The following is a 144,179-nucleotide window of genomic DNA, read 5'->3' on the forward strand; positions in this document are numbered from 1 at the left end:
AGGCCTATGTATGTCTGTCTTTCTGTATTTATTTCACAAAAGAGAACTTGAATTATTTTGACTAGCCCCTGAATTTAAATGTAGTATACGGAGACTTACTGTTGGAGGCTCATATGTGGTTAAGATGTTAAATGTCAAAGCTGTTTTTACTTTACAGACCATCGGCACAATTTCAAAGTCAGCTCTGTTCACCAGAAGCCTGTGTAGCAATCTGGTGTGATAGGACTCATAGGAGTGTCATGTTTTTATGTGCAACTTCCAAATGTGACCTACAGGTGGCACCTCTGTGTAATGTCTGTACTCCAGTCCAGACCTACACAGACATAAGCCAATTACAAGTCACAAGTTAACTGTCAAAGAATGTACACCCTGTACAGCTGGCATACTGACAAAGCAGAAATATTGTTATAGGTGGCTCTGTGGGGTCTTTTACAATTAAATCTAGCGACCCAAAAACGGGAAAACGCACATGCATATCCACAGATTTGAGTTATGAGTCATATGGAGAGTAGTCTGTGTGTTATTACAGGTAGTTGAAGACTTTGAAGGTTGTGTAAGTGATCGTTTTGGGTAAAAAAAACATTTTAAGTTAAGCTTTGAATTATTGCTATATAGATAGTCGTTGTTCAATAACAGGCAGCCCCTAACTGCCCCCCAAAATCCCATCAGGACCAGGGCTAATAAGGACCTAACTACCTAACCTTATACAACGGAAGCCAATATCAGATATTTGGTTTTCCTTGATCATAGTCATCCAGCCTCACACCTAGAACTCACCTAATATAACCCATTATGCCAGGGTGGGATGGCTCAGGGTAGAGGACACCCGGCGCCATGTGGGTGCCAGAGGGGGCCTGGCACCCTCAGTTCAAGTTTTATGCACATAATGTTTTATTGAGAACGTAGGTTGTAGTTTACTATGAAAACCTGCAAAACCTGTCAGTCAGTCAGTCCGTCACGCCTCGTGGTACGCTCTACTGTATGGCCAATACAGAATTCATTCCATATGTTGATCTGACCTTATCAAACTCTGTACACTCAAGACACTGCCACCCTTAGATATCCATATATGGAGCTGACCTGTTCTGATATTCCATATGTTGATCTGACCTCATCGAACCCTGTATACTCAAGATACGCTCCATATATGGTCAGACCTTATCAAACCCTGTACACTCAAGACACTGCCAAGTGTCCAATAGTATTTTTCATTGTGCATTTTATGGTCAAAGTTGATCCCATGCCAAAGAGCCAGAACTTGCTCAGCAGTCTGCTGTCACCCAGGCGGATGCGTGTACGCACCCATCTGCCCCAGTAGCACGACCTCCACACTCACGGAGGAGACTGCCAACGAGCAGCGCCGCTGTCTGGTCAGGGAACGCCGGCAGCGATACCGCCGGAGTCTCACCTACATCTGCATATAGGGAGCCAACTTTACTTTTAGACACCAGTTAACTCTTGCTTCTCAACCTTGCCGTATAAAGAAGCTCTGTTGTTTCAGCGCAACCTCGCCAGGGACGGACTGGCACAGAAAATCGGCCCTGGCATTTGTGGTCTTCACCGGCCCAAAGACGGCTCAAAGACGCTACTATTACTTTTTATTTTTGTTTTGGCTCAGCCCCGGCCCCATGACTGCACAGCCCTTCTGACATTCGCCAGAATTGCCAGACTGTCCAATCCGGGCCTGCACCTCGTCTTACTGGTTATATATAAATGATGTGTGCCCCCTCAACATTTTCAAATGCCCCCTCAGTCATTTCATCCTGGAGCCCAGCCTGGAGTACAGCGACTTGCATATGGGCCTGGTTTTCAAGATATGCAAGACTACAGAGACTCATGTACCTGTCAAACTACTTTAATAACATTAAAGAGACAGGCACAACATAATCTCATTCAACCCAGATTCGGCACAAATAGGCTATGGTTCAAATATGGATGATTGATTGATTGATTGATTGATTGATTGATTACTTTATTAACAGTTTGCATGGACAGGCACAGGGAAGTACAATACAAGGTCAGGTAAAAGGATGAATCCAAATCTCATTAAATCAAAAAGATGTAATGATAGACAAATATACAATAAGCATGCAAAAACATCATATAAACAAGTAGAAAACAAAAAGAAAAAAAATATGTACAGTAATCAGCTCGGCAGGGGACGCTTTGACTTTTTACTGGGGCCTGTATAAAGTCTAAGCTTAACACCAGAAATGACACCCCAACTGTTTACTGTACAATACATGTTTTATTGATGATGTGTTGACTTGGTTATTATTGTATGTATTTGAATGTCTTGATGAATTGAATAGACAGGACCACAATGGAAACAAACCCTTAGGGATTTTTGTGTGTCCTTTTAGCGGCATTGTATAGCCTAATCCTTTTTGCTAAATTGTTAATAAAGTAGACTTGCTGCTTGCAGACTTGCACAGTAGTGTTTTATTTCTGAGTTTAGTGACTGAACTGATTGATATTCTGTAACGTTTGGTCAATCAAATGCAATATATGTTGTAATTTCAACATCATTTCAACATCAAAAAAGTTACACAAAGCTCTTCTAACAATTCATATTAAATGCATTGAAGTACGGAGTTCTATTAGGCCTATGACATGACCACAATGCATACAAGCCCTTATGGCTTTTTGTGTTATCCTTTTAACAAACACTGTAATAACGTACCATTGTATTATCTGTATAACTGTTAGTAGTATTCAATTAACCAATCAAACATTTTAAAGTAATGCGAAATGTCAGGTGAAAATGTTGGCATCAGTAGAGATTTCACTAGAGTGTGTGTGTATATATATATATATATATATATATATATGGGTGGGTGACGTGACATGCTGCCCTTTGCTGTCCTCAGTGTCAAACACGTAGAAATAAAAAATATATTTGTCAAAAACCTTCTGAATATTGTGCAGGAAATTATGCTTCATGTGAAGCATAATTCTTCTTAATCAAGATTGAAACATTTAATTCCTCATTTCTTCAGAATTTTCAACCATAGCAAAACTCATATGGTGAGAGAGAGAGAGAGAGAGAGAGAGAGAGAGAGAGAGAGATATATATACATATATATATATATATATATATATATATATATATATATATATATATATATATATATATATATATATATGTATATATATATAATATATATATATATATATATATAGTGTCGCAGTGTATATATATATATATACACTGCCATCTAGTGGGCACACAGTGGGAGTCTACTTTAGCCTACACAGTAGCCTACAGTCACAAACACACTGGCTAAAGAAATGGACAAATAAGTATAATAGATAGAAATAGATCTAACTATATCCTGCCTAGAATTTTGTTGGCATGATGGGCTAAACGTCGTGGACCGCTTCCACACGTAGCAACAACGGATCCCCCCAGTCCTCACAAAAGCATAGCCTACTTGGCTGCCTAGAGACGAAATAAGAGTATAAGACCGAGGTGATTGGTGATGTCAAGGTTTTGTTTGTTTTTTGCTGTTTGGTGAAGATCTTTCTTTTTTGTTTAATAAGTGGGTGTGGGCTCCAGGCTCAGCCCCAAATTGTAAATGTTTGAATGAATGATGACTAGACGGCATCATCATCATCACGCACAGCGGCCTGCAGAGCTCTTCCGGTGGTAGATAATCCTCAGATCTCTCTCCACGCATTCCAAATGCAATCAGGAAGGAATTGCGCCGCAACCTGGAGCAAATCGACTCACACAGAGCCAAGAGAAGAAACAACACAAATACAACCTGCGAGGCTGCGACCAACGAGTCCCTCTATCGTTCGGAAGATTGGACCACATGTATAGAGCTACACATGGATTTACGACTCTTTTTTAATAACATCTGACTAATGTCCTCTATAATGTGACTGTGCTGTCGCATACAATTTGGAAGCTAATCGTGGGTCTACCAAGCGAACACAAGGGATACTTACCGTATTTCTGCCTCCTTGCATTTGACTTCAGTATGGTCGCTTCTAATATAATTTTAACGTGTATTCTTGCGGCTGCCTGGAAAGTCACTGCTATACATCAAACTATCTCTTCGCCCGCGACGCCGTCAAACTCAACATCACCCATCATTGAAGATGGGTCGACAAAGAATATCACACAGGATGTCACTACCGAGTCCAGAATCTCGTCCATACTGACGCATCTTCCAGCTCTGAAAAACATCGTCATTTGTATCTGCGTGTTAACAGCTGTTCTCATCACCTGTTTGGTCATCAAAGTGATCAGGTAGGACGCGTGTCTCAGTCAGATAACAGGCCAACTAGGCCTACACTTTGCAGTATACTGCTACTGTCACAATTGTATCTCAGTAATACCTGATCTTTCAAATTTCAAGTCTGATATAAAGTTGTCTATAAAATCCGAATCATATAGGCCTATATGGGTAATGGTCTCTAGTCTAATGAAATAGAGGTTGGTACGTAGGGTCGTAGGCCTACAGACTCCTGAGGCCGTCTGTTTTTGTTTCATTTTTTAATATACTATAAAAACTGTAAAACACACAAGTAAAATATAGTATAGTAGAGTAGTAGTATAGTAGTAGTAAAATATATTTTACTACACCCTGGGTGGGCGGGTGGCACAACTTGCATACAGTTTAATTTCCCTGTGGCAAACAACGTTATGACAAGAAAAGGCCTGCTGTAGGCTACATTGCCTTTTTAGCTGGTTTTGTAGCCTATATATGTTAATGCCTTCTATTTGAGCGACTACATCAAACATGAGGTGGATGCTGGCAAATACTGCGGCATGGTCATGCTGGACCTCAAAGGCTTTTGACATGTGAACCACTGGTTAACAAGCTAAAAGCAATTTGTTTTGATAGCACATCAGTGAGCTGGATGCAATCCTACCTAATTGACGCAAACACGTACACACACAATGAGTAGACTCACTTGAAGGACACATGACATGTCGTCTCTCCCCCCCCCCCCCCCCCCCCCCCACACAGATCTGGAAGAAGAATTCGAAAAACACGAAAATATGACATCATAACTACACCAGCAGAGCGTGTAGAAATGGCCCCCCTCAATGAAGAAAACGATGATGAAGATGACTCGACCCTCTTTGACGTAAAATACAGGTTGGTTTTAAAATGTCCATCAGTAAGAAGTTTGGTTAATCTTCCTAAAGCAAATCATAACAGTTTTGTATACTGTTCCTAGGCCATATCTAACACACACACACACACACACACACACACACACACACACACACACACACACACACACACACACACACACACACATTTGTTTTTGTGTGTGTGTGTGTGTGTGTGTGTGTGTGTGTGTGTGTGTGTGTGTGTGTGTGTGTGTGTGTGTGTGTGTGTGTGTGTGTGTGTGTGTGTGTGTGTGTGTGTGTGTGTGTGTGTGTGTGTGTGTGTGTGTGTGTGTGTGTGTGTGTGTGTGTGTGTGTGTGTGTACTGTGTTATATATATATATATATATATATACCTTTGTTTTAATTAAATAATTGTAATGTTCCCAAATGTATGTTTGCAGACTAAAGCCAAAATGCTCCGTCATTCTTGTTCAAGAAACACTGTTTAACATTTGAGTCGAAATCAAATGTTGACATTGGGTTTCTCCCTTCCTTCTTTCAATTGTTGTTTAACACAGAACCACTTCCTCAAAGGGAGGTATGACCTCCTGTTTGCCTGACATTCTTTACTCCACAAAGGACTACAGTACATTCGTATTTCCTCCAACACCATGGGGATTGTAGCCTACTGAAAAGACCAAACTCACTGTTAAACCTTAGAAAGTAATTATGCATTTTAATTTGCTTTTCAGGTGAATGCCATGCAGCATGAAGTCAGTATGGTGGTCACACCTCTTTTACCCAGGAAATCCAAAGTGAATATGTTTTTCTAAGTATATTCCAATTTTGTGTTCCTAATACTTGCCTAACATACTACACAAGACCTCCGTCCTCCGTACAGCATGTTAATCATTATTTGCTGCTTTAGTGAAGTTTCTGTCAAGTATCTGAACTATTAGTAATGTTGGAAGTGGAACTTTGCCGCCCTCCAAAACCTTAAAATACTGTAGGAATCTTTGAGTTCACTCTCATCCTTTAACAAGTATTGTGCATCGTCTTAACAGTAATAATAATTTATATTGCATTGTTACACACTGAATGTAAAACGTGGGCTGTATCTTGGATTGAGGAATGTGTAATATGAATCAATACCTGCTATAACACTATGTGTTGCACAAAGTTCATCAACCCATTACATGCCATGTGATTGGAGTTGGTTCATATTCTTGGATGATAAATGCATAGCCTACAGGAAACTTGATGGCCAACATTATTGCTTCAATTGTGCATTGTAAAGTACATTCCGCAAAGAACTGTTCATTCAAATATTTAGTTTGCACAATGTTTTTTTTTTCTTTTCATTTTTACCTTTCTGTTGTACCAAATATTATCTACTAAACACTTTATTGTCCATATACTGTATGAGGTTTTATGTCCTGATTGAAGTGTATATATTTTTACTGTTCTATGAGAGATTTCTATTGTGCTGCTAGCTCAGTGGGGTTTGTTTGTTAACTGCACATATTTGATTTGAAATATGTATAATGTCAGGAATCAGTCCTTGCTGGAGCATGTTGGTATGCCAAACAGTATCAGGCAATCATACTACTTTTTTTACTTTTGAGTTGATGGAATGTGGAACTTATATTTTTATCTAAATGGCTCCATATGATAAAAGTTGTCTCAGTCTTTTCTTCTAAGTTGTGTTGCTCAAGTTCATCCAAGGTTGTTTAGAATGAGGAAGTACCTAAGCAAGTAGGGACGGGTTTTGGCAGAGAGATTGAACATGTATCTATTACTAGGGCACAGTATCTAACTAGACTCCCCTAACCTGTTAAGTTTTATACCAGACATAATTACCTTACCTAAGGTTTCTAAGGTATTTTGGAAGACAGTAATTTGCGTCAGAATTTGATCAGGTTTGTACTTGTATCACTGAAGTAATCTGTAAAAGTTATTTTAGATCAAATGGATAATGTTGAGGAAAAAACTAATGAAAGTACAATTTGGCGCTTTCGACTTAACATGACCATATTCTCATTAAAGTTGAATCTCTTGGTCACAATGACATTCATACAATTTTCTTCTGAACTGTTATGCAACCACTGATAGTGAATCACCTATTTTTAGATTCTGTTAACTTTCATCCTTGCATATTTTGGGCATATCATAGGCAAAAAGTACAAGCTCATGTCTGTTATCTTGTAGATTTGCTATTTTTGTGCAACACAGTTGTATGACTTAGTATAAAATATGGCTTAAGTGGTTAAGGAACTTCAAAAAGTGACACCACAGGTTGACATATAACATAATAGCACCATCAAACTAGGTGCTATTCATATACAGTGGAATTATATGGCAGTGCTTCATCAAAATATATCAAAATGACAAACGGCAGACATGAGTATTGAATCCTATGTCGATCCATCTGTCAAAAGCACAGCAAAAGGTATTTGTGAAATTTGTCCATGATCCTGAAAAATAAATTCACCTCTTTATCTTATAGGCTATATCGTAATTTCCATCAAAGTCATATACATTTTATATTGTATTTACAGTATGCTCAAATAATATACTATAATATACATGTAAGAAGAGGGTATTCTGATTAAGAAAATACTTTTGAATCGTCAAAAGGAAACGATAGACCTAAGGGAGTTCACAAGTTTCCCCATGGCATGCTACCTTTAGTGTGATACTTTTAAACAAAGCATAATTTGTGTTTGTGTTGTAACTTGTGGGTGACCTTGTGGTCTAATCAAGATTCTTGTTTGATAGGGGAGAAGGGCACCCTTACTGAATTAACACTCTCACTCACTCGGAATATGCTGTAGACACATGAAAACACTTACTGTACCATCTACTCTACTGTATGCCTGATAGTAATATATTTGTGTTGGACAATTTTAATCACATTCAATGTTTAGGTTGTAAATTTAGCTTGTTTATTATTTCAAGTGTTTAAAAATAATATAATTTTAAATGTATAGAGGATGATGTAGGCTACATGGGTAGTGTGTTGCGTTTTAAAGTCAGATTTTAACTGTTACACTGCAGCTTAATTATAGTATGCATCTGAGTTCTTTTGTAATGACATGTAGTAGTACTTGTCTTTTTTATTTTGTAATCCTGTGATTGCCATTTGTTTGTCCTCTAGAGATGGTTATATCTTATCCCACCTCCTGTGTTTGTCTTTGAATGTAAATCATTTACAGGCCTCTTAAAAACTTTTATTTGAATTTGAATCAAATGTTTTCCTCTCATAAAATGAATCAAAGTCATTGTGGTAGCTATTTGTAGAATGTAAGCCAATGTTCCACCAGTTTTTGAAGTATATTGGTGGAGATCTCCTTTTGTGTTCTCTGGAAGAGTGCTATTATTGTACACATACACTAATCAACCCATGGCTGGTTCTGCAGTTTCCATTTTCTTTGAGAAATACTGAAATAAACCTCCTTCATTGTGTGCGCGTCTCATAGCAACTGAATCATTTGACATATTTTCTTATTTGTTTATTCTGATGCAGTCATGTCTAATTTGCTGTATCTACATACTGTACACAAAAGAACACACCCATTCTGTTATAGTACCACAATGCCACTTTTATCTAAGTATTGAGTATTTGACAACTGTTCACATACAAGTTGTGAGCATCAAGGTGTCCTAGTCACTGTACATGACATTTAGAAGAAAATTGAATAATACTGTAAACATGTACACAGTTGGACAGCAGGAAGTGTATATTTCTGGAGAATCAAAACTGTGGCCCCATGGCAGATCCTCTCCTCACAGGCCGCTTCTATTTTTGCCAAACAGACATGCCTTTCATGACTTCAGATGCCCTGCTGACGTCTGTAGTACAACTTTCATGTCTATTCTTTAATTGGCAGCATAATTAAGATCAACATTTAAGTCAACAGGATTTACAGGAGCATCCTGTCAAAACACTTTTTATAGAGCAATCACATGTCTGAAAGCAGATGAGAGGCCCCTTAATTGTCAGACTGGCATTAACTTAAAGGGCCACTTCACCCCTTTTGCAACCAGATCTTATTTTAATGATGTTTGGGAGACAAGAAAAACTTTCCTGGGGTTCTTATGTGGGTGATGTGTTTTTAGATATTTCAGTATTTCAAAGTGTCCGTGGGCTCCATGATGTCATGGACACTGGGCTCACTTACTTCCTGGACTACATGTGTCAGTAAGACAGCCCTCCCCCTATCCACAAGGAGGAGCAATGTACCAAAGCATTATGGTAATTGTAGTCCAGGAAGGAAGTGAGCCCAGTGTCCATGACATCATGGAGCCCATGGACACTAAAATATCTAAAAACGCATATTACGTACATATATTATGTAAAAACCCCCAGGAAAGTGGTCATTAAAATAAGATCTGGTTGCAAAAGGGGTGAAGTGGCCCATGTTTCTGCTAACTTCTATTCAGTGGCATTTTGCAACTGAATAAAACATTTATTGAAAGCTACATTTTCAAAATTACTCCAAACTCACTAAGCACTAAGCAAACTCACTCAGTTCAGAGTTTCAGGTAGAAACAAGCTATAATTGCAATCCAAACTGCAAACTTATTCATATACATTGATAAACAAAAAAACTGGGTATTTACAATTTTAGTATTCTACTGCAATCAATTGTTGACAGCAACAGACACTGGGAGGCTTGTATTAGTGTTAACAGTACAAAAGGTCACCAAAGTTAGTCGAATAGCACTACAAACATACAATCTGAGATCACTAAATCCAGTGCAGAGTAGACAAATAGCCCTGATGTTCCTGGAGAAACATTTTCTAAGCGAGTTTGCTGTTGGCTGGGCCTGTGTAAACCGTCTTGTGTGAACAGCTGGTGCATTCCTTGCCCTTAATCTCTCTAGAGGTGAAATACAATTTAAGACGGTTCCATGACCATTCTGTTCTCTATAGTAAACCCTTAATATCAAATGTCTGCCCATGTTCTACAGGTGGAGAATTTCCATTTGGTTTAAAAGTCGTCATTGGTTGGTATATGTAGGCTGATCATTCACTAAGTACTAGTGATGCTGGTTCCTGACCATTCAGAAGGGTCTAACACTAAATTGAGCCGATTAAGAATTTCAAAATATTTTAAGTTTATGAGCAAAGAGTTGGTTAAAGATGTGCTCATACAAATTCACTTCAAATCTCAGTTTAACATTTTTTCATTCAGCCAGTGCTTTGTTTAGCATGAGGAAGAAAAAAAATATATATATATAAACCATGTTCCCTTGTAATTAAGTGCCTCCATCTTGTGGTCCAATCAGTGCCTTGCAAATCTCAAACACAAAGTTGTCAGTTATATTCTGGCAAAATGTTTAACAGTGGCTAGTACCATATAGTGGTATTTAAATCTATGGGGTAATTTGAACAATCTTTCAAAAATACAATCAGAAAATGCCATTATCTAGTCCTAGTTCATTTCATTATTCTTGTAAATATTATATCCATAACTGATAACATTGATAAAGTTTGTAAACACATTCTACCCTCCAAAATAAAGTAAATGGTAATTTCACAGACTCATCACAATCTTTGTCGAAGGGATATCAGTAGCAATAACTTAGTCCTATCAATGAAAAGTTGAAAAGTTGCAAAAAATTTAAAAACTGTAAATGTAAATTACAATAAGTCAGTGCATATTTCTAATAAAGAGAGCTCCATGTAACCAAAGTTCATCACCATGACCGAATAATACGTTAAAAGTGATAAAAGTTTCATAAAATTACATAGTACAAGAACATTCATTCAAACAAATACTCTGCAAACTGCTAAAAGAGTGTTCAGTCAAGCAAGAGGTATTTCCCGAAAAGTATAGGGGACATTTCCCTGAAAACATTCCTTTGTAGCTATGTCGGTGATGTTTTTTCTGCATCACAAGACCCAGTGTGGAGTCGGAGTGCCCCCTGTCTGTGCAATCTGCTTAAGGTCCTGAACTCCAGTGGCATGGTGTGTGGGCTAGAATGAGAGGTATACTCGTATGTTAGAGCATCATAATAGTGGTACTTGACTGGTTTGCCCTGGGGATCAAGAGGGAAGGGCCAGAAGCCATATAGATGGATCTCTTCACAGAAGCGTGTGGCCATAGTATACATCAGCAGTCCAGTAGTGGGACGCTTAATCTGGACATTGTTGGTCAACCAATACCTGTCGACAAAGGATGAAGTAATTACATAATAGCAACAAAACAACATTAACAATCAAATTACATGACAAGAAAAACGTGGGGTAGAATAACTCCTACTTAGTCAACCGTTAACTACTACTAACTACTACTTATATTATTATTAATCCCACAATTTTTGTAACCCATTTTGTTCACGCATTTTTGTGTAATGCAGGGGTCCTCAACAGGCGGACCGTGGTCCACCTCTCTGAGTGCCTCCCTAGTGTCCCCCATGAGTGCCTCCCCAGTGTAGTGCCTCCCCAGTGTCCCCTCAGTGCCTCCCCAGTGTTCCCCCAGTGTCCCCCCAGTGCCTCCCCAGTGTTTGCCCAGTGTCTCCCCTGTGCCTCCCCAGTGTTTGCCCAGTGCCTCCTCATGCAGTGCCTCCCCAGTGTCCCCCCAGTGCCTCCCCATGCAGTGCCTCCCCAGTGTCTCCAATAGCAATACAAGAGCAATAATACAAATTAATCTTAATTTATTAATACAATTAATGAATTAATTCATTAATCTAATTCATTAATTAATCAAACTTTTCGGCCCGCGTCGCGCTCATGGGACCGGACCTTAGTCTTTTTCAAAAAATATTAGTAGACCTTCAGCATTTCTAGTTGAGGACCCCTGGTGTAATGTAATCCTAGGTGCTACATTTCCTCTGCCAACCTGGGGAGAGCAACGGACTGACCACATGCTTAGCTCTCATATCCTATCACACATTGCCACAACACTCTTCTCAGTTTGCTCATGCAGAGCACACTGAGGCCAAGATCCATTAAAAAGCAATCAGCTTCAAACTGTGACAATATCCTCACCCATGCGGTATTAAGTCAGTGTGTGTGTGTGTGTGGGGGGGGGTAGTGGTTGCATTAAGCGGAAGTAGAATCCTGAAAAGTCACAATTTACTACTTGCATGAACAAAGCCCAGTTTCTGGATCCTCTAAATTGCCTGTAAGACCCTCTGTATGCGTAGGGAGGCTCAATAAGTGTTTTGAGTTTTTGAGTGAGTTTTTATTTACACAGGTCAGGGACTGTTTGCTAAGCAAATATCTTATTTGTCCACAATGCCACTCTTCAGAGTGCACATTCTGACCGACAAGGCGGCAACCTGATCAGTAACAGACAGTCACACATTCTTGTAAACTAGTCTAGACTACAGTTTGAGGTTATGTTACTTCCTGAGGGGCACTTCGGTGGTAATTATTAAGTAGGCGAAGAGTGTTAGTAAATTACTTCACCCACAACCTCACATTCCCATGGATGCATACCCATGACCATCTGGATACTACCCAACTACTCTAATCTCTAATCTTAAAACTACCACTGGCAGAAATCTGGCAGGCCATTCAGTATGACCTTACCAGTTAACAGTAAGGTCATGCCCAGAGGCTATTCTATTTAAAGGGTAGCCAGCAGACAAGCTGAGCAGAATTCTAAGCATAGATCATTAGTTTGGCATGCCAAGCATTTATCAGACAACACAATAGAAATGTTATACAAACCTGCATGCAAGAGCCATTATTTATTTGGAAAAAAACACCGCATTTAGCGGCTAATAAATAACATAAAGCTACCCTTTTGCAACACCTTGTTAGGCTGTACAATATTCAGTAAATTGGCTGTGTATATTTGTCTGGATTATTTTTGTAATGTCCTGAGAACAATATTGTATATATTTAAAACAAGGTTCAAAAGGTGTTCAATAAAGCAATAACTGATACGGAGAGACCTGTCCTGTTACTACTGTACGGCTACTCCACTGCAGGACCAATGCCTGAAACATGAACTGGTCCTAAACCACGTAAGTGAAACTGAATGACATGAATAGTTGAATACTTGAGTTAGCCTTGAACACACCTTCCATAATGTAAGATAATAATAAATTGAATTTTTTAACTGGGGGGTTATTTTAAGTAGATTTAGGGAATTAATCTAGTTGGGAGGACAAGGCAGCGGAGCATTCTTACACAGACTGCCTGTGGTGATCAGCTTTAATGCTCAGTTTAAAAATAGCCATCAGTCAGTGCTGCTAGATTAGAATTCGTCAACCTCTAGATTACTCACAGGTGCTGCGATGTTGAGCACCGTACTGTATGTGCCCCCCACACCCCCCAATATGTGTCAATGAGAATGTGTGAATAAACTTACCCTCTGACTGCATGGAGAAGGCGCAGTGAGGGAAAGGCAGTGCGTACATTCACGGTGTGCAGCAGAATAAGACGAATGGCCCACTCCACACGCTCCTCTCCTCCCTTTGCCATGAAGGCAGGAATCCATAGCACACTGCCACTGAGACTCTGCAACCGCTGCAAGAAGCGCTCTCTCCACTCGTCAGTGGCCAGATCCTGGAATGCCCGCTGTACCACGGAGGGGTTCATGGTCACCAGGCTGGTGCACCGCCCTACATCTCCAGAGTATTCCTCCACCGGTGCCAGGTTACACCTGAGGATAAGCAGCCACAGGTCACCCAGTTATCCTCAGGTTACACCTGAGGATAAGCAGCCACACGTCACCCAGTTCGCATTTAAGTACATTGTACTCCACATTACTCCTTATTCCCTGTAGAATTAAGTTCAAATGGGTTTACTTGTACATTTAGAATGTAGTTAGCCTTCCGATATGGCACAAAAACACCCATAGCACTTCTCAGAAGCAACACACAACTTCCACATACTGTACAGACTACCTAGCCAATATCACTATATCAAACATAGTATGCACATGGGTTGTATGATAACTGAAAACATGCCAAATAGTTTAACAGTAAACACTATCATTAAAAGATCCAGTATGCTAGGGTACAAAATACTTTCTAAAACGATGTGGGGTGAAGTAAAATCAGAAATTAGCCGAACACCCCTTGCCTTGCCTTGCAAAGGAATGCAAGGCCATGGTATGGGAATAGTTAGCTGAAACATTATATTTCCCATGAGAAGTCTAAAGGCCAGCACACATTCCTCAGCCCCATAAAATACCACACTACCTGCGTTCTACTGTATGCTATTGTGAACATTGAATTACTCTCCAGGAAGGCCCCAAAGGTTTGAGTATTGTAACATTGTGTAAAAGAATGTTGTGTTGAGATTAATTTTTTAATAGTTTTAATGTATATGGTTTTGTCTGCCTGGGCTTTCCCCACCCTCTTAGGGAGTTATCAAAAGAAAGTATGACAGTGGCATCATAGATATAAAAAAAGATATAGATGCCTCATTGGCCGCTGCAGTTCATTGGAGCGATGGATCTCCAGCGAAGCTCTGAACGTCCTAGCGCTAGCAGCGAAGGGCGGAAGTCAAGCGGAAGTGACTACTGGCCAATCACAGCGTGTCTTTTCCGGGACTTATAAATTCAATCCAAGGGAGCTTTATTGGCATGAGGAAAAACAAGTGCCACTGGGAAAGAGGGAGTCGCGCGGCACGGCTCACGCCTCTGATTGGCCTACTGAGCTTCCCCTTCTGTTCATGCTTCCACTATGCTTCGCAAGGAATCTCGGGAAAGCTTTGCCGCCTCTCCAGAACAGACGCCCCAGAGCCGTTAGACTCTGGGGCATCTACCTTTATATATTTATGAGTGTCATTGGCAATATGGTCATCACTAGAAGGGACTGAGGTGCATGACACACCATGTTTCAGTAAAGGGAACATGCTGGAATGGCCTACTACTTGCAATAAGGTAATGCATATCTTGTTTTGTAATCTCTCAAGACAGATTCAGAGATACGTAGTCGAATTCAAAGGATTTTTCTTTTCCCCCCCCAATGGGTTCCCAGATTACCGGTTTTTAGACCCATCACACAATACAAGGCATACAGAACTGTGATCATTTTTAACCTGCCATGTACAATGCATTTGTCCCCCTATTATTGTATTTGTATATTTGTTTTGCATATTGTCATTTGTAGATGTTCATTGTGCTGTGCTATGTTACAATATACTGTAGATCTTCTCTGGCCATGCTGGATGATGTGGATTGCTACTGAATGAAAGGATTCCAGTACATCCAAGGGAGAAGAAAATCAATAAAAACAATGACTGTCAGAATAATTGGAACAGTAGGATTTCAGATCTACTGCAACAGAAGCAGACATATCAGCTCGATGAGTACTCCATTTCTATTGTTTTCAACTTTTCATCTTAAAATATTTGATTTAGTTGACATGACCACACACAATTGTGTGCGTGACTGAGAAAGAATTCCCAGTAAATGTGAGTATGCATCCTTAGAGGCAGCACCACTCCAAGCAGCTCATTATATTTCCAGAGGATATCTGTAACTTTTCAAAATGTCAAGTGTAGTCAGCAGTACATATGCTTATTATGCTCCCAGCATGTCTTCTCCTTTCCAACTTTAAAATCATTGGAACACAAAACTTCAAAGATGACGAACAGCTCTGACAGCTGTTTTCTAATAAATATTCACCAGTATGAGCATTGACTCATAAGAAGCAATTACCGTAAAAAGGGGTTTAAGAGCGTGCCCTGATTAAACTGGTGGTGACTAAACTGTCTTCAGTGAAATTAAAAGTTAAACAAACTAGATAATGCATTACAGCAATGATCAAATTTGAAATCTTTCATACTTTTACTTCAGTGGAAGCCGTGAACACCCGCTTCGAATGTTATCAGCCTATAATCAAGAATATGTCCATGATCAGAAGCTTGGAATAGAGCCAATATGTGATAATCAGACATTCTAGGCAACGCGGAAGTGGAACTACTGACATGTTCGGGAGCGCTTGCTTTTTGTGACCATGAACGTGACCATGACCATGACGGAGGTGTGCCGTCTAGCCACGCGAGGCACCATCGAGCACCATCAGAGCCGACGCAGCGCGGTGTTCGAGTTGCGTACCGGATAGGCACAGAATAGTAAATATTAGTCCCCCCTACTTTCCATGTCCCCGACATGTCTGCACCGTCCTGCGCGTGCTCCAAGTGAACACAGCCGAGCGCCATCGCGGAAAACAACGTCAGTATGGCCAATATGGCAATATTGGCCATATTCCAACATCGTCCTGATAACGGTTGATGACGTGCATTTAATGCAGCGATAACATATGAATCCATTGCCGTGAAGCATCAAACGCCTCTGACAACTGCTGAGGAAGGCTAACCTGATGACAAAGTCATGGGAGTCAATCTCTCGTCCACAACTGCTGTTCAGCAGAATCCCAGAGTTGCCAACAATAGCACAGCGTCTGTGATGCTGGTTTTTCAAGGGTGATACAGATGGCAGAAGACGGTAGAGGTTTTCTGAGATGTTAGTGGTGCTTTGGCGGTCGAACACATAATGGATCACATCTCCTGGTTTCAAAGCACCCTTCAGAATAGAAATGTCCCTCTCCGGATCAAGGAATCTCAGAATGTTTTTCCTGTGCAAGGGAAAAAATCAACAGAACATTATAGGACCCATTCAGTGTTGTGTGAATTTATAGTGGGATAAATGCTGAGGTAATATTATACCTAATGAGCTTAGAGAGTGTTTTGTTGAAGGCCCAGGTATTTGATGACACGTTGGCAGTATTATTCAAGATTGCAGAAGGACAGTGGAATTTATGTTGTCTCTGGCTTGACAAAGGTGTGGGATCTGCCTTAGCTGCAGCATACCTAATGAGAGATCACAGTACCTTGAGATTCAAGTAATTGGCACATAATCCCGTTCTTCACTTTAGTTGACAATTTACTTAGTAGGGGTGTAACAATACATTTTAACAGCGATACGTATTGGTTAATTCATGGCAATACAATACAGTACAATGAGAGAGAGAGAGAGAGAGAGAGAGAGAGAGAGAGAGAGAGAGAGAGAACAATCTGTGTGAAACATGTGGATATATAGTGTTACATTTTATTATGTATAGAACGGCCGACATTTGTACTGTGTAGCAGTATAAATGTAGCAAAATTTTAATACAAAAGTACTTAAAGTAGTAACGTTTCATGAGTGACACCACACACTACTGCGTCCTAACTAAACCAAGGTGCTTGACCATTTTACTCAAACGAGTGGTGAAATCAGTACCGTAATTTCCGGACTATAAACCGCTACTTTTTCCCATGCTTTGGCTAATCTATGCATTTTTACAGCTAACGGCCACTAGGGGACCTTCTAAATCTATCTCTATGTCCTCTATGCGGCTTATAGTCCAGTGCCTTGTAGCCTACTGTATATGTTTTTTCCCTAAATGTAACTGGTGCGGCTTATATTCAGGTGCGCTTTATAGTCCGGAAATTACGGTACTTGTGCCCAGGACCCAAGCTAGTGAGAATAGATGATCTACAAGGTCCTTAAAAGTTTTTTTTCTTAAATAAATAAAATCATCTTTAGAATATATATATTTCCCTTTTTTTCATCATTTTGAAATAATTAAAAAAACGAATTGGTGTAGACAACCACATGCCTTCTCTGATTATACTGTACACATGTCACCACACCAGTCACTTCTTTACACCTGACTGTGAGGAGCTCCAAGTGATTTTTTCCATAGAGATTAACTAAAATATTTATATCAATTATTTTAGCCTAGAATCACGCCATCCAGGATCCTGGTGAATTCATGACCATAAAACCTTTGATTCTGTGGAAAAAATATAATTGAATATTTAATTATATGACACACACACACACACACACACACACACACACACACGTGGGTCCAGAAAACCACGCCCACTGCTATGCTCTATACATGTCATCTTTCCATTCTGATCCCTGTTGAACAGGCGAGTGGAACCAGTAGCAGGCGCTAGTGCAGCAACCATAATCCACCCAACATTCTTAATATGTTCATTTACAACTTAAACCACATTGAACACTGTTAATCCAAATAGTACAAAATAAATTTGTAATCAATTATTAATTTCCAAACTAGAATGCTTCATCAATGTTAGTGGACAATTTAAAAAGGACCTAAAAAGATACATAAAAGTGTCATACCTGTTGGGCTTCGGGGTGAGTCTGTGCAAGGCCATTTTTCTTGAATTTCCCATATTCCTAGACAAATGATAATTATAGCTTCCATCAAAAAGCACATACATGAGGACATCAAGGTGATAAGGTGGGGGGAATAACAACACTCGCCTCAAAACACTGTCGCCTCGGGTGTACAGCTGGCGCAATTGCGCCTGGTATTCCTAAACATAACCTCAGTAAACTATTCCTAAACGATTAAACCTAACCTTAATTCCTAAGTGAGTAAAACGGTGTCAAAACCGAAACAGAAACGTATCCTCAGTAAAACTATGCCTAACCCTAAACTTATTTCGAACCTTATTCTCGGTAAACAAATACAAGAACCACCCGGGGGAGGCAGTTTAGAGTCCAGGATTACTGCATTGTGAGGGTACCTACCCTAGGGTACAGGGGGGGGGAACATGCAAACTCCACACAGAAAGGCCCCTTTGCCACCCCCACCTAGGTTATGGGCACTGATGACACAGAGGGGAGAACCTGAGCGGGAAGTGAACCCCGGACCTTCTAGCTATGAGGCGTGACAGCGCTACCGACTGCGCCGCCGTGCCACTGGCGAGTGTGTTTTAAATTGAGCATTCCAGTTACCGGTGGGGGTATGAGACCTGGTAAAGTTCCATTGATCATGTCTAACTCAGGTATTAATGTTCATTCAGGATATCTGAAAAAATTTATGAAAAAAGCATGCATTTGTATGGTTATATATTTACTACATACAAATACATACTAGGACCATTTTGGAATGCAACGTGAATCTCTAGGGCTAGGCATACTCTGGAGGCTTTTTCCACAGAGGACGTGGCTATTTCTTTCACCATCATGTTGATTATGTCTGTCAGCCCACAGGAAAACTGGGACACCAAGTACTGTTTGTATTTTGAGCATATTCTTTCATCAGATATGACAAAAGAATCCATCTTGGCCACAAATCTTCAAGATAAAGTTTAAGTTGTCTGTCTGCCTGTGGTAGGCAGATTATGCCCAAATGTGGAAATGCCTGACATCAGTACAAATCTGCTGCATTGTTAGGCAATGGTTTCTGTTGTGTTTGATGTCACATGCCCATAAAGTTCCAGAAGTTCCAAGGGGTGGACATGGGATGTCAGCACGAATCGGCGTGGTTATGCGACGGTTTGCGTTTTGTCTGACATCACATGCACATACTGTACATGGAGATCTGCACAAATTAGGCATGGGCGAAGGACGGAGAGAGAGAGGGGAAAAGGGAGAGAGAGGATTCTAGGCGTGAGAGAGAGGCTGATACTGGGAGAGAAAGCCTATTTCACCCATGCGATAACCTGGGCAATGCTGGGTATTTCACCCATATAACTGAACCTGAACACATTTCCGTGTGTCACGTCACGCCTCCATATATGGTCACGCCTCATCATGACACATCACGTCACCATATAGGCTATGGCCATGTCCTGTTCTGACATTCCATATGTTGATTTGACCTCATCAAACCCTGTACACTGAAGACACACTCCATACATGGCCAGCACAGAATTCATTCCATATGTTGTTCTGACCCCCCCATGCCAAAGTACCAGCGCTCACCCAGCAGGCTGCCATCACCCAGGTGGGTGGGTGCGTGCTTGTCGCCCTCAGGGCGACTTCTTGGTTAAATAAATTATAAGATAACCAACAACATTCAAAATGGGGTGGACCTGCTGTTCCACCTGTTGGAAAATGCAGCCCTTCTTATCTCATGCCAGGTGAGCAGAGCTCTATGTGCATAAATAAACGTCACTCTAATATCCAAACAGGCAAACAATGTGTGCTGTAAAGGGGATTTGATGCTGGGGTCACCACTCACCAATCCAGAACCAACCTTACTGGGTGGATGCATTATTGAGGTCAAAAGCTGTGTCAATCAACATGTTTATGGTCATGGTGATTATCACATGGTGCATTAATGCATTTAGTAGGAAACAATTGTCTCGTTATATTATATTGACTGGCTGTGTTTTGTCAGTGATAAGACTTATCAGATGCTAAATTGATCACATTAAAGTATCACATTTGCAGAAATAGGATCCTTCCTTATACAGTTATACTGCTGCATTTCCTCTATCAATTTTAAAGTCTGTAAAAGCATAAGACTCTTCTTTGTCCCCAGTCTACTCTAAACTAAAGAAACAAATCAAATCAAACAAAAATGTACAACTGAAAAGTCACTTCTACCAAGCCATGCAGTGATCATTATTGCAAACTCAAGGGGTGGATTGTGGAGTGGACAATGAATCTTTAAGAGCACATGGCAATGGCATATACTAGGATAGGATTAATAGGATTTCAGAAGCAAAGCGCTCCCATTGTCTCATAGCCTTTTGTTGCATTCTCTCTTTAAAACACACACCACAACCACGTGTGCGCGCGTGTGTGTGTGTGTGTGTGTGTGTGTGTGTGTGTGTGTGTGTGTGTGTGTGTGTGTGTGTGTGTGTGTGTGTGTGTGTGTGTGCGCGCGCGCGAGCAAGCACACAGACAAAAGCACGGGTCTGGTGCACAACATGCATGCATGCAGGGCAGGCTACACTGCAGACTATTGAGACTAAAGTCATAGAGAAATAGAGACCCATGCAGGCTACAGCAGAACAGCTGTTCCCGCTGGACCCCAGTGTCAAGATGGGAGGAGACTATTCTAGATTCAGATCTCCAAACTTTGACTTGAATATAAACTAAATTATTTCAATGCATTTAATTGGGTATTATAATTTTATATGCTTACTTTAACCACTTGTTTTGTTATCATTGAAGAAAATATAATTGACTGAAAATGAACATGGATCATCATGTTACACAACACACACACATAGGCTACACACAGTACAATGAGTACAGTAGAGTATATTGACGTAACGGTACTTACGCAGCCTCTTCCACTTCAGTAATATCTGAAATGATGAGAAATACAACCAGCAGCGTTACTACGCCGAACAGCAAGGTGCGAAATTCGATCGGCATGGTCAAAACGGCTGCCGGGCTGGCTAACTGCAGCCAGGCTCCCCTCTCCTTGCAATGTTACATTGGCCCTGTTTCTCATCTATAAGTCGCTCTGAAATACAGCCCCGCGTTCACCATTGTTCTTATAGCACGAAGTGTGTCGCTCACAGCCAGATGCGGCGGGACCCGTTCGAAAGATCGCCTCTTTCCTATTTCTAAACGCGTGGAACCGCCGCTGTTTCAGTATTACATCTATAATTCCCCAGTCAAACTTTCAAAGCGTGTGCCTGGGGATTGCCATGGGAGCGAAATGAGGACCACAGTCTTAAAGGTACAGCCGATATCTCTCCTTGTCGACCTCGTTGTCCGTTGTTCCATGTCCCATAGTCTTCTTCTTGGCCAATAGCAAAAACGTCCCTCCCCACTATCAAACAAAGCCTTGCATTCAATTAAACAATGCTTTCTGTTCTGAAGGCTGTCGTTGTGTCCTGGAAAATGATTCTGACGAGCTATGGGTTAGCCAGGAAAAGAGCGAAATGGAACAGTTTTTACGACGATCACATTACACCTGTGTGCTTCCATAAAATGAATATAGACTCAACGTATCATTTTCATTTAATATTTCACCCTACAGCGGTGCTGTAGTAAAATCAATGAAATATCGTCAACCTAATATTACAGTGGACATTAGCAAATTTTCCTGAATGGGAAATTGCGTCTAAATTTGCACTAGACAACTTTTCGAAATGATTGAGCATGTAAAACAAAACACAACAGTTAACCCCCACCACCACCCAAAAAAACCCATGATATTTCACAAAGTGGTTGTTAAACAAATTGGCATTTTTATTTTATTTTAGTATTATTATTTAGATTAACCATCATCCAAACCTTACCAAATCAAACCTGGTTAGATGGAGGAGTGTTTCCAAACCACCATGCAATGGCTCTCTGATTTCATGCCTCTGCTTTTAATTGACATTTTATGCACTTAATAGCAGACAAGTTTATCCAGACTGGAAAAGGTACAAGGTCTATGAGGAGTGTTGAGAATGGCTATGGAGACGGAGTCTGCAGCTGAAGATGGGAATTAACTCTGCAATACTGACCGAAGGAGGGTGGTCATTACACAGCTTGGTAGCCAATACCATGTAGGTGGGGAGAAGAGTTTGATGTGGAGGCAAGGTTGTCGTAGGGAGGAGAGAGATGGGCAGCCTGCAGCCACTGATCACAGGATGGGGTGTGTGGGTTGCATCATAAGGTAGGGGGGTGCCATACCCTTGTGCTGCTTTCTAGGTCATCACCAGTGTTTTGAAATGGATGCAAGCAGCATCCAGTTCAGAGCACCAGAAGTGGAGAGATGTAAGGACATTCTGGGGACTGGAGCACTTTGGATGAGTTTTGAGTATGACCAGCTTGACCACCGAAAACCCAACTATGAATAGGCCTTTAGAGTCCCGATGCTGATGGCCTTTGCTGCATGTCACGTCCATCTCTCTCTCCCCATTTCCTGTCAACCTACAGTTCTATCATGCATAAAAATACCAGAATAAATCTGTTTTGTGTTTTGTGTTTTGTGTTTTTTTTTTTCATGTCCTCACTGTACTGCATTACTGCTTGTTTTTTAATGTCGTTGCCTTGCTTTTCTTTTATTCTCCATTGTTCTGTAAAGCACTTTGAGCTGCATTTCATGTCATGAAAGGTGCTATACAAATAAAGTTTTATTATTATTATTATTATTATTATTACTGTGTGGTAATTTAGAAGTCACATCACATTACAAGTAAGGTGGGTGAAAAACTTGGTCGTGCAGGCTCATATTGCAGTTCAAAGGTAGAGATTATATGGGAGCTCAGAAGACCTATTAAAGTATGATAAATAACTTGCACCTCCTGTACCAATCTAACACTGTCTGAGAATTCCTCGTACTTGCCACGCATGCACACGCACGCGCGCGCACACACACACACACACACACACACACACACACACACACACACACACACACACACACACACACACACACACACACACAGCTCTCTAGAGAACTGAGGGGAGACAGTAGCATTGCCACTAGCCAAGTTTTCAAACACCTTTATGTTTAAAGACAATTCCATAAGATAATTCCATTATATGACTTTGTAGGATCAACCAACCTTGAAAATTGAACATGTAGTTCAGTGAAGTTAGTGAGTAATGTTTCATAAATGCAGCCTGAGGAACCCTGTTCATATTAATAGAGGAAAGTTGCTAGCATATCATTTGGGGAAAGTGACAGTATGATGTGGAACATAGGCTGATGTAACCACTAAACCACCTCCAGGTAAGATGAAGAAGAAGACTATGACAGAGGCATATTCACTGTGTATACAGCATGCAATATATTTAAACATGATTTATGATACAGATCAGTATTCTTTGCTTCAGTGCATTACTGTACACCCATATTTAATTCCAGTAAAGTGCAACTAAAAAAACTTGAGATCACCATCATTGCTCTACAATTAATTTACGGTATATCTCTCACAAGACACAAGAGAGCGTCCAGTGAATTGACTTGTCAACTCCTTAATGTGATTCCTGTGTGAAATAGGAACTGACCGGACCTACAGTATAGCCTCTGCCGGAAATGGGTCTATTTGCATTGCAATCCATTTCACTCATTTTCAAGAAATATGGTTAAAAGCCATCAGTGTATTTGCAGGAATTTAGAAAGAAACTGCAGCTGTACAGAGCATAGATACTTCACATGAGGCTCATAATAATTCTATTCTATTCTATCATACCTTTAATTAGTAAGGCTAGCTATCAGTCGTGCATTTTATACACTTGACTCCACCTGGTTGGAATAAAAACGGATTATGCTAATTCAGCTCATATTTACATCATCTTGGATATATGCATCTGTATAATCCAGTTTACGGCCATATTAGAGGACAACAAGTGCCTATTTCCCATGGTCTAAATTTTACCAAGCTGCATTGGTGAGTCAAGTAGTCATCACTGTCTTTAGCATGGCCAACAGGCGACTATGTTTTTTCCTGACCATGTCCAGCTAATCTCGGTCCAATCAGTGTGAAACTTTCCATGCTCACTCCCAGTAGGACCAAGGAAGACAATCCACTCGGACATTTGTCAAATCGGCCTCATGGTGGGGCTATACCAGGCTACTTTACATTTTGAACCATACATAGAATCATTGTCTCCTAGATTCCTTGGATCACAGAACAGATCTGCTTTTTTTTGTGGCTTTCACCTTTATTTTATATATTTTTTAGAGGGACAGACAGTAGGCTGACAGGAAATGGGGAAAGAGATGGGGGGGGGGGGAGGTGACATGCAGTAAAGGCCATTGCCGATCGGGAGTCGAACCCACGGCACACTGCCAGACTGGATTACCAGCCAAGGTCCCTGGACCACTGAGCCACCCCAGGCCAGCCAACTAGATTGATTTGCCAATTTGAATTTCCTTCAATACACACACAAATTGATACACATTATCTCAGGAGTCAAGAGTCATGTGATAAACTTGTAGCAGTAGTGCTAGATGACCAAAATCCTATCTCCCCTGGCCAAAGGGGGAAAATGCAAACAAATGTCGCTGTTTGTAGCCATGGATCACAAGGCGGTCATGACAATATCAGGTCTATGTTTGTTGCAAAAACTGGATTTTGTCCCCATACCAAATTAGTTACAAATATGATTTGAGGCTTTTTGTTTAAAATCCTGCAAACTTTGACGGTTTGACTTTTAACGGTGCCGGAGATTAGCTGTACACATACGACGGGCGGACGGAGTGCAAAACATACTCTCTCCCCATGCCTTCGGCCTGGTGGAGACAATAATCAGTGTCATGTCTTCTCTTGCTTAGAAGGTATAGAGGTAAGGGGAGCCAATTTTTACCAAACCCTAACTGACAGTATTCCCACTCTGTAGAAAACATATGTATCTCCTCTGCACAAAGGTGGTCCTACAGATGACATAAATCAGGGACTACATATGAAAATTTGCTTCTGGCTAACTCTGGCCTAATTACATGGATTTGTAAAAGTATGTGTTGAACAAACAAACAAACAAACCCCCATCCCATGCCTTGGTAAGAATTTATCGCTGGGGAGAACAGATACAACTTCTGTATGGAGTTTTCAGGAGGCGTAGTTACAGATTCAAAGAGTGTGGAATAGCTGTCTGGCTTGAGAGACTATAATGGCAACGTCCAATCAACCCCAAATTGTATTCGTATCGTAGAAACACTTATTTATACCCCCACAGCTTCCTGGCAACCTGCCAGCTGCAAATGACTGACACAGCCCTAGGTAGGCCTAAGCCACCCAGCCTGGAAAAGACCTACACTCTGAAGAGTGCCATGTTCTACTTCAAAAACATATCTGTGTGAGAAAATAAGAAAGTATTTCATCAGGGATTACTTTTAGTATTTCACTGTTAACACTTTGATGTTATTAATACATTAATTGAATTACATTGTTTGATGAAAAAAATAACTCTAGTCTGTAGCATGTTCTATTTCTAGCCTGGCTTTTCTTGTGTTTGACTTTGAACAAGGACATTTGTCAAAAGAGCCATAATTACATTTGTAGTGCTTTCGTGTGACATGCATCCTGATACAGGTACATGTTAATGTATTCTTACTTGAGGTCAGTGATACTCCAGCTCAGCCAGTATAATGTATTGTAGCTTATTATTTATGTTGATAAAGAGTCTCTCTGTTTCCATTTATAGACTTGTACTTGCACTGTAGGAGATATTTTCACACCTTGCCTTTTAGGAGATATTTTCACACCTTGCCTTTTCTGAGTGCATGATTGTATAGTGTAATTTTAATTTACATGGGCCAAGTACGCCATTGTGAAAAATCATTTAGTATTAATTAGTTTAACAATTTTCCATTTACCAACAATGACTAATGTGTTAGCAGCCTCTGTTTTAGTTTAGATATATATTTATTTTACATAATATATGTGTGATATTGATTTAGCACAATTAATATACCTGTGTGTGTTTGTTTACACAAACCTGGGATATATAGGCCATATAGGCTTTTACATTAAACACAGGTTAGATGGGAACATTAATTGTCACAGTCCAAGGCACAACTTTGATTCATTTAAAATGTTGTGTACAGGCAAAGTATAACCATGGGTCTTTAGAGAAATGTGTGCATTCAATGCTTCCACAAATACCACCAGGTCAATGGTCGTGTGGAATAATTCAGGTTCAATCAAGATACAGAGATAGAGTCAGAGACACAGACAGATTATTTCTAAGATAGAAGTTTATTGCATGAGAAGTATTTAAAGAAGAAGTGAAACACAGGTTTGGTGGTCAAGTAGTTCTCTGCCATAGAGATCAAATCATCAGACCATGTTTATACACATAAAAAAAAAGAAGAACCTTATGTCTTAGTCGCAAGCTGTTCTCATAACAATAAATGTCCTACACTACCAGGCAGGTACTTGTACATAGCCTAGTACACATGATTAAAAGACAGTTAAGGCACTCACATAACAATAAATAAAGAAGTTGCACCTCAGTGTATATGTACTGTATGAGTATGTGTAAGGCAAATCAGAGTGGAGGTAAATGTGTACAAGATTTATATACTGTACATGCTCCCTTTGTATAAAAATCACACACGTGTGAACTGAGTGGTGCAATCCCCCCCCCCCCTCTCTCTATCTCTCTCTCTCATTAGAGTCACTACCTCTCTCACTCTCTCTCATTAGAGTCACTACCCCTCTCACTGTTTCTGGCGCCCCCTACTGCTATTTTTAAGTCACATACTCATGCTCACACGGACACACAAACAAGTACGAGACAGACACACACACAGACACACACACAGACACACAAACACGTACGAGGACATTGCAAGCTGGTTGTAGGAGTGGTTGCACCACTCAAAAAAATAGCCCATGCATTGTGTTTTCCTCAATACATGGCCTATTTACATTGTTTTGTGAAAGTAGAAGAAACAGTGAATTGTTTTGTGAAAGTAGAAGAAACTGAGTCAAACTAGAAACTAAAATTGGTGAAATAAAATACTGCATATCCATCAATTTTGCATTTATCAACACCTATGAAAGTAAAATTTTCCCCCTACATGCAGTTCTTTGGACTGTATGTTTTCTCAAATAATTCGTAAGTTGCTATTTAATATTATGAATGCAAATTCACACATAAGTGAGTAAATAAAACAAACCTGCTTCTGCTTGCAAACTTGGCCCTTACCATTGGGTGACGTTTTTCCACCAACATTTCATAAAGGGAGTATTTCATGCATTAAGGGGGCTACCTGGAGGGGCCTTGGTGGTGGCCAATAGTCCCTCGCTGGTAATGGTAAAGTCTAGACTCTAGAGTGACCTTTCAAAATTATGTTTCAAAGATAATTTAGGAGACTGGTTAAAATGTTATTTCTTACTTTTCATCACTGCTCTAATTTAACTGGTGACTAAAATTACTGCCTGCAAGAACCATTGCCCTAAGGAGACAATATGACAGCTTTAAAAATATGTACATGAATACCTGTAGATATGAGCTTGCTATTGAACGCAATAGGTCTTGTCTGCAGTATTGTGAACACATACAATATTGATGACTTATGGGATGAGCTACCCGCTGCTACCATATAGGGTCTCTCAAAACTGTATTTTGTCATCTCCAACAGCACATTTAGCCGTTTATCCCTGGATGTACAGGGAAACGAGTGTTTAGTCAACTAAACATCAAGGAGAGCTTCATAATCTATATGGAACAAACAACGGAACGGAAAATGCAAATGAGTGTTTTGTCTCCTGCTGTAGACAGACAGACCTTCGAATAAATTCATATTTTGATTTAACCACATGTTAATTTGGTTAAATCTGGCATCCTTTCCCCCACTGTCCAAATGTTAATGTTTTTCAGAAATGTTCAAAACGTTACAAAAATACTTAAAATAGGCAAGCTCACGCCACGATGTGTAGATTGTCTATTTTCAAACAGCCAAAGTATAAAATAGGGCCTATGTTTACTTGAAGTTATATCTAACATCTTCTTTTTGTATAGCTTGTAAAACAGTTTACCTTACTTTCCACTACATTATCTACATATGTAGTAATCAGATATGAGGCTCTTAGGCTGCTGTGCAAATCAAAGAATGATAAATCAATGGTGCTTACCCTATTATTTCCTCTGGCCAATCTGTCACAACGTATTGTATTATCAGTGGATGAGGAAAGGAGGGAAGTCCTGGAGGCAATTGGGGGAAATGAGCAATGAGAAGCAAATTAAAACTTTAGAGGCAGCATGATTTAAGCCTACTATGCAGGGAGTTTGAGAACAAACCCCCATGTAATTATGATATATTGTGTCTCTAAGACTGCAAAGAGCCACTTTCATTACAATATTCTAATAGCAGAGCGGGGTATACAAACGGTTCATAATTTCACATTATGTGATATTATGGTCTCTGAAAATTAACTTAAATAACAATTCCAAAAGGCAGTTTATTTTCTGAAAAATAATTTATTTCCAGAGTAAAATAAATGATATGTTGCCATACAAAAAGTGTAAGAAAAGGGACAATGTCAAAACTGTAACTGTAGAGAGACCGGTAACATAATTCATACTGTATATGCCAAGAAGCATTAAAGAGCTCATATCCAGTAATAAGTTCATAGGATATTGACATAGTTTATCTTTACTGCCATTGCAAACACATTGCCTCATGTACCTTTTTGTAGCTTCCATTCAAGGTTTTTCAGGCCTAGCTTGAAGCAACAAATGATTTCTTGTAATAATACAACATACTAATTCACTGCTATGAATTGTCCCAAATCATCTTTGACATTATCAGAAAACATTTTCATATAATTATATTATATACTGTATTTTTATATTGTCCTCTCAAATACAATCTAATTAACATTCTGAGGCTAACAAAACAAAATATATTACTCCAAACCTGTTTTACTTGAATGTCAACACACTCAACACAACTCAACATTCTTGCTTTTTCCACTAGGTGCAAAAGTCAAAAGAATATAAATAACAATCTTATTTGGACAATCCCTCATTAAGACATATTAGGTTGAATCAACTCTGCAGGTGAAAAGACAAAAAAACAAACATAGAAATGCAAGAAAACCGCTGTGATGAAAAATCAACCTGAAGTCTGACAACAAGTCTAACGATAAAGACTGTATAGTATTAGATATGAATTGCACAAGTTCTTTTGCACCTATAAAAGATAGACTTGTGTAGTCTAAGCAGTATCAAAAACAGTGTCTATGATCCAGCAAGAGAAAACAAAAATCAAACAGTGCACAATGACCTAAAACACCATCTCATTTACTATTATTAGATTTGATTTTCTGACAATAAAAGCATCTAATATAGGCCCATTAAAGCTAAAATCCGTAAGTTTTATGTCAGTTGTCTCCTTCTCCCGATGAAGAGAGGCAATTGCAATGATGTCCGAACAACTACAATAAAGATGACGGAGCATCTAGTGTCGCATTCCAGTGCGCCGTCTGCAACAACTTTATTGGTCAACCAGTAGGTGTACTAGCTGACACCAGGGTCGAAATGTCTCAATGGACAAGTAGGGAGACCACCTCCAAGTTCCAACCACTGCAGATGTGATAGTTATATTGTATTAACATTACCATACATGTTGATTAAAAGAGCGTTTTATGCTTTCAAATAAGTCCCGGATTGTAGCTTTAATAGCATTTCTCCTCTTTGTAACAGCTCCAAAACAATAGCTTTCTGTTTCACTGACATGTATTAAAGAATGACCTTTGGAGTTTGTAAACACTTGGCAACCTTTATGTATGGACAAATGAAAAACCACCTACTTTATTACAGTCTCGTCTCTGAAAGGACAAGACAGAATGCACAGTGCTCTACAGTAAGTGAAAGGAGCCTGCCATTCAACTGGAATCATGACAGCCCTAGAAAGAATATGGCAACTATAGTTGTAGCAATGTATCAACCCTCTAATAATCAACAAGGACTTGAATTAGGACTGAGCCAGACAGATTTATCTCATTTTTCTACCACCAAATCACCACAGGAATTCACTGGCACTGGACAACATCTGGCTGATAAGTTAACAATTAAAGTGGACCCTTTCTAAAGTTACCAAGGATGTGAAGCAGAGAGCAGCAACAGTCTCCCAAGACCTGAATGCGCCTTTAAATAGATTTACCTTTATCAAAACCATTTTTTATCCTTTCAAAATAAAGAATAATTTCAGAAGATATTCCTTCAAGAGAATTTGGATATTGTACTTTGTCCTTCTCTTGTCATAAACACTATAAAACAGACTCCATATTCTCACAAAGCTCATGGTCCTCTAAGTTATATATAAACTTTGTCCTGTCCACTACTTTGGGACCGTCCATGTCCGTGAGGGAGGGGTAGAATTCAGTTGGCGTCATGTGGCCCTCATGACTTTTGATGTACTTTCTATAGTTCCTGCGTAAGCAATACCAGGTGGTGGCGTAAAGGAGGAAGGCGACGCCCTTCAAAATAATGGCAAGGCTCACATACAGATGTCTGTAAGCAACGTTGTCGTACAGCAAGCAAGCACCCCTATCGCCACACTCCGAACTCCAGAAAAGGCATGTAGAGTCGATCCCGGCACCGAAGATCAGGGGAGGGGGAATGAACCCTGCAAAATGGAAAGTCTTATCAGCGTGATTGACTGAACACATCAACCATCACTGATCAGATAGGCTAACCATTTTCTCCGTTTTCTAAAACGATTGTGCGATATACTGTAATTTTGTCAGACTTGCTGTTTGTTAGCAAAAAGGTCCATGCGGCTCCAAGGGGCATATTATGATCTGTGCACTAATTGGCTGAGCCACCATGTATCCCACTATTCACACCATTCTTGACAAGAACACATAATGGAAGACCAGCTAGAAACACACATACAAATCTGTAGAAATCTAAAAACAATCTATAATGACATAATGTTTGATTAAATATAAAAAAATACATAAATAAAAAGTCTTACCAAGGAGTCTGAGCAAGAGAAACAACACCCCAAGAGCATAGGACTTTAACTCAGGGCTCACAGTCCTTTAAGAGAGGAGAGACATCTTAATGAGACTTCCATGTGAACACACACCTACAGTATTATACAGGCACATTTGCAAACAAAAATATATGTATGCAAAGGAATGCAAATATGCACACAAACTCATGCTTGGTGTAGTGAGAAGTGTGAGGGGCTGGTGTTACCTGATTAGTATGATGACAGAGGGAGTCTGGGCCATGGCGCCGATCATGCTGCAGGCACAGATCACACACAGAAAGATAAGGAATGCCTCCTGGCAGCCGGGGCTGGGGCATTTCCCCGGGGCCGCAGTGCCAGTGGCAGTCTCGCCATCGCTCAATATACACGAGCACCCTGTCAGGTTCTGAGAAGAGAGAGGACGTTGGCACAAAGCGACAATAAGTGACACAGTAAAACCCTCAGTGTTCATTTATTAATATATTTGTAAATCAGAGTGTACACATGTAACCAAATAGACTGTTACATTTCCATTTGGTTAAATGTGCAAAGGTCCATCTCAGAGTTAAAGTAACACTGTGAGTTAATTTGTTCCCCATTTAAGCATTTGGGCAAATATTTTGTTGAAAAGCAGCACTTATTAAGAGCACCGTGGCAACGAATGGTGCATTATTATATCTCTGAAAAGGTTACTGGTCTGACTGCAGGAGGGAGTCGGAGGTAACGGTAATGATTTACACTACAGAGCTGAGCTCACAGCTCCCTGCATGTGATTTGAATATAGAGAGGATTAATGCACAGTCAGCATCTGGTCTCAAGGAACCACAGCAATACTTGGCTACCCAGTACAAGATAACAGACAGCCAAACTGACTAACACAGTACCTCTAGTGCGTTTTAACTTTGAATTAAGCAGGTGTTATGGATGGGATATATTACACATTTACACACTTGATACACTTTATTACACAATTTCCACCCATATACCTTTCTTTTATTAAATCATTTAGTTTGAGTTTTTCTTATATATGTTGGTCTGGTGGAGCATGCCATATATTTCACTGGAAACAATATTGTATGACAGAGTGACAAATAAATCTTATTGAAGCCTAAATAAATCAGTATAAGGCCAGCACTGCATCATGGGGGGAGTCATTAACCATCCAGCTTCCTGAGGTCTAAAGTAACACTTGACCGTCACGGCACAACAAATGGATAACCGTATCCAGGAGACGCCATTTCCAACCTGCCTAGTGTGAGGTAAACTGCCGCCTGTGACTATTTCGGGACATTTGAAGGAGAGCGTGCCAGGATAATGACCTGAGAGATGTTTGATGTCCCCCTTGGGTACACCGTAGTGGTGCAGCCGGCGAAGCAGGCAGACAGGTAGGTGACACCGTTGGAACCGCACACAGGACTGATGGAGGATGTAAAGCAATTACAATGGCTGATGCACTGAGCTGCCGGTTTCTGGCCCACCTGCAGCGTCCTGGACAAAGGCAGAGTAAATTGAGATGTTTGTCATGCACATACCGCCAGCAGTGAATAAATAAGAATGAATATGCCTTTTAAAAGAGCTCATGAAGTGGGTTTAAACCTGTGATTTCACAACCAAACCAAGTCAAATTATAATGATCTCAACTAGCTTTGACATATATTTACATTGACAGCAAAAAAAAACCCAGAAAAAGCAAAGCCTTATACATTACAATTACAGTAACATTGCAACATCAAACTGAATAAAATCACTGAAGCTATGCATACATTTATCATGGAATCTTCTGCTACTGTAGGTCTCTTTTACCAAATGCTTGTCAATGCTTGTCAGTTTAAGTGTGATTCTGCAGCTGCAACCCTACAGCAGCCAGTCCAGCTTTGAACCATGAAAGTAGAATAATTGTGCTATCAACAAATAGTCTTCTGTTGCAGCAGAAGGCAGCAGTCATCTACACTTCAAGCTCATCGGGACCAACCGTAGTTATCTGTGCAGACAAGAACATGCTCGCCCTGAACATTAAGCCTAAATAGAAACAATACTCAATGATCATCAGTGTTCTTACTCATTCTTGCTATATTTAACGGTCACCCCGGCGACGGGACCTGTGTCGCAGCCCAGGAAGAGGAACGAGACGTAGCAGGCGGTGGAGATAAGGTTGACAAGCATTGCCATGCGGATGGCTCCCAGGGCGGACAGGTTCAGCTTCTTCACCAGAAGACCACCCATGAAGATCCCCAGACACGCACATGGAATGGCTGTCATACCTGCAGAGAGTGGGGCCAAGGCACTGTTTTAATTATCAGACAGGAACAGAGATGGGTAAAGGTGGCGGACATTGCATGACTCCGTGTGAGTGTGTTCTATACCACCGGTTCTCAGTGACCACAGAGGGTCCAAATGGATATTTTACGGGTTTCTAATTATGAGTCTTATTCGTTTTTATTGGGGTTGTTATGTAGGGGTTCCAGTATAGTTTAGTTCAGTGATTCTAAACCTTGTAATTTCAAGGACCCCAAGTTTCATATGCATTAGGCCACGGATCCCTATTTGATACCAGGTTTTATCTCTGGGATCCCAAAACCTCAGTATCAATCTAATGCTGGGAGTGTACAAACCTGTAAGGGTGGTCACCCGGCCCTACGTTGAGAAGCATGTTCTATACAAACCTAAGAGCTGATTTGCAGAGCTGGTGGTGAGGTTGAACTGTTGCTCCAGGTATTTCCCCAGAAATGCGGCGAAGCCAGCCACCACACCGATCTCCATGCAGGCAGCCAGGATGATGCAAGTGAAGACTGGGTTGGAGAGTAGGTGCTTGGTCACTTTGGGGATCACTGGAAGAAGGGTAAAAGTGGGGTGTTATTTGAGGAGCTAGAGACTGGCAAGCCTGATCTCTAAATAGATAAATCCTCAGTATAGAGCACCGAAGTCTGACGTCACTTTCAGTAGAGGGCGTCAGTCCCCAGGTTCATGTATTTGTTTAGTTGCATTGAAATCCCCATTGAGGCGATTTGAGATCGCCTCATATAACAACTGTGTTTGAAAAATATACATGTCACCCCGGCCGCTTCACTCATATGGATATGAAGAATCAACTGACTGAGAGAAAACGCTAATGTTACTGCTGCTGAATTAGTTAGATTTTCGCTAGAAGCAGACTGTATCATATATGAGTGACTGACTGTTGCAAACGATACAGAGACACCTCCCTAACAATAACGCCGAGACAGCTTGTTTATTTTTGGACCACAACGCTTATAGTAGACGATATTAAGATCACCCCATGTTATTCTCCATAGAGAAATTACTTCCGCGAACCAGGGGAATCGTCGGGATGAGCGAGTTACGTCAGGACTTCGGTGCTCTATGAACATAAATCTAGGAGTGTAACATAAACACGTACTGCCGGTAAGGGTGGATTTTGCTGTGTAGGTGATTAGGTAGATTACATTGAAAGCTATCCTTGCTGCTGTTTTGGTACAAGCACCTAATTACAAATCGTTCCAAAAATGATTACTGAAGGTCCAGGACTGGATGAACAAACGAGAGGATACAACTATTATATTATATTATTTCTTTCTTTCATCCATTCATGGAACAACAGCTGATTAAACTTCTACTGTTTATTTGAGGATTACTCAATTTTCACTAAATCAAGTTTAAAATATCAGTGAAGGAGTCCTGCCCTCTCACCTCTAAGCTGCTGAAAGCAGGTGGGGCTGTTGGTCGGCTCATGGCTGCGCACCACCCCGTTGCTGGGTTTGGGCGTCTCGCTGTCTGGACTTAGGATTGGAGGAAGCATAGCCTGCTCACTTTCTGGCCCGCCCTCCCGATCCCCTAACGGCAGGGACTGGGGGAAGCCAAACATGAGGATCGCCGAGAAGAAAAGTAAGGCACCGCACAGGAGAAAACCTAGCCACCAGGCCCCGATCCACCGGGGGTCATCGGGGGTGATGTCCAGCTTACCTGTGGGGAGGCACAAATGTCACAAAACATACAGAACACACACGCACGCACGCACACACACACACACACACACACACACACACACACACACACACACACACACACACACACACACACACACACAGAGTTTTGAGGTGGTGCTAAGGTGTTTCTCTTGTTGCACTATGTATGTTGGTTTAGTTTAGGGTGTTTTATTAGTGTGGTTGCTATAGGCAACACACAATTTTTTCACAGCAGAGAAGTAAAGCTTTTGGTCATGCTTCACACACTATATCACAACTCGTGTCAGTGCAACCACACTTTCAATTTCCCAGAATTGCACCTTTCTATTTTATTATTGTATTTATGCCGGAGGGTGATGTATTGGCCTCATCTAAAGGATATGTGACATTGTGTGCCTTATTGTTGCCGTTATTGAAATCTATTAATCTATAAATGTATTGTATCGTGTATGTATGCTGCTGGTCCGTGTGTCCAAGACAAATCTCTCCCAAGGGAGACAAAATAAAGTAACTTTGACCTTGATGAGTCAGTGATGACAAAGAATGTTAACGCAGTGACTCACTGGTATCAATGAAGATAGCGTCCACATAGAACTTGGTGCAGAGGGATCCCAAGATGAAGCCGCATGCCGGCCCGAACACCAGAGTAGAAAAGAGAATTCCTGTATAACAGAAACAAAAAGATGGATTCAGTACTTCAGTTAAAAACACCATAATAACTTAAAACTGTTCAGCTTAACATATGGCCATGAGAAATAGCATTAGCAATTTCAACACAACGTAACAAACTTTGTAACAGGCATTATAATGGGTAAGCAAATAGATGCCATGTTTCTACTGCAATGCCTTACTCAGCCACTGGGAGGCACCTTTTGTTCACAACTGTCTGTGTGTGATTTCTTAAGGAGCACTAAGGCAAATTGAGCAACTTTTATGAGGCATGACAGCAAGCACAGACAAGGAATCTCACAAACAAGTATGTTGGTGCCAGTTACGATCGCGTGGCTCACCTATCTTCTATCATACATCAGATCACAGTCACAGTAAGTATAGTAACACCATTAGAAGTCCATTATATAAATAGATTCACTAAGTGCAAGCTGACAACACAACCAGTTGCCTTGTCTGTACCTTCTCCATTGCAGCTGGAACAGAAATGTAGCACATTCCCAAATCCTAATTAGAGTGCTGCCAGACAGTGACAGTCTGGCAAAGACGTTGGACAGACACACAGATAATGAAGACACAAAGCTTTATTTGGGAAAAATTCTCTCCCTGGCTAAATATCCAATGATCTCTGGTATTACCGAGTTTAACATTGGACTATTCCTGTTCCCTGAATCGTGGAGCATAGTGTAAACTCATATAATTTCCAGTAAGGAAGTGTGCACCATATATTGCATTATGGGTATCTGACAGATATAAAACGGTATCCCCATATGTCTGTGTGGAACGCCAATGAATTGGATCATTTGCAATGACTGTTCAGCTACAGTCATGCAAGGAGGGAGTACCGGTAAATGTAACGCCAACTGAAGAGCCAACTCACCTCTGTGGTGTGAAGGAGCACTGTATTTCATAGAGCGACAGCAAAAGCATATGCATAAACCAGGATATGCCAGTGGAAAGAATCTGTCAAAATCTTCATATCGTGCGTCCCTAATTTCCTGTCCATGTGCAGGTAGCCTAGGGAATGGAAAATGTAATTTCGAACAAATCGCCAATCAAATTGTTTGAGTTTTGAGAAATATTATTTTGACAACACGAGAAGGTGTGACCTTGAGAAGGCGTGTCCTTCTGTGTTGCTGACTAACTGTGGCGATTCACAGATTCTGAAAGCAACGTCACTCTGGCCTGTTCGTTCCCCATCCCATGTGCTCTGCAGTTGGGGTAGAGGCTAATGGAGAGGGTGCCGTGTGGTGACGTGTCATTAGTCAGAAGGTTCATTGTTCCGAAATTACTATCCCTATCTCTAACCCTAACCTAAACCTAACCGCAAGCACGGGAGCAAACCTAAACCTAACCGCAAGCACGGGAGCAGTGCATGTTCGGACTAACGGGACTTCGGATCTATGGGTAGTTCCCCCGCAAGCACGGGAGCAAACCTAAACCTAACCGCAAGCACGGGAGCAGTGCATGTTCGGACTAACGGGACTTCGGATCTATGGGTAGTTCCCAATGGAGAGTACAGCACAGCAGCCATGCTGACGCCTGACAGCCACCCACTCTAGGCCCTTTGCCGGCTGCATGCTGGCCTGAACATCACTGCTTACAACGAGGTGCCTCTGGTAGGCTTGACAGATGTTTATTCAAATGCTCGGAGCAGCCAATTAAAGAGGGTGCATGGGAAGAGTGTGCATGGAAAAAGTGACTAACATTCAGCATTCACTAGAACAACGGCGGTTCAGCTGAAAGCTATTCTACGCTATCTGAGTTAGTGCTGAGAAGCATGCATGGTCCACTTCCCAGGCTGATCACACATATCATTTTGAAATCAAAGTTCACTGGAAGATATAGCCTCAATTGCACAATAGCTTAGTATACCTCAGGCCAGAAATTATGAAATGTTTCATTAAGTGAGAGCACATTATCTGATTAGTTGCTACTTGCCCCAACATGGCTTATCCTTACCCCATTCACATAAAATGCAGAGCCAGCAAAAGGTTTTCATGTTGGGAATATTATTGTTTACCTCTGCCTATAGAAAGTAAGTCCACAAGCATCATACACACACAGTTAAGTCATGAGTGTTCCTTTAACAAATATAACCAGATGAACCAAAAATGTTAACACTGACACTGTGGAATTTACTGTGCAGATGTTGACACAGCCACCACAGAAAACCTTACTAGTTTATTGGCAAATACAGAAGTAGTATTGCATTTGTATTTCAGCTTCTTTTCCTCTTGCCTTTGCTGGTTGAAAGGGTTTTGTAACACAAACAAATCACACCTATGTGAAGTGAGGGGCGCTCTTATCATCATACATCATGCATCATCTCATACTGGCCAATCAGAATGCCTGTTGCCTGAGATTGGTTAGCCAATTTGCTCGTCTACATATGGCGTAAATCTTTCCTTCATTGTCAATGGCGTTTACTGTTTTGATGTTTAATTTATGTTATATTTGGCGGAATGTTACCTAATTTCTCCTGTCATTGTCAATGGCAAATCTTGAGACGTGTGGGGACAAGAACTGTATATCTCAAAAAGAGGCACTTACAGGGCCACCACTGATTTACCCTTTGATGTCAAAGTCAGGGTTTAGACAGCTTTAAGCAGCCCAAAACAATTTAAAAAAACAACAACCAAAACTAAGCTCAAAATAGCCACACTCTAGCAGCTAAAGTGTGGCTATTTTGAGCTTAGTTTTGTTTGATGGGCTAGGTGCTAGAGAGTCTAGCGAGCCCATCCAAAGTTCCAGACTCACAAACAGCCCCACCTTTACATACACACAGTGAGGTGTGGTGCAAGGGCGCAACCGATAAACCCAGCTGTAGCTTCACAGATTTTTCAAATGGTTTCCATTTGACTAACTGAACTGGCCTGTGGTGCATCAAATTGGGGCTGTGTGGTCTCGGTTGCAATATGTTTCCTTAGAAACGATTCCTTAGCAACAACGGTGCAATTGGTTTCACCACAGGAAACCTTGAATAGGAAACTCAGTTAGTGAAATCAAACAGATGACAGTTAATGCTCAGTCTACACTGATAAGATATTTCCACCAAGCTCTCTCTCTGCCCTCGACTACTTGTAGAAACACTGTCTCCTTGGTGATAACACTGTACAGTGTGAGAGTGTGAGAGTGTGATTTTTATTTGTCAGTATCTGGGCAAGAAATGGATGGCCGTTTCATCTAATCTTCAGTGATGAAAATGTATGATAAATGAGTTCAATAATTTGCTGAAAAAACTCATATTTCTTCGAGAGAAATAACAGAGCTATTCAAAAGTAACGTGGTGTGCTCCTGTGCAAGGATTAGCATAATTAAATTCAAAGTATTTAATAGGATGCATTTTAGTAAAGCTAGATTGTCGAAGATTTACACTCTGGATCCATGACTTCAGATCACTATCTTTGGTGCTGCTGAGGAGGAAGTTAGAATGACTACTAAAAAAATGTTGTAATCGCCTTTGCCTCTTTAATTACAGTCGATAGATTATCTTCCTATGGAATAATTGCTCACCCCTTTCAAACACGTCCTGGCTGCAGGACTTTATATCATTTATGAAATAGGAAAAGATCAAATTGTATGTATGTATGACATCACAAAACCTGACACGGGTGACGAGATTACAAAAAGTCTGCTTTGTGCTGATTTTATAATTTGTATTAGGAAGAAGATCCTGGCTAAAATACTGGCTGGCTCAACAACACTAATGATCCAAATGTTCCCATCTTCTCTTTCCTCTGGGGTTACTCAATCTGCTGCCCTGAGAGAATAAATTACATAATTTCCTAGCAAGAAACAATGTTTCTCCACTGAAACAACACAAATAAGCTGCTAATTTCCCCCTCTCAATTTTGTCTCAGTAGTTAGGCCATCTTATAACAAAAAACATTGCATGGATGCACCTGGGACGTACAGTATCCTCAGTGATGTATCCTGAGGTCAACGGGGTTTCGGGTCTCGCAACATCATACCCCTCACTCAGGCGACCCAGCCGGGAGTGATCAAGTCCCGACTTACGTCCCAGTAGCTACCCTCAATCAGTCCCACTATGGAAAAACCAGGGGCACACAATCCGTTGGAACTACTCCAGAACTACTCTGCCAGGGCTTGGAGGTACACTTCTGGCACATGGAGGGACTAGGCTCTGTGGGTTGTCTCCTGCCCGGGCCCCTCCTACGTCTCACCAGGTCCACTCCTGCTCTCACCAGAGCGTGGACCTGTGCGTTGCACCAGAGTCCCAGCACCAGACAGTTCATTCAGGAGTGGTGGGCAATGGTTCCGCAGGGTCATGGTACTGCGGTTCCACTTGCTGCTTGCATGGCCCTCCTAAAGGCCTCACCGAGGGTTGTTGGGCTTCCTCCTCACGGAGGACACAGGCTGGGGCGCTAACCCATACTGCTCACCCGGTTGCCGTCTACATTCCGGCTGTCACCCGTCTCTCCGGTGGTCACCAGACTATACCTGGTTGTCACATAGTCTAACCATTCCTATGAGTCACTATAAATAGAAGAACTATAACAAAAAACATCGCATGGATGCACCTGGGACGTATCCTCAGTGATGTATCCTGAGGTCAACGGGGTTTCGGGTCTCGCAACATCATACCCCTCACTCAGGCGACCCAGCCGGGGGCTGTGACTGTTTCCTAAGACCCTTCCATATCTGCGAGTCGCACAGGTAAAACTAAATTACAGGGCAAGGTGATGAATGGCATGCAGTCATGAAGGAGAAGTGATTTGGTATGCTTCCTTTTCCTGTGGCCCCCACTGACAAGCATGGTTAGCTTTATTACAGCCTTCTATTTCCCATCCATCTCAGATACGCAACATGAGCCAAAGTTATTTTTTGCTCTCTTAATCTAATTTCAGCTGAATGACTGGGATGGAATATGGATTTGCTCTTTGCTCCTTGATATAAAGGATGACATTTGTATAAATATATAATATATATATAATTCATGTTTTTCTTGACAGTAATAAGCTAAAATATAACAGGAATCTACTGTTGAGCAAACTTGATCTCTGTGAAGGAGAAAATGTCAGCATTCACACATAGTGATTTGTAATGCACCCACATCCCAAAGCACCTCTAAAATCCCCTCTCCCTTCCAGCAGCCCCATTATAGACTAAGTACAAAACAAACCAATTTGTTGCTGTTGTATTTCACCCAACCCTTTTAGTATCCTGTGAATTATGCCCTCTGTGGAGCATGTCAGATATAATTCAATAACAGTGTTTTTGTCTCCGACTAATTTATTTAGTGTGCAGCGGAACAGGCCCTGCTAGCTGCTGTCCATAAGCCATGTGATTCCCAGATATTAATTAACCCACAGGTTCATCCTGTGACCTATACCACTGTTTCTCAAACAGTGGCCCACGGTCCACTGGTGGTCTATGGCATTTTTCTTGTAGTGGTCCAGGCGCATGCCACAAATAGGCTCTGGCCTGACAGCACGTTAGCATGAAGACCTTTGCTGCATGTCTCTCCCCTTCTCTCTCTCCCTCTTTCCTGTCTATCTTCACTTGTAACTGTAGGCAAAAATGAATAAATAAAATAAAATAAAAATAATTACTATTAGAGCTTGATATACTGTACAGTGAAATATGCTGACCTACAGTATGCAATGTATTCTTAGTGTGTATTCTCTTTAACTGAATTGAATATAAGTTGGATACAACATTTCCGAATACACGTACAACCCTTAAAATAAGTTACAGTCATATTCACCCTTGGGACAATGCAAAGATGAGAGTGATGAACTTTGTGCCGGCTCAGCATCTGTAGCAAAAGTGGGTCTTCTTCAAGATTTTGGAAAATGTACGGTTTAGCAGTTATAAAAGGAGGCTGTTCAACAGTGCACCTTTAATCTTAACACAAGGATAGCATTTTCACTATGGTAGTGTTCATTCTGGATCCGGGGACCACTTAAAGGCAGCTTCATTTTATGGTGACTCTGATAATGGCCCCAGCAAAGCACAATGTAAAGATTAAACCATAACACACTCCATAAAACGTGTGACTGCTGGGCCATTCTGTTCTTAAGATCTCTCCTGAGAAGCTTCTGGAGCCCAGTGAAACCCCATGTCAAAACGCCTGCCGGTCTCCACGCAGAATCAAGTGACCACACACAGCCTTAATGGACATTTTAAAAGCTCATGGTTACAACATTGCATTTCTTCAGATGAGCATTTGTCAATTCATTACAATCGTGAGCTGACGGCACGCAGTAGGCTAGTCTATGCGGTGAAATGCTTGAGGCAACTGCACGGGAGATGTAGCTTCAGGTCATTTCCTGCAGGTCAGTGAGACCTGCAGGGACACAGCACACAGTGAGTGTGCGAAGGGAATTCCTTGTTCCCCTTAATCCTGTTCAAGTTCGCTCCGTAATCCTCTGTGCTAAACAAGAGCATGGGGACACAACGTGGGAGACCAAACAACAGCTCGTGCCACTTTCACAATGAAGGCGGCCAGTTTCAGACTCAACTTTGTGGCTCATCCACAAGCTGTGGCCAATTACCAATTTTTAGCCTTACTTGCAGCTTACTGTGAATGGATTTTGGTCAGAAACAACTGGCATTTTTATCCCTGCGATCAGACGGCTCTCAAATATCATATATATTCAATTCATATCAATAAATATGATTGCATTCATGTCAAATATCATCTGTATTCATATGAATACATTCGATAATTTCGATTGCTTTCATCTGTTGGTTCAAAGTCTCTTAAATTGAACATCATCTTGAAAACTACTAGTACTGGTTAGATTGCCATCATGCTCCCGAGAGGATGACCCCTACTGATATTGGTGACCCCATGGCCATTCCGCAAGCACAGTGGTTCCCAAACCTATTCAGCTGCCTGAGACCCGAAAGATACATTTGGTGTCTCTCCAGGACTCAAACATAAAAAATACACTATGAATAATCCGCCAGGATTTATTAACCTATTTATCACGCATTGCCAAGGTTTTCCGCTTGCAACCCTTATTTTGAAGAGCCAAATATTCGTAACCTGGTAACATGTATTTGTTTACCGGGGGTTGCTTTACTTTATATAGGTCAGTGCAGACTGACAGAAAACAAGAGCAGAGAGAGAGAGAGAGAGAGAGAGAGAGAGAGAGAGAGAGAGATGAAAGACATGCAAGACAAGACAGGGATTGGATTTGAACCCAGGTCCTTGTGCTCAGACAAGGAGCATATGGTCTGGCTCAGCCAATGCAGCCAACAGGAATCCCGGGCCCTACTTAATTTGAATTAGATGCACCTTTTTAGTTCTTTCACACCAGCTGGACTGATTCCGCTACAGTGCGTCAAACTTCGGAACCCATCAATTGCGCTGCCGATGAACAATAACGTTTCTGCCCTCAAACTAGACGCTGTCATGTTCATTTTTTCCGAGCAGCACAGAATAAGAGGGCTAGGGGTGTTGGAACACTGGAAAAGCCTGAATGTTCATTTAACTAGTAATTTGTACACATGATGACTCTGGATTTTACGGTGAATGGACCTGCATTTGTGCACATACAGTCACAGTTACCTTGGATGCAAACTGTAAAACGATGGCGGAAATGTAAATCAAATGTGTGGACACTAAGACATGTGACATTCCCCAACCATAAACACCCAGAGGCTGACTAGAACAAGCTGTGGGCCATGAATCCTAAGAGTCTTTCAAACAAAGCCTCCCCTTCCTCTTCTAAAGTAAGCCGTGCCCCAACAACCTATCTGTCCCTCACCAGTCAGTCTAAATCATACAGACTAAAGACTTTGACATCACAAAGTCTGAAGAGAAGGATCCAAAGGAAAAGAAGCCCTAAAAAGGCAAGAAGAGAAATGTCAAACTCGGTACAGGCTGCTCCACATACGCCCCAAGGAGGACGCTGAAAACCACTATCACTCACACTGACAGTTGCGTAAAGAATTAGACATGACCTTGACGCAGGGAACGCTTAAGGTCAAGAGTCCATCATGCAACTAACCATAGCACTCAATGGCTTTGTTCAAACAGCAAGCTAATCCCATTTGTTTCTCCAAACTGAATGTTCACACTGTTATTTCCGAGTGATCATAATTCATAATCAGATTTGTGTATTCAGACACTGTCGACCTATCTTCATTGGATGCTGTTGTAACGACGCAACGACAAAGGCATGAGTATTGCTAAACTTTGTGCTGTGCAATATGCGTGCGTGTGTGTGTGTGTGTGTGTGTGTGTGTGACTGTGTGTGTGCGTGCGTACACACACACGTGTCTGTTTTCAGAAAAATAGCTTTTCATCATGGTATTGATTGAATCCTTGCTACTTTCATTGCTGTGTAGACCTACTGTAGTAACTGTAAATGTTTGCCTTTAGTGACGTGTAAAAACTGGCAACTGCAGGACGCATGCTCCACCCGTGCTGCTTGGAGCTGGATCTAATCAAACATCCATTTAAAATACAAGATCATTCACCCGTACTGCTTGGAGCTGGATCTAATCAAACACTGATTTAAAGTACTAGAATCTCGTCTCTCATCTTCGCCTGGTTGGGCTACCTTATTTCAGCCTATATGTAGCAGGTCAACATGTCTTCCTATCTGCTGCTTAAACAGAGTTTCTCAAAGTCAGCACAATGACTGTTGGAGCACCGGCATCAATAAATCTCAGCATCTGCCTGATGTTACATAATTCACAAGATGCTGCCGTTTGCACCGGTTTTATACTAAAATTGATTTCTATTTTTGACGATCTTAGCGGATGTACAGTTCACAGTACACTCAATAACTCCTGAGCAGGTTATTCATTAGCAAGATGATTTTAGAGCATGAGATGACATAACACATGGTCATCAAAAATTATAATCCATATGGACAGTCATGTGTGGCCAATATGCATATCATGTGGCCTAGTGCTATATATATATATATATATATATATATATAAATATATTTCTCGTTCGTCACATCACAGAATAATATATTATTAACCAACCAGCCACATTTGACTGATTAAAAAAAGCTACTGGTAATAAAATTAAATAAAAAGATATAAGCAATATTCTCTCTGCTTTGGACGCTGTTCATGTGAAGCCAAGGGGCACGGTGGCACAGTTGGTAGTGCTGTCGCCTCACAGCTAGAAGGTCCTGGGTTCGATTCCCGCTGGGGACGCTGTGGGCACTGGCGGCGTGTTCCCTCCTCCGCGTCATCAGTGCCCATACCCGAGGCGGGGGTTGGCGATAGGGCCTTTCTGTGTGGAGTTTGCATGTTCTCCCCGTGTCCCCTAGGGTAGATACCCTCACAAAAACATGCCGTAATCCTGGTCTCTAAAACTACCTCCCCCTGGCCAGCCGGGGCGCCTGATGGAGGGGAAAGGAACTGGTCGGAATAACGTGTCCCTTCCACGCGCTATGTCCGGCCGGAGAAATTCCCCTCTGTCAGGTGAAAAGAAGCAGCTTGGACTCCTCATGCATAGAAGGAGGCATGAGGTCAGTCCGCTGCCCCCCCAGGTTGGCAGAGGAAGTGTAGCGCCCAGGATTACATTAGATAATTGGCACTGGGTGAAAAGAAAACTGGGTTACAAAATCGTGGGATAAAAAAACACATGTGAAGCCAACCTCACATTCTGTGACATTCATTTTCCGTTAGTCACTATAACGGCTCTTGTCAGAGGCCTCTCTCCAAAAGACATCAGAGGTAGCACTTCCTCTTCTGAGTCACACTAGTGGAATTGTGACTCTGCCGTCTGCTATTCTCACTGTTCAAACACTTACAGGCGTATGCAAAGTATGTAATTTAGATAGCCTTTTATGTAGACATAGCACTCTATAGTGTATACTCATAGTTTCATTGTACAGATATTCTACTGTTAGACGGATGTTAGGTTCTTAGCTTGCTTATGATTCTCTATGACTATTTATATGTATTTGATGTATTACCATGTGTTTTTCTTGCTTACTGTAAATCGCTCTGGATTATGCCTACATTGTAAATTGTAATTGTAAATTGGAAGAGCTTCCTTACAGAGATTAAATTAGATACAATTCTTTAAACATCTATAAAAACGAAATAAAGCAAAAAAAGGAAATGGTAGAATCATAGTGGTGGTGGTAAGGAGTTGTTGTTCATGAAGTTCACACTGGCCAACAGGATCAAACAATGTAATATACCACAGAGTGGGGCTGAGGAAGTCTAAAGTAAAGTCTATCTTGATGAGGCACACCCTTTAAGAGAGGATTAGGGCGTGCCAAATCCGCACGCAGTGATCCACAAGTCACTACTAACAGCATTAGACAGGGTCCTGTTAAAGCCTAAACTTACCACAGTGGCTCTCAGTATCAATTGAAACACCCGTAACCCTTGGAACAAACATTCCCCTGTAAAATAAACACTCTTCATACTTAATGGGATAATTCACTAGGTATTTCAATGGGGTCATTTCATCATCTACTCAGGATTTTCACCTCGGATGTTAGATTCATCGAAAACACCCATCCTTGGTTTTGGTGGTGACTCATACTGCCCAATACGTGAGGGGGGCAATGGGAACCTCTTTGGGTGTTTTAAGCATTATGTTATACTTTAGCTATTAAAAAAATAGCAGATCTACAAGATCATAGCGTGGCACTCGGTGCCGCACTACAAGCTTGTAGATCTGCTATTTTTTGAAAATGTGGCGCAAATCTTTGAATATCTTTCAGAACGAACGTTTTTAACTCAAATCTTTGGTTCTGGGGGGTCCCTGCCTCCCTGGGACAACATATTTTCAGATGGGGGTCGCGGCCAAATACTAATTCTGGTGCTCCTTGACATGAAATAGTTTGAGAACCACTGACATAGAAACATAGGTTTTTCAGAAAACTGTCAGGATGTAGAAGATATTTGTAGAATCTGTTCTCAGGTTTAATGGGTTAAAATAGAGTTTGAAGTTACAATAGGTTTGTATAGGAAGGGGGCGTGTCTGATAAAATGAATATCAAATATCTAGATACTGAATCGAACAACTTAAAAACTGTCAGGAGTGTTCACAAAAGCCTGAGTAGACAAGGAAATTACCCAAAGTGAAATTATCCCATTAAAGGCGTGACATGCGTTTTATGGTGTTAATATTTAGCACAAACGGAAAATCCGGTAAACCACTGTTGTATAGAGTATAGAGCCGCTGTGGTAGTATACAGCAGCTGCATGTCTCTCAGTGCAGTGACAATCTGTGATTATTTGCTATAATCATATAAAAAATATAAATCTTTCGGCCAAATGCAACAAGACTTAGCGTTGGGTGTAACAGGGGGTGCACAGCCAAAAACGTTTGGGTACTGCTGCTATAGAGCGTTTGTTCAGTTACAGGAGTCTCCCCAGCTCAATTCAGGTAGGTGACATATCATTTCAGCCAATCAAGAGAGAGAACCTATTTATCAGCTTAATTGATATTACCAGATTGCAGCATGCAATTTACATGAAATCTTTCACAGACTTTTCTACTAGGCTGAGGAATATATCCCACACTTTTCACATTGGCCTGTTATAGCGCCACCAACAGTTGGATTTTTGCAAAACACATTTTAGAATAAAATGCCTCAAATCATCCAATTGCCATCCAAGGCGTAAGAAGAAATGGCACCCTTTTCACATTGGCCTATTATAGCGCCCCCAGGAGGCCACAACCTGACCTGCCCTGGTGGAGACCTGTGCACAGAAAGGCACTTTATCTAGTTTTTGCTCGTTTCTTTGTGTCATCACTTCCAACTTCACATGTTTAATCTGTATTCCGTCTCTATGCTGATTGGATCAAATTGGTATCCTGACCTGGAAATGCATTTTCTGTTTAATAAAGAGTTGGAGAGACATGTACTGTTACTGAAAAAACACTCAATGGGTACGAGAAGTTGAACATAGAGCTATTTAACCTATTTAAAGAAAATCACTTAACCCACCTTTAATTTCAGGAATGTTCAATGTTGGTAATTAACATTACTTTCTTTGTACTAACATTTCTACTGACACTTGTCAAGCAAAAATGCACTTTGCAGGGACTGTGTGACATTAAATGTCTGTTTCTTGAAGTATACTATTAAGAGGATGCAGTATTCTACCATGGTAACACTTAAGTAGGCAAGTCTTTTTACCCTAATAGGTAGGGCCCACTTGTTCTATCCTATAGTAACCTTGTTGGTGGTACACAGCCATGACCTAAATAACAAGCCAAAGCTTAAAGTAGGCGCTCAACTCTCTTTCAAATGCCATTATACCAGGATCATCCTTCTTTAACTTCCGCCTGCATCAAATCATCAAAAACTTAAAACAGGCCTACAAGTCGCATTCTATAAACAAAATGTAATTGACCCAAGTTACAGCTGACTTTTGTTCTTGTATGGTCCCAAAGCTACAACTGTTTCTATTGCTTCACTGATGCCATATGGTTGTAATACAAAAAGACGTAGAGCTTAACAACACGACTAAAACCATTAGCATTTTGACCCCATGCCTAAGTACTGGGTTACTGTTGATCTGTCAGCCAGGCTGCAGCTGGCCCTACAGTACAGACTAACCTGGCTGGCTGGCATACATCGGTTCCTTGTCTAATACCTCTTCACAGCAGCTCTGTTTCTGTCACCTTGACACGCTGAGCTCTGCAGTGGCTACTGGGAGGAGTTAAGCCTATAAGTGGTCATGACCCTAACTGGAAGAACAGCGTCTGCCGTTGGTGAAGGTGGTTTAAGCATCATATCAAGAGAATCAAGTGGTTTTGTTCATATGCATTGAACTGTTGGTGGCATAAGACTGTGCAATAGTCAAACATTATAAAAACAAGGTATAATAAGTAATACGGTTATAAAGGTACTATGTAGTAATATGTACTATGTAGGCTAGTAAAGTATGAAGTGTAAAACATTTAAATAACCTTATAGGTTATTTAAATGTTTTACAACAAACTACCCATAATTAAAGTCTGCACACACGTATTTGTTCAGTGTGCATGCGCCAATGCGTGGTTGTTCAGATGGTGTGTATGTTGTTAGATTGGTGGTGAGGCGTGAAGGAGGGTCTTTTTGGGGGGTTTAATTAGGTACAGCCATTTATAACTGTAGTCCATAAGATATATTATTATATTTTAAACCGATATCTACCATTGAGCCAATACATTTGGACGCCTGCTTAGGTGAGGTAACGAGACCGTCGACAACTACTACAGTTGTACTGGTTATATTGTAATAGCATACTCTCCCATATACAGATTTGGTTAGCATATTTCTTTAACCCATTAAAACCAGGAAAGCATCCGTTTCATTTTAGACTTTTGCGTTGGCTATTCAATAGCAGATATACAAGCTCACAGCGCGCCACAGTAGAAATGTCGGTGCTCGTACAATGGACCCGGTTTTTGAATCCGGGTCAGGACATGAAAGTTGCAGATTGCAGCTTTAAGACACTGCGGCAGGGTGGGGGGAGAGAAGAAACCTATCGAGTGGGACTCGTTGGAAGATTTCAATGTTGCCATGGTAATAAATCCTTACCAAAAAAAACGTATCTGCATTAATTGTAATTCTGTCCACAAATTAGATTGAGGAGGATAGAACAGCTGCATCTAGATCCGAAGCGTCGTAATATGTACAAAACAAGGCCAGGATGCCAACCTGATAACCCGAGTCCAAGTAAACAGGGAAATGACTGTGCACAAACGTTCCACTTTGTGTTGTAACTCTGCCAAGACTCGTCCTGCAAACACTGAACAGGCTGACTCTGTTGAAGTTTCATTTTCTGGGAACAAGGGCATATACTGCTGCTTCAAGTGAAGTATCGGTTTCATCCGTCTGTCACCTCATAACTCACATCTATCCAAATGAGGCAATCACATCATATCATACAGTATTCATATCATGTCATATCAGTCATATTATGACGGCAGACATGATGGCAGTGATATAAAGTAGGATGTTTGTGATGTAAGAAATAGTTAAGAAAAAAACACTCAACACTAGTCACCAGCAAGCCTATTCCTATTTCTGTGCTGTCAAGTCCAACACCTTTACCACCAGTCAGGCTAGTTCAGACTGGCTTATCCAGATTTTCAATCAGATTAGTTTTTATCAAGTCTGAAGCAGAAAACCATATGGAAACAGTTTTTTACCAGCTGCTATGCAATAGCATCTATAATCTATATCTATAATCAATGTGCAAGCTAGTCCAATAGTGAAAAGACCTCTAGTCCTGTAGTCCAGATGGTTTTCTCATTGGCTGATGTATGTGCCCACCGCAAATATGTCCGGGCGGAAACGAACAACTCAGAACACAATAGTTCCGCCTTAGAGAATTTTGGTTCCTACCTAAACTACTGCGTTGAAACCAAGCCCCCAGTAAGGCTATCCAATGTTGAAGATGCCACTACCTATTGGCGAAAAGTGGAATTACTGGCGAAATGTAGAATTGCAGCACTTTAATGGAAGTGGACGGACGTTCATGACGTCACGTGCGTAAGCCCGTACCTCAAAATTGAGGTCCGGGGCTAGGCAAGGCTCAACTTACGCTCGCTCGAGCCATTGAGTTATAATTATACTTCCGGAAGTCTTCCGGGTGCTTCAAAATGCTCCAGATCGGTCTCTATCCTTCTTTATACTCTATGGTTGAAACTGACACAGAGGCAGTTGTAGCTAATAATTAATTGATTTACCGGTAATCAATTTGTGCTTGTTTATTCAAATTTGAGCCACATTCCAAGGTGGTTGGCTATTCAAATCTGATTTCTGAAGATGTGTCTCAAACTGGACACTAGGACATTGAAACCTGATATATATTGTACTTCATCATACAGTACAATGGTGTCACTCACCAAAATAGTCAATCTACAAGCTCACAATGCATCACATCAGCATTTCTCGGCAAATAAATAAAAATGATATCAGTCACGTGGCTCACGCCTAAGTCATTACGTCTTTACCAAAGCGACCAATGATTTGTGTATGTCTACACAAATCCAATCTGATCACCTGCAAAAAAACTATGTGGATATTAAGTCCTGACTCCTGAAGACCAATTTGAGACCCAAATGCAGCCTGAACAATGCTGAAAAGCCTTCAACATGGGAATTCTTGCAACATCCCCACTGACACTGCACAATCTTTTTCTGTAAATATACCTGCTTCTGGTATTGGTGATGGTACAAGGGCGAGGTCGCGTGCACACATCCGCAGGGCGTCTTACTGTCTGGTATTGTATTGTATGGTGAAATGAGTACATACTACACAGAACCACAATGGAAGAAAAACAATGTCTTTTGTGTTCCTTTTATAAGTTGTTAAATTGTACAGTAGGCCTACTTGTCTTGTGTTGTGTGTTAATAAAGTATTCAATCAATGACAATATCTCTGACGTGTGTTTTTTCTAACGGGTTGGCTGCTGATTTCTTTGGCACAAAAGTGAGCCTTCAGGCATTTGTTTTTGTCATTCAGCACAGCAGTACTGTATCTATGCTTTATGTACTGCATGCTAATTTGACTCCACGGCAGTGAGACAACATTGTGTGAGGCTGTATATGGGAAAGAAATTACAGTGTACTGACATACAGTAAGTGCACGAATGCATGCACGCAGTCACACACACACACACACACACACACACACACACACACACACACACACACACACACACACACACACACACACACACACACACACACACACACACACACACACACACACACACACACACATCCATAAGTGCCAGTTTCAGAATGGAACCATTCTACACTTGAATGACATAGCTAGTTCTAGCGGTGCTTTTCTCAACCACCGGACCTACTGGAGAGCTCCTCTGACCACAATGAGCGTATGTTGTGTAAGTACAGACATGGTCAGTCTGTTGTCTGTGTTTGTGGTAAGCATTTTCGTCTTGTTCATCTTCTATTTCTGTTGAGCCGGTCAATGACATTAGGCTACTTAACCCAGATAGTAACATAATCTTTGAGTCTGTTTAAACTCTTGTCAACAGAATCGTACTATTCTAGGTAGGAGATAGGGGTGAAAAAACGTCATAAACGTATATCTTAGAAGTAGTTTGGCTTAATGGTGATCTCTTTTTGATCCTAATAACAATGTCTAACAGTATCTGGTCTTATTTTCAACATAAAATTAAAATATATGAATGTTCAAACTAAATATTTGCTTCAAACTACCCGTTCAAAACATATCAAAATAACGGTAGTGGGTCGCACACACTGAAAACACTTATTTTATTTTTGAACAGGGACAAACATTTCGGCTATCCCGCCGAAACGTTTAATAACTATATTTTAGTAACACAATTCAGTAGATGCCATACCATTATAATGATTACGGGCTTTTAAACTCTGTAAGACAATGCTGCCAGAGCGAGTCCCTGCTGGCAAATTAAGCGATATTTTCCTCTGCACAGCTAGCGATTTTCAATTATTACACTAATGCTAGCTTCAACTCCCATTAACAATAGTAATGATAGCCTTTCCATGCCATGAGATTGCATAAACAGACTGGGCATGCATGTTTTCAGTGATGTGGACCTGGAAACTCACTGGATTCCTGGATTCTCACTGTGCCAGACTGCCGTCTCTGTCAGCATGAGGTCAGCAAGTGAAGAAGAGGGAGAGCAAGAAGAAAGATGATAGAAACTGATGGAGAAGAGGAGGGGGTACAATGTAAAGTGTTGATTTAACTCTGACTCTCTGAGTGTGTGAAAATGGACCCCGTCTGGGACATTTTGGGTTCATTTTCACACTCTCAGAGCTTTTTGGTTGGCAGGAAGGAAGAAATGGCCAGGGTCACATCCAGCAGGCCATTTGCACTGCTCTCAGTTTGAGTGCCCACAGCTGCCCTATTGAAGAAGAGAAGCACGGAGGGGTTCAGGGCTCATTGACAGCAGCTGTTAACAGCTCCTTCCAGCAGGTGTCCTGGCCCAATTACCAGGATGGAGATGCCAGGCCTGCATGTGTGCCCCTTCCTCCGTGATCAGGGGAGACGCACACGTAGATAATGAAGCAAATTGCATATACGATGTTACGTCTGCTGCCGCCAATTACAGCACAGCACATTAAATATGCTGTATGCTTGCTGAGGAAGAGAAACGATGAGCATAGGGGCTTGATGGTTGCGTTGGACATTCAGGAAATGTAATCAGAAAGCCTATGACACACATGACACATAAGGCCGGGAAGAGATTACTTTTACATTTAGTAAATTAACAATCTCGGAAAGAACTCCATATTTGGACATCTTTAGGATTCTCTAGCGGCGCCAGAGATGTGTGGATGTGCAGAGATGTGCGCTGCTTTCCAATTAGCACATTTTACCTAGATATACTTACAGAAGATACTAAATAACATCTGAGTTGCATTTCAAAATGACATAATCTAAATATGGTGATGTACTGCATATTCAGATAATAATGGAATGCATTCCAGTGCTGATAGTAAGGTGAGAGACCTCACCTAGTGGGGGGGTCACTTGTGTCTGGACATTGAGTAAATAAAGTCCACTGAATCCAACAACACATCATTTGTAATAATGACTGGCTACCTATTGATCCAAGTCCATTTAATTAGGCAGTGTTATCCACTCCAAGTCAGCATTGATACAGGGATAAAGTGCTGAACATGCTACTACTGGGTAATCCTAGGGACGTACAGAGCAACCCAGTCAATCACTGAGGCTGGGGATTTGCGGTAAAGCCACGAGTGAACCTGTAGATTTTCAGGAAAGACCTTGCTCAAGGTCAGCTTAAACTCTGAGGAGAGAAAAGAAAGAGCAGCCACTGCATGCTAGGGGCAAAGGTCATGTCTAGGAAATGAGCTAGCTCTCCTGCTTGAGCCTTCCAGTCCGTTATAAATGGGCAGGGCCGGGAAGCTCAGCCCACTGTGATTTCTAAATCCCTAATATCCCTATAATCGGGGGATTCTTTTTAAATGTATTAGCATGTTTTAGCATTTTTTGCTAAAACGCACGTGGTCTTGTATGTGCATAGCTGCTCAAAATGCGAGATTCAGGGCTTGATTAGAGCTTAATTTGACTTAGATATAACAAAAACAATGATCGCACGGAATCAGGGACAGATCACTGTAACACACAGTGAAGAAAGCTAGTGGATGTTGACACCCGTTGAACCGGAAATTATTGACGGTCAGATTCGGAATTCGGTTAAAATCGGCATGATGAAGTTACCGCCACCATCAGGACTGGGTGTCTAATACTATATACTTGCCGCCTTAAAATGAGAGATGTTGTGTCTGTTGAGATCTTTAAAGGCGCAGTGAAATGAAAAAGAAGTTTTTCACACTTTTAGACCATATCCGTCGTCATCATATGGGCATACCTAACAATGGATGCCAAAAAAATGTGAAAATTCTCATTTCTGTGTGTTTTTATATCAAAGGTCCATAAAAAACGATTGTATTATTTATTTATTAAAACGAAAACGTGCTGCGTGATGACGTGTAGAGATACACATCGATAAAAGCCAATAACAATGAAGCTCACCCGTTTAATTCCCCATATTTGCGCATCCGTCCAACACAGCTGCTACTGATTACAGAATACTCCGTTTTTATTTCCATTCAAGATAACATCCAGACAGTGTATTACTCGGTTTCAACTCAATCAACACGCTAAAATATGTATCTGAAAACATTATAGGGTAGAAATAAGCCACATAACAGTAAACTGGTTGTGCTGGCCGACGATCTGATTTATAAACAAACACATACCACGCTGTTGCGCATAGCATAGCTACCGTCCCTAGCTACCGTCCCATCGCCTGAAGGGATGCGACGCTCTGATTGGTTCAGAAACTTCAGACCGGTGTTTCATGTTGAAACACCATTTTCATGTTGTTCACCATTTCCGTTTCACTACACCTTTAAGAAACTACTGAAAACGCATTTGTACCGCAAACATTTTGGCTTGCTCCAGTGATTTCTATGTATTGTTTTATCTTATCTATTTCTAGGTACTGTCTTTGCTGCTCTGTTTCTTATTTCATTGTTGGTTTACTTTTGATTGAAATGTTCTTATTTTATTCCTTTTACTTTATTGTACAGCACCTTGTAACAACTGTTTTGAAAGGCGCTCTATAAATAAAATTACCTTACCTATATCACAGATCTTTCTATTGGCATTGAAATTATGAATTAAATTCACAAATAGAGCTTGCTGAAGGCACTGAAAAGCTGCTATTAGGGGTTAAGTACCAAACTTGAGTAAATGTACTTGAGTTACTGTCCAGCACTGGTGCCATGACTCTCTACAGAAGGCCACACTGACAGCTGCATCCTCTGCAGCGGGCGCTGGGCCAGCCAGCGGGAAACCGGCAGGCGTCAGTGGAGAAGAACTGAGCATCTCAATCCAATAGTGGAACAAAGCGTCGCCACTAACAGCATCTCTGTGGCAACGGCTTGATGTTGTGTTGTGTTTATGATCTACCTCCTCCCCCCTCTGCCATCCACACGCTCCTCCCCCTCCCCCTACTGTACTACAAAAAAAATCCCCTTTTTAATCAGTAGCGACAGGGCCTGACCCAGATTGTCTGAGAAGGCTGCATGGTGGCAGAGCTTTACTGAGACCACAGGGATTGGAGACACAAGAGGGAAATGATGAGGCTATTTCCTCCCTGCTCCGATCCAGTAACCAACCTCACCTTTCCTGAGCCAGCAGCTCAAGGCTCAGACAAAGTCCAGACTATGTACTGTAGTTGCAGCGACAGGACAAAACTGATGCTTCAACTATGTCTTGGGAGGCAAGCAGACAGGCAGCAGGTCACTGCAGGGAGCTCAGGTTTAGGTTACTGGGACAGGACTCCACTGCATGCGCTGGTGAGCCGGCCCGTGGGCTCACGGCCACGTCTGTTCAACACTGACCCGTTTTATTGGCCTATTTACTACCACACAAAAACCTCCTCCACAGACCCTCTCTGACAGAGGGAGGGTCTGTCTGTACCCTCAGTGAGGTCTGTCAGTACAGGGAGGTCTGTTAAACATCCAGATTCTCCAGAGATAAGAGATGAGCTGGTCACATGGTAAGTGGCTTGGCTAAAGCTATTCTCTTCTGTGACCTGCTCAAACTACAGACTACAGGTCCTGCACATACTACATACAGTTCTATACATGCTGCAACATAATGTCTTTGTGAGGATCATAGTCCCAGAGTGAGTGAGTGAGTGAGTGAGTGAAAACCTATGAAAGTTGTTTTGCATTAAAAATTTGGGAATCATTGAAATTTTAAGTTATCTGCAAAACAATTGCACAAACCTACCATTAATCTCACCAAATAACTAATATTGGTTTAATAAGTGGATTTAATGTGGATTTAATGTTGATGTGTACACTATATATTTGTACACTCAAGGTAGATTAATAACCAGATTTTACAGTTGCAAATGAGGAACAGACTTTACTATCTACAGAGCTATTAAACACGTAGGCCCATAGTCAACTTCCTTCTTTTAAATCCGTAGTGTTATTGCTATAGGGCTGGGCGATTTCCTGCTATAAATATAGCAGATCTCACATCATGTGGCATCACGACACATTGTGAGCTTGTAGATCAGCTATATTCTGTGTCCCTGATCTTTTCTTCTCTATTCTTTCTTTCCCTGTTTTTCCTGTAACTTCAATATTGAGAAATTGCTCGCAAAAAAACAGCCACTCTATTAAACCTGTAATCGTGTCATGTGATGTGACAATAAAGTTGGTTTATTGTCAGCTGCTCCGAGGCTCCAGCTATAGCATTCCAATGAGACTTCATTTACTAAGCAAATAGTGGCACCAATACAGTTTAATTAGGCAAATAATGTCTGCACTCTGCACTGCACGTCTGCACCTGTATCATAAAATCATTAAATGTCCATAAGATAATTAAAAGTACAAATACAAGCACACTCTTCAAAATAGTTAGACTGTCACACAACCTGTCACAATTTTAACTAAGCCAATCATGTCTTGCAGTATGGGCATAAATGCAAGCATACATCCAATTCTAATTTCCATACAGCAGATGTACTGGGGGAGTACAACGCAGGTGCTTCGCTTAAGCCAATATTCCACCAGGAGGATGACTAGCAGCCTGGAGATGAGACAAATGACATTATTGAAGGCAAGAAACAACAATTTAATCCTGAATTATCCTTCATTGTATGACAGTGTCACACACCAAAATAGCCAATCAGCAGGGGCGTCACTACCGTGACGCAGACAACGCGATTGCGTGGGGGCCCATGACGCCTGAGGGCACACCCAGGTCGGGAGAAAAAAAAAAAAAAAAGAGGTGGCAAATTTAAAAAAATAAAAAAAATAAAGAGGCGGCCGGGCCCCTTAACAATATATTGTTAACTGAGGTTGATTTTACGTCGCAAACCATTGTAGAAAAATACAATCACGATTTAACCTGTGAATTCCCCATTCAACGTGTATCATTCCGTGAGTGCCTGAGACAGCAAGTATCCTTCCAAGCCCACTATACCATGTAATATACATCCTGCGTCTACTACATCCTGTAGTTCACTTAAGAAATAAAAGTATTGATACAAGCAGCTTTTATTTTGAAGAGGAAGAGGAAGTTGTTTCGGTTGTAGCCAGCTGCCATGACAGTCTACCGGTGCGGGTGGCAGTGGAATAATACAAACAACATGCTTTTAGCCAAAGTTCATAAAAACCGCATGCGTCTATGACTTAAACAATGTGGGCTAAACACTTTGGAATTACGTTAAACATGGTATATCCTCCGTGGCGGCGTCATTAGGTGAGTACTAGTAAATGAATTGTTAAGTTTCATAGTATCATTCATCATCAACAGGCTGTTGTCGATGCCCCCCAAAATGAACAGGTTACAGCCTACAGGATTCTCATTATGTTACTGTCACTGCCTGCAAGGATGGCCGCCGTGCCATTTCTTATAAACTATCTAATTCATACGTGGGTCGTCGAGGGTACACGTGGAGTTGTTGTTATTGTTGTTCATGCGCCACGGTGCGCGGCGTGCCATGGAGAGGGCATCAGAGGCAGAGCGCAGCGCAACAGCCTTATGGTATTGTCTGAATGTCTGTAGCCTACTCTCTGCACTAGCTCTTTCTGTCCAGTCCTACGTGTATAGGCTGGCGATTGTGGCGACTTATATTCGTTAATAAAGAGAGAGCTGTAAAGGGGATATTGTCTATGGTCAGTTCATGGTGTGTATCATTCTCGTTTTTAACCATAGAGTTAATTAGGGCCGTGATAATGTGGCGCAATGAAGGTAGGCAGTAGGCTATAGCCTAATACAATGTAACCAACTTGCGCAAGCATAAAAAAATGGGTTTTAATTGTCTGGTAACGGAAAATAACGGAAAATAATCTAATTTATTACTTTTCTCAGAAGGTAATCTGTAACGGTATTAAAGGGATTATTTTTATGGGCAGTAATCCAGTAACCTAACGACGTTACTTTAGAAAGTAACGATGCCCAACACTGCATATAATAAGCTGTGTTTTTATTTATTTATGTTTGATAGTTTGGAGACATTTTTTGTGCCCAAGTCAGGGCAGGTTGTTTATTGATGAATATACTGTATGGACACTGAGCTTGGAAGCTGGTGCTGTCTGCATGTGGTGCTGAAAGGCTATTTTAATGAGTGATTGAAATATTTGTTTGTTTGCAGAATTACAGTACATTTCAAGCACAAACTCAATACAAAGACTGTTAACTGTGAGTGGATGAGTTTACTCAATGCTGTACCATATGTTCTCATGCCAATAAAGCCCCTTTGAATTTAATTGAATAATTTAATTGTGTGGCCGGTCACCTCACCTGTAATGTTAGTCTATACCTAGTGTGTGTGTGTGTGTGTGCATGGGAGCACTCACGCACACTTGTTTATGGCGGTGGTGGGGGGCCTACAAAATATTCTCGCACCGGGGCCCACCATGACCTCCCTACGCCACTGCCAATCAGCAAACTCACGGCGCATCGCATGCAGGATGCATGTTGTGAGGCTGTGAGCCTGTAGATCCGCCATGTTCTGTGTGCAACACCGCTGTACGACAGAGCATGAATTAGGCACTACTAGCCATCCATAATGACTGCCTCCCCCCCAAAATGAATGCAAAATCCCTCATTTTATTTAGAGAAGCCATTCAATCACCACGTCTTCACCTTGGCTTAGCATTAGGCCTCCGTTGAATCACTTCCCGTCTGATTGTTTTACATGATTTTATTCTCAGCGTATTTGGGGATAATTGCTAATTAGCTCAGAGACAGCGGTGCCATTCTGTTGACCACAATGACCAAGCGGACACAAGCTAATCACAAGTTACCCGCCCTCTGTCTCCCGCAGTACCAACAATAGCAGCCTGGCTGAGTGCAGCCACTGTGTCCACGCCACCATACAAGCCCACACTGTTTAGTGTCTCTGGGGCAATCTGGGAGCGGTAGAGCGCTAGAATACTAGTGAGGACACACACACACATGCACGCGCGTGCACGCACACACACACAATTTAGAGATGTGATGATGTCGTTGATTGTCTTGAAATAAAACAAACTGGGTGTTGCTAGGCACACTCAGCATGCAGCTTATGGCCGGGATGGAAAAACCCATTTAGAGTCTAATCCTTCAAGATGACATTAACATGCGCTGAGTTTAAGTAGCTTATATAAACACGCCCAACTGTATGGACTGTTTGGAGTCGGGGCATTTTAACAGGAATGCTGACAGGTCCCTCAAGAATTGCTCCGAGGCCTTTGCCAGCCATGGCAAACTATTGCCATCGCTTTGTCAAATCGACCTGATGCTCGAGTCGCATTCTTCAATGAGATTACTGAGCATGATTTGATCAAATACACAATTAAATTTTTTGCTATAATCCAAAGGGCCAATGCAGTACACAACGGTGTGGTCTAAAAATCCAGCACTGAGACTAGCAAGTGCAAAACTGTCTTCAGACGCTAGGCTGCTTATACCATATGTTGCAGAATGTCTGAATAATTTATTTTACCGTGACATAATATTGTTTAGACCTTCAAACAATAAATAAGTGAAAGGCCCATTGGAGTCTTTTAATTCTCTAGGTATGGGCACTTATCTTCCAGCCCACAATAAGAAGTATCTTTGTTTTTCCCCACAGCGAGCCTGTCATTCCTACTTTGGCTATACACTTTGCAATAATGTGTGTGCGTGTGTGTGTGTGTGTGTGTGTGTGTGTGTGTGTGTGCTTTTGCATGGGTGGAATGGATTGTGTCTGACTGTGGAAGTGTGTGTGTGTGCGTGCTAGCATATGTGCAAATGCCTGTGTGAGTGTGTGTCAGCTGCTGCTTTGTATTGGCCAGTAAAACTCTATGGCACTCCATCGCCTGGAACAGACAGTGCATTCTTCAGAGCTGCTGCTTTCTTCAGGCCTGAGACAGCTGTCATTGGTACAGTTAGGCCTCACAATGTACACCAACAGAGGTGTGTCTGTTTATGGTTTTAGCTTTTTTCCTTTTTTTCCTCTATTTTATATTTTATCTACCAGAGGTCGCAGTTAACTATGGAATCGAGCATTTCACAGTGTGTCAAGCACCATATATGGTGCCCAGGTCTCGTGACATCATGTCATCAGGGATGGAGATGTGGAGACCCTGATGTCATAGTATATGCGACCTGCTGTCGCAGTTAAAGGGACACTTCACCCTTTTTGCAAAAGTATATATAAGGTAATGACGTTTAGAAGATTTAGAACACTTTCCTGGGGGGCTTTATGTGTGTAATACGTGGTTTTAGATATTTTTGATTTTAGCAGTGTCTCTGATGTCATCGACACTGGGCTCACTTCTTTCCTGGACTACAATTCCCATAATGCACTGCTCCTCCTTGTGGATACGGGGAGGGCTGTCTAACTGAGACAACATGTAGTCCAGGAAGTAAGTGAGCCCAGTTTCGATGATATCAGAGACACTGAGCTCACTGCTAAAATCTAAAATATCTAAAAGCACATATTACACACATAAAGACCCCCAGGAAAGTGTTCTGAATCTTCTTTACGTCATTAACCCTTTTACTGCTGCCATTTATTGAGAAATTAGGACCTAATTCATGCCAGCATTTTTTTAATTTGAGCTCTTATTTTGAAAAGCCACATTTTGCCTCAACCGGAAGTGAGCTTATCCCTGCCAGCTTTACGTTGCCAAGACAACCTTTGTTTACATGATCGAATCAATGCCGGTACATTTTAGCCATCCACAACGTCGGCTCGTGCCGTCAAAGAAACGCTATTTTGACCAAAAATGCCATCTGGGACAAGGAATAGGAGATACAGGCGATTGAAAGAAACGGATAGAATGGATTCTTATGGTGACGGTGAATTAATATGAACGATCCAGTGCAGTGCTAACAACACTGCTAGCTAACCGGCTAACGTGAGTAGCATTATGGCTTGATCAATCATATGCACTATAAAAGTGCAATTGCCGAAGGGCTTCGGCAATGGCAGCAAGCGTTAATATCAAATTAATGCTTCAATTGCCGAAGGGCTTCGGCAATGGCAGGAAGACGGTTAACATATATATTTTTTGCAAAATTCTACCACTTTTGGTGTTACCCCTTCAGGAACGGGAACCCATTTTGGGTTTAAAAAATGCTGCTATATAAATATTTGTTTAAGTTTTTCAGAAAACTTAGGTCAGGATTTAGAGGCGTTTTTAGAATCGGCCTCAGGCCAAAATGGGTTAAGCCCATATACTGTATGGAGATCCCTGATGTCATCACTATTGGTCAGCAACTCTACACCTGACCTCAAACACTTAGATCTCCATATATGGATATATTTCTGAACCTGTTCTGACATTCCATATGTTGATCCTTTCTCATCCATCCTTTCTCTTCGATGTCTCCCTTTTGACTGATACCTGTCCATTCAAATTTCAAACTCTAGACGGGCCTGCCCCAAAGTTATTAGTGCAGCCGCACCCGGCAGCCGGCGAAAACTAGAGTTCTCAACAGGCCAACCTGTCCATTCAAACTCTAGATGGGCCTGCCCCAAAGTTATTAGTGCAGCCGTGCCCGGCAGCCGGCAAAAACTAGAGTTCTGGTGCCCCAAGCAGGATTTTTCGCGGTGGGCACTGGGGAGGCACTGGGGACTGTCACTATAGCAAGTCCAGCACAGGCCAGGCCTGTGTTGATCTGACCTCATCAAACCCTTTACACTCAGCAGTCTGCCGTCAAAGAGGCGGATGCGTGCACGCCCTCAGGCGTCTTACTGGTATTTATATATTTTTTAAAATCTCCATTTTATTAATTATTTTGTACTATTTTGTACAACGAAACAGCGAAAATATCCATGCTTGTAGCTTGACGGATCTGCTATTTTTGAACAATTTAAATAAATGGTCACCTATAATGACATGCCCAAAATAGGGATAGTTGAAAGTGGTTAAATAAAATAAAAACGTATGCTTTGTAAAAGGTTACAGTATGTATTCCAAAACCCTTCTGTATGCATGGTGAAGACTGTATAGTGTATACCACCATACTGTAGGCCTAAATGACGTCTCTATTGATCTTTCAAATGCTAGAGGCCCAAGGCCATGGGACTTCGTGAGACTAGCAGGCGGGGTTTCCACCATGTGCACGGTACAACGTCACTTTTAAGCTCTGCTCTGTACATGCATGTCCTGTGCAGTATATTTTTGCAAGCCAGGGCCCTGTGGGAAGGGACATATTTAGCTTTGGCTATTGAAAGGTCAGGAACTGTGAGTGGGCGTGGAAATCCTGTTGACGCAAACTCACCAATGGTTTGTTTCCTTTGGCCCTACAATCCTACATGATTGCCTACATCTAGACGTAGGATACAACACTATGCAGTTGTTGCTTAAATCTGGCATCGTTTTGAATATGAAGCAATGTGTTTACGGTGATAATGAGCGTGACATTTTAGCCTACCGGTATTTCTAGAAAACACACAACTTTACAAGCAGGAGATCCAAAATATCTACTACTAAAACAAAGAAAAGTCATGTTCTGTAGTGAACATATGGTAGTTGGAAATTGTTTCTATAAAAGGTCTTCACACACGAGGAGGACGCAGACTGAAAAGACACTGTTTAAACTTGTCTTCCTGCTGTTTAAACAGCAGCAAGGCGCGTCTGGTGGTGACAGAGGCAGACAGCTACAGCCCTGGGCCTCTGCACAGTAAAATCCTCAGTATTCATTTATCCATTTGTAACTCTGAGAGTGTACTTTACAGACATGTACTGTACAGAGTAAAATTAACACAAAGGATTTTACTATATGGAAAAGTGAGTTGTTTTCCACAGTGCTGTGTGTGGTATGCATGGCCACACCAGCCCACCTCTTGGCTGGCTGGTTGGCATTCCTGCCCTGCTCTGTAATTATGGCTCTTCTCCAAGGCTCTCTGCTCTCCCTCTCTCTCACCACACATTACTATAACAGGGCGGGCCCTACCTCCTCTGATGTCATGCACCCATTACCTGAACATTTAGCTCACTGACTAATTATAACAATAACACTTGGCTGGGGGGAAATATACACTGACATCAGCAGCAGTAGCAGCCAACATCTTGATACAACATAAGGGGGAGGCGAGTCAGGCGACATCAGCTATACCCACAGGACAAGTATTGTAATGGGAAAGCAAAGGTGATGTTTTTGATCTCCACTTTGATCTCCCAAAAACGACACGGTACCATCACACATTTAATTGTGTCTTCACTTCAAAAACCTGGGCTCCAAAATGCTGTGCGCCGTGTGCATAAGTGGTCCTCAGAGCTGTGGCTGAATATTCATGCTTCAGCAACACGTACAGTAGCGCCACAGTCATAATCCGGCAATGTCACAGTTGGAGATTGCTCATAGTGACACATCGCAGAGGAAGCTTTCCTTTTCACGTTTGTCTTCACGTCTGTCTTCTCCCTTTCTGAGTATCATGTGCTACGGTTGAATTTCACCCTTTCTGCCAGTCATCCCCTCTCTCATTTATTTCTTACTATACCTCTTCCAACATGTCAGCATTCCCTGTCAAGCCCTCTCCAATCATCGGAGCTCTCCAATTATCGGGAGGAATATAAACAAAAATGGAACGAGAAGAGCTTTCTAGAGCTTCTAAAGAAGGGTGGTCTCTGGGGGTGAAAATCACTGTAACTTTAATATTGGGCCTTTTGAATCGAAATACCCATAAGTTCAGTGTAAAATCAAAATGAAGCTTGACGAAGGTAGTGCACGCACATCCGTGGCCCAGGTGCAAGACAAACGGAAATATCAAAAAGAAAAGGTCTGCACACTGGTGATGCTTAAAAAGCTCTTTATATGTCCTGATGAAAATCGAGATCGAAACGTTAACGAACAGCAATAAACTTTAGAGGAGCCTTTTAAGCATCACCACCAGTCTATTTTTATTTTTTAAATTAAAATTATAACACCACCTTTCAGCGTTGTTTTCTTTTACATGAATAATGAATGAGAATATAACCAGTGGCATGCCCTGCAGACCTAAGAGAAAGCTGGTCTTAAAAAAGTCTACAGGAAACAAGCAAACAATTTAAGCAATGACCACGCTTGCACAAACACAACTTGGCCCCAAAGCTGCAACAATGTGGAACCGGGTGTGTGTGCACAGGGATGAATAATCAGAATACATTATCGGCAAGTGAAAAGAAATCTTACAGAAATTCAGACAATCTACTCCATTCATTCATGGCTGCAGTGGGCACATGACACGCCTTGCAGCATGGGGATTAGAACGATCAGCTGAGCACAACTCAATACCACATTGTTTGTCACTCCTCGCCGGTTGTTTGTTTCTCCAGCTCTCCTTGTAGCTTATCAGAGGAGGACAGGACCAAATCTCCACCCTTGCCAAACTTCAGTCAGCGCGAGTCAGCATTCTACTGTACACGATGAACAAGGCACTGTGGGTGGTGGCAAAGGTTTATGGGCAAAGCAGAGCATGCTGTTGTAGCTTAATATATATATTTTTTATTTTAAGTGATTAGGACCAGTTAGATTTGGCCCTGTGATAATACTGCTGCTGCCTCTGTCATCAGGTCACATCTGTATTTGACTGCTGTATGCATGCAGCTGTGTGAAATGTGAATAAATGGTAAATGGTGCATTTATATAGCGCCTTTATCCAAGGCGCTTTACAGAGATTGTGCATTACATTCACCTATTCATACACCGATGGCAGCGGAAACCATGCAAGGCACCAACTAGCACATCGGGAGCAATTAGGGGTTCAGTGTCTTGCTCAAGGACACTTCGACAGTAACTCTGGGGGAGCCCGGGTTCGAACTGGCAACCTTACGGTTACCATCCAGGCACTCTACCCCTGAGCCACCGCTGCCGCCCCGAATAAAAACTGTGATGTGTGTACGACATGTATGTGTGTTCAATTAAACTTACACTTTGCATTGCTTCGGCATTGAAGATTTTGGCAAGCTGAAGCAATGCAGCCATACACAAAGTACGGTATAGGTTTAGGCTTAAATCAGTCTCTGAACTCATTGTCTATTATATGCTCTTTCACACACACATAACACTGTCTGACACACCTCGTTTCTTCCCATCAAAGGCAGGTGCACTATGGTTTGGACAACAAATTGCAGCCAGGTTCCCTGCAGACAAGTAAAGCCATTATATGGAATTGTGGCCGAGGCTTGCTTTTCTAACAGCCCCCTCGTTAACAAGAAAAATGAATGAAAGAAAGGCTGCACAAGCCACTTATGCGTTGGATCATGTGATCCTTTGTCACCTTGACGACAGATCTTCAAAGCAAGTTTCTTTCACGTAATGTTATGCATTGCATATGGTGTATGGCTTAATGGCAAAGTAATTCTCGTACAGGGGTATAGTTTGATGTTTTGGAGGAAATTAAGCCTTCGTGCAACATTTGTGGATGAGGTAAAGGAGGACCAATGTAGCTGATCCAAGTGATTTAGTAAAACTACTACAAACTACAAAATGGGATAGAAATATCAAAAGAGGCTCCAAGATTCAGCCAACGACAGCAAACCATAGACATATCCCCAGCAATCACAGTATAATATTTGAATCTGGCCAGAAAGTGCTTTGAATGCACCTTTAAGCCCTGAAAAGCCACATCAGCAGCATCTTGCCTTTGAGAGGGGATTGAGGGGAGTAGAGATATTTAACCCCTATCTGTCCCGCTTGCCAACAGAAGCATCGTAATGGAGATTAAAAAGCTGCTAGATCTGCTCACCTGGCAGTCACATGGACAAAAAAGTGCAGAGACAAAAGGAAGCAGGGTACTGTACAATTACAATACAGGACACACACACACACACACACACACACACACACACACACACACACACACACACACACACACACACACACACACACACACACACACACACACACACACACATACACACACACACACACAGTGACATGCACATGCACTGCACCTGCTGGCTGTGAATGGACAGCATAAAAACGCAGTAAAATCTGCAGTGTTCATTAACTCGGAGAGTATAAACAATAAGATTGACACAAATAAACCCGTAACTCAGATTGACGAAATTTACAAAAGGACACATCGAACTATCATTTGGTGATGTTTGCGGTTAAAAAAAAATAGACCTAGCGTTGAAAAATGATGACAGATTGCTTTATTACCTTGTTACATTCACGTTCTGCGTGGATGTTCTCATGTCAAAATAGCAGTTTCAAGTAATTTGAATTAATTGCACAACATAAACGCTCTGTGTGTAAACACCTAAATGAATCCAGAGTTAAATTAACACTGCAGACTTGGCTGTGATGTTTCTGTTTGATGTAACTACCTTATGAAATAAGAGTGCTGTAACAAATAGATTTTTAAATGCCAGTGTGATAGCCATCCATTTGCCTTGTTTTTGTCCCCCTTTTACTTTATCTGGCTGTAGCCTGTAGGGAATGGCTCACCTATATAGAGTGACGAGTCTTTCTTCTTCACATGATCATCGATGTAAGACACGCCCAGGGGCTGCACTGGGGTGGCCCCGATCCCCAGCAGTACTTGGGCTCCAATAAGCAGGAGGTACATCATGTTGGTGTTGGCCTTGTTGGCACAAAGTTTGTTCTCTGCCTGCTGCGCCGCTTGGCTGCTGGTGTTGGAGCAGACATCGCGGCTAAGGGAATCAGTCCGCCACATGATCTCTGTATACTCATACTGCTTCGTTAGGAACTCCGGCAAAGCTGAGAGGAGGGCGCCGAGGGCCATGACGATGCCCCCGCAGCCAATCAGCCGTGGCCGATGGGCTTTGGCCCCAAAGTAACTGACAAACAGGATGAGAGCCAGGTTACCAATCTCAAAGCTGCTGGCAATCACCCCGATGTCAGCACTCTTTAGGTTGAACCGTCGCTCCAGGGTGGTCAGAACGCTCACCTAGAAGAAATTAAAAAACAATAATGATGCAGTTATTCGGGGCATGGGATGTTCAATGGACTAAATGGAGTGAAAATACAACTCGATGCAAAACCAACAGGAAACAAGGCACAGAAACCCAAAGATATCCCTTTATTTTAGAATCAGTTAAATAATGAACGTTTACACACTGCAGGTAATGTAAGGTTAAGTATAACTTTTTGTTTTCCCTCTCAAAAGGCATTTCACATCTGGTGGCATGATGTGAATAGGTTTCGACCTGAGGAGATGAGCTTCACATTGCATGAAAATGCCACAATATTGAGAACAAGCCCTTAAATTATTTTTTCCTTTGGAATATACTGACTCACAGCACTATTCAAATGTTCCACATTGTGGTTGAGTTAAAACCTCCTGCCTGCCAAGAGGCATTCCCCTTCAGGATCCACTGCTCTGTTTCTGATTAACCAAGGCACTGCGACATTTACTCCCACAGCTCTTTACTGGACTGCCTACCACAAGCACTCTTTTTCCTGTTCTGTTCTTTGAAATAGGTGGGGGCATCATAACTTCTGATTTAAACGGAGAACACAAATACTATCGTTTATTTAGGTGCCCCTGGTGGTGATCACTGATCAGCCATAGTTGGACGTGATTAAACGTGTGTCGTGTGATATGATATGTGACGTGTGTCGTGTGTCGTGTGATATCATATCTGGGAACAAACTGTGCCCATGTGTATCACAATGTCTGAACAATTCTCATACTATTTTCCATTACCCTGGCAATTCCCACCAGGCTATGTTGGGCTTGGTTGGTTGGCTTGAACCCCAATCAGACAGGACGTGTTTTCTAGGCACTGTACCACCGCAGAAATTTGTGTTTGGTAGATAATGTTTCTGTTGTAACAATGATTTTTGGCAATAACTTTTATACCATTGGAAAACCTGTTTATTGGCCTTTTAAATGGTGCCCAATTTGTAAGGAACATGCAATTTGAGCGTTGTGCTTGTGAAAAATCAACTTGTTCTGCTGTTGCTACAGACTCTTGTTTTGAGCTTCCTACCCCAAGCGCCCACAGATAGCCCTGGTACCTCGGGGTGTGTGAGGTCCATGGTCCAAACACAAAGCCCCCCAGGTAGGCATTGTGTTTCCCCATAGGATCCCACTCTAACTGAGGTCTGTTAAAGTGGGATCCTCTGGACTCCAGAGGATCCCACTTTAACAGACCATCCAATCAGTACATGGGCTCTGTGTCTCCAGAGTCTGGAGACACAGTACACCCATGTACTGATTATCACAGTCCCCCATCACAGACACAGATGTATATGTAGCCTATAGGACATAAATAATAAAAACATGTTTTTTGTTGTTGTTTTTCCAGAACTACATATGTTTGTGATATAATGGTTATAGTGGGTGATTGGTCATAAAAAAGGGTATCTGTGAATTTGTGAATCCACAATTTTGAATGCACCTTTGAGCATTATCCCATTTCTGTCTCCCATCTCACAAATGCCATTGTCATCAAAATGTTAAATCTTGAGTCGCTCAGCAGAATGGGAGATTGATTATGCCGACTCACGGAATGTTTAGAGGTTTTGTATGCAAATGATTTTGTTCAGCTGTACTTTTTTTTAATTTTTATTCAATAAAGCTATTAATCAAACAGCCATGCAAGAGGGGGAAAAGAAAGAGTTCAATCCAAGCTTCTACAGCAGCATCTACTAGTAGACTAGACAACGTGGCTTCCCAGATCAAACATTCCTGGAACCATGGAGAGTTGGCCTTAAAACACTCTCATATCCCTCTCATCCTCAGAACAAATGCCAACCAAAAGCAACCAGTTGACACCATATTGTACTATGGCTTGAGCTCTGTGCAGAGAGGGCCAGTACCCCCCGCACGGCTGTCCTCGGACATTCGGGATTTGAACGTTCGCTCGTTAGGGGTAGGGTTGGCACTCGAATCTTAATTAATGGGCTTGAACCATTCGTTTTTTTTTTTTTCTTTGTTTTTTTTTTTTTGTGTTTACATGTTTAGATGTTATTAATAATCAGGGGGGCACACAAACGATGCGCCGGTGCGCATACGTCGTCAAAATGTTTTCTGCGCCGTAGATCAAAGGCATGCAAGGCGCATTTGCGCACGCAGCGCACCAACAGCTGAGACAGTTATATAGAGAAATCTGACAGGAATTCAAAAAGAACTCAAATGTGATGTTAACGTCCTATAAGTAGACTTAGAAATAAAATAAAACTAGTGTTGACTAATCATTACACGTGTCTAGCCTACACAAATACACTGTCTGTGAGCATCTTTATCTTTTGCATCTGCCCGTGTGTGTGGGAAGCATAACATTGTGGCAGTAGAAACGTCTGTATGCCCCCAACCCCCCGATTTAGTTATAGTGCCAATTGATTTCTCCCCACAGACATTTCTGTCTGTTGTCACTGCTGTTGTAACCTACTGGCTCACCTGACAGTTAGAAGCCCCCACAAGGTGGACGTATAGCCTTCGTCCTACTCTCCCACCAAACACTTCCTTCTAGACGCTTGACAAAGCCGGATGCACCGCGGTGGATTCAAACCCTTAAGCCCAAATGCACCAATGATCGCCACGCAAGTCCTTGCAACATGCAACTAGTTGCAAGTTGCAACCATTATCCTCAATGGCAGTTGCAAGGAGTTGCATTGGTGTGGCTTACCTTAAAACTGTTTTATTGAAAGGAATTGCGACAAGTTGCAAGGAGTTGCAACTGGTGAGGTTTGGGCTTTAGACTCTGCAGTGGTGGGCAGCTACTTTTCCACTGTGCCACCCCTGAGCAGCCGGCCGGCTAAAGCATGATTACATAAATAGCCGATTCGCAATGCGGATGCGATGCTTCGTGAGCTTGTAGATTGGCAATTTTGGCACGTGATGTAGCATAAATTATAGGCATAACACTCACTGTTGAACAGTGCACCAAAGTACAGTAGAGTGATGGGAGCTACCACCCAATCCGATCCAATTCCATTATCTCCGGTCTCAGACAGTGTGACGCACAGTAGTCAACTACTTCTCTGAGCTCAGCAGTGTAATTAATTTGTGGGGGCCAAGCCCCCTTTTCCCACATTAAATACTGTATGTTTGTACATCTGCCAGTGGTTCTCAAAGAGCGGACCGGGGACCCCCAGGGGTCCTGAGGGGGTTCCCAGCTAAATTAGTTAACATAGCATTGTTCATACATACAATGGCTTTTTTATCTACATGACGGTACAAGTTCTATCTACAAGCTCCATCTAAACAATTTTGAATAATTTTCACAAATCTGATATTGGGGACCTGTCAAAATATTTTCAGATGTGGGACTGTGGCCAAATACATTATTTAAAAGATTTGAGATTTAACCACTATATCTTATGCTATGTTAAATTCAGATTTTTGGCCTATCCATTGGATTTTTGTCTGAAGAGCAAAAGAAAAAAGGACTACAACAACACAATTAGAGAATGCATGCTTAACAGACTTATACAGGCAAGTAGTTAGATAAAACAGGTGCCACTGCCAATACGAACCCATCCAGCTCTAAACAGTCATTTGAGAACTACTGTCAATTTATTGTGTGCTTACATAACCAGTAAAATATTTGTTCCAGTTGTTTTGATTAACAATGTGTGGTCTGAAGGTAAGACCACCTTCATTGGCAATCGAAATACATTCCAAAATACTTTCTGTAAACAGGAGAATGTCTACTGCATAAGCACATTGAATTCCAGCTTCCTGAGACATAAATACAGACTTTTTCCAAACAAAAGTCCACATCCACCTCAGGTTCTTTCCTGCTTTGTGAAAGATTTTATAATCTGATAGTCGTACCATCGTGACAGTCAAATAATAAGATAGTTGTCTGAAGGACAATAGAGCACCGAAGTCTGACGTCACTTTCAGTAGAGGGCGTCAGTCCCCAGGTTCATGTATTTGTTTAGTTGCATTGAAATCCCCATTGAGGCGATTTTAGATCGCCTCATATAACAACTGTGTTTGAAAAATAAACATGTCACCCCGGCCGCTTCACTCTTGGATATGAAGAAACAACTGACTGAGAGAAAACGCTAATGTTACTGCTGCTGAATTAGTTAGATTTTCGCTAGAAGCAGACTGTATCATATATGAGTGACTGACTGTTGCAAACGATACAGAGACACCTCCCTAACAATAACGCAGAGACAGCTTGTTTATTTTTGGACCACAACGCTTATAGTAGACGATATTAAGATCACCCCATGTTATTCTCCATAGAGAAATTACTTCCGCGAACCAGGGGAATCGTCGGGATGAGCGAGTTACGTCAGGACTTCGGTGCTCTATAGTGTATGAATTTAAAAAGATTATAAAAAAAGGATTTAGCTCTTGCAGTGTAAACAAAGTCCACATCACTATACATTGCCACAGAATAAAATCCTGTGTTAATCTAATTCCAAAGTTGTAAACATTCTTAGAGGTTACACTTTCATAAGAGTTGAATTAACAGTGAGGATTTGACTAGTATGAATTAGCCTGGATTTATAATAAATCCCCCCCCCCATACCAAATCTCTTCCCTGAACATATCCAATCTACAACATCACAACATGTTTGTAATGCAACATGTACATACTACATACATGTCATTTACATAGCTTGTAAATATACCATTTTTGAGGAATGTTTGGTTATTCTTGCAAAATGTTCACTTCCCAAATCGCCAGAATTTGGGAAGTGGTTAAATTAACACTCAGGTAAGACCCTTTTTACATTACACAACGCAATCTACGCAAATCAGGACTCAACAATCCCATGCATTAAACTGGTTCTTCTGTGGGCATTTCCAGTAATAACAAGAACAACAAGATGGTTCTGTTGCTAAGATGAGTAAGTTGTGCTGTAAGCCACTAATGGAGAGCACGCCCCGTGGCACTTGGGTTTTGGCCCTTAACGGCCTGCACACTCTTACTGTAAATCGCATCAATCCAATCATGGATACAACAATAGCTCATGTGGCGCAGCACAAGGCTCTCCCTGAACCACAGGCCATGTAAAATGGGCTCCATTGAAGGTAACACTGTTGTGTTTGCAATGATAAAGCATAACAAATAGCCTCATGTGTTTGTCCAGGCAAATCGTGTTGTTCCTCTCACTCACACCCATCATTTGCAATCCTCACCTCATGCCCGGAGTTTACTCTTCAAATTGGCATGTTTGAACAGGTGGCCAAAATTGGAGGGCTGTTATGAACAAAACAACACAGCTGCTGTGCTTTTTCTGTATTACAAGACATCAATTATTACATTCTCACGAGCAAGTGTCTCTTCCAGCAGGATGACATTCTGACTGAAAAGCTGCCCTGGCAGCCCTAGGTAGAGCTTGAGGCTCCATACAGAATGTATATGTCGCATTCCAAATATGTTATTTCACTTCAGTCCATTTGACTGTCATTCAATAGAGACAGTGTTTCTTAGAAAGTAAACAGTGGCTGAACAAATAAACACCCGTGTGAAGTTTTTATGAGTTTAACCTGAACTGTGAAAAGGTTGTATTGCAGGTTGCTGTTACTGTTAAGATTCGATCCATAAAGGTATAGGCTACTAAAGGTCAAAATGTTTTGTTCATCATCAGAGGTGTCATTGACAATGATTCTAGCAGCGAATACAGAAAAACTAAATAATAAAACAATGGAAGGAAATATAATTGAATGGTAAAGTCTTAAATTCTTCATTGTGAATTGCAATTTATGGCCCCTTGACCTTGGTGATGGTTAACACTATATAACTATTAAATTAGGCTACCTGTATGAAAAGGCGGCATGAACTTGTTCTCCAAAATGTTAGACATGTTTTAGTAAAATACATGTTTAGGCAACTTGTATGTAGCCTATCTTGAGATTTCACCTTTTATATTGTGGATAAGCTACTGTAAATATTCACAATTTCAGTATGCTAAATACAAATTTGAGTCAATTCCCATGTGAATATGAAATAAACAATCTTAAATTACAATAGGCCTATAGGCTACTATCTTCCAAACTATTATTATTAACCTATTATCATCATACTTTTACTAGCTCAACACAAAAAAATATGCATGCAGCATGTCCCATTTAGGATACCCGTTCATTGTTGGTCTAATACCGCAGTAAATAAATAAATAAATACATTTTCAAATGATGCTAATGGCAGGCTGCAGAATCACTGCACGTGTAATTACATTAGAATGAGCTATTCATTCAAACGATGGAAACGCTCTGCTGTCTGTTGGGGGAGAGCCAACCATGGCAGTGGACGCAGCAACACAACAAGCCCACCTAGCCGGTTACTTGTTATAATGTGTCATTATGTCACACGCTGCACGCACAGTACTGACTGCTGCACGTACTTTGATGACTACCTACTCAATGTGGTGCATGCATGCAACTATCATGCAAGCAGAACCCAAATCCCAATAAGGCCGTGTTTGTATAGCATTGCATGGTACTGGTAGGAGGATAGTGACATAGTATGTGTGTATAATGATCGTATCACCCACCACTTGATTTATAAAACCGACGTCTCGCGAGCAGTTGCCTACAGCACACACTTGGGGCTGCAGACTCAAGCGCCCCCCCCCCCCCCCAACAGTCTGTCTGTCTATGTAATAATCTACTCACCAGGTATGCTCCGACCGTGCCCTGTGCCAACATCAGGGCGCATTCCGCTATCAGAAATATCTTGATATTCGAGAAGCATGAGGTTTTGCTGGGTTCATCTTGTTGGAGTATGTCTCCGCTGCTCCTGTCCGAGTCCCTGTGCTTTTTCACCTGCATCCTTGCAGAGCGGCTCCAGCACTTCAGATTGAAGCACTGCGCGAAACCAGAGAGAAGATGACCCGGCTGGAAGACAGTGTTACCGCGTCCCTCCCGAAGACAGCATTCGGTGCCCTTGCGCTGCGATCACTGTCACTAATATTGTCCGTCACAACACCCTCTCTTTCTTTACATATGATAAACTACGACTTGGAAAGAATAAACATTGCTCCCTCGTCGACGCACAGGGACGTGTGAACTCCCTGACGATGTTCTTCTCAATCTCAAAGGCACGAGTGAATGACAGGCGCCGGATTTTCTGTCAAAACGCATTATTTGCCCGGCCTTTTCCTTGATAGATCTGGGGAGACGTTGTTGGTTCTGCTCGAATTCCGATTATTCCGAGGAGAGGCTTGCCACGGCGCCACTGCTCTGTACCGCCATGGGCAAATGGTACACGCACACTGAGTGTGTGAACGACTGCCTTGTGTGCGCTCCAGATTCCTCTTCGATAAGGTATCGGGGTCTAGTTCCCATTGCCTGAGGGGTTTGATTGGTGGCGCCAGGATTGGCTAGTTGGTTGTCAAGCAACTACTACTACTAAGAGCTACATTATTTTAGACTAACCAGGCTACTACATGTCTGTGTAATTATTCCTCACAGAATATTTGGTAACAATATAATAATATCTATATTCTTTCTAGTCTACTACACATTTGATTTGATTTAATTTGAACAATATTTGCCGCGGTTGCCTTAACAACGAACTACCCAATCACAGAGTGAAAGTCTCTTTAGGGCTATGGGATAAGCCTATAGACTTCACCGACTACTAGGCAGTCAACGAAAGCCACACGGCAGTGGCTTGTGGCGCTGTGCAGTGCAGCAGCATGCACCAAAAGTCTATGCGATTTACCTTTGCCTTGATGGGCCTAATTAAATGATGATGCCAATATATTACAAGAATATGATGATGATGATGTGAAAAGTCAGTGAAGATGGATGACACGCACAAACATGCCTAGCCATGCAAAGATACTCGTACCCCTATCTATAGCAGTATTTTAGCTATTTTCTAGTAATTTCTTCTTCATATATATATATAGGCCTAGGGTGTACGTTTTTGTTTAAAATGTTTAAGAATTAAGTCTAGGCTAATCATTGCTTTTAATGTATCAGCTTAAATGATTATATAGTGCTCCAGTAGTGCAACAATTTTGTCTGCTTATTTTTTTCTTTTTAGTTTAGTTTAGTTTGTCATGTGTCTGACTTTTTTTCACGTCAGCAGATGACCTAAAGCCAAAACCCCACCAATGACTCGCCACACAACACCTTGCAACATGCAAGTAGTTGCAAGTTGCAACTGTGCAACTATTTTTTATCTTCCTTTTTGTTTCCCCTTTTCTGGTCACCTTTTTGGCAATCTAATGAATCTATGCTCTTGTAAGGGCCTAGTTCAGCTGTATTTGTCCTTCTCTGACCACAAACGGTTCACGCCCTGTTCTACAGAAGCAGGATGCAGTCTGTGTGAAGCAGTGGCGTTTCCAGGAATTACATTTTGGGCAGCCCACCCCCCGCACAATCTGAAACACTCAAGGTTTTCAGAGAGATTGTACTGGCCAGACGAGTAGGCTACAAGTGATGGGTCCACTCAGACCCCCACACCTAGCACCCCATGACACAAAGGCTGAAATTTGCATTCTAATGTGAGCATCGTGCTACGCACAATGGCCTAATAGTTCTCAGGTTTGGTCTCTTTTGTCGTGTTTTTCAAATGGACTTGGCCAGCCTACAGTAAATACGCCACTGCTGTGAAGACTACAGGAAAGACACAGAGGAGAGAACTGTGAAATCAGCTGGGGCAGCATGGACGGGGCATCAAGGTCACTGTAGCCTCAGGGGCATATCATTTTGAGCGGTGCCTCCGCTCCATTATGCAGCTCTGTGTGTACGTGCAGAAAACGTGCACGGAAAACTGCAACACGGTAACTTTGTCATTTCTCTACCGTTTCGGACACGGGAAGGCTCGCCGGAACTGGGCCGACCCCCACACAGTAACTCTGTCATTTTTCCCCAAAAATAATCAAAGTACAGTACAGAGCACAGTACAGTAACTATAACAATAAATGTATAGTTGCTCTGAACTACAATACAGTTCAGAGCACTGTACAGTACAGTAACTTACAATAAATGTATAGTTGCACAGCTCAGTTCAGTGTGATTTTTGAAGGACAGAAGGCCAAACTGCCCTGCCCCTGCCCATAGACATATGGTGATCCAGTTGTCCAGAACTGCAGATCCGACCGATACGTCCATACATGGCCAGATGGGCATACAGTACCGACGATCAGGGAACTGGAACTCCACCAGAGGCGAATACTTCTTATAACCGTCATGGGTTAGGATTTAAATATCCAAACCTATACTGGGAGGTTATGAGAAATATAAATCTAATCAAGTATTGGTTTCAAAATGTTTGTTTGTTTGTTTGTAAGTAAAGACGTGTGTACTGTTCTTCACTTACACATAAACAGGTGTGTGGCTGTGTGTGCATGCTTGTGAATGATGGTTATTATTCCAAAGCGGCAGCTCCAGTGCTTCAGTGCATTCCATTCCTGAATAATAATTATCCAACCTTTCGAAAAGGAGTCAGAAAAGGTTATAAATTGTACGTCTCTGTCATTCACTATTTCCCTCTTTCTCCACATGATTCTCTCTACATGATTGAGATAACAAGAAAAAAATGTTATTTGCCCATGCCCATAGCTAATGACTACAACCTTACCTAGAGGCTAGACTATTATAGTGTTTCAATTCTGCTTTAATAATATGTTTGGAGATACACCATGAGTGATTTTATAACGAGGATCTTTAACCAGCGTTTCTGCATTCTATAGCCAAGCACAGATTAACGATTAACCCAGTCTAATCAAAATGCAGCATATTCAGTTACCAAACTGACAGATTAGGTAATTTCAGAGGAATTGTCACTCATTTAAAACAAATGAGAAGTGAAGGTCAACTGCCCGGGTATATGGACCACATCCAGCGAACAGCCTTTTGCTGGGTTTGTATGTCTGAATCTATGGTCTGAATTTGAAAATGTGTGCCTGTATCAGTATGCACTTGTTACTACTGTACTGTACATACTTGTTTAGGCATGAATCACGTTGAACAAGTTGGTGGGTGGAAATGGATCAGACCTACGCCAGGAATGTAGCCTATGAATGGAAACATCTAATACAGAGTATAACTGTTCTAGCTTCTGAAGTCTCAGTTATTTATAGGATTTGAAAGGGTTGGAGCATGGAATTGAAGCCCAACCCTTCTTCTGGGAATCATTAGGAAATTGGCTGAAAAGCAGGAGGAAAAAGCAGGGATGCAAACAATACAGCAGAACTTTCCTGTTATTGGTTATATTGAGTCAGAAATGTCTGGTTTAGATTCAGATGTACTCTTTATTGTCAGGACATTTTGTTTTTATGGTGTGTGTGAGTGTGTGTGTGTGTGTGCGTGTGCGTGTGTGTGTGTGTGTGCAATTAAACACTCAAAACAGGTAATGTCAAAAAGGTGTATATAGGCGAGACAAAATCACAATATCACAAGGCAATCTGTTAGATTATGCCCAAACTGGTAGCTGGGGTTGTGTGCCATATGGTCCGGATCCTGCAAAAGGTGGCAGTGTTAATAAGGGCTGGCAGGTTGGGAGTGGGGTGGGGGGTGCTAATTATTATTCTAGGCATTATTTGATTATACAGTATAGGGTTATTTTTTGCTGTTCTAAAGGATTGCTTTAGAGTTTAGAGGACCTTTTACAAAAGAGAGAAATTGTGTAAATTGTTAGTATTAGTTAAGAATTGTCATTTCACAGGTTTACAGGTCAGTGGGTGAAATCCTGTCATAACGTGGGCTGCCATATGACGTCATTTCAAAAGCCAGACATTGAAGGGGCTCACCCTAAAATAAATCACACTTGTCTGTGTGAAGTGAGGGGTGCCTAATTGACCCACATGATGTCACATGAGGTTTACTGCTGTGAACAAACATTAAAAAGTCCATAGACTTGGCTGCCACTGTTTACAAAGTGCTCTAAACAAACATTAAGTCATCTCTAAAGTCATATGCCATATGACGTAATATCAAGACATACGTTGGAGAGGCTAGTGTGGTGTAGAGCCCCTAAAAAAAGATCACACTCGTGTGAAGTGAGGGGCGCTCTTACCATCATACATCATCAGATTCCGTGCTCAGCCAATCAAATCTACACATTTCGTGGTACACAGACACTCAAAGCTGTGCACAAAAAGCAGCAGGTGAGGTAGCCTATTATTGTGTAAATGAGGTTAGCCATAAGCTGCAAAAGAGTGACAGCGCATCGGTAAGTCCACAACATAACAGCAGGTATTTGTCCACTTAAAGCAGGGGTTTTCAACTGATTGTGAACCAGGGACCACCACCCTGACTTAGGCCTCTTTTAGACGGCGACCATCTCCATATAACACGTCAAAGTCCCGTTGCGTTCTCATTTTTTCTTACCCTTTACACGAGAACGCACACGTTATGATATAATGTGCTATTATGCTATACTGTCGCTAGGTGGCGATAACGGGCTGCCAATTAGACAGGTCACCCCCGTACAAGAAGAAGACGCAAGCTGTGCAACACTGCTCTGGGCGCGCCACGGGATGATATATATGTATTAAATAAACGCTGCTGCCGCGGCTGCCATCTATCACAAGGCTTTTTGAGTGGTGCAACCACTCCTACAACCAGCTTGCAATGTCCTTGTACCTGTTTGTGTGTGTGTGTGTGTGTGTGTGTGTGTGTGTCTGTCTGTGAGAGCACGAGTATGTGACTTAATAATAGCAGTAGGGGGCGCCAGAGAGAGAGAGAGAGAGAGAGAGGGGGGGGGGGGGGGGGGGGGAATTGCACCACTCAGTTCACACGTGTGTGATTTTTTATTTACATCATGGTTTTACATTCAACATCGCTGATGAGCATCACTTTGTAGGCGAGGAGGGAGGCTTGTTCAGGAACTCCATTATATCATAATGATATTGCTCTGCATCAATGTAATAAACATATGCGCTGTGAGCCAACGTGAGCCATGATGTCATAAGTTTTGCGGATTCACCGTTTTGCCTGTTTATATGGAGACCATAGGAAACGGCGTTCTCAAAGATTTCCACTCTGGGAGGCGGTTTCACTTCGTTGCGTTTTCACCTCCTGAGAACACGGTTCTCGTCTAAATGACAGCAGCAAACGATACTTTATTTTGACGTTTTATATGAACACCATCCTCGTGTAAATAGCACCTTAGAATCAACCTGGGGACCACTGTTGTGTTGGGTGGGGAATCTGGGGATATGGGCTATAAGATTAATGCTTTTGTAACACTTGCACTTGCTATGCATCCCAGTGTGTATACATCCCACTGTTTCTCAACCAATGGTCCATTGACTACTAATAATTTCATAATAATGACTCATCCAGACAAACCGCTAAATTACAGGTTGCACAAAATAGGGCAGCCAGACTTGTTCTGGGCTGTTCTATAAGTCAGTTATGTTCTATAAGTTCTGCAGTCAGAGTTCATAGTTTTAATGAATGAATGTGATGCATTGTGAGCTGGTATAGATCTGCTATAGATCTGCTATTTTCAAAAGTAATCTTGGAAATTTTTTATTTAATTTTTGGATTAGCCGTCCTTAGTTGGGCAAATGCATTCATCTGGGGATCCTTGACATGGGAATGTGCTGTGTGAGGATCACTGGTTTAAACAACATTAGGAGAAAAGCCCAAATAACCACTTTAGAAACAAGAAAAGCAACCACAAACTACCAATATTTACAAGCAACTTTACAGAAAAAGAAGCCGCTTATAATAAACAGACATGGCAACACTCTAGCAGCCTCCCAGAGCCGCTCAAGTGTAAAATCAAACAGTGCTTGTTGCGTTTATGAGGTGGTCAGACCCACGTCTAATCGTTATGCGCTGAGTGTTTCTAGGTCAAGGGGCTTAATAGCAAATTGCGCAAAGCGAAAATAATTAACATATGGACACTCCCACAATGTTAAAATATTCAGGAACACCGTATGCCATAATGTGTGTGCGTTCAACACGGGCCGAGTGCGTTCAACACGGGCCGATATGCCTTTCATAATACCATTGTGCGCAGAGCGAGGGCAATTTATGTATTACCCCATTGTAAAACAGATCTTCAAAATCTGGGCCTAAATCTCAGCTGGAGAAACATGTTTGCATGCATGCATCGCTGCCTTGCATGCTGTGTGCTACTGTTGAGTCTGTCACTCACTTTGACTGATTTATGGCATTGTCTTTCTGTTAAAAACCAACTATGTTAATTCAAGAACTCTGGACATATTAGGTAATTGTTTATTAACTGTGCACACGTGTAGCCTATTGTATGTCAGACTGTATGTCTGTCACCCCACAGTCACAGACCAAATGTTGTTATTATCACACAGTGATTATAACCAGTTTCACTTTAACTTTAATATCGTGGTGGTTTCTAAGTATGTGTAGCCCAGGGAAGTAGACTTTGGCGATCTTGCATTATAGAAGGGTCGGTGTCAGGGAAAACACTGTCCATATTTTGCAGGTGTGGGAGGCGGGGGGACAGAAGATAGTTGTGAGTAGGGCAACAAAAACATCAGCTACAGCCGTGTGTGTGTGTGTGTGTGTGTGTGTGTGTGTGTGTGTGTGTGCAAGCGTGCGCACTACACATACTATTTACCCAGGGTGTGCTGGTGTCAGCCAGCCAGCACACACACACACACACCACCTCAGCACCTCTCATCGCCACAATCATCGGATGCCAAGTTCTTCTGCGCATTATTCATTTCCCAGTCCCACCCTTAGAGTAAGGTCCCACCACTGATTCAAAGTCACCAGTGACTGTGTGTGTGTGTGTGTGTGTCACTGTCAACATTATTTTGTTTTGAAACAAAAGCGCATCCCCGCCGGTTACAAGAGAAGGAAATACAATGAAGGAAACAGACGTTTAGAGAGGTCCCAGCATGATGCATCACTTGCAAATGTGCAGGTATGTTGATGTGTTCAGACAGACAGTGACAGACAGTGTCGTGTTAAGCAGCTCAACCCACAGGTGACAGGAGTGACGGTGCTGTGCTGTGCTGTGAGTAAACTGACAACGCTTGGCTTTCTGACATCCCTTTCTCACAATCTATATATACAAGTGAAAACATGTGAGCAAAAAGGTGTACCCATGTCGTATCAACATGGTCACCTGTAAACTCACTCATTTACAAACAAGCTCACATCACAACAATAATCCATGTAATAATAACAATCACAATAACGATACTAATAATAACAATAACAATAACAATAACAACAATAACAACAAGAAGAACAACAATAACAACACTAATAACAGTACAGTACAGTACAGTACAAAGGGGTACAGTACAGCACTCGCATCGCCCTCCCGCTATTGCCTTCTTCCCATTTGCGACACATCGAATGGCGCTAGGATGAGCGGGCCGCAGGCCCGCGAAATTCTAGTCAGTATTATGCTCATATATGGGCGATTTGGGCATGCCCCCTTTTGTGGCCATACTGTATATGGAGCCGACTGATTCTTTTGCAGCTGATGGCATGACAACACACTCCATACTGTTAGGCTAGTGGACGTTGGGAATGTATGCCCCACCCGGTTATGCAATACCCGTTGTATACCTGTCTGTCTGTATGTGTCCCTTTTATGCCTCTACAGAGATCGCTGTATCCGTCTGTCTGCCTCTGCCTGTTCGAAATCACATATCATACTGTTTAATATTTAGTATGCCAAATGAGTTAATAGTATGTGTGACTTTTTAGTAGGCCTATGTCAGAATGCTTAGTAGCTATACAAATAATACAGTGTGATGCATACTAAATTCAGGAAATGTTAGTGTTAGAAATGTTAATGTTATACAGAGTGTGTATTGTGTAAACAGTGTCCTCAAGCACAGAATAAAGTATGTCTGACTCTGTACTATGCTACTGTCCATGAACTCTAAGAGAGTCATCTCCATGGCAACTGCTATGGCATTCGAGTAGTAGGGCCAGGAGTAGAACCTGAAAATGAGAATGATGAAACATAATTTCTCTATTAAATATCTTAATGTATAGATTGCTCTCTGAGATCAGTCATTTCCCAAATAATCAGTGAGCTGAATTAGCAGCCTCATTAGGCTAGTGTGTAACCATACATAGCCGGTTATTCTTTATAAACATAGCTCTTTATATGCGGTTTTTTTTTTGGGGGGGGGGGCATAAAAACAAATCTTTTTTTTAAACTCCAGCTACAGTGTAGATTTTTAAATCTAAACTCTGTTTATGCGTGTGGACAAGAGTTACGTTCATAAAAATACCTGTGTAGGTGTGTACGAAGCCATAGAGACACAGCAGGCCTGATGTTTGCCATGCACATGTCATGTTGGAATTTGTGTGTCTGGTTACCATGGTAGCACAAGACAAACACATGCCTAGATAAAGGCAGGCTGATAGGTCGGATACAACCACTGCACATGCACATTCATAACATTAAAGATAGTGTGCATTAAGTATGCATACAAAGAAAGAAAGCAATAATCACTTTAACGGGCATGCACTCCAAAAGGATTGAACAGCACTTACATGCAAATAATGGCATGTGTTCTGATAGTGTTGCTACAATACCTGTTTTGACTTCCTTGACATTGCAATGAGTCTGGAATTACATATTGATGTACAGTATGGCAATAATAACACAGACTATAAAGTCATATGCTCAGCACAGCTAAATGCCGTACTGCCTAGCAGCCACTAGAGTTCATGTTGGTCTTTACTTGAAATGTACACTTAACACCGAGGCCAATTCACCAAAGTCCGCACAAGCCGTCGTCTTGGTTTCATGAAAGGAGCACAGACAAATATGCCAATCCAGCCAGTAACTTTAGAGATACTATGTTGTTTGGAACCAAAGTGGTGGACGGAACGACATAGCCATCCTTAGAAAAATCAATACATCATTTAATCAGGCTAATAGGTACAGTACGTACTGTACCACTTGCGTGCACTATAAAAACAATAATAGATCATGCATTCTTTCAATCTAAGTGCAAAAGGAGATACAGTGTACAAATGTGCTCCTTGTGAATTCCATTGCATGTTCAGGCAATGGTATGCAGCTTCCCCTTCTATTTTGTGTCTTTCAGACAGATGCCTGGCCAATCTGGCTTCAGGCGCTACATCATCAAGTGCTCTACCATTGAGCTGGAATTTTACCTTGAGGCCTCTCAGTATGTCAGAGCTCACACACGCAAGCTAGCCTGCCTCATTGACAATGCATAAAGGTGGATGAACCTCAGCAGCCATACAACATTATCAGGTCCGTCAGGCCGGACGACCGAAGTCCAGTGATTATGTTTTCGGCAAGTCTGTCCGCCCGTCTGTCTCGGATTCCGACTGTGAACAGTTAATCTTGGAAAGGAAAGAAACGAGCACTCTCAGTACAAAAATGCAGATTACCGGGTGCACGGCTCACGAAGAATCACTGTAAAAGAGAGACTCCATTCAAGGTACATTTATTGCATTGTGGAGCACGGACAAGCAAAACACGGACGTGTCAAGCCTTCCTTAGCGTGTATCTGATACACACTAATCTTGAGCACTGCTGGACTGAACTTTGCATGCACGCTGTCCCTCTGCACACTCCTACGCCTTCTGCGCCCCTACTGGTACTCATAGTCATATACTGGTGCTCATGGCCACATAGGTACATAGGTAGGTGAACGAACACATAGGTAGGTGAACACGGACATTGCTGTTCCTTGGAGTGGTTGCACCACTCAAAAACCATTCCGATGTAACTGACAGGATTATTCTGGGGACTCACAGAAAGACAGTGGAGGAGAGGACGCAATGCTGTCAGCCCACTTATCAGTGATCACACGCACGCACACACTTCCAAGAATACGCTATTATCGCTAATGTCCATATCTATCCTATCCCCTTAAACGTTTATATCACTTGCCTATTCCAAGATGCAACCTAAACGTCGCTTTGCAGTTTGCATTGATGAGCAGCTGCAATAAATCTAGTATTAAAAACCCAGTATTTATTCTCTGGTAGCCTACAGTGTTGCGCCCGGAATATATTTAATGCCATGCCATGATGATGATGTGGCTGCCACAAGTTCAATAACTCTGTCTCTATGGATTCAAGCCTGGATTATCTTTCGTTGCACAATGGTGTCTGTGCAGATTATGTGATGTAGGCCTAAACGACCACAGATAGGACACGTTGTCAGCCTGTAGATCAGCTCTTACACACAAAAGACGAAGCACAAAGAAATCCATAATAGCTTCGTGAGGCGCATCAGAAAAGTTGATAAATGCGATTTACTGCTTTGTGTGTGTGTGTTCAATTCAACAGTGTCAGTCTCTCTCTCTCTCTCTCTCTCTCAAAAATAAGAGTGACCAATAATGATACAATAATCAGTGTGTTGCGTGCCCTGGCCGTGCTGCCTATTTTCACACCCAATCAGACTTTTAATAAAGTACAAAACGAGATGATCACCTTCCCAGCGGAGAAGGGGACCCACAGTGGGTGAAAAAAACGTAAAGACGTAAACATATATGCCCGCCCCTATCCAATCGGAAGCCTTCCCAGCCCCAAAGCTGCTGCGGAATGAAATGATGGGATTTTAAAAATATCGTTCATGTAAACACTCATTCGGAATGACCATTTCCCATGTAAACTCGTAGCAAAAAACATTACTTCCGAAATATTTTTCGTAGTATTTATTCTGAATGAAAAGCCCTCATGTAACCACGGCCATTGACTTCCAACGTTTGTGGGCCCTAATGTAACAAACCTGACCTGTCACCTGGCAGAGATGTGCACTCCGAGTAGCACTCAGAGTAGTTATTTTGTGCCAACCAAAGTAATTAGCAGAATAACTGAGCCATTGTTATACTCTGGATCAATATTAAAATTTTAATCTAATTTAATGATTAAGAGCAATCTCTGAGTAATTGAATGTACATTTACATTACCGGTAATTTTCTGAAGTAAATTAATGCTTTCTAAATGGTTTTGATTCGTATAGGTCACTCAGTCAGAGATCACAATGTATCCAGTCTTTATTACAGCACATATTAAGAAAGCTAATGGTGATCAGCATCTGATGACACATTCGGGCCATAAGCAATTAGGCCTACTATATACTGCACAGTGACCAAAACTGAAGATAGATACAGTCTGTATGTGTCTTTTCTTCTGGCAGGATTGCAGTTCCTAGGGGCACATTAATACTGCAAGATTCTACGGACAGTCAAATGGCATTTGCAGCTTCAATGGGACTAAAAATGTCAGCAAGCACCTTTTGCTGTGTGACCGCGGCCTATCTAAAAATAGTATGTCAGTCTGTTCTGTTTTCAAACCATTGGATTGCTGGAGCTCTTGCCATCTATTTTTACACTGGTATCAATAGGAGGGGCACCAAGTGATTTTAAAATAGCCTAAAATCGTCTGCATTGCTGGGGAGAGTGTTTCAAACATAGCACATATGAAGCATGTGCTGTTTTTTCTTTCCCTAGGAAATAAAGCCATATTGGACTAGTGTTTACAGTATTTCCAGATGCAACCTTGTCCCATGGTGATGGAGAGCATTCTGGTCACACAGTTTGCTCCAAATGCTCTTGCTCCACTCTTATCTGGCACCTCAGACCATAGTCAAAAAGCCACCTTGGTTTTACACCATGACTGCTCCACCCAAGAGTAATGTTGTACAATGTCATAAAGTTGGTGAACAAAATGCATTGGCACAGAGTCACAGCTTTGTGAGTAGAGAACTGTGCCTTCTAGAGTAGACGCATCTAGGCCCAACCTTCTTCATTATAATAACATGGAGAGATGACAGTGAGCTCACCTTGCATTTAAAATGAGAAAGAAAAGAAAATGCAAAGCACTGAAACCAGAAAGGCCAGTTGGGCCGCCTGTGTACTACAGGCTGGTAAGGCATGGGGAAAAGCTGCTCATAAAGTCTTAAGTTACTAGATGAGCCATATCACAGACAAAGCCCATGTCAACAATGTTATTATCCCAGGGGAGCTTTAAATAGAACATTTCAGCTGTTGACACTTACTTGTTTCCTACTTCCTCCTATGTATTTGGTGTAGATAGATACGTACGTAACTCCCAAAGGGAGTGAACCATGGTCCAAAATAATCTTTGACTGTCTTTCTGATGTCATCAAGACATTGAAACTGGCAAGCTAACCTTGTCGACTCATAAAATCCATTTCACACCCACGTGAGCTTCATTTTATCCCACCAAGTTGAACTGGAAAATATACTGTACTGTATCCCTTTCAATAAGTCATTTTTTCAGACATTCTCAACAGGACTAGGAAAATCACAGATTCACTCTGTCAGGGTAAATCCTCTCTAAATTACCACTAATACAAACTTTGCCTGCATGGCACAGAGAAATATAATCATATCATTCACGGTTATATTCTGGCAATGAATGTGCCCAGTGGTTCCCAAACCTTTTTGGCCGTGTACCCCCTGTTACCTCCCGACCTAGCTGACTGACACAAAGCCAAAATGGAAATGAAATATATGACATATATATATATAACATCCATCCATCCATCCATCTTCAACCGCTTATCCGTAGTCGGGTCGCGGGGGCAACAGCTCCAACAGAGAGCTCTGTATATATGTTTTAGATGTACAACATATATGTGATATATTATTCTATATATTGGCCGCCTGCATGTCGCATAAGCCATATAGACGTGTATATATGTGCATATAGCCACATACAGTATATGCACATCTGAACCTGAATATGACAAATATTCTGCATATACTTGCCATATATTGGCATAAATATGTTCATAGGTCTATATTTAAAATAAAACCATAGCACCTTTTCATGTCACGCACCCCTTGAAGGCGCCACAGGGGGTGCACGCACCACAGTTTGCATGGGAATCCTGGCATAGCCTATAAGAATAATACCTTTTCACTATGACGTTCCTGTTCTCCTCTGTGGCGAAGAGGTCTGCCACTGGAGTCCCGAATCTGTCCCATATCTGGGTCGCTACCTGTGGGTGAAGAGACCAATCCGTGTACTGGAGCGGTCCCCAGGACAACAGATCCGCTGGGACATGGCATGCCTTGATCGAGAGAAGGTGCTCGTTGCACCATAATGCCAGTTGCTTCGCCAGAGCATGCAGGGTTTGGGACCTTAGTCCGCCCTGCTTGTTGATATAACACACCGTTGTGTTGTCTGAAAGAACGTGGTAGCCTTTGACGTAGCGTTCGAAGTCGCTGGCCGCTATGCCCTGAAGCGTGGCGCCCAGCCTGACAGACTGGCGTCTGTTGTGAGGACTTTCCTGGAGAGGATTCTCCCCGTGGGGACTCCTTCCGTTAGAGCGTCGTGGGACCCCCACATTCTTATCTGACTAGAACTCTGCAGTGTGCTTGAGTGCCTGGGACCCCTAGAGACTTCATCCAAACTTGGAAGGGTCTTATGTGGAGTCTAGCCAGGCGAGCTAGAGCAATGGCTGAGGCCATGAGACCGACCATGCATTGACACACTTTGAACCGAATCCTGTGTCCAACTTGCGTAGTGTGGAGCGTTGCCTCCTCCTGGCGACAATTGCATTGACTAGTCAGTCGTCCAAAGACATCGCTATGCGGACCCCTTGTGCTCGTCGGGGCCCAATAACAGCGTCTGTGCATTTCACGAATACTCTCGGGGATAGGGATAACCCGAATGGCAGGACCATGTATTCGTAAACCTTTCCCTCGAAACCGAACCTCAGGAACTTCCTGTGAGGTGGATAAATCGGCACGTGAAAGTATGCGTCGTTTAGGTTGATACTGCACAGAGAGTGCAGTAAGGATCCTGCTGTCAGCATTTTGAAGCGGTAGGTTTTGAGGTGCTTGTTGAGGCCTTGTAGGTCCTGGTGTCCTGTGGGACTGGCTGTTGTGCCAGACCTTGCCACTGGAGGCCCGTGGGCCCAGCTGGAGGGGCCTGTGGCAACTTACGTTTGCACCCGAGTGCTGCCGTTATGAAAATAGCCAGGAGCTATCATATTGAGCGTCCTTGTCATTGAGGATCTCAAACAGCGGTGGGACCTCTGGAGGGTTTGGCTACGTGCTGTGGTGCGTTATCGACCAGCATGTCGTAATGATCATTGAGTTCGTCTTCCCCTTCGGAGAAGTCTGAATCTCTAGCCTCATCGAGGATTATGTAACCACCGTCATCGGGGAGAGGATCCTCCTGGTAGGATGGAAGGTCCTCTACAGGCTCCTCATCGTCCATGATACCGCCCCAAGAGCTCAGGGAGGCTGGGGGCCAAGGTGAGTCCTCCTGAGGAGGTGCTGGTTCGACAAGGGTGCTTTGGGGACCCGCAGTTAAACCGAAGGTTTGTCGCCATTAGTGGATTTACGCCAAGTTCGAGTGCGTCATAGACATTTCTTTACAGTCTGTCGTGACAACTCAGAGCATTTGCTGCATTCGTTCAGAGCTGCAGCAGCATGGTTTAGGCCCAGGCAGAAAACACACAAGTTATGTGGGTCCCGGGCCGACATCCAATTGTTGCATGTATTAATACGTCAAAGCTTCTGGGCCGCAGCGGTATTATCAGCGGTAGCCGTAGTTAGTAGCAGTGCTACTAGCTATGAGCTAACGCTTGCTGCACGTGTGGTTTGAGCCGTTAGCTATGGGGCTATCGGCTATGGTGTACCGAAGCAGCTAATGCTAGCGTCTGTTTAGCTAGCACTATGGTAGTACTAGCGTATAGTACTAGGTAGTTTAGCTAGTGCCTTGATAACACTATTTAGCAAAGTAAGCTACCCAGTAACACACTAGGTGTGCTGTACTTAGCAGGAATAGTGTCTTAAAACTTGGCATAGCGTACTTACTGTGCGTTTGAAGTAACCACCGGGTAGAATTAGAATACTAGGCACCTTGCGGTACGAGTGCGGGAATCATTAGTCCTTATAAGATGTTCTACACTAGTATTGATTTATACGCTCGGTGATAACACAGCTTATTCTGTCTGTATAGCAGAAGAAAAGATGAATGGTGCGTGCCACATCACACAAGACCTTGAAACAGGATCTTGTGTTTTTCTGTCTAGATGAGCATCAGAGATGCCCCTCAAATGCGTATTATGAGCAAATTAGCTGGTTAGAATAACTATGATTTGTGATAACCGAAATCAGGATAAATGGTTAAAACCCTTAGATTTTTGCAGTGTCGTAAGTGCGCCTCCAGGTTCACTATGTCCTGGACATGAGAGAATGCACTGCAGGGTCAATTATCATGGGAGAATTTGCTCCATGCCAAGGAACGCCAGCAGTGCCTGTACAACCGAGCGGACACAAACCCTAAGACACAAGATTTCACTTGTGTAGTTCGTATCCTTTATCTCCAATTTGCGCGCGCACACACACACGCACACGCACGCACACACACACACACACATACACACACTTCAGATACGTATTTCAGATAGGCCTACATCAATTTGTAATGGACCACAATGGAAATAAGCGTGTTTATCCTTTTGATGGTGGTGTATAATTGTATGTACAATCATATCAATCAATCAAAACCCGTCTAGTGGCAAGGGCCCTTCATGGTCACACGAGAACTATGACTAGGCGCATAATTCTAATTCTATACATCTAATTCTATCGTTATGCATCTCAGATATTGAGTCGACAGTACATCAGTTTCAGTTCAGTTTATTTTTTATTTATAGTACAAAAATCACCCCAAGGGGTCTCAGTGCACTTTACAGCTAAAATACATCACACACATCATCACACTACTGCTCAGGGCAGCCACCTTGTTTGCCACTTTTGGTTTTTATATTAGTTTACCCAAATCCACCAATCCTCCAATTGTGAAATGAGGGGCAATTATTTTTCTGTTTCTATTCATGCGTTCTTTCACACATTTATTTATTCAGCTCTATACCTTTTGGAGCAGAGATATTTCAGTCTGTGACATTTATGACATGTTTGGCATGTGGTGTGAGGTTTACACAGAAGAGAAAACATTCATATATTTCTCACCTTACCGATCAGCAACAATCAGCACACCATGTTTCTCACTATGGGCTACTTCAGATGTACAGCTCAGATAATGTGAGACTGAAGTGGTTGTTTATCTGTCCCAGGGTTACGCATGACTTGGTGGAGAAAGTGTTTAAAAACCTTGCCTACTGCAATGATGTTTTATATCTCTCTGTTCTCTGTCTCTTTCTTTCCATGAGATCAAAAAAACTCCAGAGAATTGTCAACAAAATCCATTTTAAACCAATTTACTAAAAGGATATGCAAATGAACACTCAATTATGGAGCCTAGTATGGTGGCACTGTAATGGTGGTATCTGCTGAAATTAACCCTCTTTCTTTTGCAGGGCAGGACTCCTCTGTCTCTCCCACGTGCAAATTAAGTGCAATAATTTATGCAAAGTGCAATAATATGGCATGTTATTGTATAGCATAGAGTAGGACAGTATATATGTTGTTTTACATGTGATCATCTATTTATAATTACTAGATATTCTGCATTATACAACTCTCTTTTAGTGCTTTTTGTAATGTCTTTGTTACCAGCTGCAGTGTAAGCACATCTGGTCTATGTTCTCTCTGCTTGGCTTTCACGCCCACTGTGTGTATGCGCGTGTGTGCGTGCAGTGTGTCATTTTGGGCTTGTTTTCATGTATGTCACAATGGGGAAAATTATAATGTGCTCCCATATACCTGTACACTGAGTGGATGACCTTGACATTGACCTACCTCTCACTTCAAATCCCCCTTAAATGACCTGATCAATGATGGATAAAAAAAATTACGTTACCACACCAGTTGCAACTCCTTGCAACTAGTCGCACTTCCTTGCAACAAAGCAGTTTTAACCCATTCTGACCTGAGATCAGATTCATACGAGGTTTCCACTGGACACACACTGGTCTGATTAAACCCATTCTGACCTGAGATCAGATTTAAAAAATGTCAGTCGTTCTGCTATTTTTCAATAGATAAAGCATAACATGATGCTGACACCAAAATGGGTGCCCGGTCAGAATGGGTTAAGGTCAACCAACCACACCAATGCAACTCCTTGCAACTGCCATTGGGGATAATGGTTGCAAGTAGTTCTCCTGTCTAGAATAATGGTAATGTTGGCAACTAAAGCAACCCCTGAAGAACTCAAACATTAGCACAATGGCATGCACTGAGTTTAGCAGGAGATATTGTGACTGAAGCTGCATTGTTTACGCACAGCATTGACACCCCAGGAGACAACCTGCTGGACGCAGTTTGGGCTTCTCCTCCTATATTATCAGCAAGAGTATGAGAATATAGACGGGGTGCTGCTGTCTTTTGTCCTCATCCTGTAATTCCAAAGCTGCCAGTTTGAAAGCTTCCTTCCTGTTTGTGAAATTACATGCTAACGGCCTGCTCGGCCCTCTTTTACAGTCTCACATCACAGCTGAGTGCATCAGCTTATAAATGGCTGTTGATGAGGGACGCCTTCAGTGTTAACCACGGCCACTAACTTACTAAGTGATATAAATAAATGATGTTTTGACATTAGTGTAAATCAATTTTTGCTAATGACCCTCCAAAGTAATAGAACATTATTTATTTTAACGTACATATTATCCCACATAATAAACTATGTGTGATGTTGATGACGAACCTACAGAACATCTCTTGACTTAGACAGACTTGTTCAGTTTGCCAAGTGTATTTTTGATCCATGAAACACCAGCTGTGTGCGATGATTATATATATTGTGGCGTCTTGGTGCGGGACCGCGAGCCACGTCTGAGCCTCCCCGGGGAGAGAGAGACTGGGTCACTGGGGGAGGTGAAGTGAAGCGCTGCCAACTCGGTTACATTATCGGAGGGTGGTACTTCCCTGTTACCTCGTCAATCATGAGTGATGAGCTGTCACCTGCGTCTCCACTCCACTTGGTATAAAAGGCTCTGTCCTCCCTCAGTCTGCAGAGACTCTCCCAGGACACAGGCTGGGCGTGTGGGTCGTGGCCTAAACAATGATGCATGTGAATTGACCGTTGGGCTCTATGGAAGAGGCGTTCATGTTGAACCTGGAAAATGGAGCTAAAGAGTAAAGTCAAGTGTTTAGACCTACCTGATAATCCTAGAGAAGAAATCCTGAACCATACCTACCTGCCGACGACCCATCCTGACATTATTAGTTAGAACAGCTGAAGACACTTTATTTCATTATTATTATTTTATACAGAAGAAACCTCAGTTAACCCACTTACCTCCTTGACGGTGACTCCATCCTGGGCCCCCCAATCCCCCTGAAAGAGAAAGACTGCTATGCTATCTATCACTTACCTGAATTACTTTACCTGCTCCTGTGAAATGAAATGAATGTGCCAATATTGGCTTGAATTTGGAAACTGCCTCTGGTGTGTCTTTGGTTTGAGCACCCCCACAAATTCTGGAGAATGTGGGTACTGCACTGGTCCACACAAAAGAACGCCTAACTCAAAACCATTATGGAGCAGGCCCAAGTGTTACACGGCTTGCTCAAGAGCCAATCAGACCTCCAGGTGGCAGTAGAGGAGCTAGAGCTCCAAGTGATGTATTGACCAAGCTGGCCCATGACGATGACATAGAAGCTTATCTAGAACTGTTTGAATGCACGGCAGCACGTGAAAGGTGGCCGGCAGCTGACTGAGGTTCCATCTTGCCGCCATTTCTCTCCGGTGAAGCACAGAAAGCCTGCAGAGACCTCTCAATCGCTGATGCCGTGACTACCAGCAGCTGAAAACAGCCATCCTCGCCCAACAAGGCCATAGTCTATAATTGGTCCTATCAAGTCCATAATTGGTCCTATCAAGGGGCCCTTTCTCCCATACAGCTAGTAGCAGCCCTAATGAGACTTACCCACGTATGGCTGACAAGTCCGGGAGAACCAGTATGCGTGGATAGGGTTGTTATAGAAAGAATCTGAACCCTGCCACCCGACGCCCGAAAGTATGTGGCCCAGGTGAGCCCGACCTCAGTAGACGCATTTCCCTACTCAAGAATCACCGAGGACGACAGAACTCCCAGACGCTCCCACCACGGACGCAGACCCCCTCCACGCCACTGTTACGTATGCAGAAAGCTCGGCCACCTCTCTTGGACCTGTCCCGATCGGGACAGAGATGCCTCGATTACCACTGCCGCCTCTGATGGAGCGAAACCCTGCTTACACACTCGACCCGAGTGAAAGAAGACAAAGTTCTTTGCCTGTAAAAGACGGATCGGTCCGATATTTCTCCCAGAACGACCAGGCGAGTTTTCCACCCAACAATGAGCCGACCCAAACCTAGAAATGGCCAGGCAACGCGTAGCCGTCATAGATGGAAAAGACTGCACCGGGGTGAGTGACAAAACCTTTTATGATAGAATATTGGCCCGCTTTTACTGGCCTGGTATTTAAAGAGCGGTGGAAGATCTTTGTAAAAGTTGTCAAGAATGTCAAATGACTGCACCAAAGCCACACCAGCGAAATCCTTTGATATACCTATTCATCTCCCATTCTCAAGGCTCGCTATGGATATACAGTAGTTTCCAGCAACGGTTTCGTCATAGAGAGGACGGGGGCCCTCTCTCTGATCTTTGGCTTTGTCGAGCGCTTTAATGAGACATTATGCTAAAAAGGTGGCTGAAACTGATGGGAAGGATTGGGACCGCTTAATTCAATTTAATGCCATTTTTTGGCCAAATGGCAAGGGCCATTCAAAATTGTAGAGAAAAATGGACGTGTCAACTATGTAGTATAAGACAACCAGGGAAACATAAGGACACTAAATATATATATCACATTAACATTTAGAAAAAGTGGAACCCGCCTGTCCAGCTGCCAGTGGCAGCCCTATTAACTGTCATCTCCCCGCAGACCACTTACCCTACCTTTAAGAAATGGATTGAAACTCACAGAATGCTTTGGGGAAACATTGCCATACGAGTATGATGGTTAATGCCTTCACATCTTTTGTTATACCATAGCTTTTACAATATTGGTCAAATAAACCAATTTTCAAATGTAACTTAAAGATTTACTTATAGTTTAAAAACAAGCTCCTGGTGATACTGGAGCTTGTATTATCGTGTATGTAGGCCTATTATTTACTGTTTTCTGTGCGTGTAAGACAGAAACACGATGTCACAAGACAGATGGGACCACGGCAATACTGATAAGGAGGACACTGTCACACTACTGTGGTTAAGCTGGTTTATGGCTGTGAATGGGAACATATGTGTGACATGGATAAGGTCTAGGTGGTGTAATGCACAACCAGGGTCACTTTGTCTTGGCTTGCCATGAAACGATGCAGGTCCAATGGAGCCATGGAAATTACCCATTAGTTACTGAACAATCTCTGTGCATATAGGCAGAAAAACACATTGACCATTCACACAGCAGCCATTTGAACAACTGTGGTTGCACTTGCTGCCAATTACATGTGGGTTGATTTGTGTGAGAGACAGACACAGAATCCTTTATCAGCCTTCTCATTCTGTAGTCTCTGAGAGATGTCAAATGTTTGGGAAGGGTGTGAAAGTTCTCACAAATCAAGGCTCCCTATACATTTCATTCTTACTAAAAGTAAGCGTGTACGTATATTATACCATAGGCTATAATACTTTATTGCACCGTTTTAGAGAATTAGCCACAACTTAGCTGTAGCTGGTCTACATGTATGGTTTCAATAACTGTGTAATTATACCATGATGATTCATCTGTACAACGTCTATAATTTTATACATTTGGATAAAAGACTGCCACCCGATCATGTCTTTCATCCAGAATACTTTTTACAGTTTACTACACCCTTGAGACATGGTACTGTATAGTGTTGTCAAACATTTAAAGTATGTTTAAGTTTAAATTCATTTTATAGGCACACACAATGTGCTGATAAATATCTTGGCAGGGCCAAAATGCATTGTTTGAACATCACACAAAAAGTGCTACTGTATACTGAAGTATCCCATAGTTTCTCCACTGTTGTATATTATCTGCACTTCATTTAATTTAATGTAAGAATATGGCACTTCACTGACAGGGAACACTAAAGAAGCTTTGACATAGTGTGTAGTATTTCACAAAGAGGTGCAACAATGTGCTATAGATTTTGAACACTTCACAGCAGGAAGTATGATTTAAAAAGAAACTACTTAGATAAAGTGCCCCTCGGGGCACAGGTCGGTCAGGTTGTGGCTTCCTGGTGGGGCTATAATAGGCCATTGTGAAAAGGGTGTCATTTCTTCTTACGCCTTGGATGGCAATTGGATGATTTGAGGCATTTTGTTCCAAAAATGTGTTTTGCAAAAATCCACCTGTTGGTGGCGCTATAACAGGCCAATGTGAAAAGGGCGGGATATATTCCTCAGCCTAGTAGGAAAGTCAGTGAAAGATTTCATGTAAATTGCACACTGCATTCATGATTTGAGGGTTTTCGTTCAAAACGGGCCAATCCTGCAAATTTTGAAAGCCAATGTTGGATGGAATATGAAATATCGGACCGATCCGTCTTGAATACAAGACTATAGAGTTAGTGTAACGATTTGCGGGATTTTTGGACAGAATCTGGAGGAGTAATATAACAAAAAATGTTTTTGGCATCCAGGGAGTGTGTGTGCAAAATTTGGCATCGACCGGGTTAACCGTTTCCGTCCATCCGACATGTCCACATGTCCTAGGGAATCCAATCGAGGTATGCATTGGACGTGTGTACACGTCCTAGCGCATCCTCAATGATATCAGGCGAGTGGACTCAGGTGGTCTGCTGTACTTACTGTAGTGTAGAGGATTTATTTTCTTCTTACAAGTTTTTCTACCCAATTTAGTAATATGCCAATTGATTCTCCCCCACATACATTTCTGTGTGTTGTCACTGCTGTCCTACTAGCTCACCTGCAGTGAGGAGCCTCCACCATGGGTCTACATCGTCGTAGAGCCTTCATTCTTCATCCTACTCCTCCCGCCAATCACTCCCCACTGACAGATCAAAATGGCAAGAGGAAGAGGTTTAATTATTTGACATGGATGACAATAATAGTGCTGAAAATGCACATTCAATGACTGTGACGCTTGTGCAACTGTGATGCACCTTGCTTGTGCATTAGTGAGATATGTAAGGATAAAGAGCAACTCTTCCCCAGGTGTCTGAGAATGTTAATATGGGATGTGATCAGTAGCAAACTTAGCATACCGTCAAATACCTAGAAAGTGATGTTGTAGTAGGGTTGCAGGGCATAAACACCTCATTACAAAGACAAATGCATTTCAGTAATACGCTAGTTTAATAAAAAAGAAGGGAAAAATGGAGAGCGGCATGGTCAGATGGGTTATCCAATGATGGGTCACCATATTCTGTCAAGAGAGAACCATACAGGACAGGCCTGAATGATTGACACCCACTGTGAGGTCTCTGTTATGCTGTGGACAGTGTGGAGGGCATTTTAGTGGTAGGCTATAGTTTAAGTAACTTTAAGTAGGCTACTTGTTACTTTTAGAGCATCAACAGGGGGTACAGGGCTCCTAGTGGGTCCGGTCCTCAGAGTTAGTAAAGGGGTCGCCAAATCTTTGTGTGATAGGAACTTTATCTTTTACTTTTGATTAACAACTTGAACCCACATCTGGCTGGAAGGAGACTGGAGACAACAGGGCAGAGCAAGGACCAGATGTGGAGATTATAGCTCCACGCTGGCCTTGGAACGCCTCAGGTTCCCCCACTTAGAAGTAAGGTAAGTCTGGGATCCTCTGCTGTAACTGTTACCACTGAGACATGTTCAAGTGTAATTAAGTGTAAACACATAAGTTCATTATCATCATTACATTATCATTACAATAATGTAGGAAGTAGACGATAGGGCTGGTGTTGGTTTTGCTAGGGGTTTTGAGTTACAGGTATATTAAGCCTTTCCTTGGATTCTGCTCCCCTCTCGTGGTCGGAAATAATATCGCAACCAATAATTTGGGCCAGGGTGGGGTGTCAAAGAGAAAACGAGGAATCTGAATATATCGGATTAAACTCAGCAGAACCGACGAAATCCTTGACAGTTGAGTTACTTGACAAGCTAACGTTTCCAACGGCTTCAGTTTAGCTGAAGAACATAATGAAACAGTGTCTACTCTGAACTTGGAGTAAAATAGCCTATTTTGTTTAAATGGGAATGGGAAAATTATTCTATTTGGTGCAAACTGCAAATCGGTCGTAAAACTTACCGATTTATCAGGTAGTCTGTTTACCTACTTAAACTAGTTGTATCATGGCTGCTGTCTGTCCACACATTCTGTAGGCCTAGTACTAATAGTATCATCAGTAGGGTCCGCCTATGGCGTTTTATTTTAACAATATATTATATATATTATGTTTCCTCAATTCCTCCTCGTGTCCACGGAGGCTTGTGTTTGAGTTTCAGCATGTGACGTCATGGTGGTGTGCTGAGTGGGCTCCCTGGCAACGAAGTAGCTCATTACAGCGCTACAGTTCTCCGGGCAATGGGATGTAGACTCTACCAATGATGTTGTAGGCCGATGCTTGATGCTTGGCATAGAAAGGGAGGGATCAGAACTTCAGAAAATCAGAAGTGTTTCTGTTAAGTATAAAGTATCTGTGTGTTGTACCAAAGTCTGTGCTTATACGCCTGATGGAGCTGAGAGGGTCAGACTCAGCACTAGCCTGGCGCATCCACACTTCACCCGCCCCTATTGCATATGCATTGCATATGCCTCGACTCTCGAGGGCCGAGGCGGATTAACACTGTGGTATATTAGTATCGCAACGCGAGGCTAATTTATCAGAGCCAACACAAAGCAGCTTCAAGAGACATGACAGCTCTTCAGGTGAAAATGGATGCCAACATTGTTGTGTTGGGGACAGAAAATGTTGGTAAATCAGGTAAATAAATAAAAACATTAATTTATATTAAGGTCATGAATTAGTATCTAGATTTATTACATTTATGAGAAAAGGTTGAGAATGAGGATGATGTTAATTGTGCAGGTCATGTTATTTTTTCCCCCAGCACTCACAGTGCGCCTCCTAACACGAAGATTTATTGGAGAATATGGAGAAATTGGTAAGTAGACATATCTTTCTGCAAGTTTTGTTTTACTAACCCTGAATGATGTATTATTACCTACCTACTACAACTGTGCTATTTATGCTTCATTAACCTCCTGTTCAATTTACAGAATCCATCTACAGTCACAACATTGTGGTAGATGGAAGAGAAATTGGCCTCAATATTTGGGATTCGCCTCATTCTCCAGTAAGATGATATAACAGTGGCTTTCCAAAAGACTGCTTTCTTTTTAATACTGTTAGAATGTACACATTTAACTCTAGTGTAAAAGTTTACCCTTAGGCCTATTTGGATACTTTTTACACAGAGCTAAATTAACATGGAGCCATTTGTGTCCATTTTACACAGAGTTAAATCAATACTTTATACTGTATTCCAGGACCTTTATCTGGAGACATCACTCTTTGAGAAGCGGCTCCAGTGGGCAGACGGCTTTATTCTTGTGTACAGCATCTGTGACAGGGCCAGTTTCAACACCGTCACCAGGCTCATCCAGGCCATTAAGGCCGCCAAGAACTATCTAAACATAGACAAGGTGCCCATAGTGATTGTGGGCAACAAGAGAGACCTGGATCACAGACGGACGGTTCTAAGCGAGGAGGGCAGGCTCCTGGCGCTGGCCACAGACTGCCACTTCTATGAGGTGTCAGCAGCTGAGAACTACCACAGCGTGCTGATGGTGTTCCACAGGCTTGTGGACAGGATGAGCAATTCAAAATGTGCCGCAAAGAGGCCCCTGGGATTCAAGGGCATCGTGAAAAGCATGTCTGCCGTGTTCAGCAGAAGACGGACCGATTCCTTATAACGGGATCACACAAGCGGTTTAGAGGAAAGTGTCTGTGAAGCTATACAGAATGGATAGGACACATCCATCGTGTCTAATCCACTGAATGGATGTCATGTTCTGGCCATATATATGCGTACTGTGAACTGCTGTGTGGATTTAACATCAGCACGTTGGGGGCTACTTTGCACCAAAGATGTCAATAGACTGCATGGGGACTTGTGACAGAGAAAGTGTCACTAAAAGCCAAAAGAGCAAGAGAACAGAGTGGTTATTCATACTGTGTGATGTCATGATGCCATTTTTAAAGCTTTTAAACGACTTGCACTTACAGCTGTGCTGTATTGTGAGATTTACATAAAAATGCAAAGTAGTCATACACAGGAAGATGGACTTCCTGTGTGCAAACATTCATGGTAATTGTGCTAGACATGTGCTTTAAGAGAAAATAAATCTAGGAAGACATAAATTAGACTGCAACCCAATTAAATTGCAAATTTAATTTGCTCTCTTGTACTGTGTAGACTGTAGAATTATGCATAAACATAATGTATTCATATTTAGATGGCATGTTCTATTCACAAACTAAGTGTGCCTTCTGATTCATACACCAACGTATACTTGTGTGTATGTAATTAACATCTTAAAGACCAGCTTGTCCACTGGGAAATGAAAAATATGTATTTATTCAAGTGCAAGCACTGTAAAGATCAAAGTGATCTAATTGCTTTGTATTTTTTTGAAGCTGCCAGTTCTTGAATGCCTGTGTACAGTTTATCAAATCCAACTTTGCATTCAAATGTATCATGTCTAATGTCCTGTGTTCTATATGGCTGATTGTAATAAATATAATATGTAATAAAAATGTTTTCATTCAATAATGCATTTCTATTATGGTTTGCAAGTAAAGAGAGTATGGTTGTGAAATGTTGCTGACTCGAACTTCACTTTGGCAATTTTGCAGTCTTTTTTGCTTTTGTGGTTTTGCTCTCTCCTTGTTTTAGAATGCCTTAAATTTGTGCCCACCTTCGAGTTGAAATTCCTTTCTGCTAATAGGACAATAAGGACACCATATCCCCTGAAAGAATTCCTCCTAGTTGACACTGGCCCGCTCCAGTAAACTTGGATTGACCTCCATAATGAGGAGGCAAAACATGCCTCGCTCCTCTTTTCACTTCTTCCCTGGACTTTTCCTCCTCGCCCTTCCAGTTGGAACTATGGGTAGCAGCTTGGGAGGTTACACAAAAAGAAAAGGAACATTCTCAGTGTTAATTGCCCCATTTGTAACCCTGGGAGTGTTCAAATGTAATGTCAATTTGATTACATTTGAACACCCCCACCTCCAGGTCTTTAGTAAAATGTCAGGTCGTGGTTCCATATCTATACAACCAGGAGAGATAACTCCATAAAGATCATTTATCAGCTTCATGTTCATAGTTCCAAATTTGTGTTTTGTTTCATCACTTACAATTTCACTTGTTTATCCTGTATCTTGTACCTCTCTTCTGACTTTTAATGAACAATGACACGTATACCCCTTTAACACTCAGGAATTCTCAGTGTAGATGTCAGGTAAGCTGGTACTTAGTCTCTCGAGACAGACTGTTGACTGTCAAGTTCAAAGGAAAAGAGGTCTCTGTTTTTCCTTTATTTTTTGATGGGTTCTCAGATTGGCTGGTGCCAGACAGCCAGACCCATTCGACTCTCCCCCTTGTGTATTGTTGTGTTTCTGACAGGAACATGGCATGTGGGTCAACAATGTCAAAACCGAGTGTCTATGGCCCCCTCAGCTCTTTATTACGACCCGGACCCCACATGTCCACACAGTGAGACTCAGCCAAACACCAGCCTGACCAAAGACAAAGTTTTACCTGCAGGAATAGAAATTCTCACTGCTTTACTCAAACATTTATTGTCTCCACCAGGCCGAAGACATGGGGGGAGAGTATGTTTTGCACTCCGTCCGTCCGTCCGTCCGTGTGTCCGTGAGCAGCTAATCTCCGGCACCGTTAACCCGGTCGATGCCAAATTTTGCACACACACTCCCTGGATGCCAACGATGAACCAAAATTTCCAGAACGGCCTGTTATAGCGCCACCAGGAGGCCGCTTTGTGCAAAACAACCCGGTCGATGCCAAATTTTGCACACACACTCCCTGGATGCCAACGATGAACCTCTGCCCCAAAATTTCCAGAACGGCCTGTTATAGCGCCACCAGGAGGCCGCTTTGTGCAAAACAAGTTTTTGCACAGTAGGCCTACACCTACAGATTTTGTCCAAACATCGCGCACATTGGTACACAGTCTCTCTAGAGCCATTCAACGAAACGGGTCTTTCAGATTTCTCAGACTCCATCCTGATTGGTTAAGATTGGCTTCCAAAGTTCACAGGAGTGCTCAGTTTCAAACAAAATGCTGCAAATCATGAACACATCGCGTGATTTCCGTGAAATTGTGCACGCACATTCCCACTAGGCCGAGGAAGAAATGCCACATGAACAATTTCAACTCAGCCTCAAGGTGGCGCTATAACTGGCCGAAAAGTGTTTTTACCTCTAATTTACTTTTGTTGCCCTTTTATCCAACCACCAGATGAAGGCAAGCTGCAAAGTCCTACATTCCTATCCTGGTGGAGACCTGTGCCCAGAAGGGCACTTTTTCTAGTTATTTATATGCTTGACTTCTTCCATTTTCACTCAAATGAATATTAACAAAACACTGATACACCAGACACTGTGTATGACATTTCTTGTTCACATACATAACACAAGCTTAAATGTTCAGTTTATACTCTGAATAAAACAAATCACACCAGTGTGAATGAAACACTCAAAGCTGGGTATAGGTATAAAAATCAGACCTGTGTGAAGGGAGGGGCGCTCTTGTCGTCGTACAAATTCATTCAAAAATGTCTCCTTTCATTGTCAATGGCAAAAATGAGGGGAGGATCAACATAATGGAATGTCAAAACAGGTAAACTCCATATATGTAGATCTAAGGGTTTGAGGTCAGATATAGAGTTGCTGGCTGGCTCCATATATGCAGATCTAGGTGATGAGCCAGTCTTCTCCATTGTTACGAGTACTGCCATATACACTTGTGTCTGTTTCTTCCAGACATTTTTTCAGTACTCCCATGCCATAAATGGAGGTGTGATGTCACAAGGCGTGACCATATATGGAGGCATGATGTCACGAGGTGTGACCATATATGGATGTGTTATGTCACGAGACGTGACCATATATGGAGGCGTGACAAAAACACATTCATCATCAATTGATAAGAGAAAAAATTATCAAAGATTCATCCTCTCAATTCCCTTCAGTTTTGTATGAAAAAACACACGTGTGAAGTGAGCGGTGCTTCTTATCATGATGATGATGTATGTCACCATACCATACCATGGATTACAGTTCTCAGTCCCCACAACTGATTTCAGTCATTTGGATTCCATAGAAGTCCTATAGAAGTGTGCCCTCACCAAAAATAGACTATAGCCTATTCCCGGTTATTCGTTATTTCAGTCTTCCAGAAAACAGCAACATTTTTCAGTCGTGAGATTGTATTAATGCTTTAATCCATGTATACGGAATAAAAAGGGGCGTCATAATAATATTCTGCCATTGACTTGGCCTGAAAAGTTTATACAGAAAAAAAAATGACGTCACACACAAAGCGTTGGAGCGGCTTGCACAAAAAGAAGGCCTGTATTTCTGGTGTACTACTTTGATAGCCTCGTTGAATATGATTTAGAAAACTATTTCACACATTTTTAGCCCTGGATTTCTTTGCAGGGGAAAAATATTAAGCTGCTATGTTCTGACAGCAGCTATTTCACATTTCAAACTTGATACGGTAATTTCGTCCAATCGGGTACACTTTCATATTGCAACTGGCCAACTGCAATAAACAATCACTTTGAAAGGTAATTAATGACACATTAAGTTGTAGAATAAAGCAGAACAAAATGTGTCTTGTTTGATCCTATGGTACCTTGTGACATTGTACCAATGACACCGTCATTGACTTTCAAATGACCAATAAAGGATTAATACTGCTCTGCAGGGGGTCTGGAATGTGTGCACTGGGGGAAAAAACTAAGGTCTTAAGTAACTAAGAAATGTGTTAACAGTTCAAAAATGCCAGTCATCTCATGGGCTGGATTCTTTTGCCCTAGCCATTCCTAAACTCCAAGTGGAGAATTAACAGCCCCCTGCAGAGCTGTTCCACTGGAGTGATCTCCCAATATGGCCCTCTTTTGTAGACACAATAACTATAATTCACCCCCAGTAGTGAGATCAGTGGAAGCTCACAGGCCATAGTGCATGTTTGGTGCTCTTAATACAGCAGCTGGGCTTTTTGTTTCCATTAGATGTAATAGTTCATACTCCTGTTTTTTTGGTTACGTGATCTATCAACACTTCATATTATCATGCCTCATATCTAAGAACATTTAATGTGTTCAACAAAAACATTTCCATGCAAAGGCAACATTTGTCATATCCACATCATTCAAGAGAAAATTAATGTTACAGCCATCAGCCTTTCTTTGTCATACTGTAATGTTTTGCTTGAACTTCGAACTGTTTGTTAGTGAGAGCAGTGTGATGCAATGTTGCATTCTAAGGAAATGGGGGAAAGGGGACAATGACAGGGCTTTGAGCCCCATGCATGTTTGTGTGAACTGTGAACCACCACAACATCTCAGAGAAATACGGACTATACTGCAGGCTACACATCAAACATAATTGCCTGGTTCAGTTAAAAATTGTGTACACATGTACACAATAACATTCATAAGCTAGTACAAGGAGTAAATGGCAGCCATAGCTAGACTGTGACATACGTTAAATGCCAACGGAAATGTCTCTTAAAGTAGGTGTAGGACTAGTGAAGAGTGACATTGCTGTTTGTAGAGGATATGTATGTTACGTTTAGTTTGAGTGAAATCATACCGTACTACATCTGGGCAGTATACTGTATATTGCAGCTAGTCAAACAGCTGGTGTTTGCCCTTTCTACCACGGACACAGATAGGCAGATTGTCTTGAGGGCAGAGATGATACTGCCTTTGATCCCAGACATAATATAATGGGTGATTGTGTTGGGGAGTCTGTGCGTAAGTAGTTTTCCCTCTCATGTGGGGCTCACGTGTGTGACAGATCTCTGCACGTGATCTGGCAAATTGAATCTGGTGCAGTAGATGAGTGATTCATCGAACCATTGAAGGTGTTTGTTCTGTGGTGCTGCTCCCAGGTGACTACACAGCCAAGTTGAGCCAACGTCCTAATGTATGTATGTCTTGGCCAAAGGAAGCCTGTGACACACACAGGTCTATTCATCCGCTCAGTCTACAGATCAATCACATTTCAAACCAAGGACAGACAAATTGTTACACAGTGTGTGACAGTTCATCTGTCTTCACCTCAAAAGGACACAGGATCAAGATTGTGTTCCTTCCAAAACAAAAAACTGAAAATGACCAAATGCAATATGGCTGTGAAATAACCCTGTGGGGTTTCCATACTTAGATGCAAGCATATAAGTGCTGATAACTTCTCATATTTAATCACCTTTAACAAAGACTTCCGCTGTGTTAGTAATATGTACTGATATTTAGCCATGTAAACAACATGGATTGATTTATTAAATTTAAGATGGTGTTGGGAGGAATCATAGTCTTTTAACATCTAAAAATAAATCAATGTAAATGTTAATTGGTGATGTACTTAGTATTCCGATCAGATCAAACACATGCAAATCCTTTGAAAAGGCACTTGTCCCAAAAAATAAGGATCAAAGGCATATAGCTGCACACTGTTTCTCCATTTAACAAGGTATCCTAAAAACAGAGTGACGTGTTATACACAGGCTGTATCATCATAACTGTTCATTGAGTGTTGTAATGTTCATGTAAACACTGACACTATGAGGCCAGGTGATTTTACAGGGATCATAGCAATACCAGTCAGCATTACATTTAAACAGAGACCATTTGAATGTCATTCTTCAAACAAATGCAGTCTCTGATTAAATGGCAATGTAATTTCATTCTCACAAATATTGATTAAAATGTCAAAGATCAAGATCAAGCGATTTAATTGTCACGGTGGATTGCCCATAACACTGGATAACCTGAGCAGCTGAACATTGAATCCACTCTGCAATGGAGTGCATATACCACATACTCTTCACAGCATGTGCATAATGCACATCTCCAAGCCAGACTGACCCAACTCCAGTGTGCAGTGTTGTGTAACAAAACCCCTTTCAATCGCTTTGTCCGATATCCAACGTCTGTATGAAGGAGAGGGAGTTGCAGGGAATGCGTGCAGAATGTGAAGAACGTCATTGATTGCATTTTCTATCTGAGAAGTAATGTTATGTTAAGGGCAAGGCTCTATAATCTGACACAACATTTTGTGGGCCAGACATGACAAGACATACATGTACATGTACAAGGACACTACCCTGACGGATACTGTACAGTGTACACCTTTAGAGACTAAAGTTTTTTTGACCAACTATTTTCCCCACTAAACTACTGTATGCTGCTGAACAGCTTCCCATGCACAGACTCAAAATTCTTCCTGGCATGTAGTCAGTAGGTCTATGTACGCCTTCTGCCTTCTTGAACATTCCCTGCTCCAGTACCTGTATGAGTGGTTCTCGATGTGTTTGAACTGGATTTGTCTGATAATAGGTATCACTCTGCAGTCTGCACCATGTTTATGTTTGACCAGGAACAGACATTAAAGGGTTAGTTCAGATTTGTCTGTCACATGGAACTATTTTTTGAGTCCAGTATCACTACGACAGCAGCAGAACAAAAATATAGTTCCATCATGTGGCAAAGGGGTCAAAGTTGAACGAAAGTCATATGTTAGAAATAAGTCAACAATACAAATGACACTATACATTTTTAATAAGTGGTCCCCAGTGCACCAAATGATACCGGAACTACTTTATTGACCAACACCAGACCAGAACTCACACCACGGGACTCAGGCAATTGCAACCACTATATTAATGGCAAGTATTTGCTACCGCTTTAAGTAAAAAAATCTGAACTAACCATTTAAATGACAAATATTCCCATGGACCCTCTAGTTCTGGAAAGGAACATAGGGCAAGCTCTCAGCTGCTGGACAGGAAAATGAACGTAAGAGCATGTTTCTGCATTGAGGCTTAAACAGTTGATGGATAATTGAACACCTCATAACATATACTGTTATGCAACAGTTTGTGGACACCAGACCTCCATTCTTTAGTTGTTACATAAAACATTATCTAGCAGCTATAGCTCACTTTAACTATGATAGATGGAGATTCTGACCCAGAGCCATGAAAATGTGTAGCTAGATTCTCAAGCAATCGGAAACCAGAACATTTTTTATCAGATACCTCCCTGGCCTGGGCTGCTGAATTCAGGGATCACAGGTATTATAATGTATGCATAATAATTCTGTTAACCTCTCACCAATGGCTCAACGTACTGACCTTGATGAAGAAAATTCTGTTAATAACACAGAGGGACTGCACTTTCTTGCCAATATCACAATATTTTAAAAACCTTTCACTATAGTTTAGTTATATCATACCAGGCGAAAAATATATATACTTAATTATACGTTTTGATAAATGTACTTATTTGTACTGAATTTAAATTGTGTTATTTTTAAACCACTTAAGTTGTACTTATTATACTTTGAGTTGCACTTAAGATCTTCTAAAACATATCTTAAATATATTTTTCCTATACTTTAACCCTTTCACGACAATCATTTTAATTGAAAGTATTGTAACCAGAGATGGGCAAAATACATTGAAAATGTATTTTGATACAAAATACAAATACTGGGTCAAAAAATGTATCTAAATACATATAATTTCTTCCATCCCAGCGAAATACAAATTACAAAATACAAAAAAGTATTTCAAATACGTATTTCAAATACATGTATTTCAAATACATGTATTTCAAATACTGCCCATCTCTGATTGTAACTGCCATTTTTTCACCTTCCAGCCAGGTCCTATCTCCTTTGCAGTTACTTCACAGGTATATGATTGGGTGATCCTATGCAGTACACACAGAAAAATAGTAACAGATGGATGTCCAGTCTTTGATCCAGTTTGAGTGTTATTTACTGAGTAGAAGTGAGCAGTTGAAATGACAAACATACCAGTTATATTGAATATGGTTATTTCCTTTATGTCTGTTTGTGGTTGTTGAGTGCTGCTGAGTGCTGAGTGCTGCCGGTAGGACGGTTTGGCTCCCCAATCAATCCCTGTGTCTAGCCCTGCTCAGTGCACCTGTGTCACCTTATAAATGCACACACAGTGCTGTGCTACTCAAGCCCGCCACCAAGTGGTCAAAAATAATACTGGAAATAATCTAAATAATGCCTCTCTTCTAATGGCTCCTACAAATATACTTCCAGTAAGTATACTTTTTTGCATGGGCTGTCAAGGCCAAAAAGTAGTTTGTTGCCACTCAGTAGGCGTTCCGGGTTTGATGATGATGTCACGCGCATACCCTCTATACGAGACTGTGTAACCTCACGCCTGTACTGATTAATCGCGAATTTGCGTGATGTTGGGGTCTTGGGACAAAATCTGTATAGTTGTACTGTCAAAAAATTTGTTTTGCAAAAATCTGCCTCCTGGTGGCACTATAGGCCCATGTGTAAAATGTTGGGCAGAGGTTCAGGTCTGGCATCCAGTCCAGGGAGTGTGTGTGCAGAGTTTGGCTGCGATCAAGCCAACGGTGTCGGAGATTAGCTGTTCACAGACAGACACACAGACAGACGGAGAGCAAAACATACTCTCTCCCCATGCCTCCAGTCTGGTGGAATTGTGGAGACAATGACTTCTACTCTATTAAAAAGTTTCTGGGGGAGGTTTCTGGGGGAGATTCGTGCACAGTTAATGTCGGCACTTGGCAGCCCTGGCAGGCTGGCACATAGCCCAGATCAGATGGTTTTGGTGCCCAGCACTGCCCACTCATATCCAGGTGTCCCTTATAAGTGTTGGGCACAAGAATAGTCCCTATTAGCCTCTTGAGTGATGATGATCCTCCAGCATCCTCTTCGCAGCATGCATCATGTTTGTGCTTCACTGCTTGTCAGGGGAAGCCAAGGATAAATGGAACTGCCGCTATTTTGTAGCTTGCGTCGGAGATCAGGAATGCAGGGAGGACAGAAGCAACAGCTCCACTGCAGGGACGCTTCTCGCATGGAAACACGCTTTGCCGCCCGCTCTTCCCCACCAGGGTTCAGGTAATTACTGATATGGTTTCACATGGAAAATTGCTCCACTCCAGGTTAAATATTAAAGTAACCAAACTTTCACAGAGGAAACTCTGTGGAATTTATGTACCGGTATTTATTTAAGGCTTTAAGTTTAGTAGCCTAAAATCTTGCCTGTAAATGCTGACGTTTTTGAAGATTAGCCTATACAGAGTTTTTTTTGTATGTTATTATCTAATCTATTTAAAAATTTCCTTTAAAGCATTTTAGTGGTTTATTTGGTAGACTATTATTCACAGCAGGCTACTGAATAGCCTACCTACCTACCACATATCTTATCCTATTGCATAGCCTTCAGTCTGCCTACAAAACAGATCCCTTATTTTTTCCGATGGTTTCCCAGATTGACAGTAGCCTACCTATATGGGTATAGCCTAAATCTAATCTCTTGGACCCGTACAGTAGGCTACAGCTAGCCTAGTGCATGTAGAATCATCAGAGTGAAATATTCAATGAATAGGTTATTTTGGAATGATAATAATGTATTCCAATTTTGTAAGGCTATACATTCTAAGAGTGGGCACTAAATAAAGCGTGGGCACCTCGATGTAAAATGTGCTATTTTGCATATTTGAAAAATATAAAACTTGTCAAAAGTTTCAACTGCACATGATTAGGACATACGTTAGGCCTAAAATAATAATATCAGACCTAAATACCCGTATGCTCAAAATGACTGATATACAGGTTTTGTAGTAATTGTAGAAATATTATCATTTAATATGCAGGTGTAATATTATTGTCAAATGTTCAATCATGTGCACACGCACACACACACACACACACACACACACACACACACACACACACACACACACACACACACACACACACACACACACACACACACACACACACACACACACACACCAACACATCATCATACTGCATCCTACACACTGTATTCACTATCCATTTTACACAACATTCACTGATTTGTCATTGCTGCGGAAGAAATTATCTTCTGCAGCCAAGGTCAGACGACCTAAGAAAACATCACCAGAGTATAATGATTGCACACCACTTACATGTACACATTTGTGTCAACACTGTTTTTTCATTGCTGCAGAAAAATCTTCAAGATTTAAGAAAGAAAGAAAACCTGACAACATTACAGATGGAGCAATGATTGATTGCACGCCACTTACAATAATGTCAGTTGATTAGACTTTACACTATTTCAAACGACACACATTTGTGTCAATTAAATTATCCAATCTGTTTCTTTCCGCAGTGTCTATTTTTCCTTCTGCATAATGATGTTCCACTGTCAACTCTGATGGGTAACAATTAGAGTGTAATAACCACCACTACGAGCCTATTGTGTGCTGCCAGGATGTAAGGCATAGCCTACAAATTCCCCGGATTCATTATGTTTCACCAAATGATGGAGCAAACAGTGAGAGACCCACCTCGATCGTTCTGCAACAGGAGCACATAGGAGCACAAGCTTCCGACATTCTACACAGCGGCCAAAGTCAGAGTGATTATCACCTTTCTTCTCTGTGCGGTGTCAGCAGTTTGCAACTTGGCTGTACTGTATGCTGCTAGTCATGGCGGAAAGCACAAATCTCACGTTAGAATACTCATAATGAATCTTACCGTGGCAGATCTGATAGTTACGTTCATTGTAATGCCAGTGGATGCCGTCTGGAACATCACAGTGCAGTGGCAAGGGGGAGACGCAGCTTGCAGGGTGCTGATGTTCTTGAAGCTGGTGGCGATGTACTCCTGTGCCTTTGTAATAGTGGTCATTAGCTTAGATAGACAGTCTGCTATCTTAAATCCACTGGGCATCAGCGAGGCCAAGAGGAGAAGCAAAGTCATGTCTGTGGCCTGGACAATGAGCGTAATTCTTTCTCTCCCTCAGGTAAGTGAGTGGTAATAAAAGATATGTTGTGTTCTCTCCAAGGAGTCCAAGCTATATGCCAAAGCTCTTTGGGCATTGTATCAAATTCATCAAATGCCAATCACTCACTTCTAAAGGTGAGCTGTGTACATGGCAAAATCCAGACAGTCCATTTATCCCACCTGAGAGTCACAAATGTCCATCTCTCTCTCAATGTCCGGACTTTTGGGGGCGACTTCGCCAGAGATTTTAGGGCGACTTCGCCGGGCTTTGGGGCAACTGTTCTTCGCGGTTTGGGGCGAGTTGGAATTGGGGCGAGCAGTTTTGTATTAGTTGCAAGGTAGCCTGGGCACCATTTCATTTCGGTATATGATCCGGGCTGGAGCCGGATGATATGCTTACGTCATGTTGTAGGCAATGGTTTGCCTACAACAAACAGGAAGAAGCGGAAGCGGAAACTTCATTTTCCCTCTCAATAAAAGCTCTCGCTTACGAGAGCTTTTATTGAGAGGGAAAAGGAAGTTTCCGCTTCCGCTTCTTCCTGTCTGGCGACTACAAAACAATACTACAACATGACGTAACCACATCATCCGGCCCCAGCCCGGATCATACAGACTTTTGAAACAGAGACCAGGCTTTCCTCCGAGGCGGTGGAAAGCCTGGAGAGGCGAGGTTAGTTGCAAGGTAGCTATACTGTCAGGACCCGAATAAGCTGTGTGGGAAATAGTGTTTCTACAACATACTGTAGGCCTACGTACGGTTCAAGTTTGTGGAGTCCCCTATGGGAAGAAGTGAACACGCTTATAGAGTGCCCTCAACAATTTGGGTTTGGGTTTGATTGGATGTTGCGTTGTTGAGTGACCCTCTTATCTGTCTGTATGCAAACAGCTGGACAGAGCATAGCAATATTCTTGCTACAAGCAAGAACATATATTTAAAGATTTGCGCCACAGTTATCAACAAGCTCATTTCTCTGTCTCTCCAGAGAAATGGAATGGGAAATACAGAATCTGTATTTACAGTGCAGTGCAGCGTATTGTTTTAGTTGCTCTTTTCTCCTTTTGGTTTATTTATTTATTCATTTGTCTGTGTTCAGGGACAGTCACAGGGGAACAAAACCTAAGCTTTGAGCCTCGGGCTGTGAGACACTTCAAGCGGTTGCCAGTCTGCATCATTAAACAGCCCGTTACTGTGCTGCTGTCACATCACTACGTACGTCATTGTGGGCAGCTTGCTCCAGCGAGCACACACTAGTTCTCTACAGTTTATATTAATTCTGCCATTTCTTTTTGCATAACTACTTCCACATACTTTGTGCTAGAAAATTTGTTCAGCTTTATGCAGTTATTATTGCTCATACATACATTTCTTTTTACAAATTTTCATACTTTTTGGGCCACTTCACCCCAAGAAACACTTTCCTGGTGTTTTTATGTGGCTAAATCAATCAATCTTTATTTATATAGAGTGCAGTTCAAAGTGGTTCACAGAAAGAGCAAAAATATAACAAGAAAGACTAAAAACATAACAAGAGAGCATCAACTACATAGTAGCAAAACAAAAGAAGCAACTAAAACAGGAAACGGACATGCAATGATCTATGAATAAGAAAAATATGTTTTTAGATATTTTAGTATTTCAAAGTGTCTGTGATGTCACAGACACTGGTCTCACTTCCTTCCTGGACTACATGTCTCAATTGCCCAATTCCAATGGCTCCCTCTAGGCCTCAAGCCCTGCATCAGCTAGAGCTCTTCATGGGTCCAAAGAAATGGTTCCGACCTCCGAAATTAATCGGTGAATTTGTTCCGATTCCGAAAACATTTTCAAATAAGAAAACCAACCACGAATGGACACGTGACAACAGAGAGAGAGCGAGAGTGCACCTCACCTGCCAAGCTAGGTAGCACTTTCCCTTAAGCTATTTTCAAATGGATGTAATGTATATTGAAGAGGTTAGTACTGATATTAGGATATACTCAAGTACAAATACCTTAAATTTGTACTTAAGTACAGTAAAGTAAATGTACTTAGGCTACTTACTTTCCACCACTGATTAATGGCAGGGAGTCTGGACAAAAGTCTGTTGAATAGAGGGACACTGACAAACTGTATTTGTGTGGCTCTCTTTCCTTTTGACAATCCCCTCATTCTATTCCTATTCCTTCTGTGTCTGGTTCTCTGTGAATACTAATTAAAGGGACACTTCACCCCTTTTATAATGAATTGCATTTTTATAATGAATTGAATTTTTATAGCGCTTTTCCTGCTCAAAGCGCTTTACAATGGTTCAGTCATTCATACATTGGGAGGTGAAGCGGCGAACTGTCGACGCCAGCGTCCTCACTTCCCACATTCACACACCAATGGTGGCGAGCTCACACCGACAAGTCATTGGAGGCAATGTAGGGTTCAGTGTCTTGCCCAAGGACACTTCGACATGTGGACAGGAGGAGCCGGGATTCGAACCGCCGACCCAGGAATCATTGGATGACCTAGCGCTCTACCTCCTGAGCCACAGCCGCCCTTTTGCAACCAGATCTTATTTTAATGCTGTTTGGGAGACAAGAAACACTTTCCTCCTGGGGTTTTTATGTGGGTAGAAGTCTGAGATTATTAGTCCCGATTTACGTCCCAGTAGCTACCCTCAATCATCCCACTAGGGAAAAACCACACAATCCGTTGGAACTACTCCAGAACTACTCTGCCAGGGCTGGGAGGTACACTTCTGGCACATGGAGGGACTAGGCTCTGTGGGTTGTCTCCCTGTCCGGGCCCCTCCTACGTCTCACCAGGTCCACTCCTGCTCTCACCAGGAGTAGAGCGAGGACCTGTGTGTTGCACCAGAGTCCCAGCACCAGACAGCTAATTCAGGAGTGGTGGGCAATGGTTCCGCAGGGTCATGGTGCTGCGGTTCCGCTTGCTGCTTGCATGGCCCTCCCAAAGTCCTCACGAGGGTTGTTGGGCTTCCTCCTCACGGAGGACACAGGCTGGGGCGCTAACCCTGATTATTATTAAAAAAACGTACGTACAATAGCCCTATATAGATGTTGGGCATTTGAAAATAGCCGATATACAAGCTCACATGGGCTGCGATGCCACACATTGTGAGCCTTCGGAGATCTGCTATTTTCAAAATATTTTTATACATTTGGGATGATGTATCTGGATCACGGCGCTGTGTGCGTAAAGGAGTCAGGTGAGGCGACCCTCAATGAACCAGACAGAGAAGTCTCCTTTTCAATCCCAATGTTGTATCGCAGTTTTATTGATACAAGCACGGCTCAATTCACAAGGCAACGTGAGGACAACGGCCCACGACGAAAATGGAGTCACAGTTTGAAAGCCCTTCTCGAATCAACTTTACAATACGGTGAACACAAAGACATTAGTCTCAAACATTGCAATATATTAGGTTCAAGTCCCTCCTCCGGATCCAATGCCTGTGTTAGCCAATCAAAACATTGTATTCACCGGATCTGCCTGTGAAAGATAGGCGGGCCATCTGGCCTGTAGCTGTATGTCTCACAGTGACACACGTAACTATACGGAGGACTAACTAAACATCTTACTATATATGAAGTATTACCGAACCTTATTTAACACCAGTAACTATAAGAATGAAATGTCAAAGGAATACATTTTAACTGTTCCTGAGTCACAGTAAACTTTACCAATTAAAAGAGAAACCACATGTTAAATGAATCTTACTTTTAAGACTAACACAAATAGGCTATATACTCACAAATAATGAGTAGCTCAATAATCCTACATTCAAATAACTTTATAGTTCAATCTTAAACAAACGGAATATGAAACTGAGTAATGAAATAAGCAGAAGGTATTATTAACCGTAACCTGTTTAAACACATTTACACTTTAGGTTAAAAAGGAGTGGCCTTACATGTGAGATAAGGCCGTCTTCACCCCCCTGGGGTGACAGGAACTAGCTGTAACAAACACTGTATGCAGTTCTGTTCTATGGCTGTTATCTCAGGTCGCCTCATAAATAACTCTCATATCTTCTCGAGGAATCACTGTTGAGCAAATTGACTGAAAATAGCAACTACGGCCTGGGTCTGTCAACTGACCAATGAGTCCATTCAGTGAGCGATCCAGCCTGCTCATGAATTTAAATGTCAAGTTCCTCAACAGAGCCATGAAAGTAGTGAGTCCCAATGAACAGAAAAGCCCACTGGCTCTAGTGCTCCTCGGTTTTTTTAACAGTATACGAAGACAGTCATTATAGGCTACTTGCAGTTTGCGTAAGCTCTCCTTCTTGTACTTTACCCACAGTGGAGCTGTGTAGAGAGGGGTGCAATAAGCTCTAAAGAGGTTTACCTTAACATCCATAGTACAATGGTGAAATTTACGGACCAACATGTTGGCTTGTACATAAAGCATTCTCCTCTGTCTAAACATGTCCTCGTCATCCTCTAAGGTATAATGAGTAGGCTACTTCTACTTTGGGTACATTTTGATGCCAATTACTTATTAAAATATATATATATATATATATATATTCAAAACAAACTAAAACGAAACTAAAATGAAAGGAACAATCCCAAACTATATGCTAGTGGCTGGATGGGATTTTTTGGTGTTTGATTGCTCTGGGTTAGATTGCTAATGGCTGAATAGGAAAGACACGCCTTCGATAGGAAAGACACGCCCATCATTAACATACAGTTCATGAAATACACCCTTGGGGAAAGCAGCTTGAAATACACATTTAAATGTGCATATAAATGCGTATTTAAATGCATATTTAAATGCATATTTATATGTGCATTTAAATGTGCATTTAAATGTGTATTTAAATGCACATTTAAATGCGTATTTATATGTGTATTTAAATGCGTATTTAAATGTGTACATAATTAAAACACATAAATACATTTAATTGTGCATTTCTATATTTCTTTGCCTATTTATTTATGCATTTAATCATTGATTTATACATTTCTTTGCATATATTTATTTATTTTTGCATTTATTTATTTATGTATTTATTTTTTAATAAGTTATGGCAGTTTTAGCCCTCCATACTAATTCCCTGTGGTAATTGTCTCCACCAGGCCGAAGGCTTGGGGAGAGAGTATGTTTTGCACTCCGTCCGTGCGTGTGTCCTTCCTTCCTTCCTTCCGTTACCAGCTAATCTCCGCCACCGTTGGCCCGATCCATGCCAAACTTTGCACACACACTCCCTGGATGCCAACGACGAACCTCTGTCCCGAATATTCTTCAACGGCCAGTTATAGCGCCACCATGAGGCCGATTTAGGCAAAACACATTTCTGTAGATTACTCGTACACATTTTATCCATACATCACACAATTATACACTATATACCATCTCCATAGTCATGTGATCAACACGGATCTGCACCATTTCTTCCATCCTTGATTGGCTAAGATTGGAATCCAAAGCTCACATGATTGGTCCGTTTTGAACAAAATGCCACAAATCACAAACACAGTGTGCAATTTCCGTGAAATTATACACACACATTTCCACTAGGCCACTAGGCACCTCATTCTTTTCCAAATCAGCCTCATGGTGGCGCTATAACAGGCCAATTCCTGTTTTTAGCAATAACTGCAGATCTGTATACAACTTATGTATGCGCACTCCCTAGAGGCCATGGAAAAACATTGTCCCTGTATCCCTCTGCAGGGTTATAGCTCCACCATGAGGCCGATTTCTGCAAAACACATTGTTTATGTTAGTCGCACAGATTTCATCCAAATCTCACACAAATCGGTACACATGGTCTCTGTAGTCATGTGATCAAGACGAGTCTGTTGGATTTCTCAGATTCTACACTGATTGGCTAACATTGCCTTCCAAAGTTTTCAGGAGTGGCCCGTTTCGTTCAAAATGCTGCCATAACGCCCCTGATTGGCTTTCAAAGTTTGCAACATGGCCCGTTTTGAACAAAAAGCCTCAAATCATGAATGCGCAGCATGCAATTTAGGTTAAATCTTTCAAGCACTTTCCTACTAGTTGTTGCTGTATAAGTGGGCCATTACAATTTCACATGATTTCTTTCTGGTTCGTGCTGCATTTATTTTGATTTAGCAAGTGAATTGTGTGGTAACAAGACAACTCACCCTTTTTACCCTTTTTGGTGAGTTGTCTTCACTTTCGGGGTGAGTTGTCTGACTGAATATGTATATGAATATGAGCTCTTTTATATACTTTACTGAATATTTCACCAGAATACTTTACTGAATATTTCACAAGAATATAACACAAGACAACTCACCGGGGTGAGTTGTCTGGACTTTCGGGGTGAGATGTCTTCACTTTCCGGGGTGAGTTGCCTCAGCGAAAAGTTCAGACAACTCACCCCGGTGACCCCGCAGTCTCAGAAAGTGAAGACAACTCACCGGGGTGAGTTGTCCAGTATTCCTGGTGGAGTACTTGGAACAATTGACATTAGTCTCAAACATTGCAATATATTAGGTTCAAGTCCCTCCTCCGGATCCAACAGACAGCCCCTGCCTGTGTTAGCCAATCAAAACATTGTATTCACCGGATCTGCCTGTGAAAGATAGGCGGGCCATCTGGCCTGTAGCTGTATGTCTCACAGTGACACACGTAACTATACGGAGGACTAACTAAACATCTTACTATATATGAAGTATTACCGAACCTTATTTAACACCAGTAACTATAAGAATGAAATGTCAAAGGAATACATTTTAACTGTTCCTGAGTCACAGTAAACTTTACCAATTAAAAGAGAAACCACATGTTAAATGAATCTTACTTTTAAGACTAACACAAATAGGCTATATACTCACAAATAATGAGTAGCTCAATAATCCTACATTCAAATAACTTTATAGTTCAATCTTAAACAAACGGAATATGAAACTGAGTAATGAAATAAGCAGAAGGTATTATTAACCGTAACCTGTTTAAACACATTTACACTTTAGGTTAAAAAGGAGTGGCCTTACATGTGAGATAAGGCCGTCTTCACCCCCCTGGGGTGACAGGAACTAGCTGTAACAAACACTGTATGCAGTTCTGTTCTATGGCTGTTATCTCAGGTCGCCTCATAAATAACTCTCATATCTTCTCGAGGAATCACTGTTGAGCAAATTGACTGAAAATAGCAACTACGGCCTGGGTCTGTCAACTGACCAATGAGTCCATTCAGTGAGCGATCCAGCCTGCTCATGAATTTAAATGTCAAGTTCCTCAACAGAGCCATGAAAGTAGTGAGTCCCAATGAACAGAAAAGCCCACTGGCTCTAGTGCTCCTCGGTTTTTTTAACAGTATACGAAGACAGTCATTATAGGCTACTTGCAGTTTGCGTAAGCTCTCCTTCTTGTACTTTACCCACAGTGGAGCTGTGTAGAGAGGGGTGCAATAAGCTCTAAAGAGGTTTACCTTAACATCCATAGTACAATGGTGAAATTTACGGACCAACATGTTGGCTTGTACATAAAGCATTCTCCTCTGTCTAAACATGTCCTCGTCATCCTCTAAGGTATAATGAGTAGGCTACTTCTACTTTGGGTACATTTTGATGCCAATTACTTATTAAAATATATATATATATATATATTCAAAACAAACTAAAACGAAACTAAAATGAAAGGAACAATCCCAAACTATATGCTAGTGGCTGGATGGGATTTTTTGGTGTTTGATTGCTCTGGGTTAGATTGCTAATGGCTGAATAGGAAAGACACGCCTTCGATAGGAAAGACACGCCCATCATTAACATACAGTTCATGAAATACACCCTTGGGGAAAGCAGCTTGAAATACACATTTAAATGTGCATATAAATGCGTATTTAAATGCATATTTATATGTGCATTTAAATGTGCATTTAAATGTGTATTTAAATGCACATTTAAATGCGTATTTATATGTGTATTTAAATGCGTATTTAAATGTGTACATAATTAAAACACATAAATACATTTAATTGTGCATTTCTATATTTCTTTGCCTATTTATTTATGCATTTAATCATTGATTTATACATTTCTTTGCATATATTTATTTATTTTTGCATTTATTTATTTATGTATTTATTTTTTAATAAGTTATGGCAGTTTTAGCCCTCCATACTAATTCCCTGTGGTAATTGTCTCCACCAGGCCGAAGGCTTGGGGAGAGAGTATGTTTTGCACTCCGTCCGTGCGTGTGTCCTTCCTTCCTTCCTTCCGTTACCAGCTAATCTCCGCCACCGTTGGCCCGATCCATGCCAAACTTTGCACACACACTCCCTGGATGCCAACGACGAACCTCTGTCCCGAATATTCTTCAACGGCCAGTTATAGCGCCACCATGAGGCCGATTTAGGCAAAACACATTTCTGTAGATTACTCGTACACATTTTATCCATACATCACACAATTATACACTATATACCATCTCCATAGTCATGTGATCAACACGGATCTGCACCATTTCTTCCATCCTTGATTGGCTAAGATTGGAATCCAAAGCTCACATGATTGGTCCGTTTTGAACAAAATGCCACAAATCACAAACACAGTGTGCAATTTCCGTGAAATTATACACACACATTTCCACTAGGCCACTAGGCACCTCATTCTTTTCCAAATCAGCGTCATGGTGGCGCTATAACAGGCCAATTCCTGTTTTTAGCAATAACTGCAGATCTGTATACAACTTATGTATGCGCACTCCCTAGAGGCCATGGAAAAACATTGTCCCTGTATCCCTCTGCAGGGTTATAGCTCCACCATGAGGCCGATTTCTGCAAAACACATTGTTTATGTTAGTCGCACAGATTTCATCCAAATCTCACACAAATCGGTACACATGGTCTCTGTAGTCATGTGATCAAGACGAGTCTGTTGGATTTCTCAGATTCTACACTGATTGGCTAACATTGCCTTCCAAAGTTTTCAGGAGTGGCCCGTTTCGTTCAAAATGCTGCCATAACGCCCCTGATTGGCTTTCAAAGTTTGCAACATGGCCCGTTTTGAACAAAAAGCCTCAAATCATGAATGCGCAGCATGCAATTTAGGTTAAATCTTTCAAGCACTTTCCTACTAGTTGTTGCTGTATAAGTGGGCCATTACAATTTCACATGATTTCTTTCTGGTTCGTGCTGCATTTATTTTGATTTAGCAAGTGAATTGTGTGGTAACAAGACAACTCACCCTTTTTACCCTTTTTGGTGAGTTGTCTTCACTTTCGGGGTGAGTTGTCTGACTGAATATGTATATGAATATGAGCTCTTTTATATACTTTACTGAATATTTCACCAGAATACTTTACTGAATATTTCACAAGAATATAACACAAGACAACTCACCGAGGTGAGTTGTCTGGACTTTCGGGGTGAGATGTCTTCACTTTCCGGGGTGAGTTGCCTCAGCGAAAAGTTCAGACAACTCACCCCGGTGACCCCGCAGTCTCAGAAAGTGAAGACAACTCACCGGGGTGAGTTGTCCAGTATTCCTGGTGGAGTACTTGGAACAATTGTTGGCAAGAGATTGATTGATTGATTGAAATATTTATTAACAGTTTGCAGAATTACAGTACATTTCAAGCACAAACTCAATACAAAGACTGTTAACTGTGAGTGGACGACCCAATTAAGCATTACACTTGTTTACAACAGGGTCCACATTGTTCAATTCATCAAAACATTTAGAGACATACAAATAGACATTTCTATGTAGCTAAAGAACAGAACAGGAATTCATCATAATAAGCAAAAAGGGAAAATATACATATACAGTGAGGGGAAATGGGGGGGGGGGGGGGGGGGTGAGGGGGATTCAGATTTTACAGAGGCCAGTTTCGAATTGCAGCCATCCGTAGGTGCCCTTTGAGAGCGGTTTTGAAGGAGTCAAGGGATTCACATGTCTTAATGACTGTTGGTAGGGCGTTCCACATTTTGGTGGCATAGGAGCGAAAATAATTTAGTCCCTTGTTTGTGCCGAATCTGGGTTGTACATGGTTTGTTGCACTCCCTCTGGTGTTGTGGGTGTGGACTTCGTTTACATTAAGGAAGTATTTAGACAGGTACATGGGTATCTTGGTGGTGTATCGAATCTTGTGGACCAGACCCATTGCAAGATGCTGTACTCTGTCGTCGACCCTAAGCCATCCCAGCCTGTCAAAGTGGGCAGGGGTGAGGTGGGTTCGGGGGGTGAGGCCAAGTAGGAGCCTGACCAGTTTGTTTTGGGAGGTCTGGAGCCTTGTTTTAAGGGCCTTTGAGGTGCTGTGGTACCAAGAGGTGGATGCATAGTCAAAGAAACCTTGTACGAGGGCTCCTGTTAAGGTCTTCAAGGTGTTTTTGCTGACCAGTGAGGAGATCCTGTAAAGGAATCTTGTTCTTTGATTTACTTTTTTGATTACGTTGGTGGCCATTTTATCACCGGAAAGATTGGCCTCCAGGATGGAACCTAGGTAGGTAATTTGATCTTTTCGTGTGATAATATTGTCACTCACTCTAACCAAGAAGCCATCTGCCTTGCTGAGATTACTATTTGATCCGAAGAGAATGGATTCAGTTTTTCCCAGGTGTAAGGATAGTTTGTTATCAGCGAGCCAGGTGCAGATTCTACCGAGTTCAGAGCTGAGGGTCTTTTCAATCTGCAGTTTGTTCCTGTCCGAGACCAGCAGTGCTGAGTCATCTGTGAACAGTTTGGTGGAGTATGATCGGGAAATTGAAGGAGAATTGGAACTTGATCAACTGGATGAAGAAGTGAATAACTCACTGGAATACATGGATGCAATATGTGAGAGAAAGACGAGGATAAAACGCATTCTGAGGAGAAATGAGGAAGGAGAAATCGTATCCACGGCCTCGGGATATACAGTGACAAGACAACAGTCCGTCAAACTGCCTAAACTGACCATGGAGAAGTTCACTGGAGATGTGAGTCAATGGCAAAGCTTTTGGAGTCAATTTGAGACAGCAATAGACAAAAACACGAGTCTCAGTAAGTCTGATAAATTCACATATTTAAAGTAATTCTTAAGTGGCACAGCGGCTATGTAGTCGCGGGATTGGCTTTATCAGACCAGAATTATGACAATGCCATTAAAATGCTTACCAGTGAAGTATATTTTCTACTTCAGTACACTAACTAAACTGGACTAAAATAGAGACAAAAAGGACGAAGCTAGACTTACAGACTCCAACATTGACTTTAGCACAGAGTAGCCTACCATTTGGTCATGAACAATCATGATATAGTATACAAATTATTGTCCAATATACGACATTTCCCCCCTACTAATAGTCCTCACGACTATTAGTCTAAAATATGGAACAATAATTCCCTTACACCCCCCTTGACCCAATCACGTCCTATACTAAACATTAGGAAAAAAACAACAGAAAGTGACACCCAAAAGTTCCCAAAAATAATTCCAGGCACATTCATGCATAATTGACATTTGCACTTTACATTTAGGATATACAGCTTATTGTCATAAATGATTTCTCTTTAGCCTCATTTAGCCCTAATAGTTGAACATTGCCGCTTTCTTGACATTTAGGACGTCATAACATATACGTTTATATTGCTTTAAATACAGACTCTGCTCCACTAAGGCATGGGTTTGCCTTAACAGGCCAGAGTCTAAGCCATAATAACAAATACTCTCTTCACGTCTTGAGGAAAACCTATTTGATTCATAATAGGCTATTTATGACTCAATTTATCTAATTATTTTCCCCAATTTAAACCACTTTTCTGACAACTAGGTAATCTTCAAACAATGCAAAAATGGAACATGATTAGCACAATTAACTGACATTTAAACACAACACAACTTTGTCTTACCCCTGTGTTTCAGTTTGAAACACACAAGTTTTGCAGATATGCTTAATAATTCCATTTATATTTTGAAACTATTCCCTTCAAAGGCTTGATTTTGATAACAGCACGCGGCGATCTCATTAGTCAGGGCCCGTTTTAGGCAGCCAGAGTAAATGACAAATCTATGCAGCTACTGTTAACTTTTCTCACTTTTAAGGGCTTAAGTTATCTCGATATTAACAACAAAATCTCGCATCATCGTGGCAACTAACTGCCTTTTTAGTTGACTATTATTCGCACACTAAATTTCATACGAGAAAAGAATAATTAGCTTTATTAATACCAAGACGAATTACCACTGACGCGTAGTGATAGGAGCGCTATCGTCCGCCAGACACAGCCACATACATTGTTTTAGTAGAGCTAAACATATTTAATCATTTCCACATTACCTATAGGCTCTATTTCTTGAATCAACTTTTTAACTAATTTAAACTTCGACAAAACATACATCAACACATGCCTACATTATATGCTGAACACACTTACATTACACACATTTTTTGAATACAGATAAAGACTGTTGAATCTCTCCCATCTGTTCTAAATGAACTCTTTTAATGTCCTCTTCCATTGTCTCTCAACTTGTTTAATATCTATTATTCATTTGAGAAAAAGTCAATCTACCTTAAAACAGTCACTTATCAAAAAATGAAGCGATAAACTAATATCAGTGCTACTATTTTATCAAAAAGGTACTTTTAGTCCCATACTACAGAATAACCACAGTAAGGTAAATAGACTTAACTATTTCTGACTACCATTTTCCCTCTGACTACTTTAGCCCACAAATTCGACACAGGAACTGTCCATACTGTATTTTAAATCTTTCTCAAATATAATTCTCCCTTCTACATGACGTATGACGTACCTGAAGCCATTCGTGGTCAAACTGAAGAACTGCGTCATGAATGAAGAAAACTTGCAATGTTTTTTCCCGCACACTGCCACGTGTGTCCATTGTCCTTCCGTGTGGCCCATCCAACACACATATTCACACTCCCCCCTTCCAGACATTATGAATATGAAATATCACATAATGACTGGAAAGAAAAATATGAACCCTGTGTAGCTACAGGCCGATCGAACCGCAACACCGTGAGCTTGCAGAGCTGCTCTGTTTGAAGAATGAAGAAAACGTGGTCACTGCTTGCGACCGCTGATGAGTTAATCGCGCCGTGCCGTCCTCTCACCGCACGCCGTGATGAAAGCTCTCGGTTGCCGCTCGGGCGGGGACCCCCCTCGGCGAAGACTCACTCGGTGAAGGCCTGTGTAGAACGCCTCCCTCTGGCCGCTGCTTGCCGTCGCCTTCCCCGCATGGGACCCCCCCCCCCTTCCCGCCGAGATGTGGTCGCCCGTCGTTGCACTTGTAGAGGGTTGCTTCCTCCCGCTTCGTCGCCGTCCATGTCGGAGTGCACCGCACGTGCCGTTGTCCAACTCCGGTCGCCGAATCCCGCTGTAGATTGAACGCCGTTCGCCAAAAAATAAATCAACTCAACGCCAATTTGCCAAAATTGTCCACTGGTCCACTGGTTCTTTTTACCTGGAATGGAATGATCCACCCCAAAGGCAATTTGTTCAGGCTCCATTATGAAGTATATTTTCTACTTCAGTACACTAACTAAACTGGACTAAAATAGAGACAAAAAGGACGAAGAGTATTCGGCATCAAAGCCTCAGACGATCGGATGGAAAAACAAGCAGGCAGAGATGAGCTGAGGTGTAGCGTTGTATTTATTGCAGACCAAGACCAAAAACAGCAGAGCTTCCCCGTAGGCCCTTGTCCTGCCCACGGGAGCATAACAACAGACTGACCGTGCAGTCAGCCTGCCAAACAAGCCTCCCTAACATTGTATTTTACAGACATATATACAGAGTTCCATCAAACAGAGGTGTTTCTGGGTGTTGGATGATTTTACATATCAACAGTGGGCAGTGGCACAGAAATGCATACAGAGTGACGTCTGAGATTTAATCAACTGGCCTCTTGGTTTGAACAATAGAATGCTAATTCCTATCACACCCAGCCGAGCCAGGCTACTTCACTATGCATGATGGCTTCAGCTAGACTTACAGACTCCAACATTGACTTTTGCACAGAGTAGCCTACCATTTGGTCATGAACAATCATGGTATAGTATACAAATTATTGTCCAATATACGACACCAGTCGTTTTGGGCGTAAAGATTTAATGCCCACATGAACAAACTGTTAAATCTGACTCCAGTTAAAAGGGCCACAGATGTGATTGCATTACGCAAACTGATGACATTGAGATACAAGAAGAAGCCTAGATTTAATGGGAGTTGTATCCGACACGTCCGACACAGGCGCTTAAAAAAGTATATATTTAAAGACCGTTAAAGCCTCGGACAAAGCCAAATCAGCAGGTGACAACTCATGACAATAAACCATTTTTGAGGACCAAACAATTATAATTAGAAAGAAAAAAACAGTTGTAGCCTGTCCTTTTTTGACTTTCTAATTGAGTTTATTGTCACGAGTTGGCTTTGTCCGAGGCTTTAAAGATCTTTAAATAAATACTTTTTGAAAGGCCTGTTTATTGTAGTACTGCAGGTGAAAGGGTGACAAACTGGCAGCCCACGAATTTGGGAAAAACAAAGAATATTCTCAATTTACTTTGCCAAACTGACCTCAAGATCTACTATTCCACAATAATGGTAGAAATTGTCAATTTAAAGGCATATAGTTTATAAATGCACCATTTACCATGCTTTGAATGTGAGTGAACGTGAGTAAGCAAATACTTATGTCAGATTTGTTGTATGTCATATTCGGCTATTTGAACTTCCTAAAATTGCAAACTATGATTAAATATGTTGTCAGTATCATGATGAAAACACTCAAACACCAACTTTATACACTTGATGCAGATCTAATATGTAGGCCATCACATTCAAAATGTCACTGGCCTTGGGGCCTACCATGACGTCAGCCTTGCATTCCCTATTGGATGATTTGAGGCATTTTGTTCCAAAAATGTGTTTTGCAAAAATCCACCTGTTGGTGGCGTTATAACAGGCCAATGTGAAAAGGGTGGGATATATTCCTCAGCCTAGTAGGAAAGTCTGTGAAAGATTTCACGTAAATTGCACGGTGCGTTCATGAGGGGTTATATTTAAAGTCTACTCGTGAATCAATTCACTATGGGTTATGTCCATTCTTGGATGTAAGACAGAAGAAATCTTATACACTCACATTATAATGATACTAGGACGGGCTTTTTTTTTTACGTCATGACGCAGTGCATGCACGTCCCTCCCCCGAGGTAACCTGGTTAATAAACCAGACTAATATCGCACGGACCGCGGGATATTAGTCTGGGGAGGCTCAGCTTGGATTTAATTTCCAGGGGAGCGGGTTGAAACATTTTCTCTTTGACGCAATTGGTCAGAGCTACTGTCAGTCAAAGGTCTCAAGCACTGTACCAAAGCCCGCCCATATTGCATACCGTGTCCCGATTGGCCGCCCCATTTCTCTGGTGTAGGAAATGGGCGTACAATTGAGCCTCTCCAGACCGTAATCCGCCGGCAGGCAATTTATTTTTGCCAACGGCTGATTCGGTCTGGTTTATTAACCAGGCTACCCCCGAGGGTATAAACACCTGCACTGCTGTCTGGGCGTCATTCGTTTTCTTCTTCTGCGTTAAGACAGAGGGAAAGCAGCAAGAGAAACGCGGAGGGGCTGCGTCACCTACAAGAACCACCCAGACACGCTGCCCCTCCACACCGTCCGCCAACAGGAGGCCCAGCCCGCCCACCGACCGAACAAGGCCACTCTATGCCTTCCCTCCCTTGTCACTAATACGACCCACCTTGGACAGAGTGAGAACTCAGGGCCTGAAGGTGGTTCTCATAGCCCCAGCCTGGGGGTCATGGAGGTCAGAGATAGCCTCCCTCCTATACGACCAGGCGTGGCAGCTTCCGCTACGGAAAGATCTGCTCACACAAGCAGGGTACGAGATATTTCACCCTTGCCCTCAGACCCTAGATCAGGGGTCGGCAACCGGCGGCTCTAGAGCCGCATGCGGCTCTTGAGCACTCCCCTGGTGGCTCTCTGTAGCATTACAAAAAAATCGATGAAAATGTATAAATGTTTATTTTTTCACATTTTTATTTTTCATTTATGGTTTCTGTAGGAGGCAAAACGTGACAGAAACATTCTTAAGTTTCCCAATTTTGTAAAAATGTGTAGAATAAATATTAAGTTTCAATAATGTCAACTAAAATTCGCGTCATAGCATGCGACACACTCGCATGCTGCGCGCCTGACACTATTATAAACAAACCGGTGGGTGTGTGAGCTTAACTCTATGGGCGCGTTCGGAAATAGCGCACTGAGCCCACTGTGCAATGCAAACTAATAGGCGAGTGTGCTCCGGTGTGGTATTTCCGAACGCGCCCTTTGTGTGTGAGGCTGGTGCCTGCTACGCTATGGCTTCTACATCTACAGGGAGAAAAAGAAAGATAGCCGACGAAAACAGAGGATTTAACAATTCGTGGACAGACGCTTATGCCTTCACAGCCAATGCAGAAGATGGATTGCCTGTATGCTTAATCTGCAGTATCCCATGACGCAACAGCAGCCTGTTTTACGCAATCGCAGTCCAAACGTGTATATAAACATTCCGATTTCAAATATAAGGTCCTCGCCACATGTGCCACGGGGGTTAGAAATTTGCTGGTACAGTGATTAGCATTGCTGCATCCCGCGTTGTTTAATAAAAAGCATTTTTATCCGAGCGCCCCGGCTACTTGTCTCAAACGGGGTTGGGAAATCCACAGTTGCACACCGGTTGGAGGCGCGTAGTTGAAAGCCAATGGCAAAATAACAGCTCGGATAAAAATGCTTTTTATTAAACAACGCGGGATGCAGAAATGCTAATCGCTGTACCAGCAACATTCTAACACCCGTGGCACACGTGGCGAGTACTTTATATTTGGAATCTGAATGTTTATGTACACGTTTACAATGTAAATGTAGCGATTGCATAAAACAGGCTGCAGTTGCCATGACGCACCATGGCTAAATCTGCAGTGACAAACTTATCAAACAATAAATAAAACGTGGCAAGCCGTTCACAGACGGTGACTACAGTATATGAAGGAGTCATATAGACGTTGTATTATCTCCCGTGTTGCAACGAAACTATAGCAGCAGCCAGCAGTGGTGGAGTTTAAAGCTGCGATGATTGCGATCCACTTCTTAAAAGTTATAGTTTGCTGACTTTGCTCCCTTCTGCTTTCTTCAGCAGTTCTGTGACTGCAACAGCCCTCTTTCTCTCATTCATGCAAACGTAGCATGCTTTCCCTGGAAATGTCTTTCAACGTTACTTTTTTATTGTTTGATAGTTTGTCACTGCAGATTAAGCATACAGGCAAATACCGATATTGTAAACCTCCCAAAACACGACACACTTGTGTGGAAAACATGGAATGCTCTTCCAGAAAATTATGTGAACATGAAGAAACTCGCATTTGGAGTATTTGTGGAGTAACGTTGTGAGCAGATATTCTCAAACATGAACTACATTAAATCCAAATACCGCACACGCCTCACCGATGAGAGCCTGCGCAGTTGTGTGTGAAGATTAAAGTGACATTTTACGTGCCCAGTGTTGAGAAGCTCTCCAGCGATGTCCACACACAGAAATCACATTAAACGGGTAAGAACACAATGCAAAAAACATGGCATAATAATGGAGGGTGCGTTGACTGCGTTCGGAAATGCACACCGGGAGCGCACTCGCCTATATTAGTTTGCATTGCACAGTGCACTCAGTGCGCTATTTCCGAACGGGCCCGTAATGAAAGTTAAACCATAGCGCACTTTTTATTTTGATAGATAGGCTAATATCCACTTGCAGCCCTTTTGTCTTCATTATATAAGCATTTTATGGCTAAAAAAATGTTGCGGCTCCAGATAGATTTTGAATTAATTTTTTTGGTCGAAAATGGCTCATTCAACATCTTGGGTTGCCGACCCCTGCCCTAGATCTATGGGCTTGGCCCGTGAGAGGCTTAATTTAAGTGCTGAGGGTTTACCCCCGAACGTGATAGCCACAATTCAGGGGGCTAGGGTCAGGTCCACTAGGAAACAATACGATGTTGCCTGGAAGGTTTTCGAGCGGTGGTGCGCAGGGAGACCAGGCCAAGAACTACCTTTCCAGGCCTCAGTGAGAACGGTTCTGACCTTCCTACAGGGACTACTGGATGATGGGAAATCCCAATCCTCAATCAAGGTCAATCTGGCAGCTATCTCAGCATGTCATATTGGTATGGGGGATAAAGCCCTGAGTGAACACCCGCTCATACGGCAGTATATGAGGGGGGTTCGGAAGGCCCGGCCGGTTACTAGATCCATGGTTCCTCCCTGGGACCTGTCATTGGTGCTAGACGCCCTGACAAGGGCGCCTTTCGAACCGCTGGAGTCAGTAGAATGGAAAGTCCTGACCCTTAAAACCGTTCTTCTATTGGCTCTCACTACAGCTAAAAGAGTTAGTGATCTGCAGGCGCTCTCAGTGAGCCCCGATTGCACTATCTTTTTTTTTTTAAGATATTTTTTTGCGGCTTACGCCTTTTATTGATTTTTGAAGGGACAGACAGTAGGCTGACAGGAAACGGGAGAGAGATGGGGGGATGACATGCAGTAAAGGCCGTGTCGGGTCCGGGAGTCGAACACGCGGCACACTGCGACTGGATCACCAGTCCGGTGCCCAGACCGTTACGCTACGGCCTGGGCCGATTGCACTATCTTTAGTGAAGATAGAATGCGGGTCACAGTAAAACCAAACCTTCATACCTAAGAATTCAAGCCTGGCTAGTGTTCCGGTGGATCTAAGGTAATTTCACCCACCTCCATTTAGGGTGGAGGAGGACGAGAGGTTGCACTGTCTATGCCCAGTACGAGCCCTGCGGACGTACATGAATAGGGTGGCCCAATTCAGGAAGAGTATAGCTGTTTGTGGCCTGGGGTGCCAGCGCAAAGGGAAAACCGGTCACTAAGGTACGGTTGTCCCAATGGATCGTGGAGGCCATACAGATGGCTTACTCCACGGCTGGGGTGGTGCCACCGGTGGGGTTGAGGGCACACTCCACTAGAGGTATCTCGGCATCCTGGGCGCTCTATAAGGGTATTTCGATACAGGATGTCTGTACGGCGGCAAGTTGGTCCTAGAGATAGCTTTCTGTCTGCCTCAGAAACTCCTTTTTCTTTTACCCCTTTTAACACCAGTGAGGTATTTCATGCTCTTTCCACCATAGACCCAAATAAATCAGTTGGGGAGGACAATCTGGACCCTTTCCTTCTGAGGGCCTCCACTCCCTTAATTACAGAACAAATCTGCTATATTTTCAATTTGTCCATTTCATCTGGTATTATTCCCAGAGCCTGGAAAACGGCTCATGTGGTTCCCCTGCACAAAGGACAAGATAAAAATGACCCAAATAATTATCGTCCAATTTCCAAGTTATCATGTCTTGCTAAAATTCTTGAATCCCTTGTAAATAAGCAACTTAAAGTGTTCTTACATAATAATTCAGTTTTGAGTCCTTACCAATCTGCAGTTTCCGGGCCAAACATAGTACAGTAACTGCCACGACATTAGTTTTAAATGATATTGCCTCAGCATTGGATAACAAGCTATTTTGTGCTGCACTATTTGTAGACCTATCGAAAGCTTTCGATACTGTGAACCATACATTGCTTTTAGAAAGATTATGTCATATTGGTTTTGATCCTATTGCCTGTACATGGTTTAAAAATTACCTCTCTGAGACATCAATGTGTTAAAGTTGGAACTGTAAAATCTAAAGGAGTACCCCAAGGCTCGATTATATATATTAACAATATTGTAAATACATTACAGACCTGTAATGTACATTTATATGCTGATGATACGATCTTATATTGTTTCTCAGACTCTGTGGAGAAATCTACTCATATGTTGCAACTTGCCTTTGATGTTTTCCAGAAATCATTGCTGGATTTAAAACTGGTTTTAAATGCAGAAAAGACCAAACTTATGTTTTTTACAAAGAAAAGAGCTTTAAATAATAATAATAATAATAATAATAGCTCAGATTTATATAGCGCTTTTCTAAATACCCAAAGCGCTTTACATGGGAACAACCGGAACAGACTTTATTAAGAAAAAAAGATCAAAGCTAAAACATAACAGATACAGGGTTAAAAAGATAAAAGGATAAACGAGACCTCAACTGGGGAAGGCTATTCTGAAAAGGTGTGTTTTGAGTGAGGTTTTGAAGGAGAGGAGAGAGGGAGCAGCTCTGAGATGGTTGGGGAGTTCATTCCAGAGTTTGGGGGCCGAAACATAAAAGGCCCTGTCCCCCCAGGTACGGTACTTGGCCTTGCGGACCTTCAGGAGGTTAGCTTCACTGGACCTGAGGGAGCGGGGGGGGGACATATGGTTCAAGAAGATCGGAGAGGTAGGGGGGAGCCAGGTTATTGAGAGCTTTGTAGGTGGTGAGCAGGATTTTGTAGTGAATTCTTTGTTTGACGGGAAGCCAGTGTAGGTCGTGGAGGACGGGTGTGATGTGGTCTCTGGAGCGTGTACTGGTGAGATGGCGGGCAGCGGAGTTTGGAACGTGTTGCAGTTTGTTGAGGACTTTGGAGGTGGTGCCATTGAGTATGCTGTTGCAGTAGTCAATCCGGGATGTGATGAATGCGTGGATGAGGGTTTCGGCGGCAGTGAAAGACAGAGAGGGCCGGAGGCGGGCGATATTCCTGAGGTGGAAGAAGGCGGTTCTGGTGATCTGGTTTATGTGGGGGAGGAATGAGAGGGTGGAGTCAAATATGACACCAAGGTTACGGATGTGGGGGGAGGTAGTAACTGTGGAGCCATCGATATTGAGGGTGAAGTTCTGGGTGGAGCTAGTGAGAGAGTTAGGGCCGATGAGAAGGATTTCTGATTTGTTGCAGTTTAGTTTTAAAAAGTTCTGTTGCATCCAAATTTTGACATCTGTGAGGCAGGTGGTGAGGGTGGAGTGGGTGGCAGCAGTGATGGTCTTGGTGGAGAGGTAGAGTTGTGTGTCGTCGGCATAGCAGTGGAACTGGAGGTTGTGGTGACGGAGGATTTGCCCAAGAGGTAGGATGTAGATGATGAAGAGGAGAGGACCAAGTACAGAGCCCTGGGGGACGCCGTGGGTGACTGGGGCAGTGGAGGAGTGACAGTTGTTGATGGAGATGAACTGGTGGCGGTCAGAAAGATATGATTTCAGCCAGGAGAGGGCAGTGTGTGTTATTCCAAGGGAGGACTGAAGGCGTGAGATGAGGGTGGAGTGATTGATGGTGTCAAAAGCGGCAGAGAGGTCCAGGAGGATGAGGATGGAGAGGGAACCAGAGTCGGCGGAGAGTAGGATGTCGTTGGTGACTTTGATGAGGGCTGTTTCTGTACTGTGCATTGAGCGGAAGCCAGATTGAAATGTTTCATAGAGGTTGTTTGAGTCCAGGTGTGATTTCAGTTGGGAGGCGACTGCTCTTTCTAGGATTTTGGAGATGAAGGGGAGGTTGGAGATGGGGCGGTAGTTGTTGGGGGTGTCAGGGTCTAGTCCGGGTTTTTTGAGAATGGGGGTGACAGCAGCCAGTTTAAGGGCAGGTGGGATGAAACCAGAGGACAGGGAGGTGTTGATGATTTTGGTGATGGTTGGGGAGAGAGCTGGGAGGCAGGCCATAACTAGGGAGGAGGGCATGGGATCCAGGACGCAAGTGGATGCCTTCATGCCGGAGGTTATGGCGGATAGGTCAGATGTGGTGATCTCGGTGAAGGTAGTGAGTGGTTGACCAGAGAACAGAGGGGGGGTAGGTTCAGGATCCGGGGGAGTGGTGGAGGAGGGGATGGCCAGTTCAGAGTGAATGTTGTCTATTTTAGTTTGAAAAAATGTGAGAAATGATTCGCATTTACTGGTTGTGAAGGAGGAGGTGGTGGTGTCCATGGGTTTGAGCAGGTTGCTGACGGTGGAGAAGAGCGTTTTGGGGTTATTGCTGCCAGATTGAATAATGGAGGAGTAGTGGGAGGTGCGCGCACTGTTGAGGGCTTCCTTATATTGCTGCTGGTGTGAGTTGTAGGCCTCAGAGTGAACAGTTAGACCGGATTTGTTGGCTAGCCGTTCAAGCTTGCGGCCCTCAGCCTTAAATGAAAATTATCCTCAGCTATACACCTCTAATGGCACCACCATTGAACGAGTACCTTTTTTTGAGTGGTGCAACCACTCCTACAACCAGCTTGCAATGTCCTTGTACCTGTTTGTGTGTGTGTGTGTCTGTCTGTGAGAGCACGAGTATGTGACTTAATAATAGCAGTAGGGGGCGCCAGAAACAGTGAGAGGGGTAGTGTCTCTAATGAGAGAGAGTGAGAGAGAGAGAGAGAGAGAGGGGGGGGGGGGGGGGAATTGCACCACTCAGTTCACACGTGTGTGATTTTTATAAATACCTCGGGATCTGGCTGGTCGAGAAACTTACTTTTAAAACACACATTGAAATTTTAACAAAGAAATTGCGAATGAAGCTTGGCTTTTTTTACCGAAACAGATCCTGCTTTCCTTGGCCTACCAGAAAGAGACTAATTGAAGCACTTTTCATCTCCACTCTGGACTACGGGGACATTATATACAGAAACGCATCAGCTACCACACTTAAAATCTTGGACCCAGTTTATCATTCTGCCCTCAGATTTATAACAGGTGACAGCTATAACACTCATCATTGCATACTATATAATAAGGTTGGTTGGCCCTCCCTTGCAACAAGGAGAGACCAACATTGGTTTTTATTTATATATAAAGCTCTAATTGGGAACTTACCTTCTTATTTAAATTCTCTTTTAAAATGGAAAACCATTTCTTATCATACACGCTCCCAAGAATATTTGATGCTTGAGACCATACATGCCTCCACTACATCTGGAAATTCTGCCTTCAAGTGCGCTGCCCCACACACTTGGAACACCTTACAGACTTCACTAAAATACAGCTCTCTTCCTTCTCTATATCGCTTTCATCTTGACATATCAACGCTGGTAAATATCAACTGTACCTGTTTTAATTGAGCACTATGCAATGTTCCCTTATTATTATTATTACCAGTAATATTTTACTCTATTTATCTATGTTTTGTTTTCTTGTTTTTTTTATGTTATGTTACATTGTAACTGTACATTGTTGATGTGTTGTAATCTCGGCACCACTGAAAAAGAGGGTCCCAGCCCTCAGTGTGTTCTCCGAGAACTAAATAAAGGTTGAAATGAAAATGAAAAAATTAATTGATTCACTCATATCCTTTATATAACCATGGTTATTGCATAACCTCCAGTTTTGTTCAAAACGGGCCAATCCTGCAAACTTTGAAAGGCAATGTTAGCCAATTAGGATGAAATATCGGACAGATCCATCTTGAACACATGCATGACTATAGAGATACTGTGTAACGATTTGCGGGATTTTTGGACAGAATCTGGAGGAGTCATATCAAAACATGCGTTTTTCAAAATTCAGCCTCCTGGTGGCGCTATAAAAATGTGGGGCCACACACGCACACGAGAAGACAATCAAAGGCTGCATGGTCAATGATTTGAGATAGGTGTTAAACTGCTACACCAGAGCGCCACCCTGTGGCTGTGGAGATTTTTTGTGGAGATTTATTTTAATTTTTCAAATCACATATAATGCGATGTGCGATCCAAAAGATAAATAATAATAATAAAAAAGGGTTTGCATTCGGAGATACGTGGCTCGACCTAAATGCCTAGTTTGATATTTAGTTAGGATATATAATTGATTGGAAAAATAATAAAATTAATTTGGTGGTGTCATGCTCCAAAAACATTCCTGAGATTCTTGTCAAAATATATAACATGTTCACCAGCAGTTCTCAGATCACCAGATTCCACCATCTGACCTAAATATATTAACGCCCCCCCCCCCCTCCCGCTTATTCTCCTCACACACACACACACACACACACACACACACACACACACACCCTGCTCGGCTTCCGGGCTTCTTGGCTACCGCTATCAAGTTAATAGATGATTCATTAAATTGGACTGTCACTAAGCCGGGTGCTAGTCAGTGAGTGATAGCATGTAGCCCACTGTATGTATCTCTTAGATAAGTGTCTCAGTCAAAGGTCATGCTTCTTAGGTCATGATGACCTGTTCATCCATATGGACAGGCAAAACCAGACCGACCCAGTATGGCAGGCTGTCGCTGATTCTGGACCGTTGACCCCAGGTTAACCCATGTTTAGCCCCTCGCTGTAAGCACTGGACTAGCCCTGGAACATGACTGCCATGATAATACGAGAGTCATGTTTACAGGGCTAGCACTGGACCAGGGCTAACCCATGTTAGTCAGAGTAATTGTAATTATCTATTACGTCTGAAGTAACCTCGCATCACCAGGCTTTCCACCGTCTGAAGCATAGAAGCGAAGCAAGTAGACGCACTGGTCCGTCCTCTAAACCCCACCACCGTTCCGTCCGCTAAACGTTCCGTAGAGAAACGAGCTGCCCAATGTGCCCATATTATCCTCCTGTAGGATCTGTACTGTACTTAGCTTTTCGTGTATCGTAGAGTCAGCCAGTCAGGACCGGTCAGGACACGGACTGGGGGCTATTTTCACCGATATATTATTTTGCTGTTCATGTTGTCACTGAGTTACTTACAGTACTTAACTAAGGGCATTTAATTTGCGTTAACTGTTGCAGCAGGTTAAGTTGTTGTTCCACGGTTCCACCGTTGAGCAGTCTACTCCGCCCAACTAGAACAACTTGTTCTCAAAGGAATTACACCATGGACACCTTTATTAAATTCTCAAATCAAAGTCAAGGGCGGGACCGTATATTCAGGTAACGTTAATTTAAGTGTCTGTTGACGATATCTTTGTATAACAGCGTTTTTTCTACAACTTAAGTGCTGTGTGGCGAGTATAATTAGCTGCTGTAATGGTGTGCTATTGCTAACATAGTTAGCTGCTAAAGAATAGATGCGATTGTATTGTAATTGTGTAATGTATATTTTCCCAGGGCGACCCAGTATGCCTGCGCATTGTCAAAATATTTAGTTCGGAACAATTCAGAGAGAAAAGAGCTGGCGACCAAACTCCACAGCCTGGAATCACACATGAGTTCTGGACGGAAATGTGAGTAGGCTAGTAAACTAAATACAAGTCTTGGGAGTATGAATGAGTTACAAATTGATACAATAACAATGAGGAGTGTACAGTGTAGTCTTTATAGTTTTTGGTATATATTTTTTAAATGTGGAGAATTTAGAGGACTGACATTTGCTTGTTGTAATTCATCAATAGTACATGAACATGGCACAATGGTAAATTGTATAAAGGTGGAACAGGTGCAGAGCCCCTTTTACGGCTAAATTGCTAATGCTATTAAAAAAATAAAATGTTCTGCAGACCTTAATCTCCTGGATACACTAAAACTAAATACAAGTCTTGGGAGTATGAATGAGTTACAAATTGATAAAACAACAATGAGGAGTGTACAGTGTAGTGTTTATAGTTGTTGGTATATATATATATATATATATATATATATATATATATATATATATATATATATATTTTTTTTTTAAAGGTATATTCAGTGATTTCACTTAATTCAAATATCACTTATTTTTTTGTTTTGTTGTGATAATCCTCCCTACTATAGAGTGTGCTGACCATATAAGGAGTTCCTCCCTGTCCCCAGTTAACCCCTGGGGGTCAAAAAACCTTAGGTTTCGTTTTTGACTCTATCCTGATTGGACGAAAGGCTGGGTCCCACAGCCAAAAACGAAACCTAAGGTTTTTTGAGTGAAATCACTGAATATACCTTTAAATGTGGAGAATTTAAAGGACTGACATTTGCTTGGCATGGCACAATGGTAAATTGTAGAAAGGTGGAACAGGTGCAGAGCCCCTTTTACTGCTAAATTGCTAATGTTATTAAAAAAAAAAAAAAGTTCTGCAGAGTCTGCAGACCTTAATTGCTGATATGGTTGTATGAAGGAGTGGTCTCTTGGATTCTGCTAGTTTGGTAGGCTGTCAGCTGGAGTGAGACACTCACCCTGTAAAACAAATGGGTGCCTGATGAGTGGATGCAGCCTCTGGATACAGCATGCAAATGGTCCAAATTGTATGTTTCAGATGGTGCTGCAATTATTCAAATTCGGCCACTATGTCCATTTCTCCCCAGGGTTTCCTCCTGGTGCCGTCTCTATTCATATATACTCTAAGACACTGCAAAAAGCCGCTCGTGGCAGGCGTCTCTTCCTGGTTTTTAGCAAGGAAGCTTAGAGAAGGAAAGTATCCACACTTTTCCTGGCCTGTGTGTGCTCCAGTTCCTGTCGATTTGATCCAATGAAACTGGTCAGATGACCAATTAAATCAACAGGAACTGGAGCACACACACAGCCCAGGAAAAGTGTGGATATAGTCACGTGACTGGCACTTTCATGAGCCAAATTCCAATACCCCAAATCTCGGCCACTCGCTCACTCACACTCGGCCACCCCAGCATGGTGGTGTTACGGTGAAATTGGTGACCTGCTAAAATATGTGACAATCATGTGTAGACAATCACATATCTATGTCAGTGTCCGTCTGTCCGAACATAAATCATTGACGTTTGTTTATTAGCAGAGTTCAACCTAGTGGTATTTAAGCCACGTTATGTGAAGTCCACAAGATGGTCACATATTTCGGCAGGACACTAATTTCACTGTAACACCGCAATGCTGGAGTGAGCGAGTGGTCGAGATTTGGGGTATTGGAATTTGGCTATGGACACTTTCATGGGAGCCAAACTCAAACCGAAAGTTCAATGAATACATGGCAGTGAATGGAGCCAACAAATATTATTTCGGAACAATCGAGACCTTTGTCATATATTCGGTTCAGGAATATAAACGAAGACATATCACAGGTTTTTTTCTAATCACTTGCTTTTCGATGTGCACAGAATGCACAGTATATACTTTTCATCTGATGATCTAAACAGCAGCAGGTATCCTTTCTGGCTCCAAAGCCAGACAGGAAACGGTGGGAAGTCTCGCGATACTTGCTAAGTTCAGAAAGGTACTTTGTGCTCTTTAGATACCATACCTCTAAACATTACACAGTGTACACATCGAAATGCAACACAGCAGACAATAATGTGTTATATGTTCTGTTGTTTTCCAGAAGCGATACGTTTTGTCATAATTTGTCAAATTGAGGAGTGTTCAAAATAACAATTTATTAACAAAAGGTAACTAAATTAATTCTTACAGAATGTTTGAGCTGTGGAAGTCAGTATGGTGAAGGGGTGTTGTAGGGTGCCGTCATCTGGAGAGGGACACTGAGAATGGCTGGCAAGCCCACCTTTTATAGGGTTCCAGGTGCACTGGCCAGGTGCTCCTAATGCACCTAATGAGGAGTCTCAGGTGGGCCGACACCCACGTGATCTGTGGGAGAAATACACACAGGGCAGTACACCATATAGACAGCATAGGCCCTGCAGGCCAGGCCAAGGGGCTGTGACACAAAAGGTCTCAGTCATTCAGAAATAGTGTTTGTTCATGAGCTGGTCACTGAGTTCTCATCGACTCCAGTGCATTTTGCTGAACTTCCGTGACCATGTCCTTTCCTTCTCAAAGATTCCTTGGTTTTTAGACAGCTGGTGGATGTCAGCTGGTGAATGTCCAAGGTGCCCACTTGACCTGTATCCGAAGTTACTTGCAGGGTTTCCTGCACAATGTTGTTGGCATGGCGCTGCGCCATGCTTGAAATAAATCGCGCCATGCCAAGCTTCCAAAAAGGGGGATAGTGAATCATAGTGTGTGTGATATGAAATGTCCAGTACCTCCCCAGTACCTCCCCAGTGCCTACCCCAGTGTCTGCCCAGTGTCTGCCCAGTTTCCGCCAAGTGCCTCCCCAGTGTCTGCCCAGTGGCTCCCCAGTGTCCCCCTGAGTGCCTCCCCACTGCCCCTGCAGTGCCTCCCCAGTGTCTCCCCAGTGCCTCCCCAGTGTCTTCCCAATGCCTCCCCAGTGCCTGGCCAGTGTCCCCCCCAGTGCCTCCCCAGTGCTTCCCCATGTCTCCCCAGTGTCTTCCCAATGCCTCCCCAGTGCCTGCCCAGTGTCCCCCCAGTGCCTCCCCAGTGCCTCCCCAGTGCCCCCCCAGTGCCTCCCCAGTGCCCCCCCCAGTGCCTCCCCAGTGCCTGCCCAGTGTCCCCCCCAGTGCCTCCCCAGTGCCCCCCCAGTGCCTCCCCAGTGTCTCCCCAGTGTCCCCCCAGGCCCAGTGCCTCCCCAGTGCCTCCCCATGTCTCCCCAGTGCCTCCCCAGTGTCTCCCCAGTGCCTCCCCAGTGCCCCCCCAGTGTCTCCCCAGTGTCTCCCCAGTGCCTCCCCAGTGCCTCCCCATGCCTCCCCATGTCTCCCCAGTGCCTCCCCATGTCTCCCCAGTGCCTCCCCAGTGTCCCCCCAGTGCCCCCCCAGTGCCTCCCCAGTGTCTCCCCAGTGTCCCCCAGTGTCCCCCCAGTGTCTCCAATAGCAATACAAGAGCAATAATACAAATTAATCTTAATTTATTAATCAAATTAATTAATTAATCAATTTTTTCGCCAGAAGGTCCCCCCGATCTTTTAAATAAAGTGTGTAAAAAAATAAGACTACAAATTTAGAGTTGTTTGTTTGCTTATTTATTGTCACCAACTCTTAATCTTGGCTAATATGAATGAAAACTTTAATTTAATCTCACATTTCCAATTTAATTGACAACTGCTTTGATGTCCTGTGCTTTTGTTTTAGTGTTCAGACTGGGGAACACAGTACATTCCATTGAGGCTGCCAAGCGAACCGTGCAACTCTCTGACCCAGTGCTGTGCCTGTGCCTTACAGTGGCCAATGTTAACCGTGCCCTCTACTTCATCTGTGACAATGTACTTTGGGCCAGAAATGTCGGTCTCATCCGTGACATCAACAAGGACCGCTGGAGCCTGAACGCTTCTCGCTGCTACTTCATCTCTCTAGTTATGAACTTGACCAGAGATGCTTACGTGATCTCCCAGTTGATGGTGCAGAGGGCGAGGGATAAACGCTTTCAGCAGAAAATCGACCGGCACCTCAGTGACAGTCCTGAGGTCGCTGAGGTGCTTTTTCCACCGCTGGATGCTTTTCTTTTTGTGCTGTTTGAGAGCCTAAAAAGCCACCCTGCCGTTGCCTTAGACACGTTGAAGAATATTTGCGATCTGTTCATTCCATTGGACAGGTTGGGTATATACCAGTCGAATGCAGGAGTGGTGGGCTTTTGTGGTCTGATGTCTTCACTACTAGGGATAATAACCCTCATGCAGCCCAAGTTAAAAATCAAACCATGATGACCAGGTTTCAAAGTTGTTGGAATACATGCTTTTTTATTGGGATCATGTATGTACTTGTGCAGAATGGAAGGACATTACCAGCAGTTCTACCAACTAGTCTAAGATCTTGGCATTTAACTTAGACCAAACACACCAAACTGCACCGAAATAGCCCAACATGCAGTAGTTTTCCTCAACTCACTTCTTTAGTTGTTTTCGTACAACAGTGTTTGGAATGTCTAAACTTTGTACTGTATTTTTACGTTGATTTAGGGATCTGATCAAATGAACGAGAATATAGATTTGTTTTCTACTTTCTACGTTGGTTTTGCACTGTTTATATTTACAGTAACTATGTCTGATTTATAATTATACTTGTGCACCACTGTCATCATGCGCTGTGAACTCTTTCAGTGTGCGACATAGATATTATATGAGAAGAGTGAGACTAAATTGATAGCAGTTGCCATTGTGTGGGCCGGACCTGCTTATTAAATCACTTTTAACCAGTTTACACTGTGTATAGTTGTCTGGCTGGTCTAATAATTTTACATTTATTGTATTTCTTTGTCGACTGTTAATACTGTTATACAGTAACATGGATCAAGTACTGAAAAATCTACAAGCCAAAACATCTTTGAAATTTGGCTCAGTATAGGACTTGTTTATTTATTTGCATGGCACTGCCATTGATACAGCCATTGGGCCTGATTCACTAAGCTTTACACCCATATTTTGGGTGTAATGACATTTTCCAAACGTCTCATGTTAGTCTAGAATAAAGAATTCCAATGACATACAGCAAGAGCAAGCTTTGGTCTAATGTAAGTCTGCATACGAGCAGACTTGAGAAAGAGCGGCCCTATGCAAAATTCACAGACAAAAGGATTACTGAATTAGACTACTAGTATGTGCGAAGTTTGGGTGTACACCCAAAGGTGTAAACAGCTGTAGTGTGTAACACGCAGCCTGGAATAAAATGTACTCCTAAATAACTGCACATGTAGGCCTACCACCTGGGTCTCATCCAAGAGATAATTCCTTCTTGGCCAGGGGAAATATTGAACACCACATTTCTTAATGGAAAAGTAGGGAGACCACCTCCAACCACTGCATGGTATGTATTAACATAATCTGCCATACAGATTGGATAAAATAATGTTTTATTAAAATGAATTCTGGATTGCAGCGTCATTGTTATTAATGAAAAAGGTGTGATGGAAAAGGTTTTGCTCACAATCCTGTGGCGAAATAAAATCTATGCAAATCATGTTACTAAATTAAAGAGCCTTAATAAATGTATGATGTATCTGTAATATATACATAGCGTGTGTAACAGAGTATTTTGAAATAAAGTTTTAATATATTGTATCTTCCTTGTATGTTTATATATTTTTTACCTCTGCCAAAGAGGGTATGTTTTGCACCAGTTTTTTGTACCCGTCGATGGATGGCCAGTGCCACCGTGACCTAGCTCATGTCCCAACCATAGATGGTCCCAACCAACAGCAAGATTCATAATCATATGACCTATTTCAGCGGGAAGATACTGGGGCTCCTCCTTGTGTGTGCTTCACTTCCTACAGCCAGTGTTGCCATGTCTGCTTAAAGTGACCTTTGGCTTGTTCTTTTCTGTAAAGTCGCTTGCAAATTTTTTTTGGGCTTGTTTCTAAAGTGTACAGTAGTTGCTTATTTGTGCTTGCTTCCTTACTTCCTTGCCAGGTCTCGGAGCCATACAGGGCTTGCTTCCTAATATTTAAACCAGTGGTTCCCACATTTCTTCACATTAAGGAACCCCAGATTTAATTGTCCACGGACATCCACCTGAAAATATTTTGTGCCATTTTAAGTCAAAACTAAGTAAGAGGCAAAAAAAAAAGTCAAGCGGATGCTTTGGTTAAAAATAAGTCAAAGATGGGCAGTACTGGCCCAGGCCGTAGCGTAACGGTCTGGGCACCGGACTGGTAATCCAGTCGCAGTGTGCCGCGGGTTCGACTCCCGGACCCGACACGGCCTTTACTGCATGTCATCCCCCCATCTCTCTCCCGTTTCCTGTCAGCCTACTGTCTGTCCCTTCAAAAATCAATAAAAGGCGTAAGCCGCAAAAAAAAAAAAGAAAAGATGGGCAGTACTTTGGGCAGAATTGTGAATATTTGCAAAGGTTTTCTAAAATTAAGCAAATAAAACTGCCAGGCCCATGCAATGATGCGTGTTGGTTACTAGGCTGAAAGGGGTAACAGGACACCTCACCCCTTTTAAATGTAATAATTCATGTACATCACAAGGTGAGCTGTCTCTTGGGCAAGCTGTCCGTCTCTTCCCTTTTAAAAAGTATATCAGACATCTCATATTCCCCGCCTGAAATTGAAGAATACATTCTTCAATCAATCAATCAATCGGACGTCGAAAGTTCGACACACGTCTTCTTAGAGGATGTTTAAACCACCAGGTGAGAATGAATTAGCTAGGCCTACTATCCATAGCAACACTGCATTTCAAATCTAAATAGTAATTTACCTGTAAATGTACCTATTGTTTTGCCGAGTAGTAGTAGGCCTATTTAACCCATTCTGACCTGAGATCAGATTCATACGAGGTTTCGGCCGGACACACACTGGTCTGATGAACCCATTCTGACCTGAGATCAGATTCTAAAAATGTCAGTCGCTCTTCGATTTTTCAAAAATAGCAGACCTACAAGCTCGTATCGCGCCACTCGGTGGCGCGATATGAGCTTGTAGATCTGCTATTTTTAAATAGCTAAAGCATAACATGATGCTGACACCAAAATGGGTGCCCGGTCAGAATGGGTTGGAGCATTATTTTCAATACAAACGCCTGCTGTTTTAATCTGAGAGTTGCCAACAGACCTGTATATACTGTATGTTGTGTGTATTGTTTTGTACTCAACCTATTGGTTTTATACCTGTGTTTGTATGTTGTTTGTATGTCTGGCCTCGTGGGGAAAGATGGTGGGTGGGTGGGTGGGTGGGGAGGATTGGGAAAGGAGTTGTGGGAGAAAATGTAAAAAAAACAGAGTCGTATTCTCTTTTTGTGAAAACTGCATATGATGTCATACTCTTTGAATAACATTTACTTAAAAAAAAAAGAGTTGCCAACAGGTGTGTTAATATAACGAGGCTAAGAAACCCACTGCAAGCATAGGTTTTACGGTAACTTTTATATTCAATAGAGGGTGTGTTCATATGCATAAAGTGAGGGGGAAAGTGAGTTTAACGTCGTTTAATGCAATTGTTTGTTTGGGTCAAGGCCAGAAAGTAGTTTATGATGAGCATAGGCCTACTACGTACGAATACGTAGGCTGCTACATTAAACGTAGCAGCTCGGGTATGTCAGTCACACGTATACCCTCTTTACTGGATTAACACTGCCTGCCCTCTTGTGGAAACATTGTAGCTACATTTTGTAAAAATCAGAGATGTAAAGAGCTTTATTTGTCAATATTTTACTGAGACAAGAAAACACTTTTTGCATTTAAGCATTTCTCAAGAGGATGGATTTGTTATAAAGCATCCACCATTAAAAACTGCAAAAATATATTCCATTTCCCTTTCACCATACTTCGAGTTTTGCTTGTGAAAAGAATAAACTGTGCAAAGAAAGAACCCCAAAAAGAACAAACGCATAAAAAGCAATAAATAGTTACAGAAATTTGTTCTCCTAGGTAGATCAATTGTAGTGACTTAGTTAAACTAGACACAACATTTAATTTCACATTTCTAGTGAGACATTGCATTCCCGATACCAAAAGATAAGGTAAGCGCACCGGAATGAAATACAATTTGAAAGAAGGGATTGAAAGTGAAAACATTATTTAGGAAATTAGGGTCCGCTCATTAAAATAATTACTTTAGTTTTGTTTTCTGACGTATTGGGGGAATCAAACTCCTGCCTGCAGTGGTGGGCAGGAACTCTACTCCTTGTGATACCTGGAAACCCTGAAATAATGAAATTTACATACATGTATGCATACAGCAAGCCAACTCAATGGCATCAAATTGGTGTCTGTCCATCTCCACAATCACCTCTCTCAAAATAATAATATGAGAACTGTAAAATACTTTATTCACAATCTGAAATGAGGCTGAATGATCTGTGAATCGTAAACCCTGTTCTGTGAACACTACCAATACTACTTTATGGCATGACAGGTGATGGTGGAAATACTGTAGACCCATGGGTTTTCCAGAAAAACAATGATGGGTAAACTCCAAGTAGCTTTGCTTTCCTTCCTAAAAGGCACCTACAGTAGTTGAAACAACAGGAAAACACACGTTTATCACACATAGCACCCCACAGCCCAGGCTTCCCACGAGCATAGTATTGCATCATCATCCTCATAAGATGATTTCTGGAAACCCAGCCCAGTCCAATACTGCACACAAGGGAACAGTAAGCATATTGTCATAGTCAGGCACAAACCATGTACTGTATCTCCATATTGAATGAATTAATGCCCTATTTTATACTTTCATATGATATTATCATCACACTAAGTATTTTTGAAATGGTTGAGAATGTTCACCTATAAAAGTGGCTTAACCACTTTCATTTTCATGGCTTAAATATTTATAGAACCCAAATACAGACATAACTTATGTCTGTATTTGGGTTCTATAAATATTTAAGCAATGAAAATTAAAAGAGCTTGTGACAAATAACTATTGGAATACATACAGGTTATTTTCTTTCCATTCATGAAAAGTAACAGTTAAGGTCTCCGCCCGACCGTGACACTATGTTCTGAGAGAAGTCTGTTGATACTGAAGTTTATAAATTATATTTTTTTTAATACCTGATGCCTGAATTGTATATTGTTAACCTCAAATGGTTCTGATATAGGCATTATATCAATGCCCAGCCCTAATCAATATTC

General features: G+C 42.0%; 4 protein-coding genes across 4 annotated transcripts; 2 read left to right on the plus strand and 2 right to left on the minus strand.

Annotated features, from left to right (window-relative positions):
- Window positions 1–9,343: 9,343 nt before the first annotated feature.
- Window positions 9,344–21,539, minus strand: st8sia2 (ST8 alpha-N-acetyl-neuraminide alpha-2,8-sialyltransferase 2). The gene is made up of 6 exons (XM_083762425.1): window positions 21,089–21,539; window positions 18,184–18,240; window positions 16,713–16,856; window positions 16,364–16,621; window positions 13,402–13,695; window positions 9,344–11,243 (listed from the first exon to the last, which is right to left on the minus strand). Exons 1-6 carry the CDS (start codon window positions 21,181–21,183, stop codon window positions 10,946–10,948), a joined length of 1,146 nt encoding a protein of 381 aa, XP_083618551.1. The 5' UTR covers window positions 21,184–21,539; the 3' UTR covers window positions 9,344–10,945.
- Window positions 21,540–28,666: 7,127 nt separating this feature from the next.
- On the minus strand, window positions 28,667–74,439 carry slco3a1a (solute carrier organic anion transporter family member 3A1a). Its single transcript, XM_083763716.1, has 10 exons — window positions 73,816–74,439; window positions 66,711–67,173; window positions 35,715–35,813; window positions 34,877–35,149; window positions 33,853–34,017; window positions 33,249–33,450; window positions 32,509–32,677; window positions 31,417–31,595; window positions 31,190–31,254; window positions 28,667–30,838 (listed from the first exon to the last, which is right to left on the minus strand). Exons 1-10 carry the CDS (start codon window positions 73,969–73,971, stop codon window positions 30,480–30,482), a joined length of 2,130 nt encoding a protein of 709 aa, XP_083619842.1. The 5' UTR covers window positions 73,972–74,439; the 3' UTR covers window positions 28,667–30,479.
- A 23,380-nt stretch (window positions 74,440–97,819) lies between these two features.
- Window positions 97,820–99,683, plus strand: LOC310857541 (ras-related and estrogen-regulated growth inhibitor-like protein). The gene is made up of 4 exons (XM_083763254.1): window positions 97,820–97,938; window positions 98,066–98,119; window positions 98,235–98,311; window positions 98,505–99,683. The coding sequence occupies exons 1-4, from the start codon at window positions 97,869–97,871 to the stop codon at window positions 98,928–98,930; spliced, it is 627 nt and encodes a 208-aa protein (XP_083619380.1). The 5' UTR covers window positions 97,820–97,868; the 3' UTR covers window positions 98,931–99,683.
- Window positions 99,684–134,486: 34,803 nt separating this feature from the next.
- pex11a (peroxisomal biogenesis factor 11 alpha) lies at window positions 134,487–139,803 on the plus strand. Its single transcript, XM_083762626.1, is given in 4 exon segments — window positions 134,487–134,795; window positions 134,973–135,088; window positions 138,732–139,213; window positions 139,215–139,803. Coding segments are annotated over 4 exon segments (681 nt in total). The 5' UTR covers window positions 134,487–134,739; the 3' UTR covers window positions 139,242–139,803.
- Window positions 139,804–144,179: the final 4,376 nt, after the last annotated feature.

The sequence above is a fragment of the Protomyctophum parallelum genome (assembly GCF_964188405.1).
Source record: "Protomyctophum parallelum genome assembly, chromosome: 4".
In the NCBI taxonomy this organism is placed as follows: Eukaryota; Metazoa; Chordata; class Actinopteri; order Myctophiformes; family Myctophidae; genus Protomyctophum; species Protomyctophum parallelum.

What these genes read in the sequence shown, in the direction of transcription:
- st8sia2 (XM_083762425.1), bottom strand. Translation starts at nt 21,183, where the DNA reads ATGCCGATCGAATTTCGCACCTTGCTGTTCGGCGTAGTAACGCTGCTG. An exon ending in CTCACCCCGAAGCCCAACAG is followed by an intron (nt 16,857 to 18,183) that starts GTATGACACTTT and finishes ATCTCTCATTAG; the next exon opens with GTATGCTGCAGCTAAGGCAG. An exon ending in CTTCTCCATGCAGTCAGAGG is followed by an intron (nt 11,244 to 13,401) that starts GTAAGTTTATTC and finishes CTTTGTCGACAG; the next exon opens with GTATTGGTTGACCAACAATG.
- slco3a1a (XM_083763716.1), bottom strand. Translation starts at nt 73,971, where the DNA reads ATGCAGGTGAAAAAGCACAGGGACTCGGACAGGAGCAGCGGAGACATA. An exon ending in GCACGGTCGGAGCATACCTG is followed by an intron (nt 67,174 to 73,815) that starts GTGAGTAGATTA and finishes AATTTCTTCTAG; the next exon opens with GTGAGCGTTCTGACCACCCT. An exon ending in CTGCTTTCAGCAGCTTAGAG is followed by an intron (nt 34,018 to 34,876) that starts GTGAGAGGGCAG and finishes CCCTTCTTCCAG; the next exon opens with TGATCCCCAAAGTGACCAAG.
- LOC310857541 (XM_083763254.1), top strand. Translation starts at nt 97,869, where the DNA reads ATGACAGCTCTTCAGGTGAAAATGGATGCCAACATTGTTGTGTTGGGG. An exon ending in TGGAGAATATGGAGAAATTG is followed by an intron (nt 98,120 to 98,234) that starts GTAAGTAGACAT and finishes TTCAATTTACAG; the next exon opens with AATCCATCTACAGTCACAAC. An exon ending in GGGATTCGCCTCATTCTCCA is followed by an intron (nt 98,312 to 98,504) that starts GTAAGATGATAT and finishes ACTGTATTCCAG; the next exon opens with GACCTTTATCTGGAGACATC.